At 42.6% G+C, this 122,103-nt stretch overlaps 1 protein-coding gene across 3 annotated transcripts; it reads right to left on the bottom strand.

Moving 5' to 3' along the window:
- Nucleotides 1-931: 931 nt before the first annotated feature.
- PPP1R42 (protein phosphatase 1 regulatory subunit 42) lies at nt 932-108,714 on the bottom strand. 3 transcript variants are annotated; one of them, XM_033935138.1, is made up of 9 exons: nt 108,616-108,714; nt 90,743-90,955; nt 81,752-81,918; nt 71,564-71,702; nt 62,371-62,487; nt 36,420-36,537; nt 23,596-23,724; nt 13,601-13,778; nt 932-1,439 (listed from the first exon to the last, which is right to left on the bottom strand). In XM_033935138.1, the coding sequence occupies exons 2-9, from the start codon at nt 90,872-90,874 to the stop codon at nt 1,355-1,357; spliced, it is 1,065 nt and encodes a 354-aa protein (XP_033791029.1). In that variant the 5' UTR covers nt 90,875-90,955; nt 108,616-108,714; the 3' UTR covers nt 932-1,354. The 3 variants fall into 3 exon arrangements, with proteins under 3 accessions (XP_033791029.1, XP_033791030.1, XP_033791031.1); XM_033935139.1 differs by lacking the exon at nt 108,616-108,714 and adding an exon at nt 95,741-95,813; XM_033935140.1 differs by lacking the exon at nt 13,601-13,778.
- Between the last annotated feature and the right edge of the window lie 13,389 nt (nt 108,715-122,103).

Raw genomic sequence — 122,103 nt, 5'->3', positions numbered from 1 at the left:
TAGGCTGCAAAATATTAGGCCTATTAAAAAAAATGAAAAAAAAGCGCCTCCTGACCGGCACGGCCCACCTCTGGCACCACACTCGACATTCCCCCCCAGCATGGCATGGCATGGCACTCAACCCCCCCCCCGGCACATCACTCAACACCCCCCGGCACACCTCCAGCCCGGCCTGTACCTAAAAGTTGGGAGCAGGAGGGGTCTCAGTCCCTCCTGCTCCATAGGCCTCCCACCCCACTGTGGCCCGGCCCCCACATACCTCTATGTTGGGAGCAGGAGGGGTACTCAGTCCTTCCTGTTCCTCCCGATCTAGCGACACGTCTGCTGGGCCTTAGGCCCCGCCCTGGTGCATCATGTGATACACAGGGAGGAGCCTAAGGCCCTGATTGGCTCAGGTGCCTTGGGTTCCTCCCCCGGGGGGGTGGCGAGTGCCATGCCATGCTGGTTGGGGGTGGCAAGAGGGAGAGTTGGCATCCCTCCTGCCATATTCGCGTGGGATGGGGGGATGATGAAGCATCAGGAATGTTTTTGGTTTTTTTAATCGCTGATGGCAGGAGGGAGTTGGCATCCCTCCTGCTTTTTTCTTCGGTGGGGGTGCATTTTTTTTAGGGGAGGGACACGTTTGTGTGTGGGGGACACATTTTTTGACAGGCCTGCCTGTCTTTTATTAATTATTTTTTTTTATGGGGCAGTTATTTTGCTTGTGTAATACATGCAAAATATCTATGCCATGGAAAAAGAATGAATAAAAAAGACAGGCAGGCCTATCAAAAAACCTGCAGACCTGTCGGTAACTCAGTTACTGACAGGTCTGCAGCAGTCGGGTTTGCCAATAGTAAAACCCGATTGAAAATAGCCAAGCAATTGTTAGTGAATCAATCACTTGGCTATTTTGCATGGGGTTTTACTAATTTGCATGGGAGGATCGGGATCGGATCGCTGCAGGCATTAGTGAATGGGGTTGGAGAGAAATCTGGTCGTAAAGGGATCGCAAACCGATCGGTACACGATCGGTTGCTTTGTGAATCTAGCCCATAGTGGAGTAAATTGCAGTACCAACTGAAAACAAAGATTATTATTTAAAACATATTTTAAAATCAATCTCCTCCTTCAGAAGTTATGGCTAATAATTTTTCACCTTTGGTTATGGAGTTCCAAAAATAAAACACAGAAAACTGTCTTAATCTGTTATTTCAAAACTTTAAAACAGGGGAAAGGACTAGAGGCCCAGAATTATGTTACAGCTTTTGAAATGTTACACATTGAGCATTCAAAAATGTCAGAAGTTGGTTCTTGTTCTTTTTTGCCCAATAAACCCAATGAACAGAAAAGATCCACTGCCTTCTTTTTGTGGTTAATGAGCAACCTGACTGAGGTGGTGAGGCTCAGACACCTTTTGTCCTGGCAGCGAGTGCTGAGGATTTTTCAAAGTCAGCTGTCTGTGGCAACAAAAGAAAAGTCATGAAAAGATAAATGCACCAGATTTAACTATAATAATTAAATATTCCAATTCGAACATATACTTCATACTACAGTTCAAAATGTATTATCAGGTCATGTTCATAGAAAGTCCATAGCACTACTAGACATATGTAGCACTGTACACATTATATGAAGGTCCCTATTGGGCTCACAATCTGTTTTTGTACCTGGGGCAATGAAGTGTTAAGTGATTTACCCAGGATCCCAAGGAGTTGAGGTGGGAACCCAGTTCCCTAGGATCAAAGGGCTAGATTCACTTACCTGCTTTGCATGCCCGATCCGTGGCTGATCCGTGCAGGCCCGACCAATCCACAAAACAAAAAATTTAAATGAGGGCAATCGGAGGAACGCCATCCTCCGACCGCATGGATCGCTAGTGTGCGATCCTGACACATGTGCAGACCATCTGTAGATGGTCTGTGCATGCGTCTAAGAGCCACAACTTTATTTTTAAAAAAACAAACTTTTACTAGCCCAGCGAGCCTGTGGTTTTAACCCACTTTAAACCCGTGGGTTAAAACCATGGGCTCGCAGTGCAGGGAAGGGCAGGAGATCAGGGCTGAGACGGGGCAGAAAGCAGGGCGGCAGGGCAGTCGGAAAAGACCTCAGCCGGAAAGGACCTCAGCGACTGGTCCTCAGCAGTTGCTTATTTTGGATTGGCCAGCCCAGTCAGTGTTGTTTTTTTATTTTAGTGAATTGCTTCCTGTCTGCATTTAAATGCTGTTCCCCCTCATTTGCATTTGTAGATCAGAGGATGATCAGGACACAGGTTAGTGAATTGGGTCAGAGGGAAATCGGGTCTTAAAGGGCTCGCAAACCGATCGGTACACAATCGGTTTGCTTAGTGAATCTAGCCCAAAGTCTTCTGCACTATTAGGCTACTCCTCCACTCCATATGCATATGTCATAAGGTGTTCACAAAGGTTATAGTTAAGACATGTTACAGCTACTCATGAACACTTTTCACTATGCAAGATCAAATACTGCGTTGTCCTCCAGGCATTACGCTTAGAAGACATATTTGATGTACTGCAAAACTGAACAATGCTAGAGACACTGAATAACTTTACTCAATGCTCCCTTGAAGGGATATTGCATTCTTTTTTGTCTACTATACTGATAAATGGCACCCTCTATTCTTTACTGTACAGTGATGAGACTCCCTCTGGATGCTTTTAATAACTAAACGACATAACTAATGTGTATCTCTTTTTAAAATTACCTCCCCCTTCCCTATGTTTTTTATCCTTTTATGTTTTTTTCTTGCTTAAAATATTGTAACTTTTCCCTTTTTCCCTTTTGTATCATGTTTGTCACCAAGCTACATGTAAAAAGAAACTCTTTAGCACTTTGACTTTTTACTTGTTTCTTAATAATACTTGTTGTCTAACACATTGTCTTAAAATTGTTTAAAAAATCTGTTTGTTTTCTTTTACTTTATTTTAATATTGTTCATCGCTTAGAATGTTATTAATAGGCGATTTATCAAATAAATTTGAACTTGAACTTGGATTGAGGCTTTAGTTAAAGACAATTTCCCTATCCACAAGAGATGCTTCACTGTCTACTTCTGACAAGATGTACAGTATCACTGAACAACCAGGGACTAATCTGGGACTCGAGGCAACACAAATATCAACCAAAAGTCCAGTCAATTATTGATTGCCAGAAGTCAGAGACATATCAGAGCAAAAGCCTCATGCTCCAACAATCCAGGACATGGCAATATCCCACTACAATCTACATTTTGGAGTGCATCAAAGCTGTTATTTACAAAAAGAATTAATTTTACAATGTGGGAATGCTAATATGGATCTGAATATTAAGCAGCCATAGAGCAAGTATTCTTTATATCATTTAGGGCCAGATTCAGAAAATGGTACTGAAAATTAGGCGCTGGAAAAAAACCCCTCTGTGTTCAATGCTATTCTATGAAGGGCGTTGAGACCTAGTTTAAATCCTGGCATGCAAATCAAGTGCGCATCCCTGGAATTCTATCACTGCAGGCAACATTTTGGGATGCCCCTGACAAGTCCACGCTCCTGCCATGGCCACATCCACCTTTTTTGTTACACACTAGGGGATTTGGGCATCTAGTGTTATAGAATTGTTCGCATCCAAGTGCTCCTGCAAATCTTGATTAGTGCCAATTAATAATTGTTAGCATCTAACTATTGTTAATGGCTTATTAACCTATTAAGTTGCGTTTACATCTCAGGTTCACACTCAAATTTCGGCATGCAAATTTGAGCGACCTTTATAGAATCTGGGGGATAGTGCTAAGAATAGGCTACTGGTGGCTACGTTGTTTGGGGAGGCTAATAAGGGTAGGGCCAGGCCGGGGCTGAACCCCAATCCATAATTGTCTGACAAAGTTAGAAAGAAAGGTCATCAAAATAGATGCAGGAAATATATATTTAATATCTAAATTTAATATATGCTTAAGAAGTCAGACTTTATATATAAAACAATACTACACATCTGACTTGAATTACTAGAGAAAGAAATTAAAATACAAGATAGCAGAGATGCACTTCAGAGGCTTAAACTCCTCATCCTCATCCCCCTCATCACTGTCCCTGTGAACATCAGTTAGTCTTAAAGCAGCCAGGAACTTCTGTAGAAAATAAGAACAAGAGAGAAAGGGGGACGGGGACACTCCCCAACAAATAAGTCAATTCTGCTCATATCAACAAATGCAATAATGAAAAATGAGAGAACAGGTCACAAAACATTAGAAACCTGAGCAACAAACCAGTACTACAAGAAGACACAGCCTGCACTGCGCCTAAATTAGGGACCCTCCAAAACTAAGTGCTAAACCCATTCTGATGGAACTCTTAAAAGGCGAGTCAGAAAATAGAAATCCAGCTTATCAGAATATATCAAGGCAAATAGCAAATCAGCAAGGTATAGGGCGGGTTCCTGGAATAAAGTATGGATTTACAAGAAAGAAAATTAGCAAAGGTAAGAACCTAATCTTCCGTTCTTATACAATCCCACTTTATTCTGGGACCAGTGGGATGTAACAGAACAGTCCCGAAAATTCTGGGTGGGACTGATGAACCTGCTGCTAAGAGGCACTAAAAACTGCCGCCACATCGATCCTGTAAAACTTGATGAACGTATGTAAGGAAGATCAGGTAGCAGCCCTGCAAATCTTATCCAGAGAAACAGCCGATGACTCTGCCCAAGAGGACGAAACACCTCTGGTAGAATGAGCCCAAACCACAAGGGTGGGGGGGAGGCTTCTTTCCGGCCGCCACGTAAATGGCCATAAGGATCCATGAATTAGAATGGCCATATGCCCTTTGATGCCTCTGTGAATTTCAAGAATCCAAAAACATTTATGACCCATTTTCAAAGCACTAAGTCTAAGTGCTTTGAAAATGAGCCCCTTAATTTAGTTTCTGCCTTCTATTGTACAGAAAAACAAATCTCTCTAGACATGAACAAGACAAATCTTGAGTAGGAAATGTCTTCACAGGGAAATTCATTTCAAGCAGGATGAAGAAAGGATAGAAATAAAGAAACATGATAATGGCTCATCTACTCTGCCCATCCTCAGCATCCACTATCTCTTCCTCTCCCTAAGAGATCCCAAGTGCCTGTCCCACGCTTTCTTGAATCCAGATACAATCTTTGTCTCCACCACCTCTACTGGAAGACTATTCCACACATCTACCACCCTTTCTGAAAAAAATATTTCCTTAGATTACTCCTGAGCCTATCACCTCCTATGCCCTCTCATTCCAGAGCTTCCTTTCAAATGAAAGAGACCCAACTCATGTATATTTTTGCCATGCAGGTATTTAAACATCTCTACCATATCTCTCCTCTCCCACCTTTCCTCCAAAGTAGAGAATGACACGGGGAAAAATTTGTCCCCATCTCCGCCCAGTCCCTGTGGACTCTGTTCCGCCCACGGATTCTGTCCCTGTCCCTGCCCAGTCTCCACAGACTTTGTTTGATCACATCTGCACAAGTCTTGAAAAGCTATTTTATATTGAAATCATTTATTAAAGTATAGAAAGGAACAATATTCTGTACAACTGTGATTTTATAAATCACAAATACAGAAAAAGGAACAACAAAACCCATCTCCCCTCACAATATCTCCTCCACTATCAGGAAAACTGAATGCTACATAGAAAATTCAACTCATATAATATAACTCGGTCACACACACAGAACACCAATGTCAAATATATAATAACTGACCATAAATTATAAGCATAAATTAAATCAAAATCTCAAGAAGCCATACCTTCCATGTATTTACAACGCCAAAGAAAAAAAAGATTAATTTCTTCCTATAAAGATCACACATGCCAGGGATGGTGTTGGGCCAAGGAGTGCAATTAGGGCAATTGCTGCCTGGCTAGAGAAAGCCTGCTGGAAGCTGAAGATGGCACAGGTTAGTAGTGGGTTTTTGAGTCCCCTCTCAAATTTCTGCCCTGGGCCCTACCAATGTCTAACACCAGCACCAACAGGATAAACATTTCAGTCCTCATATATTCTAATCACAAAATAGAAAATAAAATTATTTTTCTACCTTTTATTTTCTGGTCATTTTATTTTTCAAGCCATGTTGTTCCCAGGCTCTGATTTATGTTTCCCTCTGTCTTCTCTTAACTCACTTGCCAGGGTCTCCTGTTCATTTGACATTTCTTCTCTGTGCTCACCATCCATCTTCCATCTTTGTGTACCTATCTTTCCCTTCTCTGTGTCCCCTATACTTCCCTGTCCAGCATCTCTCCTGTGTCCATCTCCCTGTATTTATCATCATTACTCTACATTCTGCATTACTCATTTCCTTTCTGTGTTCCTATTCTCTCTAATATCTAGAACTTTCCTTCTGTGTCCATATACCTCCTCCCATGTCTGGCACTGCACCAGCATCTCCCTTTGTGTCCCTGTCCCTATTCTCCTCTCCATCTCCATTATTTCTCCTCTGTTTTTGATACCCCTTGTGCCACTCCCTCTCTTTGTTGTGTTCAGTATTTAATTCCCTAGTCCTTCATTCGCTTAGTATGGCATCTCCTTTTCCTTTCTCTTCCCTACAGCAGCCCCCTTCCACAGGTGCAGCACCTTTCCCCCTTCCCTCCAGCTCCCTGTACCTGCAGGTTCTGTAGCTCTCTCCCTTCCCTTCAGCTCCGGCCCTCCCCTCCATAGGTCAAGCACCTCTCACTCCCTTACCTTCAGCTGCAGTTCCCTTTAATCTAGCCCCAACCCCCCTCCTGGGCCAATTCCTCCATCTACTTTGCCTTACATTGCTCCCTCTCCATCGGGGCCAATGACTCCAGCTCCCCCACTCACTCATGGGTCTAGAGGCTCCATCCAGCTTCCCTCCATCCCTGTCACTGGCACACACTTTGCAGAGCGAGTCAATCTCGACACAGGCTTGCTGGATGCCAGTACTCGTGGCTTTCCCTCTTCTGGGTTCCTCCTTAAGATGCATAAAAAAAAGTTGCATCATAAGGAGGAGCCCAGCAGAGGGAAGGTCTTGAGCACCGTCGAGCAAGCCTATGTAGAGATCGGATCGCTCTGCAAGGCGTGTGCCAGTAGCAGGGAAGGAGGGAAGCCTGCTGAAGCCGCTGGACCCACAAGCAAGGGGGGAGGGTTAGGGCCTGCAGCCACTGGACCCGCGATGGGGGGGAGAGATGCTAGGCTATCAGGGAACTGCTATTATAATTCGTGAATATTCATTGTGGATATCCTGAAAACTTGATTGGCTGGACTTCCCCAGGGACAGGTTTGGGAACTACTGTGATAGGCAAATAAGGTGACATCTGCTATCGTTCTGTGATAGTGAGTGCACTGATCAAAGATTCTTGTGCTATACTAGAAGCCCATCTGTGCTGGTCTGCAGTGCAGTTATATCTGCACTTGAAGTTAATGAACTTTCTGCCCTGGTGGGGAAGGATTCATAGTTCTGATGAAGATTTTTTTAGCAATCGCAAATAGTGCAATAAGTTATTTTTCTGGAAAGATGTGGGGTTGAGGTTTGAAACAAACAAAAAAAAATTTGCACACTGTGCCATGCTGTAAGTCTCCCTTCTAAAAACTGCTCACCCTTGGCAACTCTGAAATTTCAGATACTGAATTTCTCATGTCGCCAAACATTCCATATGGAAAAAAAAAAAACCAAGGCTGCAAAATGAATACTCCCAGAGCACTGACAAAAAACCAAGTTAAACAAATAGTGTCATTTCAAATTTTGTATTTTGCATTGAAAATACTAAATTATGTTCAATGTAAATGAAAAACAAAATCAGCATTTTGTCTAAGAGAGCAAAGCTGGCTACATATCAGATGACTATATATTCTACATGACTGTTAGAACAAGATAGTTAAAATTCAACTTAACAGGGAAAATTTATGCAATGGGCAATAAATTTATGGCAAACATTAATCATCACTGAAGCAGCAAATATATGCAGCTTTAAAAGAGCTAAAAACTGAGGATCTTGAAAAAGGAGGGCTCTGGAAAGAGGCAGCCAGAACCAGATAAAGGCAATAATTGTATGTGATACAGGATTATTAGTCTATGCAAGATATGACGGGATATAAACAAGAAATAAATTACAAACTGTTGACTTGTTCTTGCAGAATCAATCACACAAGCCATTATTATTATTATTATTTTCAGGTTATAAAAGGCCCACTGCATGTATATTTTCTTTAATATAACAGGCCTCTGAGAAAACAGATTCTTTTGGGCTTCCAACACAAATTAGAAGCAGGTTCTATAAAGTAAGTAGAAAGCCATAAAATTTTAATTTACCACTAGCTAGGGTCTTTCCATACTTTCAACCTTCTTCCACTCTAATCTAGTTCAGCTACTGCAGTGATGGTCCTCATCCAAGGGATACAAGCCATGACTCCCTTTGGAATCCATATGCACCTTAATCTGGCCACATTGGGAGAAATTTATAAGTAAGGCTTCTAGTTAACCGATAAAAAAAGACACAATGAAAAAAATTTAGAGGATGTGTTTATTAGTTAAACGCCATAAAAGCACTACATCCATTATGATTCTCTTATCCCTTCTCCTGGCTTGTCTTTCATCCTCCACTAAGTTTCTGTGCCTTTTCAGTGCTGACAAATCCTATGTGATATCAACATACATATTTGACTGCACCAGAAAAAGAACCGAACAATAGCAGACTTGGTTATTGTAGCAATCACAGAAAACATGATTCAGTGATTCCCATGGATGGGATGCAAACATACCAGGCTATAATCTTTTTAGGAAGGACAGAGATGGTTGAAAAGGTGGAGGAGTAACTCTCTATGTAAAGACCAATATCCAAGTGACTGTAATGCAGAGTGCCTGGGGAAATGAAGAAGCGATATGGATAGCTTTGAAAAGAGAAGATGGAACTTCTATCTACATGGGTGTTGTCTACAGACCTTCGATTCAAGCACAGCAAATTGGTAAAGATCTTGTTGCAGATATCCAAAAGCTAGGGAAGAAAGGAGAAATGCTGTTCCTGGGTGATATCAACCTGCCAGATGTGGATTGGACAATTCCATCTATGGAATCGGAAAGAAGTCGAGAGATAGTGGATGCCCTTCAAGGGGCTCTGCTCAGACAAATGGCGACAGTACTGATGAGGAAAAAAGCAATACTGGATCTGGTGCTCAGAAATGGGGAAAGCGTCTCTAAAATCCGAGTGGATGCCCAATTGGGCGGTAGTAATTATCAAACAATTTAGTTTGATATAACAACTAAATTGGAGGGCAGCCACACAAAACTCAAAGTCCTGGATTTCAAACGTGTGGAATTTAGTAAAATGGAGGTGTATCTGAAGAAAGAGCTAATAGGATGGAAGTTCATAAGGGAAGTGGAAAACAGTGTTCCAAGCTGAAAAGAGCAACAAAAATGGCTACCAACCTTTATGTGAGGAAAATAAAAACAAAAGAAAAAGGAAATCGATATGGTTCTCCAAACTAGTGGCAGAAAAAAATAAAGGCAAGAGTTGGTGTTCAGGAAATATAAAAATATTCAAGAAGAGGAGCAGAAAATGGAATACCAGATGATAATGAAAGAAGCCAAAAGAGAGATACGTCTAGTGAAGGCACAGGCAGAAGAGCAAATGGCTAGAAATTAAAAAAAAAAAAAAAAAAAGACAAAATTTTTTTTCAATACAAAGAAATGCAGAGTAATGCATTTGGAGATTAATAATCAGAAGGAACCGTATATGCTGGGAGGTGAGAAGCTGATATGCACGGATGGGGAGAGAGACCTTGGGGTGATAGTGTCCGAAGATCTAAATGCGAAAAAACAGTGTGACAAGGCAGTGGATGCTGCCGGAAGGATGCTGGGCTGTATAAAGAGAGGCGTAGCCAGTAGAAGGAAGAAGGTGTTGATGCCCCTGTACAGGTCGTTGGTGAGGCTCCACTTGGAGTATTGTGTTCAGTTTTGGAGACCATATCTGGCGAAGGACGTAAGAAGAATTGAAGCGGTCCAGAGGAGGGTGACAAAAATGATAGGAGGCTTGCGCCAGAAGACGTATGAGGAGAGACTGGAAGCCCTGAATATGTATACCCTAGAGGAAAGGAGGGACAGGGGAGATATGATTCAGATGTTCAAATATTTGAAAGGTATTAACGTAGAACAAAATGTTTTCCATAGAAAGGAAAATGGTAAAACCAGAGGACATAATTTGAGGTTGAGGGGTGGTAGATTCAAGAGCAATGTTAGGAAATTCTACATCACAGAGAGGGTGGTGGATGCCTGGAATGCGCTTCTGAGAGAGGTGATGGAGAGGAAAATGGTGATGGAGTTCAAAGAAGCGTGGCATGAACACAGAGGATCTAGAATCAGAAAATAATAGTAAATGTTGAACTAAGGCCAGTACTGGGCAGACTTGCACAGTCTGTGTCTGTATATGGCTGTTTGGGGGAGGATGGGCTGGGGAGGGCTTCAATGGCTGGGAGGGTATAGATGTGCTGGAGTGAGTTTTGATAGAGATTTTGGCAGTTGGAACCCAAGTACAGTACCGGGTAGAGGTTTGGATTCTTGCCCAGAAATAGCTAAGAAGAAAAAATTTAAATTGAGTTAGGAAGGGCAGACTGGATGGCCCATTCGGGTCTTTATCTGCTGTCATCTACTATGTTAATAAGTTACTGAAAGAAGAAAGAAGTTACTGAAAGTTAGTGAAAGAAGAAAGATGAAAAATTGATTTGCGAGACTGAAAGAACTATGAACCACTATGTGGAGAGTGATGAGGAAAATGCAAAACGTGCTAAACAAATACTTCTGTTCTGTGTTCAAGGAAGAAAATCCTGGAGAAGGACCACAATTGGCAGGCAAAAATACACATGAGAATGGGGTGGATACCGCGACATTCATGGAAAAATGTGTTTATGAATAACTTGAAAAATTGAAGATGGACAAAATCATGGGACTGGACAGGATCCATCTCAGGATATAGAGGAAGCGCAGAGAGGTTCTGGTGACTCCACTTAGATTTGTTCAATAAATCCCTGTAGACGTGAGTGGTTCGATGGGAATGGAGAAGAGCGGATGTGGTTCTTCTTCACAAAAGTGGTTGCAAAGATGAAGCGGGAAACTACAGTACATTAAGCCTCTCTTTGGTTATTGGAAAAATAATGGAAGTATTGCTGAAGGAGAGCATAGTGAAATTCTAACAGTAGAATCCAATGGGTTACAAGATCTGAGTCAACATGGCTTTACTAAAGTTAAATTGTGCTAAATGAATTTTATTGAATTTTTTGACTGGGTGACCAGAGAATTAGATTGAGGAAGTGCACTAGATATAATTTAGTTAGATTTCAGCAAAGCCTTTAACATGGTTCCTCATAGGAGGCTCTTGAACAACTTGATTAGCTGAAGTTAGGGCCCAAAGTAGTGAACTGGATTAGAAACTAGTTGTTGGACAGACATCAGAGAGTGGTAATTAATGGAATTTTTTTCAGAGGAACGAAAGGTGAGTAGTGCAGTGCCTCAGGATTGGTGCTGGGGCCAATTCTGTTCAATATGTTTGTAAGCGATATTGCCGAAGGATTAGAAGAAAAGATTTGCCTTTTTGCGGATGATATCAAGATTGGTAACAGAGTGGACACCTCTGGATTCTCCATGGAAACTGAGCCTTGACTGAAGAACCCCAGATGAACCGGGAGTGTCAGGCACCTGCATTTTAAGATGCAACAGATCTGCATACCAAGACCTGCGGGGTCAGTCCAGAGCCACCAGAATCACAAGCCCCTGATGGTTCGCTATTCTGCGGATGATCTAACTCATCATGGCCTACGATAGGAATACATAGAGAAGCTTCTTTGTGAGCCAGGGCTCAACCAGGGCATCTAGCCCAGTACTTCCCCACTTGGCTATTTGACTGTAGAAGCAAACTGTCTTCGTATTCTTGGCTGTGGCCACTAAATCCATGTCCGATTTGCCCCAACTCTGTATATTGAGGGAAAATGCCCTCTGGGACAAGATACCACTCCCACAGATCCAGAGTCTGCCTTCTGAGAAAGTCAGCTTGGACGTTCTCTACCCCTGCCATGTGGGTAGCTGAGAGCTTGCAAGTGAATTTCTGCCGACTGGAATAATATCCATGCCTCTAGGCATAGGGGAGCGCTTCTTGTGCCTCCTTGTCTGTTCACATAAGCCACAGTAGTACCATTGTCTGAAAACACCTTCTCTGTCAGAAAAGATTGCAACTCCAGCAAGGCCAATCAAATGGCAAATCAGTTCCAGATGATTTATGGACCAGTTGTTTTCTGATGGGGTCTACTTGCCCTGGAGTGGATGACCACAGCAATGGGCCCCTTAGCTGCTCAGGCTGGCATCAGCCATGAGAGTCACCCATGCATTGATTCTGAGATATATCCCTTAACAAGGCATGCCCCTGGAGCCACCAACGCAAACTGTGCTTTCTGTCCGCAGTACAGGGGAGCTGCATCTGCAGGGAATGGCATTGTGGAGACCACCTGGACAGAAGAGAGCACTGAAGCAGGCAAATATAAGCTCTCGCCCAGGGAGCCCAGCAACCACAGGTAATGCCCGGCCATGGAGCTTGGAAAAGCCAAGATCTCTACAATCTGCTTCCTGAGCTTGTTTATGTAGCTCATGAAGAAAAACATGGCTCTGTGCCATGTTGAAACGCACACCCAGATATTCCAAGCACGAGTTGGTTGAAGGTAACTCTTTTGGAAGTTGACTATCCAACTCAGGCTCTAAAGAAGGCTCACCACCATCAGAGCTGTTACCGCTGCGGCCAGCGTCAAAAACCACACTATGGTTTAGTTAAAAACTAAATGAAAGAGAAGCAACATATTGATGCAGAATTTATGAGGTTGATATGAATGTGGATTATTAATTTATATTTTATTATTACTATATTTCATATTTTCTAGATTTGTAGCTAGTTTGATGTGTTCTGCGGAAAGTAGGATGTCAAGTTTAAATAAAAAATACATAGGTTTAATTCAGTGCTTTTGGCAAGATGTATACAAGACAGAGGTAATGTCACTTCTGGTCACTAAACAATATTTAAAAAGCAATGAGTGTAGTTCTATGTAGTAGCTGAAAAAAGGATATTTATCCTATATGCTTTGGCCTGTATGGCAGTGGCTTCCAAACTGTGTAGGTCAAGATGCCAAATGAAATTCCATCAGTGAATGTGGACACAGAAACAGATGTGCTCCTTCTCCCTCTGGACCTCATCTGTCATCTAGGCCCAATAACTGCAGTTAGAACAGAGCCTATTACTCAATGCATGTATACAGGCATTGTCCCCTTCTTTTGTACTAGGACTGGAAACCTATGTAGGTTTCTGGGATCTGTGAGTACATATTTATACCTAGAGCCCTGTGCTTTTGCCACCACTACTGCTACTACCACTATTATTGATTTGATTTGATTTTAGCCTGTCCTTCCAAAGGAGCTCAGGAACTTCTGCTTTAGATAAATGAGATGGAGAAAGTAGATGAGGAAGCAGAGGAGAATTTTTGTTGAACCACTGCTAATCATATTAAAATGGTGGGTAATGGTGAGGGAGTAGAACGGTTAAGTTCTGAAGTTCAGGAAACTTCTGCTTGGAGAACATTTAATCTGGTAATAAGGGTGCTCAACTAAGCTTACCTGATTTCGTCAACAACGCTAATGTTTCGCCTTCTCTGGGTCCTTAGAATAGTCTCTATTTTATTTTGATGCCCAGGAGGAAGAGACCCAAAGGAATACTTTGAGTTTTCTCTGCTTAGAAAGCTTGAGTGATTGCAATGTTCAGGTATAAGGGAAATACTTGCGCTGCTGCATTCACCTGCAGTATATAAAAAGTTCAAATTGTTTAGATTTTATACCTACTAAACTGTACCAGGAATTGTACCTTCAAAAATTATGCTAGGCATGAAAAGCTACTTGTATTTGTCAGATTCAGAAATAACTATAGGGCCCAAAATTCAGACAGCAGTGATCAACTATACCCGGGCTATTAATGAACAGCACTGCATGCATCTGGTAGTACTATAGAAATAATAGTAGCAGTTGTATTTCCAGTTCCAGCACAGAATTTCCAGGTATATGGAGCCAATGAAAACATAGCCAGTTATGTTTGATATTTAGCACTTAACTGACTATGAAGAGCTACATAAAGACAGAGCTGTGTTTTAAGCGTGTTCTATTTATGCAATTACCATGGTCAGTTAAGTGCTCATTATCAGCACTTAACCGGTCAAGTGCAGACTCTGCCCCCAAAATGCCACAAAATAGCTGGTTTCGGCTTGGGTACCAACCAGACATATTCAATGGCACTATCTGGTTAAGTGCCATTGAAAATGCCCAATTAGCCCCACAGCGGAAATTTAAGTAGGTCCATGTATATTTTTAATGATTTTAAACGTTCACTTTAACGTTGAACAATTATAATGGTTAAGACACCTAATTTAGAGTAAAAAGGGAAGATTAGGTTCTACATAAGAACATAAGAAATGCCTTCACCGGATCAGACCCTAGGTCCATCTTGTCCGGCGACCCGCACACGCGGAGGCCAAGCTAGGTGTTCCCTAATGGACACCTTGTTCACCCATATTCCTCAATGTGATTTGCAAGAAGGTGTGCATCCAACTTGCCCTTGAATCCCAGAATGGTGGTCTCTGTCACAACCTCCTCCAGGAGAGCATTCCAAGCGTCCACCACTCACTGTGTGAAGCAGAACTTCCTGACATTAGTCCTGAGTCTGCCGCCCCTCAGTTTTGTTCGAGTCACTTTTGATAATGTGAATAACAAAGTTTTTTGCTCTATTTTGTCGAAACCTTTTAGCCTTGATAATTTTCTTTTTAATTAAAGGAATATGAGTCTTGAACCAGTGGGTTATTCATCTCTAGTCATGAGTTGTGTAAAAGGCATCAACTACATTTTTTTCTTTCTCGGCTCTGCCTCCTTCATCACAGGGCTGTGTGTAGCCCCTCAGTTTGTACCAAAGCAGTTGACAATTACTATAAGAGAAGAAATAAAGAGGCGGGATATGGGAAACTCCCCAACCAAGCCCATTCTGTTCTGCTCTGCAAGAAATCAATGCCAATAGAAACATACTCTTACACTCTCAAACAAGGTGGAACCAGACAAACCACTTACCTGACAGCAACCAACACTAACAGTTATGCTCGTAGTTCTCACAGGCTCTCATATGCCCCTTGCAATAGCGATTTAGTTCATCACTCTTCAGACCTGTTGGACAGGAGAAAATACAGCATCTGAAAATACCAGCCAATAAGCAGGCTAAATGCAATCTGACAGAGTGGGCCTTCAAGACTCATATGCCTTTCTACTAGAGAGAAGATTATCAAAGTAAGAACCTAATCTTCCCTTCTAGTGCAAAAGACATGAGTAATGAACTAATGAGATGTACCAAAGCAGTCTCCAGAGTCTTTGCCTTCTAGAGTGCTCTCCAATGACTGTAGCACTAGACGAATGGCCCGCAGCTCCAGTCTGTTGATACATATTTCCTCTGAGAGGGCAACCATCTGCCCTGAACGGGATGACACTCCCCAGCCTTAAAGACTGGCATCTGTCATCAGGATCACCAAAGAGGATATACGTAAAGGCAAGCCTTTGGACACTAACTCCAGCTGAAGCCACCAACTCAAACTGTGACATGCCTCTGCCATCCAGGTCAGCAGCATCTGGAGAGAATCCATATGCAGAGACCAGCAGGACAATAGTGCATCCTGGAGAGAGTGTAGATAAGGTTTTACCCAAGGAGGAATCTCTATAGTCGCTACTATCGATGCCAACACCAATAGATAGTGCCAAGCTGTAGAAGCTTGCCTTGCCTTGGTATCTTAACTTCTGTTTGCATGGCTCTGGAAGAAAAATATGGTCTTCTACCTTGTTGAAATGGATCCCTAAGTAACCTAGTGATTGTGCCGGCTTTAGATGGTTCAGCTGTAATTGATGATATTACTCAGGTCCTGTAGCAGTTAGGTAACTGGCACCACTGCTTTCTTGCTGTTGGCTTTGGACAAAGCTCTGATCAGCCAATCGTCCTAGCATGGATGCAGCTGGATCCCTACCTTGCACAGATGAGTTGCAGCAACTACCATTACCTTGGTAAGGGTGTGAGGTGCTGTTGCGAGACCGAATGGAAGCGCCAACATTGGAGATATTTCTCCAGCACACGGAACCTTTAGTACCTTCCTGTGAGTTGGAAATATGGGAATAGGCAAGTAAGCATTTGCCTAATCCAGGGGGACTAGAAATTCCTCATAAAATAAATGACCAGGGCTTTCACAACACCTCCTGGTCATCCTCCCTGGACTTCTCATTCTCCTGAATCCTCCCTGGATTCTGTCTTCTCCAGGTTTCTCCCGAGTCCTTCCTCCGATCCTCCGTTGGCCTTCTCCATCTTCAGCAGCCTCCTGTGCCATTACTGGTAACTCTGCCAGTTGCCATCATCCCAGTCAATCCCTCCGCTAGACGTTCCTTAGATCTTGGCCAATGCCACTCCGGTCCCACTGCTGATCAGCTGCCTGACCCTCTCAGCCTTGGACTCTGTCAGCTCTTCCAGCTGTCTCTTGTGGGGCCACCACCAGTCTCTCACTCCCTGGTCTTATGGGTCCCCACCACCTGGATCTTTCTTCACTGGTCCCTCCGCCGGTCGTCAAGGCTGAGTCCCTTTCTTGACTCCAGGCTTCAACTACTTTTAGCTCTTTCCTGCCAGTGTATATGTCCCCACGGACTCTTCCACCACCGGGCTTCAATCCAGGTCTGGATCTCTCCACCAGTGTATAGATCCCCGCAGACCCTTCCACCACCGGGCTTTCTACTGCTGCACCAGTCCCCCCTGTCAGGGTTGGCCATCCTAGACACCTTACTCCACTGCACCGGGCCCCCTTGTCAGCGCCAGTCAGCAGTGGCCTTCAGGGCATACTGGGACTTAGGCCAGAGGCCAGCATTCCTTCTCCCAAGGGTCACCCAGCTCCCGAAGGAGCTTCTTTCTTCTGAGCTCTATGCTGGGAGCTGTCCTTTACAGCACTACAATCCACTCAGGGTGAGTGGACAGCTCCCAGTAGCATTTACAGATCTTATGCAAATTAGCTCTCCTCTCAGGCTCTCTCACTGAGCTTCACTGATTGCTCGGGCTCCCTCTGCTGTCCAGATAGGTACTCTACCCTGTCATAATCATATAGGCTTCAACTATAATACAGACAAAATCAGGAATAAAGCCCTGAACAGGATGCTCCATAGACATCTGAAGGAATGCTCCGTGTCTCCTTGTGGGTCCAGAGGCGTCAGGACATCTGCATTGCACCAAAGATGCCAAGTTGCTATTCGGGAGCACAAGGAGGGATTTTTGATCCCCAGAATGAGCCATCTGCAACTGCATTGCCCTACAGAAACATAGAAACATGAAGGCAGTTGAAAGGCCAAATGGACCATCCAGCCTACCCATCCACAGCATCCACTATCTCCTCCTCTCCCTAAGAGATCCCACATGCCTGTCCTTCTCTTTCTTTAACTCAGGCACAGTCTCTGTCTCTACCACCTCTACTTGGAGACTATTCCACATATCTACCACCCTTTCTGTTAAAAAAATATTTCCTTTGATTACTCCTGAGCCAATCACCTCTTAACTTCATCCTATACTTTCTCAATCTGGAGTTTCCTTTCAAATGAAAGAGATTTGCTTCATGCACATTTATGCCACATATTTAAATGTCTATCATATCTCTCCTCTCCTGCCTTTCCTTCAAAGTAGCAGGTTTCCCAAGACAAAATGGGGATAAAGCAAACACTGTAAACCCAAGTGTATAGTGCTATAAATAGATCAAGTGAATACACACGCAAAATATCTGCCCTATAAAAAAAAAGAATAAAGGAAAAAATATTACATCTTCTTTAATTCTTTTCTTGAGCTGAGGGGGGTGGTTTGTGGGAATATAGGGGAGTCTCTATGAAGGAACCACAAAGGGAGTACACTATGTTCTTTTTCTTTTTGGGGGTTATGGATCTTTTTCTTATTGGGGAGGTCTGTTTTGGAATGGGTATTTTTTGTTTGTTTGTTTTTCCTTTATATGGTATGAAGAGGGTAGAGCTGGGAACCGCTGGGGAGGTGGAAGTCATGTACTTGATACTGTATTTGCTGATGTGTATTGATTTTTATGATGTTGTATCCCAGTGCTGTGGGATTGTTGTTGTTGAACTGTTTCTTTATAAAATTGTAAAATTCTAATAAAAATTTAAATAAATAAAAAAATAAAATAAAATAGACAGGCAGGCCTGCCAAAAAATAATATATTGCACTTGGTGTTGGTTTTTAAAATGAATAAAGATATGGGGGAAAAAAAGAAGGTGTGGTCTTCAGAATTGTACACAATATTCTAAATGAGGTCTCATAGTCTTATACAAGGGCATCAAAATGTCCTTTTTCCTACTGGCCCTACCTTTCCCTATGCACTCTAGCATCCTTCTAGCTTTTCCCATTGCCTTTTCAACCTGTTTGGACACCTTTAGATCAACACATACTATCATACCAAAGTCCTACTCTTCTTTCATACACAATATACACTCATAGGCGTCAGAACGGGGGATGGGGGGGGGGCACAGGGGCTATAGCCTCCCCAAATTTGGTGGTTGGAGGTCAGAAGAGTCAGTTTTTTTGTCTCCCGACTCCACCACCTACTTCTTCTTCGGCTGCCATAATTTTAAATCTTCTGGCAGCCAGAAGCAGCAATGAAGTGAGCCTGATGCCATGAGCCTGCCCTGGAACCTTTCATTTTGCAGCATCCCGACTACATGAGAATATGAAGTTGCTGCAGAATGAATACTTCTGGGGCAGGAAGATTTCAGCAGGCTCACCTTGTTGCTGCTGCCAGCTGCCCAAAGATTTGAAATTACAGTGGCCAGGAAGGAAGTAGGTGAGGGAGTCAGGAGCTGGAGAAAGAAGTCATGCCACAGGATCATGCTGGGGGGGGGGAAATATATGCTGTATGGGCTGGGGGTGGAGGTTTGGGAACGCAGGGAAGGACAGATGCTGTATGGGCTGGGGGGGTTAGGAGGAGAGGGAAAGAAACATGCTGCAGGGGTGGGATGGTGGGGAAGGAGAGAAATAGATGCTGCTGCATGGGGGAGGAAAGAGAAAAGGAGAATTGTTGGACTTAAGTGCATGGAGTAGGAGGGAAAGAGAGATGGTGTACATGGGGAAAGGAAGAAAGAGAGAGAATTGTTGGACATGATAGTGGTGGACAGGGAGGGAGGGAAAAATATTGGATGTTGTGGTGGAGAGGGTAGGGTGGGACAGATGGAAAGGGATGAAAGAGGAATGAATGTTGAACATAGTGGTGGAGGGAAGGAAGAGATGCAGCATGGTATTGGAGAAATGTTGGGCATAGGGCTGGGACAAAAGATGCTGTACAGCTTAGAAGCCAGGGGATGAGAGAGGGAGAAATGTTGGATTTGGAAGTAGAATTTCATAATTTCATGTCCCATACTCTGTGATGTTGGCTTGCAGTTAATTTACACATTAGTTGTATACGGTCCAATGTCAATAACAGGCTGTTGTGCTCAGGCATTATTTTGTTGGATGGTTCAGCCTCATAGGTTCTCTGTACTGATTTTTTGTCAGATATTTTTTCTCACTTATTTATTCATTCAATTTTCTATACCATTCTCCCAGGGGAGCTTAGAATGGTTACATGAATTTATTTAGGTATTCAAGCATTTTTCCCTATCTGTCCCAGTGGGCTTGCAATCTGTTTAATACATCTGGGGCAATGGGGGGATTAAGTGACTTGTCCACAACCTCAGGTTACTGAGGCTGTAGCTTTAACCACTGCGTCACACTCTCCCCTCCCCCCACTTATGTCACATTGTCTGTAAAGTTTGATATACAGTAGATTTAGAGGATACAAAGAAGTTCTGTGGGAATCTATGATTAAGTACAGGAATGTACATTACCACAAATGTTTATTTCATGGTTATTTATATATTTGATATCCACTTTACAGGAGCCCTTCAGAGGAGATTATATATCTAAAATTCGATTTATTGAGAAAATAAATAGATGTACATAACTGAGAGGACAAAGAAAGGTAATAGTTGTACAGATCTGATCCAAGAACTGTGACCCAGAGTCCACCAACAAATTGTATAAGAATAGACTTTGATATTAGCTAAAAGTGTCATGAAACAGATCAGGCTTTGGTGTGTGTGTGGGGGGGAGGGGGAGGGTGGACTATACAGCATTAAAATGCATCTAGTAGTTCCTTAAGTTAGAGATGAACCAGGGAATCTGGCTTAGCTCTGAGATATCAACCACATAATTTAATAAACAGAATTATAACTAACAGAAAAATAAATTATTTTCTGCCCTGTGTCCCTGGTATTATTTATTCTCTGTTAATTCCTCTTTTTCGTCTTTTCCATCTTATACCTCATTTTGTCTTCCTTTCCAACTTTTCTCTCCTATCTTTATTTAATTTCTTCAGCTTCTTTGTTTGTCCTTATTCTCATTGCTTCCTCTAAGTACAGCATTCTATAAGCTGCCTCACTTGTTTAATTTCTCACCATTCCTTTTCTTCTTTTTCTAGATTATTCTATTTATTTATCTCTTCTTTACATCTTCCCTCTCGCCACCCATCTCTTTTGCTTATTTCCTCCTTTATCCACTCATCTGTTCTTTTCTTCTTGCATAAATAAGCTGTACCCTCTGTTCTTTTGTCTTCTCCTATATCTCTCACCTCTACTTAGAAACATAGAAACATGATGGCAGATAAAGGCAAAATGGCCCATCTAGTCTGCCCATCCACAGTAACCATTATCTATTTCTTTCTCCGAGAGATCCTACGTGCCTATCCCAGGCCCTTTTGAATTCGGACACAGTCTCTGACTCACCACCTCTTCCGGGAGACTGTTCCATGCATCTACCACCCTAACTGTAAAAAAGTATTTCCTTAGATTACTCCGGAGCCTATCACCTCTTAACATCATCCTATGGCCTCTCAATGCATAGTTTCCTTTCAAATGAAAGAAACTCAACTCATGCGCATTTACATTACATAGGTATTTAAACGTCTCTATCATATCTCCCCTCTCCCGCATTTCCTCCTAAGTATACAGATTGAGATCTTTAAGTCTGTCCCCTAACGCCTTATGATGAAGACCATGTACCATTTTAGTAGCCTTCCTTTGGACTGACTCCATTCTTTTTATATCTTTTTGAAGGTGCAGCCTCCAGAATTGTACAAAATATTCTAAATGAGGTCTCACCAAAGTCATATACAGGGGCATCAATACCTCCTTCTTCCTACTGTCCATACCTCTCCCTATGCAACCTAGCATCCTTCTAGCTTTCACCGTCACCTTTTCAACCTATTTGGCCACCTTAAGATCATCACATACAATCACATCTAAGTCCCGCTCTTCTGTCATGCAAATAAGTTCTTTACCCGACAACCCTTCAGCAGTATCGTTTATAAAAATGTTAAGAACAGACCCAAGAACAGAACCTTGAGGCACACCACTGGTAAATCTCTTTCCTCAGAGTGATCTCCATTGATCACTACCCTCCGTCGCTTCCACTCGACCAGTTCTTGACCTAGCCCATCGCTTTGGGACCCATCAGTTTATTTATTAGACGTCTATGTGGAACACTATCAAAGGCTTTGCTAAAATCTAAATACACTAAGAACATATGAATTGCCGCTGCTGGGTCAGACCAGTGGTCCATCGTGCCCAGCAGTCTGCGGCAGCCCCTAGGTCAAGGACCTGAGCCCTAATTGAGTTTAGCTTTACCTGCGTACATTCTGGTCTAGCAGGAACTTGTCTAACTTTGCCTTGAATTCCTAGAGGGTGTTATCCGCTACGACGGCCTCCGGAAGAGTGTTCCAGTTTTCCACTACTCTCTGGGTGAAAAAGAACTTCCTTACGTTTGTACGGAATCTATCCCCTTTTAACTTTAGAGAGTGCCCTCTCGTTCACCCTTCCTTGAAAAAGGTGAATAACCTATCTTTATCTACTAAATCTATTCCCTTCATTATCTTGAACATTTCAATAATGTCCCCTCTCAGTCTCCTCTTTTCAAGGGAGAAGAGGACCAGTTTCTCTAATCTCTTGCTGTATGACAACTCCTTCAGCCCCTTAACCATTTTAGTTGTGCTTCTCTGGACCCTTTCGAGTAGTACCGTGTACTTCTTCAAGTATGGCGACCAGTGCTGGATGCAGTATTCCAGGTAGGGTCGCACCATGGCCTGGTACACCATGGCCCGATCTGTTCGTGATCCCCTTTTTAATCATTCCAAGCATTCTGTTTGCCCTTTTTGCTGCGGATGGTTTCATCGACTTGTCAACCAGTACTCCCAAGTCTCTTTCCTGGGGGGGGTCTCTCCAAGTACTGCACCAGACATCCTGTATTCGTGTACAAGATTGTTGTTACCGACATGCTTTAACTTACACTTATCCACGTCAAACTTCCATTTCTCGAGCGTGTTTATGTCCTGTTGCAGGTCTTCGCAATCCTCCTGTGTCTTCACTACTCTGAATAACTTCATATCGTCTGCAAATTTAATCATCTTGCTCGTCGTTCCAATTTCCAGGTCATTTATAAATATGTTGAAGAGCACAGGCCCAAGCACTGAACCCTGCGGCACTCCACTGGTAATGCTTTTCCAGTCCAAGTATTGTCCATTTACCCCCACTTTCTGTTTTCTATCCACCAACCAGTTTTCTATCCACGTTAGTATTTCACCCTCAATCCTATGGCTCGCAATTTTTCAAAGTAGTCGTTCATGCAGGACCTTGTCAAACGCCTTCTGAAAATCCAGATATACACTATATCTAGCATACATCCTCTATCCAATTCTCTTGTCACCCAGTCAAAGAAATTGATCAGATTTGTCTCACAAGACCTACCTCTAGTGAATCCATGTTGCCTCCGGTCCTGTAATCCTTCTTGACCTTCATATCCTAGTCTATCACTTCTGCTGTTGGGCTTCTCTGTACCTCTGCCATATTCTGTCTGTAGTCTCTCTTCTCCAATGGCAATAGGAATGTAAGGTAAAGCAAGACAGACAAAAGTACCCTATGTCTCTGTGACTACTTATTCTTAGCCGATCTACGCTTCTGCTTTAAACTAGAAGTGTGAAGATATAGATGGGGAGTGTTGTACTCTGCCTCCTCGTGGTCTGAGCACAGACTACCATGGTATAGGGACAGGAAAAAAAATACAGGCTTCATGCAGCAGCAGATAAAATGAAAAGCATATATAGAGCATAGAACTTGGAATGGGTTAGCTTGCTCTGGGCTTGGTATCTGTAAAGCTGATATAACGCAGATGCTTAGGTGCATTAATATTTGTATTTCCAGTTTACAGAAAAGCAGGACTCTAAATCCAATTGGCTTAAGCCTGGACTGACTCAGCCTGTCTCTGCTGAGAGGGAGCCACTTTGGAACCCTATTTCAGACAAGAGTAATAAGGAAAGAATTCCACAAAATACTTTGCTTAATTGCTAAAAAAATAAGTGTATCACAAATAGAAATTGTAAATGTACGCTTGCCAAATCAGGATCTAAATTTTTCCAAAACTAGGACTGTCATTAAGCTACAAAGCCAATAATAATTCTGTAATCAAGAAGTATGCTCACATAGGTGTGGGTAGAGAAATTGATCATTTATAACAGCTTCTTTCATTTTCTTCTTGGCTTCTTTTGATGCTTTCCAGTTCATTAGAAATTGTCTTGCCATTTCTTGTATTTCTTTCCCATCAAGAATTTCTGCGTAAAATAAAATGCAGATACTCAGCAGCATCTACTAAACAACACCTAGGGCTCCTTTTTCTAAGGTGCGTTAGCGTTTTTAGTGCATGCTAAAGATTAGCATGCGCTAACCTTGCGCTAAACGAAAAATACTAACGCAAGCTCTATGGAGGCGCTAAAACCACTAGCGCACCTTAGTAAAAGGAGCCCCTTAAGTTTAATCTTGGTTAGTCTTATGTATATAATTTATATTAAATTTCACTTGAGTAATTGATTTTACCATCTAGTAAAAGAAATTTAAAAAGGACATCCAACTCATATAACATAACAAGCCATTTATACACCACAAAACCTCTTAGTTCTATTAGGTTAACAAAAGCTAATACTGTACATGCACAGAGAATTACAAATTTAAACTGCAAAATATTTATCTATAAAATTTAGGAAATAAGTTAATTTTTAGCATCCTTTTAAAGGTTAAGTACGAGCAATTGGATAGAGGACATGGGCTAGATGTGGTGTATTTAGATTTTAGCAAAGCCTTTGACAGTATTCCACACAGACGTCTAATAAATAAACTGAGTGCCCTTGGGATGGGTCCCAAAGTGACAGGCTGGTTGAGTAGAAGGCGACAGAGGATAGTGATCAATGGAGATTGTTCTGAGGAAAGGGATGTTACCAGTGGTGTGCCTCAAGGTTCTGTTCTTGGGCCTGTTCTGTTTTAACATTTAACATTTTTATAAATTATATTGCTGAAGGGTTGTCGGGTAAGATTTGCCTCTTTGTGGATGATACAAAAATCTGCAATAGAGTAGAAATGCCAGATGGTGTGAATAACATGAAGAAAGACCTGGCGAAGCATGAAGAATGGGTCTGAAATTTGGCAGTTAAAATTTAATGCTAAGAAATGCAAGGTCATGCATTTGGGCTACAAAAACCTGAGGGAACGGTATAGTTTAGGGGGTGAAGAACTTATGTGCACAATGGAAGAATGGGACTTGGGTGTGATTGTATGTGATGATCTTAAGGTGGCCAAACAGGTTGAATAGGAGACAGCGAAAGCTAGAAGGATGCTAGGTTGCATAGGGAGAGGTATGGCCAGTAGGAAAAAGGAGGTATTGATGCCTCTGTATAAGACTCTGGTAAGACCTCATTTAGAATATTGTGTACAATTTTGGAGGCCGCATCTTCAAAAAGATATAAAAAGGATGGAGTCAGTCCAGAGGAAGGCTACTAAAATGGTATGTGGTCTTCGTGATAAGGCGTATGGGGACAGACTTAAAAATCTCAATCTGTATACTTTGGAGGAAAGGAGGGAGAGGGGAGATATGGTAGACACGTTTAAATACCTATGTAATTTAATGTGAATGAGTCGAGTCTCTTTCATTTGAAAGGAAACTAAAATGAGAGGGCATAGGATGAAGTTAAGAGGTGATAGTCTCCAGAGTAATCTGAGGAAATATTTTTTTACAGAAATGGTGGTGGATGCATGGAACAGTCTCACAGAAGAGGTGGTGGATACAGACTGTCTGAATTCAAGAGGACCTGGGATAGGCATGTGGGATCTATCGGAGAGAGAAAGAGATAATGGTTACTGTGGATGGGCAGACTAGTTGGGCTATATAAGCATTTATCTGCCATCATGTTTCTATGTTTCTATTAAACTGCCAAAATTCTTGCCCCAGAGAGTGGCTTGATAGGCTAATGTTCTATTAAAAAAAACCACTTATAAATGCAACCCTTTACTGTTGGAAAAGAAAATGGATGAAGTTTACGCAAAGTTGGTTTTCAATCAGAAAAGTTGAAATGATCCACAAGATAGGATGGTATTAGCCTGTACAATATCTTTTAGCATATGCATCCCATCTTAAAGAGGATCCTGGCCACAATTCATAAATGATCTAGAAACAGGGATGAAGTGCGAAGTAATAAAGACGACACTAAACTATTTAGTGGGGCTAGGACTATAGAGGCCTGCAAAGGTTTACAAAGGGACCTGAACAAACTAGGGGAGCGGGCGATGAGATGGCAGATGAAATTCAGTGTAGAGAAATGTAAAGTCTTGCACGTAGGAAACAGAAACCCGAGATACAGTACACGATGGGAGGGTTGTTATTGAGTGAGAGTACCCAAGAAAGGGACTTGGGGGTAATAGTCGACAAGACAATGAAGCCATCGGCGCAGTGTGCAGCGGCCACTAAGAAAGCGAATAGAATGCTAGGCATAATCAAGAAGCGTATTACAACCAGAACAAAAGAAGTTATCCTGCCGTTGTATCGGGACGCATCTGGAGTACTGCGTCCAATATTGGTCGCCATACCTAAAGAAGGATATGGCGATACTCGAGAGGGTTCAGAAGAGAGTGGCACATTTGATAAAAGGTTTGGAAAACCTTTCATACGCCGAAAGATTGGAGAAACTGGGCTCTTTTCCCTGGAGAAGAGGAGACTTAGAGGGTACATGATAGAGACTTACAAGATCTTGAAGAGAAAGTGGAGAGGGACAGATTCTTCAAACATTCGAAAACTACAAGAACGAGAGGCCATTCGGAAAAATTAAGAGGGGACAGATTCAGAACCAATGCTAGGAAGTTCTTCTTCACCCAACGGGTCGTGGATACCTGGAATGCACTTCCAGAGGGTGTGATAGGAGAAGGTACAGTATTGGAGTTCAAGAAAGGTTTGGACAATTTTCTGAAGGAAAAGGGGGTAGAAGGGTATAGATAGAGGGTTACTATACAGGTCCTGGACCTGGTGGGCCCCCGCGTGAGCGGACTGCTGGGCATATGGACCTCTGGTCTGACCCAGCAGAGGCACTTCTTATGTTCTTAACTGGAAGCCAGTACAAAATCTGATAGTATTTTGTACTATGGTCAGTTTTTCTCAGATTGAAGATCAGTCGGACTGCCATATTCTGAATGAGTTGCTATCTATTTATATTCTTCTTTGCTGAAGCTAGGTAGATGATATTACAATAATCTAGAATACCCAAAATAAAAAACTGTACGAGAATTTTAAAAGCAGAGAAATCAAAATAAGACCTAATAGTGCAAAGTTTCCACAGCATAAAATAACTTTTAACCACAGCATTGATCTGAGCATCTAAAGAAAAATCCCAGTCTAAACAGACCCCAAGATTTTAATAACAGGAGAAATGGGGTAAGTAGACCCATTCAAACTCAATGTGTCCTCTTTTATTTTATCTAGTGGTGATGCCAGAAAAAATACAACCCTTTTAAGTTTCAAGTTTATTTAAAATTTCTTATACTGCCCAATCAACCTTCTAGGCGGTATACAAAATCATAAAACCAAAATACATACTTTAGCTAAAATACAAATTTAAGATGATAGAGCGTTACCTAACAATAACAATAACTTTTGGAGATTTTTAAAACAAAGACAAACGGGAACAAAAGCTAAAAGGGCAGGAACTACAATAGTCAAAGTAAAAGAGACTAATTAGAGAGAAAAACAATAGGAGGGGCAGCTATAAATAAAGTCGAACTCAATTGCCCTTAAAAGGACAGTTAGGTCTCGAAGGCATCAAGAAAGAGAAATGTCTTTAGCTTCATCTTAAAATTATTAAGAACTAGTCATTAAGCCCGTTATATTAACGGGTGCTAGAATATATGTCTGTCTGACTTTGTGTCTCTCTCCCTCCCACTGTCTCTCTCCCTGGCCCCATTTCTCTGTCTTTCTGACCCTCTCCCTTCCCCTCCAGGTCCCTGTGCAGCAGTAGCAGCATTTTCACCCACCCCCCTTCCCTACTCTTACCAGATATGGCCTGTTCCTTTTGGTCCCTCCCCCTTCCCTCCCGCGGTCTAGCCTGCTCAAAGGGTCCCCCTTCCCTTATCGAGTTTCCCGCAGGCAAGCCAAGCTTCTTACCTTTTTTTTTTTCAGTCTGTTTCCCTCCCTCGCATGGCTCGCGGCTGGAGTCTCTTTGGCGCATCCCTGCCCGGCCCGCGGTCTGGCCTAATCCAGGCAATTATCGCTGCGGCTCCTCACGATCCCCACCAGCGTCGGAAGCCTTCTCCAACACTGGTGTGGCTCATGAGAGGAGCCGACACCGCTGGTGCGGCTCATGAGGGAGTCCAACGCTGGCAGCCATTCCTTTCTAGGTAAGTGCTGGGGACCCGCGCATGCGCACTCCTGTGGCCACGGAACTACATCTCACAGATCAGAGATCTTGGAAGCACGCAGTATGAGTACGCATGCGCGGCTAGCTTTTTATAAAATTATTAAGAATTGATTCTTCATGTAAGTAATTTAGTTTCAATTTAAATTCACTCGACCAAGATTCTACTGCCCGAATTATCATTGTTGCCTTCTCTAGAATTTCCGATGATAGAGATGAAATTGGGACAATATTTATGTCATTTGCATAACTATAAAATTTATAGGTCATTTTACTAAGGTGTGTTAGCCATTTTAGCGCACGCTAAATAAACGTGTGCGTTAAACACTAACGCACCCATTATAAGTCTATGGACACGTTAACATTTAGAACGCACTAATATTTAGCGCACGCTAAAACGGCTAACACACCTTAGTAAAAGGACCCCTTAATCTTGAAGGAAGTTAATCTGTTTCCTATGGAAGCTAAATAAAGGACATCCAGGTTAGTAAATTTCTGCTGGTGCTAGTATTTTAGAACAAAATTTGCTGACTTATAGCCTCTTCTGGATATCCATGTGCTGTGGTTATACAGCGTAAACAAAAAACAACAAACCATTAGAAGTTAACCTCATTGACCATTATTGGGCTGCTGCTTGTTCTTTGCATTGGATTTTGTGGATCGACTGTCCTTTTTTGTGGACCCAGCATGAAAAAGAGTAATCTCTTTTCCAGTAGATAGGTGAGACATTTTAGACAGATGGGTAATATCCCTATAGATGCTACTCCAGATTTTTCCTCTTGCCTCTACTGTACTTCACTGGGCTCTTTAGCTCCACAAGCACTGAGGGCCACCCAATACACGTGAAGTAGAGGCGCCTGTAGTAACAGGCTTAAAAAGCCAAATTGTTCTGCTCAAGAATTAAATCAAAAAGTAATGTTAACTTCCAAAAAGGTTTCAAAGGAGCTCAGAAACTACTCCTATATAGAACATATATACAAATTCTTCCCAGCCCCCAAGGGCTGACAGGCATCCAAGATTCAGCCTGGAAAAGCATAAACAGACTGAAACAGTAGGCAGGTGCAGGAAGGACAGGGCAGGAGTCTAGAAAGTCTCACCTATCTACTGGAAAATAATTTAATAGGGCAAGTACATAATCTCTTTTATCCCAGGACAAGCAGGCATGATATTCTCACATGTGGGTGACGTCATCTACGGAGCCCCGATGCGGACAGCTTTTTCAAGCAAACTTGATTGAAGATTTTAAGTTTGCTCTGCTGCTCCACGCATGCGTGCCTTCCTGCTCCATTAGAGGGCGCATCTCCCCCTCGTGGTCTCCAGTTCAAATTTTTCCGCTGAGCCTAGAAGTCGTGTATTTTTAGGCTCTGCCCCAACTGCCTTCTAGCACCGCAAATTTTTCTTGTTTTATTGATTTAGTCGCTGTGCGCATTTTTTCTGATTTTTATTCATCTGTTCCTGCTTCATTTTGACCGACCCGGAGGCTTCCGGGTCGCCGCGGCCGCGTGGCTACTTGGGCCGCGGCCAGTTTTGTTTTCTATGTCCCGGCCTTTGACCGGCTTTAAAAAGTGCACTCGGTGCGAGCGGCTTCTTTCCATCACAGACCCGCATCGCCGGTGCATCCTCTGCCTGGGGGCCGCCCATCCAACTGACTCCTGCCTCCAGTGCGCTACTTTTCAGAACCGGGCCCTCCGTCGAAGAAAAGCCCGCATGGCGGACCTTTTCGCCGCCGACCAACCCACTACCTCGGCCTCGAGGTCGGCCCCGGCCTTGGCCCCGGCCTTGACCTCAGCCCCGAATACCTCGGCACCACCTCGAGACTCGACCCCGAAGACCTCGGGACAGCAAAAAGCCTCGGCTCCGGGTAAGTCTCCTCTTCCTTCTTCAGGTTCCGCACCAGCGAAGAAGCCAGCCTCGGGGACACCGGCGACGCTTGGTGGAAGCCCCATGCTTTCAGCCCCGGCAAAGCCTTCCAAGCCTTCGGGCCGTGCCTCCACCACACGGGAATACTCTGATACGAGGTCGCCCCCGGTGGAGTGCACCGAGGCATCGGACATGCCCTCGATGCTGTCCGTGCCCGTTTTCCAGGACCTGCTCCGGGCGATGATCTCGTCGGAGCTGTCCGCTGCGCTGGCTCATCTACAACCGGCCCCGACCTCGACCTCACGTGCGCCGGACCAGCCTGAGCCTCGCGTCGAGCCCCCTCGAGGCAAAGTGCGCCAGCTTTGCCGCATTCCATCCTCCTCGGATTCCTCTCCGAGGCGCCTGAGACGCTCTCCCTCCACGGACCGCCGCGGGGCAAAGCGTCACGCTAAAACGACCGAAACCTCAAACCGCCGTACCTCTAAGAAGGCCCGGAGTTCGCCCACACTACGAGGCCGTTCACCGACGCCCCGTACAGGACCGCTGAAGGTGACTGAGTTATCACTCTCCAACCCTCACATCCTCCTAACTCCCCCTCGGACCGGAGCTCCAAGCCGAGGTCCCAGGCTTTCGCCGAGGGAGTCCGGGTCGAGGTCACCGATTCGACATCGATCCGTACCCCATACCCTGGCATCGTCTCTGAGGGGCTCCTCGAGACGACGTAGGTCCTCGACCCCGGAACACTGCCACAGTGTTTACCCGGTCTCGGAGCGCGGGTCGGAACATGAACCTCGATACTCGAGGGAAGCCTCCCCGTCCTTCTCCGCTCGACGGAGGTCTCGTTCACCGTCCCCACACGGGGCCCCGGGAACGTCCCGCCGCTCCTTCACTCGCTTTGTCCAGGACATGAGCCACGCTCTGGACTTAGACCTCCAGTCCGACTCAAGATACTCTAAAGAGTACCTGGCGGAGCTGGATTTGCCGTCACCGCCCAGAGAGTCCCTTCGCTTACCGCCCAATCCGGTACTCCAACAGGCTTTCTTCAGGAATCTGGAGACCCCCTATATGGTAACAGCTGTCCCCTCCAAAATGGAGTCCAAGTACCGTACAGTACCATACCCCGGGTTTGAGCAACCACAGCTCTCCCACCAGTCGCTGTTGGTAGAATCTTCCCTAAAAAAGGCTCACCCCTCCCGGGTCTCCGCGGCGGTCCCCCCAGGTCGAGAGGGTCGGACCCTTGACAAGTTCGGCAGAAGACTGTACCAGAACTCTATGATGGCCTCTAGGGTACAAAGTTACACTTTCACCTTCACGTCCTACTTGAAACATCTCATTGGACTGTTGGGAGCCTTTGCGACCGACCTGCCGGCCTCACGCCAAGGATCCTTTAACCTGCTCCTGGAGGTTTTCTCCAACCTACGCCTCCATTTATTTCACGCGGCCTATGATGGCTTCGAACTTTCATCCAGAGTGGCAGCCTTCGCTATCGCCATGCGCCGCCTAGCCTGGTTACGCCTCGTCGACATGGACCCTAACTTACAGGACCGGTTAGCTAACCTCCCCTGCGTGGGCAAAGAACTTTTTGATGACACTATCGAGGCAGCTACGAAACGCCTTTCGGAACACGAACGCTCGTTTGCCCCCCTCGTTCGGCAAAAGCCGAAACCGCCAGCGTCCAGGCCGTTCAGAGCCCCTCCACGCCGCTACCCTCAAAAATCTACCCCTGCCTTCTCACGGCCTCCACCCCGATGCCCGCAAGCTCACCATCGGGTTCCGCCCAAGTCCCAGCCGCCTGCGACCGCCAAACCATCCCCGTCCTTTTGACGGGATAAGCGGATGGGGGCTGGCCCCCTCCGCCACAGCCCCAGGCCTCCTTCCCATCGGGGGATGCCTCAGAGCCTTCTACCCGCGCTGGGAACAAGTCACGTCGGACGCATGGGTCCTTGGCGTGATCTCATCAGGATACTCTCTCAACTTTCGGGAAAACCCTCCAGACAATCCTCCAAGGGTGTGCCCTCCCAACCAAACTCAGTTACCCCTCCTTCTCTCAGAAGCTCGAGAACTGCTTCGCCTACGGGCAGTGGAGGTGGTTCCCCCGACCAACGGGGGAAAGGGTTCTACTCCCGTTACTTCTTGGTACTGAAGAAGACGGGAGACCTAGACTTAAGGCGACTCAACAAATTTCTGGTGAGGGAAAAGTTCCGGATGCTTTCCCTACCGATTCTCTACCCTCTCATCGACGAGGGCGATTTGATCTGCTCCCTCGATCTGAAGGAAGCCTACACACATGTTCCAGTGCACCCCACTCACCGCAAGTACCTGCGCTTTCAGGTGGGGGACCTGCACCTACAATACCGAGTCCTCCCCTTTGGCCTGGCGTCGTCACCCCGAGTCTTCACAAAGTGCCTCGTGGTGGTCGCAGCTGCCTTACGCTCACAGGGCCTCCAGGTATTCCCCTACCTGGACGACAGGCTGATCAAAGCCCCGTCCAGGGAGGGGGTTATCTCAGCGACCCAACAGACTATTATCTACCTTCAAGGTCTGGGGTTCGAGGTACTCTTCCTAAAATCCCAGCTGCGCCCCTCTCAGTCCTTACAGTTCATCGGGGCCTTGCTGGATACGGTTCGACTCCGCTCCTTCCTTCCCCCTCCACGTCAAGAGGCGTTAGTAAGTCTGAGTCGAAGGATTTCGCTGCTGATCTCGGTATCAGCTCGGCAGATGATGACTCTTCTGGGCCACATGGCCTCTACCGTCCACGTCATACCCTTCGCCCGCCTCCACCTGAGGATTCCTCAATGGACCCTGGTCTCCCAATGGCGTCAGGACCGGGTCCCAATCGACCGTCCCGTGACAGTGACTCCTTCATTGCAATGATCGCTCCTCTGGTGGGCCGACTCTTCAAATCTGTCCAAAGGTTTACTTTTTCTCGCCCCTCCACACAGCAAGGTACTCACCACGGATTCGTCGGAGTACGCTTGGGGAGCTCACCTGGATGGCCTACGCACTCAGGGGATGTGGTCAACAGAGGACCGCCGCTGCCACATCAACTGTGGTAAATCGGCCCGCCCAGCCCTGCCCCCCCCCTCTATTGACCGCTTTCCTCCTTCTCTCCTTCCCACTTCCGCTTCTTCAGTCTTGTTCGGCTGAAGATGTTGTAAATCCAATACATTGTTTGTAAATCGGCAGGTCAATGCGGATCCTAATGTAATTGTTGTGAACCGCCTAGAACTCGATGGGCATGGTGGTATATAAGAATAAAATTATTATTATTATTATTATCAACGTGCTGGAGCTTCGGGCCATCTATCTCGCCGCTGTAGCCTTTCAACATCTGCTCCACGACCGAGTGGTTGTCGTCCGAACCGACAACCAGGTAGCAATGTACTATGTAAACAAGCAAGGGGGGACGGGGTCTCGGGCCCTCTGTCAAGAAGCCCTGCGCCTCTGGAAGTGGGAAATCTCCAACAACATCTTCCTTAGAGTGGTGTACATACAAGGAGAGCGGAACTGTCTGGCAGACAGACTCAGCCGCCTCCTCCAGCCACACGAGTGGTCGCTGCACGCTCAAACCTTACGACAGGTGTTCGAGAAGTGGGGGACTCCTCAGATAGATCTGTTCACCTACCCCCTCAACCACAAACTCCCTCAATTCTGCTCCCGGATGTACTCCCCGGACCGCCTCGAGGCCGACGCCTTCCTCCTAGATTGGGAGGGAAGGTTTCTATACGCGTTTCCGCCTTTTCCTCTGATTCTGTGGACGCTGGTCCATCTCAAACCATTGCGAGCCACTATGATCTTGATTGCTCCTCGGTGGCCACGCCAGCCTTGGTTTTCCCTTCTACTTCAACTCAGTACCAGAGATCCACTGCCTCTGCCTCTGTTTCCCTCTCTGCTATCGCAGAGCCAGGGTTCGCTGTTGCATCCAAATCTTCAGTCTCTTCATCTGAATGCTTGGTTTCTCTCCCCCTGACTTCTCTCCCTGTGTCGCAATCAGTCAAGGAAATACTGGAAGCCTCGAGGAAGGCCTCGACCAGAACCTGCTATTCCCAAAAGTGGACCAGATTCTCGTCCTGGTGCTCCTCGCACGACCAGGACCCGGTGTCGGTCCCGGTCCCCCTGGTCCTGGAGTATTTGCTCCATCTTTCTCACTCCGGCCTGAAGACCAACTTCATTCGGGTACATCTTAGTGCGATTGCTGCCTTCCATCAACCCCTGGAAGGAAAAGCCCTTTCACTCCATCCCTTAGTTTCTCGTTTCATGAAAGGTCTTTTGAATGTCCACCCTCCTCTCAAACCTCCCCCGGTGGTTTGGGATCTTAATGTGGTGCTGGCTCAACTCATGAAACCCCCATTCGAGCCGTTAGACAAATGCCATCTGAAATTCCTCACTTGGAAGGTGATCTTCCTGCTCGCACTCACTTCCGCTCGACGGGTTAGCGAGTTACAGGCTCTGGTGGCGGACCCACCTTTCACTGTATTCCATCATGACAAGGTGGTCCTCCGCACTAATCCCAAGTTCTTACCTAAAGTGGTGTCTGATTTCCATCTCAACCAGTCCATCGTCTTGCCAGTATTTTTCCCCAAGCCCCACTCTCACCCCGGAGAGACGGCGCTACACACGCTTGACTGTAAGAGAGCATTGGCCTTTTACCTCCAACACACTCAGTCTCATCGGACAGTCCCACAATTGTTTTTGTCCTTCGACCCTAATCGGCTGGGTCACCCAGTTTCCAAGCGCACCTTGTCCAACTGGTTGGCTGCTTGTATTTCTTTTTGCTACGCTCAGGCTGGTCTCGCGCTGCATGGTCGAGTAAAGGGACATAAAGTCCGAGCGATAGCAGCCTCCGTAGCTTTCCTCCGGTCCACACCCATTGAGGAAATCTGCAAGGCTGCCACGTGGTCTTCAGTTCATACTTTCACCTCCCACTACTGCCTGGATATATTGTCCAGGAGCGATGGCCGTTTTGGCCAATCGGTATTGCGTAATCTATTTGCTTAAATTGCCAACTTCCCTCCATCCCTTTTTCAGTTAGCTTGGAGGTCACCCACATGTGAGAATTTCATGCCTGCTTGTCCTGGGATAAAGCACAGTTACTTACCGTAACAGGTGTTATCCAGGGACAGCAGGCATATATTCTCACAACCCGCCCGCCTCCCCGAGGTTGGCTTCTTTGCTGGTTAAGTGAACTGGAGACCACGAGGGGGAGATGCGCCCTCTAGTGGAGCAGGAAGGCACGCATGCGTGGAGCAGCAGAGCAAACTTAAAATCTTCAATCAAGTTTGCTTGAAAAAGCTGTCCACATCGGGGCTCCGTAGATGACGTCACCCACATGTGAGAATATACATACTGTCTGTCCCTGGATAACACCTGTTACGGTAAGTAACTGTGCTTTTCCAGTGCAATAGGTGAGACATTCTAGACAGATGGGACATACAAAAGCAGTCCCCAGAAAGCTAGGGTGGGCTTGCTGCACCGACCCTTAAGACCGAAGACCCAAAATCAGAGTCTTGTCTTGCCACCACATCCACTCTGTAAAACTTGGCAAACATGTGAAAAGAAGACCACATTGCCGCTCTGCAAATCTCCTCATGGGAGACAGGTCTAGCTTTGGCCCACAAAGAAGCTACACTCCTGGTCGAATGCGCCTTGACAGAACAGGGGACTATTTCTCAGAAAGAATGTAGGCTGATGAAATGGCTTTACGGACGATTGGTCAAAAATTGAACTTTAAAAAATTTCATTATATTAATGAGATTGATCAGGGTCAACATGTAAGATGTGGGGGGTGTCAGTGGTGCGATGAAACAATAGAAGGGGGCAATGGGAAGTTCCTTTTCCCTGTAGAGCAAAAATAACATCAGAGCTACTCAAAGCACTACTCAAGGACAAAGGACTCAAATATATAAAGCTATAAAAACATAGGAGCTGCCATACTGGATCAGCCCGCAGGTCCATCAAGCTCAGAATCCTGTTTCCAACAGTGGCCAACCCAGATTACAAGTACCTACTGATTTCTGTTGCTCCTCCTACTAAGCTTAAGCTGCACAATACAGACAATTTTATAATTTTTGAGTCTTCAGCCTAGATTTCTGTATAGATTTCTGATGTAGAGAGGTAAATCTGGGAGTTGTCAGCATTGAGGTGATATTGAAAACCATGAGAGAACAGAGCACCAAGGGAAAGAGTACAGATGGAGAAAAAAGGAATTCCCAGGACAGAGCCCTGGGATACCATGACTGATAGGGGGATAGCAGTGGAAGAAGATCCGTCACTGCATACACTAAAGGTATGATGTGAGATATATGAAGAGATAAGGGTTTCAACGTATCCTCAACGATGCCACCTAGATTCTTTTCCTGGGTAGTGACTCCTAGCATGGAACCTTATATCACATAGCAACATCCATTTGAACTCATGACAATATGGCTTTTATTATTTTTCTGAACTCTTTTTTAAAAATTTTTCTCAACACCAGTTTGATCCATATTCTGTGTGCACATGCTTAAGAAATGTATAGTTTCTGACTGTTTGTGGTTGCTATAATTTAAATTAATAAGAATAAAACAGCACCCCGGATGGCAGGAAAATAGGTAAAGGACTCTTGCTCAACTTGAAGGACCTAGAATTTTGTGATTAGCATTTATTAGAATATCAAAGACTCATGCAGTTGGAAAGAGAGCTGTTCAAACAGGATTATGAAGACATAAAACCTACTTTACCTAAGGTTTTTGAAATTATTATTAGTCTATCTCGGTACTTGGTTGAATGGCAAACTGGATTTCCTCTAAGGTCCAATTTCCACAGTTTATTCCATTTGCTCAAGATGAATTCCAGGTCCTAAAATGAAGAAAAGATAAAAATAATTTAATCAATCCCATACTATTCCAAGAAGACATAATTAATATGTGTAAAACTATTTGTATGCTCTCTATAGACAAGTAGCTACACACTGGTGATGTCATCCAATAGCATCATGGATGGAACGGCTCCCCTAAAGCTCAGAAAGGCTTGGAAAGGGGCCCTTCTGAGCATGTACTTGTAAACGCCCCCCCCCCCTGCCAATCCATTTCCTCTCCAGTAAATTGTTTCTTTCATCTTGCCTCATGAAAGGAATTTTCTGCTCTCCTCACAGCACACCACAATGAAACATGACCAACAGAAAACCAGGCCATAGCATGGAGACCATTATGAGCTACTTTTTGAGTGAAATCCTTAAAACACTATATAATGGTTATATTGCATTAACTATTTCATTCGATTTGGCGTTCATTTCGATATGATACATCATCAGCTTCTTCTGGATAGATTATCATTTCTAGGAATTTAGTCTACCGTACTAAACTAGTTTAAGACGTTTCTCTGGGACTGAACTTTTTTAGTATTGAGAGAATCTTTTTCTAATAATTACAGCTTATCCTGTGGGGTACCTTAGGGATCAGCACTTCTTCAATCTTGTTTAATATTTTCATTGCCCCTCTGATAGTGCTAATTCAAGAATTTGGGATGAAAATTTACTGTTATGCAGATGATATCATAATAGTGGCCAAGCTTATTTCCCTTACTTTAGATCTCGGAGAGGCTCGAGCCTGCATTTCAAAGGCAGAACAACAGTTGACAGGGATAAATTGATATTAAACATTGAAAAATGAACCCTATGTTGCATTACTGGACAATGCTCCCAGTTTTCCATTTAGTAGCTAAATATTCCTGAACATATGTATGTGTAAATAACACGATAGGGAATTTCCAGCAGCTGGACAAATGCAAAGTGGTACACATTAGGAAGAATAATCCAAATCATAGTTTACGGATACTAGGGTCCACCTTGGGAGTCAGCGATCAAGAAGATCTGTGTGTTATCATGGACAATATGCTGAACAACCTTCTGCCCAATGTGCGGCAGCGGCCAAGAAAGCAGACAAGATGCTAGGAATTATTAGAAAAGGGGTGGTAAACAAGACTAAGAAAGTTATAATGCCTAAGTATCACTCAATGGTGCGATCTCACCTTGCATTCAGTTCTAGTCTCCTTATCTCCAAAAAAATATAGTGGTACTAGAAAAGGTTCAAAGAAGAACGACCAAGATGATAAAGAAGATGGAACTCGTCTCATATGAAGAAAGACTAAAGAGGTTAGGGCTCTTCAGCTTGGAAAAGAGATGGCTGAGGAGAGATATGATTGAAGTCTACAAAATCCTGAGTGGTGTAGAACGGGTATAATGGATTGATTAGTTACTGCATCAAGATTTACAAAGACTTGGGGGACACTCGACATTACAGAGTAATACAGTGGAACCTTGGTTTACGAGCATAATTCGTTCTAGAAGTATGCTTGTAAACCAAATTGCTCGTATATCAAAGCGAGTTTCCCCATAGGAATGAATAGAAACTCGCTTGATTCATTTCCCCCCCCCCCCGCCCCGAGGCCACCGGCGCTGCTCCATACCCCCCCCCCAAGAACCGACATCACCCCCCCGAGATCTGGCATCCCCCTGTGATCCAGCATCCCCCCGCTTGCATCCCCCCCACCCCCCCACGATCCGGCAACTCCTGCCAAACACCCAAACAGCATCCCTTACCCCGATTTAGCACCGGCACCAGCATCAACGCACAGGACATGCCGGTGCCGGTACCTGAAGATCCTCCCTCTTGGCTGAGCTAGGCCTTGAGCATCTGCGCATGCTCAAGGCCTTCTGGTCTCGCTCTCTCCGAGATTCTCAGCCAAGAGGGAGGATCTTCGGGTACCGGCTTGTCCTGTGCGTTGGTTCTGGTGCCAAATTGGGGTAAGGGATGCTGTTTGGGTGCTCAGCGGGGGATGCTGGATCATGGGAAAGCCAATGTGAGCGGGGGGATGCCGGATCGCGGGGGGGGGGGAAGCCGGATCATGGGGGGGGGGGGCACTCGCAAATCGAGTCAAGGCTCAGTTTGCGAGGCACGATTTGCGGGAATGTTTTGCTCATCTTGCAAAATACTCACAAACCGAAGTTTGATTGTACTTTTAAAATTAATTGTAGGAAATATTTTTTCACTCAGAGAATAGTTAAGCTCTTGAATGCATTGCCAGAGGATGTAGTAAGAGCAGCTAATGTTGCTGGTTTAAAAAAAAGGTTTGAACAAGTTCCTGTAGGAAAAGTCCATAAACTGCTATTGAGACAGACATGGGAGAAGCCACTGCTTGCCTTGGATCGATGACATGCAATGCTGCTCCTATTTGGGTCTTTGCCAGGTACTTGTGGCTCGGATTGGCTTCCATGAAGACAGGGCTAGATGAACTATTGGTGGGCTAGATGAACTATTGATAGGCTAGATGAACTATTGGTCATACCCAGAAAGGCTATTCTTATGTTCTTATTTTTCCCCAAAGATGCCAAGTCATGATTACCATCACATGATCTGAAATAGCATAAGGGCCAATTTCCGACAAGCTAATGTTTGCTAGATTAGCTGATGATGTTAATAAGTGATCTCTTCTAGATTGTGTTGAATGTGTCTGGGATAACAGAGTAAAATCTTGCTCTGTGGTATAAAACCCACCAAACTTCAATCAAGTCATGGAATTGGCAAAAAGTTGGGAGCCCCCTTGGGGTGAGATGTTATAAATGACCAAGGGATGTGATCTGTCCGTTTGTGGGTCCCAAACCATACTGAAATCGCCTCCTATAAAAATTAGGAGATGGGCTGCATTTAGAAATGTTGTATAGAGTTTCTTGTAAATGGACTTATCATATTGGTTAGGTGCAAAACTAAGAACATAAGAACAGCCTTAATGGGTCAGACCAATGGTCTATCAAGCAGAGTAGCCCGTTCTTAAGGTGGCCAATCCTGGTCCCTAGTACCTGGCCAAAACCCAAAGAGTAGCAACATTCAATGCTACTGATCCAGGGCAAGCAGTGGCTTCCCCCATGTCTTTCTCAATAACAGACTATGAACTTTTCCTCCAGGAAATTGTCCAAACCTTTCTTAAAACCAATAACGCTAGCCGCTCTTACCATAATCTCTGGCAATGCATTCCAGAGCTTAACTATTCTCTGAGTGATAAAATATTTCCTCCTATTGGTTTTAAAAATATTTCCCTGTAACTTCATCGAGTGTCCCCTAGTCTTTGTAAATTTTGGCAGTGGTGCTCCTTTCCCGCCCTCATCTCTGCCCCCCCATTTCGTCCCGATCCCTCCTGTTGCACACGCCCCTCTTTCCCTTGTACCTCTAGTTGAAGTTGTTGCTCGCGGTGGTCAACAATGTGCTTCTCGCAATCCCGTTGGCTCTCCCTATAACGTCGCTTCCTATGCACGGCACCTGAAAGCGACATCAGTGGGAGAGCCGACGGGATCGCGAAGAGCACGTTGACTGATGCAAACCACTTCAACTTGAGAATTAGGTTCATTTCAACTTTTTCATAAAAACTTTAAAACATGGTTATTCTCTAAATTGTAAACTCATGATCTTTTTTATATTTTTTAATTGATGTAAACCGAGTCGAGCTTTATTATATGAAGATGACCCGGTCTATAAATCTGTTTTAATTTAGTTTTGTTTAGAGGTATGGGGGAAGAGAATGGGGGTGCACACGTGGAGGGGAGGAATGGAAAGAAGCAGAGAGGATGAAGAGGAGTGCTGGCGCCCCCACCAACATGGCACCTAGGACGGACCGTTCCCCTCACCCCCCCTTACTACACCATTGGGTACACCAGGGGTGTCCAACCTTTTGGCTTCCCTGGGCCATATTGGCTGAAAAAAATTTATCTGGGGGCCGCACAAACGCACAAACACTGCAGCAAGACAGAGGAGAGAGCCGGAAAGACGGTAAACACCCGGGGGCAGCAGAGGAAAACACTGCATTGTCCTCAACCGGGGCCGCACAAAATACTTCATGGGGCCGCAGGTTGGACACCCCTGGGGTACACCCTTGATACTAGTTAGTTTTGACACTGAAAAAGCATTTGATTAAGTTCATTGGGTCTTTTTATTTGCAGTTTTGGAGGCATATGGCTTTACATGTAGGTATCAAAACTGGATTAGAGTCCTGTACTTTGTTTCTATATCTACTGATTAACAACAGTCATACAGACCCGTTTTAAGATACAGAGGGGAACTAGACAGTTTGTGCTAACTTTGGACCTGTTGGTCTGAGACATTCTTGCCAATCCTGAGATCAAGGGTAAAAAGATCGAAGATCATGTCTTTAAAATTGCATCATCTGCTGACAACATTTTGGTCCATTTATCAGAACTGGAGAAGCCCCTAGCAACTTTATAAGAAACGTTTAAAGAACATGGGAGATTTTGCTGGATTCAAGTTGAACTTGGATAAATTGGAAACATTACCATCCTCAGAGGAGGTAATACAAATCTAGAGGTCCCTTTCCACTGCAACGGGCATGCCACTCGTTTAAATATTTGAGAATTCAACTCTCAATGAATACCTGTATTCTCTGAACATCACCAAATTGCTGAACCATACACTTTCTCAACTGAAAGACTGGAAGAATCTGCCTTTATCTCTTATGGTCATATTTCCTAGATGGCTTTACGTGTTACAAGTACTCCCTCTGTGATTACTACACAAAGATGTGAAGAACCTTATAGTATGATATCCAAATTTTGTTGGAACTATAAGAAACCTAAAATAAAGGTCTCTTTACTGATAGGTAATTGGGTAGTGAGTGCAACTGAACTTCCCAAATTTTAGTTGTACAACTAGGCCTGTTTGTTATATAATCTTAGAGACTGGCCCTTTGGAGACCTTGCATTCGCTTTTGCATTTCCTGCCCTCAAACTTCCTAACGATTTTCGGCCTTTAAAAGATGTATGGGCAATTTTAGTCACTAGGCTGGGAGATACAGCCTTTATTACAGACCAATTACCTCTTTGTAGTAACAATCTGTTCTGTTCAGGTATGGAGAATGAGAAATTTTCGAGATGGGTAGAGGTAGGACTCACTAAGGGGAAGATTCTCAAAACCTAACATGCCTTTAATGCAGTCACTAAAACTACTCCAGCCAGTTTAGCAGGGCAGTATTTTACTGGCCAATTATCAGAACAGCTCACCATGGTCTTTTCTGAGCTTCCTAGCTGCCTCCAACTCTGCCATGCAAATGTAGTACAACAAAGTCATTAATATTAAAATTAGCACTCCGGGCGATTCTCTATCATCGCTGGGTGATTTCCTAACCTCACTGTAGTACATTTGGTTGAGTGGAAGGCGACAGAGGGTAGTGATCAATGTTAACAAAGGGATCAGAAACTTTTAATACACCCAGTACACTGATGCCAAGGAGATATTTAAAACAAACGCCTCTATCATATCCCATCTTTCCCACCTTTCTTCCAGAGATATACTGTATATTGAGTTCTATAAGTTTGTCCCCATATCCTTTATAACAAAGACCAATAACCAATTTTTTAGTGGCCCTCTGGATCAACTCTATCCTATTTATATTTTTTTACAAAGGTCATCTCTGGACCGACTCCATCCTAATTATATCTTTTTGTAAAAGTTACTCTCTCTAGTAAATACTTTGAACTAAATATTCACAAATAGTCTATCAATACAAACTAAAAGCAAGCTGTCTTTTGAAATGACTAAGTTAAAAAAAACCAGTCTAAACTGAGGCTGCCTGTGCCTAAGAGCTGTGCTTTATACTGATACTATAGCAATTTTAAAATAGTCCCTTTAAATGCTGGCCTATGAACTAGGACAGAGACTTTCTATACTAAGCAAAAACCATCTCTTAAACTCCCTCACTGGTAAAAACCTGTTTGGCAACAAGGTTTAGGATATCATCAATGTCATTAAAGACCATGGCAACACTCTCCAAACTCTCACCTCTAAAAATCTAGAACAGGGCTGCCCAAGTCCGGTCCTCAAGATCTACTGGCAGGCCAGGTTTTCAGGAAATCCATAATGAATATGCATGAGAGAGATTTGCCTGCACTGCCTTCTTGGTATGCAAATCTCTCTCTCATGCATATTCATTGTGGATATCCTGAAAACCTGGCCTGCCAGTAGATCTCGAGGACCGAACTTGGGCAGCCCTGGTCTAGAACATCACCTAGAGATCACAGGAAATGCAATTCTACCAATCATATTATTATAGCAGCCCCAGATGGCAGATGTAATAATGCCTCACTTAACAACTATATCAGCATACTTTTCAACAAAGATCATGCCTAAGAGAACAGAGGCATCAAACACAACCCACCCCTTAATCCAGCAAGGATGCACCTGCCTTCTGATTACACAGTATCAATGACTTAAAAGCAAGTGGGGGGTACCATCACATTTATTCTCTACCATCTGGGTTGCTTCATCAGATTCCTCTCACCTCTCCTCAACATCTATTTCCCTTTCCTCAAGACATCTAAACATCCAATTACAGTCCTTCTTGTGGATCTTGACTCTCTACTACAGTTGAGAGTGATAGATCCTATCTCTCTCACAAAGATCAACCAAAGATGCTACTCCCTGAGAAAACAGAGGATCTCCGCCCCATCACAGACCTTTGAAAAGTCAACTGAATCATCTGTAAGCAGAAGTTTTGGATGCACTCCCAGGGGATCATTCTCCCCGTCCTACTTTCTTGGATTTCCAGGATGCATGCATGCATGCATATACCAATCCACCAGGCCAGTGCTGCCCTGAAGGCTGTGTAAGTGGTGCGGCTACACAAGGTGCAAGGGAGACAAAGGTGCAAAAATCAATCCCCATCCATTGTCTCCTTGCTTGGTTGTGGCACAGTGGGTGGGATGGAGCACTAGGGGAGCATATTGCACAGGTGTGATTCTGGTTTGAAACACTCCTGCACCAGGCAGAGAGGAAATACCTAAGCTTATTTGTCAGGGACAGGCTATACAAATATTGACTTCTCCCATTCAGTTTATCCTTGGCATCCAAGTCTTCACCAAGTGTATTGCAGTGGCAGTGGTGCATATCTGCAAGAAAAGGATATGCATCTTCCCCTACTTAGATGATTGGCTTATAGTGGGGTCTACATGGCTAGAAACTAAAGTCCCTATACTACAGATAGCTACTACAGGCTCTTGGCTTAATCATCAATACCTTCAGTTCTCACAGTCACTGGAATTCATTGGAGAGGACATCTAAATGGGCAGACATGACAGCCTCTTGCCTACTGCACTTCATCCTCTAAAAGAGATATGGCCAAAACCTTTCTATGTATCTTAAGGCATCTAGAAGCTGTCATATATGGATCCTATTAATCAAACTACAAATTCACCCTACAGAAATGATGGAACCAAAATACACAGCCCTCATCACATCAGATGACTCAAGACAATCTCTCTCAAGGCGCACTGTTCCACCAGCCCCAACTCCCAATTGACACTCACAAAGGATGCTTCTTCCAATAGCTTGAATTAAAAAAAATTGATATGGTGACTCCTCACCAGGTGCCTTTCATCTTTAGGTGCAGGAGATCATAGAAGAGAGGTGGGCAGATTTATGTGAATGACTTATCATACTGGCTATGCTATTAGGGCAATGTTCCCTCCGGCCTATCCATCCTTATCCTATCAGTAGAGATGATGAAAAGATAACCCTGTCCTCTCTCCATCTCTCTCAGGAGGTGCACAAGGAGAAAGTGAGGTTATTTACCTGTAATGGGGGGGAGGATCCCTGACCAGGAGGATAAGAGGATAGGCCAACCACACAAACCTCCCACTTCCCCTCTATACCCTCCTGCATCTACAGACAAAAGGCACTTGGTCTCCTAGCAAAAAGAGTCACTATATCAACTTCTTGGAACTCAGGGCCACTGAATATGTTCTCAGACATTTAGCCCTTGGATTACAGGCAAGGTACTCCACATTCAGATAGATAACCAAGTAGCAATGTTTTATGTTAACAAAAGGGGAGGGGGTTTGGGCTCTGTCAAGCTCTAAAGGGAATCCTAGAGGAAAAGTTTATTAAAACATATTATCCAAGTAGATATAGGAAAGCCATCACTTATTCCCAGAAATGAGCTATGGAATCTGCTGGCTACTCAAGAAATGGACTGGGCAATATCAAAGGCAAAATGCTGGGCTTGATGAAATTTAGTCTCACTTAATATGACTTTTCTTATATTCTTATGTAGAATGAATTCAATAATCAACTTCAACTGCTGGGAAATAAAATGGCTTTCACCCCTTAACTAGGTTTTTTATTTTTCAAATAATTCTATTTAGATTTCACATTTTAAAAAGCAGTTTATTATTGTGGGATTAAGACTGAAATTAATCAAAGGGGCAAGAAAATTGTATATTATTAAGAAGCACCAATTTGGTATAGCAGAACTTTGATTAATATACCTTTTAGTCCTGTAGATTTTTGTTAACTATTACTCACTTGATAAATGACCCAGAACACACTTCATCCAGTTTATGTTTATCTAAGAATACATGAATCCTCTGCTGAAATATGATTACCTCTTTGGATACACTCTAGTTATGCATTGCTTTCCTGTCTGTAATAAAGTGTTCTCACTTTACAATCCCTCAAAGAGCAGCAGTAGAGGGATCAGACACTTTTTAGGGGCATTCTTGTTTGATAAATGATCCTGTCATTCTATCGCTTAGAGGTCTGTTGCACAGAACAAAAGAGCAAATTATATTCCACATACAGTACCACAAGAGTTATCTGTTGCATTCACAATAGCCCTGTACAAAATTAAAAATGACCATTTATGAATCTGTAGTTGACCACTGCTTTCCAGTATTTATTGGAAATGTCTACCTCAACTGTACTAATTATGTCTATGGCAGCAATTTATCAACAGCTTGATTGCCTGTCAAAATCTATTTGAGAAAATCTATAATTTATATTTTTTGTCCCTCACTAAATAGTGAGAAGAATTAATTCATCTTTTTGGACATGCTCTTCCAGTAATCAATACTGGGCAGAGGACAAATAAATCAAAATCTTAGAAAACATGAAAGACTGAGGACAGCTATGTTATCTGAATCAAAACAATAACAGAGATATCATCTTTTCTGTTTAATGTACAGTTAGCTATAGAGACATGAATTTATCACCCTAAATTTTTGCAGATGGAGCAAATAAGAAAAAAACAGCCTGGACAAAGATTATATTGAAAGCTAAATCTTTAAATCTACATTGAAACTGCACCATGTAATTAGTTGAATCCACATGCATTGCTAACTTTGAAAATTTGTACTGTACAAATGTCTTATATTCAGTCTAAGAATCTTTTCTGTGATGTAAGCATTGTTTTCATGTTCTGTGAAAAGAGGAATCATCTCTAGTGAGGCAGTTGACACACTGCTGATATAATGTGGTAAATAAAGAGATTAGGTTCTTACCTTGATAATATCTTTTCCAGTAGATAGGGATTGTATGCAGAACCATAGTGTTATCTATCTGTGCAGAAGATGTCAATCACAGCTGTTCAACTCCTCCTCCTTCTTCACAGTCTCTACTGCTTTCTTCAGTTTGTACCAAAGCAGGCAATAGCCCTACAGAAGAAGACAGGTGGCTACAAGAACTATTGCTCCCATTTGATATGCTATTCAGGAGATCATGTGGCCCAGGGGTGCCCAAAAGGTTAATCGTGATCAACCAGTAGATTGGAAAGGCAATGTGAGTCGATCACAGAGCCCATTCCAGGCTCTGCGAACATTTGCATTGTCTTTGCGTTCTGTTCTCCCTGCTTCCCCGATGCCAGGCCAGGTGCATACAAGCGCCAGGCCTACAACCTTCCCCCCCCCCAATGTCAATTCTTTTTTATTTATTTACCATTTTCAAATTAATACTATCAAGTATAAACTTGTACAGAAAGCAAATTAAGTGTGAAATTATTATAAAAACAAATATAAGGGAAAAAATACATGCTTAAATTCAGCTCAAGTCCTCAATTCAAAATAAGATCCAAGACGTAACATAACAGGATCTTAAAGGAAAAAAATAATAAGAAAAAGAAGAAACAAGACTAATCTGGTTGAAGTCAAGCCACCCCATTACAATACTTTAATATAGGGCTTACATACTTAGAATTTATCTTTTTCCTTTTCCAGTCACGATAACGATAGGAAAGTTGTTAGCTGGAAGGGTTCGAAGAAGATATACTTTTGAGAGTAATAATGCACAACACATTTACATGGGTGATGTAAATAAAATGTCGCCCCTAAGGCCAAAACTCCAGGTTTTAATAACAAAAATTCCCTTCAACGCCTTTGGGTTTCCCTGGCCAAATCTGGATACATTTGTACTTTCAATCCTAAAAATTCCTTCTGCTTATGTTTAAAGTAAATTTTCATCAGCCAATTTTTATCTGGCGCCATAGCCACCATCAATAGTAAAGTCGCTGGTATTAACGACTCTTTATCAGAAAGCTCAAGCAATGCAGTTACATTCCAATCTGGAGAAATTTCTTGCTGCTGATTTTGCAATTTATCAGGCAAATAATAAACCTGAGATAGAGGGGGGTAAAACCTCCTCTGCAATATCCAAAGCCTCTAGCACAGGGGTGCCCACACTTTTTGGACTTGCGAGCTACTTTTAAAATGACCAAGTCAAAATGATCTACCAACAATAAAATTTAAAAAAACACATAGCACACTGTACGCAGAGAAAATTTTAATTATAATTTATATTCTGTGGGTTTTCAAAGAGATCAAGGCAGATGAATTTATGCAATGTCACCTCAGTAACAACTATACAAAAATAGACAAATATACCTCCTCCCTTTTTACTAAACCGTGATAGAGGTTTTTAGCGTAGAGAGCTACGCTGAATGCCCTGTGCTGCTCTCGATGCTCATAAGCTCCCTACACTAAAAAACGCTGTTGAAGTTTAATAAAAGGAGGCCATAGTGCAAAATATAGATAGCAGATATAAATTTTCAAAACGGACACATTTTGATCAATAAATTGAGAATAAAATCATTTTTCCTACCTTTGTTGTTTGGTGATTTCATGAGTCTCTGGTTGCACTTTCTTCTTCTGACTGTACATTCAATATTTCTTCCCTTCTTTCAGCCTCCTGTATGCTTCTTCTCCTCCAGACCTCATTCGCTCCCCCAACTTTTTCTTCCTCTCTCCCTGCCCCCTCCCCTTTCTTTCTTTCTTTCTTTCTATCTTTCTCTCTCCATGCCCCCTTTCTGTCTGTCTCCCTGTCTTTCTCTCTCCATGCTCCCTTTTTTTTTCCCCCAGAGGTAAACAATATTTTAATAGTTTAAAAGGATGTACACAACAAAACAATCTTGTGTATGGTTTCCTCTGTCCTTTTTGAGGTGCCCTACTGGTCACAGTTTTTTGATTGCTGCATCAATATCTGGAATCTGCTCCTTCAGCTGGCTCCACTGATCAGGAAATAAAACAATTCCTGAAACATGTTCCCTTCAGTACTGTCTTCCTGTGGATTCTTAGCAGAAGCCTTTATTTCCTTTGCAACTCTCTGGAGAAGGTTCTTTCTTTCTCTTCTTCCTCTCACGTCTATTATCTGAGTCACTGCAAGAGCTGGATGAGCTCAAGTTCTCTTTGGTCTTAGGCATTCTAAGCCAAAAGCCCTCACCAATACCTTCATTCACACTGCGTCGAAAAACCAGAACAGACCTCTGTACAGACCAACGCTATCTCCATGCTCCCTTTCTGTCTGTCTCCTTGCCTTTCTTTCTATCTCCCTGCCCTCTCCTTTCTTTCTTTCTCCCTCCCTGCCCTCCCCCAAGCCACCACCATCGGCCATCAGGGAACCGGCCGCTACCGTAAAGAGGGTGATGAAGCGCTGGGCCGACCAACCTACCCTTCCCGACGTCAATTCTAATGTCATAGAGGAAGTTCCGGGCCAGCCAGGCAGCGATTGGCTGGCCCGGAACTTCTTCTCCGACATCAGAATTGACATCGGGTGAAGAAAGTTGGTCAGCCCTGCGCTTTAGCGTCCTCTTTACAGGGTCGGGAAGCAGGTAGAACAGAAGGCAATGCGAGTCTGTCACGGAGTCCAAGATGGGCTCTGCGATTGACTTGCATTGCCTTTGCGATCTACTGGTCTATCGCGATCGACCTTTTGGGCACCCCTGCTCTAGCATATATCTCTATAACATTTCCCTAGGAGTAAACATAGTATTCCTAGGGAAATTAACCAATCATATTATTAGATCAGGATAAGTTCTCCAAAAATTCCAATTTTCTTCAAAGGTTTGTATTGGCCTTTATCAGAGTTTCTTGAATATTTTTAGACATAGTTATTTCTTGATTAATATTACCCCAAGAATCAAGCATTTCAGCTTGTAAATTCTTTATATTTATTGCCTGGACTTTCATTTTCTCCTCTAGGCTTTGAAAATGAGAATTTATTAAGTTTGGCAGATTCTTCATGAACACACTGTAAAATCTATGGCGTATTATAAGTATCAATTATATTTGCATGGCAATAAAAGTGGGAAGTTGTTGGCAAATTTGGTTCAGAGGGGGAAGGGTTTCCCCCCTATCATTCAGTTGTGGGCAGATGGCGTGAGGCTGGTCCGCCGGGACGATGAAATAGCTGCCATTTTTCAACAATATTATCAATTTCTTTACGCTGCCCTGCAGGTTCCTCCTCTTGCAGCAGATCTGTATTTAGATCAGGTGGCTCATCTGGTGGTGAGCCCCTCTAGATGAGTTCTGTAAGGACTTGAATGATAATGTTAATTGATCCTATTATGCTTTGAGAGTACGCAGCTTATTCTATTGTAGTATTGTATTATTGATATGCTTTATGTACATTTCTGCAATGTAGTACTGTATTTCTGTTATGTTTATCTATACATTTCTGTATTTTAAAAATTCAATAAATATTAAAAAAAAAAGAACCTAAGAATAGCTTTACTGGGACAGACTAATGGTCCATCAAGCTCAGTAGCCCGTTCTCACGGTGGCCAATCCAGGTCCCTAGTACCTGGCTAAAACCCAAGGAGTAGCAATATTCCATGCTACCAATCCAGGACAAACAGTGGCTTCCCCCATGTATTTCTCAATAACAAACTATGAACTTTTCCTCCAGGAAATTGTCCAAACCTCTCCTAAAACCTGCTATGCTCTTACCACAACCTCTGGCAATGCATTCCAGAGCTTAACTATTCTCTGAGTGAAAAAAAAAAATTTCTTCCTATTAGTTTTAAAAGTATTTCCCTGTAACTTCGAGTGTCCCCTACTCTTTGTAATTTTTGACTGAGTGAAAAATCAATCCACTTGTACCCATTCGGCTCTACTCAGGATTATGTAGGCTGATGTTCTTCAACTGCCGGTCCACAGAAATTTTCTGCCAGTCCACAGGGCCGGCACGTCCATCGGGCCCAAGACAGCGTTCTTCAGCCGCCGATCCACGGTGCGATCAACGCGGCATCTTTGGGCCGGCTCCCTGAGTGCTGCAGTGCATAAAGCTGTGGGAAAAGGCTCCTATGTGTGGCCTGCATCTGAACTGGAAGCCTTCTCTCTGACGTCGCAACGTCAAGGGAAGGCTTCCAGATGAGGCGCGGGATGCGCGTGAGAAGCTACTGTCCACAGCTTTGTGCAATGCAGCACTCGTGGAACCGGCCCGAAGACCCTGCATTGATCGCACAGTGGACCAGCCCAAAGATAACACTGGGGGGGACAGGCCAGAAGGCAAGGCACATGGAGGGAGAGAGACAACAACGGTAGGGGAAATGCTTTTATTTTTTTATTTAGTGATTGATTTGTCTGTTCAGGAAGAAATGCATTTGTTTCTTTTCCTCTGGGGTTGTACTGCTTGCAGAGTCTTGCATCTTAGGGTTTGTTTGTAAATATTAGTACTTTAAGTTTTTGGTCCTGCATTTGCATGGGGTTATCTGTTTTCTGGTAAGAATGAATGTTAAAAAGCATACAGTGTGCTTTGTGTATTTTAATTTTGTGGCTAACCATTATGTGTTAATACAATTATATTGTGTGTATATATGAAAAATGAATGGAAAAAATGGTGTTACAGTTAGTGCTATTATGGGGGTGGGGTCTAGGGCGAAGATTGAGTGGAGATGGGCATGACTTAGCCCAGTGTTATTCAACTGTCTGTCCGTGGACCAGTGCCGGTCCACAAAATAATTATTTTATTTCCACCGGTCCATAGGTGTCTAAAGGTTGAAGAACACTGATGTAGACTTCAATCATATCTCCCTTCAGCCATCTCTTTTCCAAGCTGAAGAGCACTAACCGTTTTAGTCTTTCTTTATACGAGAGGAGTTCCATCTCCTCTATCATCTTGGTCGCTCTTTGAACCTTTTCTAGCACCACTATATCTTTCTTGAGATAAGGAGACCAGAACTGAATGCAATACTTCAAATGAGGTTGCATCATGGAGCGATACAGGGGCATTATAACATTCTTAGTCTTGTTAAACATCCCTTTTTTAATAATTCCTAGCATCCTGTTTGCTTTTTTGACCACCGCCACACATTAAGAACATAAGAACATAAGAAACGCCTTCACCGGATCAGACCAAGGTCCATCTAGTCTGGCGATCCGCACAAGCGGAGGCCCATTTAGGCCCATTGGACGCAAGGTTTCATTGTATTGTCTACAATGACACCCAGATCCTTTTCTTGAGCGCTAACCCCCTAGGTGGACCCTAGCATCCGGTAACTGTGATTCGGATTATTCTTCCCAATGTGCATTACTTTGCATTTGTCCACATTAAATTTCATCTTGGATGCCCAATCTTCAAATTTCCTAAGGTATAATTTTTCACCATCCGCATGAGTTTTAACAACTTTGAACAGTTTAGTGTCATCCTCCCAGTGCTCTCTTCTGAGCTGGGTCCAGGCTCAACCCATGTCTTTTCCGTGGCACCCATACATGAGGATCCTAGTCACAGAGCCTGGGAGACCCCCGAAGGCTCCCTGAGGGTGGCTAAAATCATAACTAAATTGTATTCCAAGGATCAGGAATTCCAGCAAATGTTTGCTATGCCAAAGTGAATTCACTGGTAGCCCAGATGACCAAATTCACTTCCCTGCCAAGTGAGGGAGGCATAGTTTTAAAGGATTCGCAGGACCGTAGAGTGGATATGGTCTTCAGGAGGAAATTGGAAGCTCTAGTCTTAGGGGTTAAGGCTGCAGCAGTGATTTCCTTCACAGCAGATAGGCTATGAAATCAGAGCCTGACAGACTCTGAGCCCTTGCCTCAGCCTGTGTTGGCTGGAATAAACTATGTAGCAGAAGCACTCTATGATATAATCAGAGACATGGGGAAAGTTTCAGCATTTTCGATCTCCACCCATCTTATACTTTGGATCAGGCAATGGGCAGGTGATTTGACTGAGCAAGCTCTCGTTCAGGGGGCAAATGCTGTTTGGCAATGTTCTGGATGATCTTATGGCCAGTGTGCAAAATTGCCAACCACGATCTTTACCAGACAGTGGACCCCGAGCATCCAGAGGCCAGAGATGGGAGTCCTTTCATGGGTCCCGGTGCTCTTGCCAGTATTCCATAGGAGCCTCTAACCAGAGAGCCTTTCAAGGTTCCAAACAGAAATTCTCCATGAACTGGAGGAACCTAGATCCAGGTTCCTGCTCCACATTGTAACAGCCAAAAATCCACAATGATACCAGCCCTCAAGCCGCTTCTCTGAAGATTAGAGGTTGGCTCTCTTAGGAGTGGTTAACGCCTGACCTCTGGTTCCTGGAGATTCTCAGAGAGGATTATAAGATAGAGTTTGAGCTCCCTCTCTCCAACTGGTTTTGTGGATTCACTGACAGGCCGGCCAGAGAAGGCAAAAAGGGTCCAGGCAACCTTATAAAGGTTGCTAGATATTCAAGCCATAGAACTATTCTCTCCAGAAGACTCAGGCTCTGGCAGATACTCCATATACTTTGCTGTGCCCAAGAAAGGCTCAGAGGAGTGGAGGCACATCCTGGATCTCAAACATGTCATTGCAGCCCTAATAGTTCTTGGTTCTGGATGGAGAATGTTCAGTTCATCATCACAGTGCTGGAGCCAGGAGAGTTTCTGGCTGCCCTAGATGATTGCACAATTATTTATTGATGTACAATTATTGATGCTTGTAATTAGGACTTCATAAAAACTATATCCACCTGGGTTACCTACTGGGACCTCCTAAGAACAATATACACCTCGGTCATCTTAAAGAACCACATCAATCCGCCCAACAACCTTACAAACTATAATCCAAAAATCTTAGGGATACCAAACTGTTTCGTCAGGAAGAAACACACTATCCTACAATCATGAATCTCTCACTAATCTTATTAATCTTTCTAATAAATCGTAGCATCAAAAATGTTAACTCACTCTACCCACAACTACAATCAATCTACTACCCCGACCTATCAAACACGCACATCATTAACCCACAGGTAGACACAATAAATCACATTAATGTTATCTCAAATAAAAAAAGACACCAATGAACCTTTAAAAAAAGAACAAGGGAAGTAAAACCCATCATAACCACCACCTCCACCGAAACTCACAACCACATCTATTCCCTGTGCATATCTTAATACAAGATCTGTCTGGAATAAGGCCTTCCTAATTAAAGATTGGATCATAAGCAAGCAAATAGCCTGCCTCTTCCTAACCGAAACATGGCTATTGTCTGAAGATGATCCAATAATAATTGATCTCCTACCTGACAATTTTAAAATCCTTATGCTAAACCGCGCAGATAAAAAAGGTGGAGGATTAGCAATTATTCTTAAAGAGGGATTTGAATTCGAACTAGTGGATTCCAAAGCGACCGACAAACTAGAGATCTTAGCCTGTAAAATCAGTAACAATCAACTAGAAGAATCCCTATCTTGCATACTATTCTATGTCCCACCAAAAAGCTGGCCTAAAGCCAAAGAGGACTTCTGTGAATTTGTCCTACACAATTCAATTGGGCCTTCCTACAATATCATCGCAGGAGACGTAAACATACACCTAGATGAAGAGAGCAATGCAGACACAAAAGAGTTTAAAAACTTTCTTTCCCTACTCAACTACAACCTCCCTGTACCCACACAAACACACGAAAAAGGTCATCATTTAGATGTGGTAGCTATGTCCACAAAGGAAATCCTTGACCCTGCCATCTCTCTACCTGTAGGCTCCTGGTGTCACGACATCTGGTCTGACCATTTCACTTACTATTTCAAATTAATCTGGTCTCACCGAAAATCTAAAACATGTCCAATGATAAAAAGAGAGCATCACACAAGAGGGTACATTAATCCAGAAGAATACTGGTCTCAATACGAACTGCATACGGAGATAGTAGAAGGAGTCGATTTCTGGGACCACTGGTCAAAACCAGCACATCAATCTTAGATAAAATAGCCCCTAAACGTAATAGCAAAAGCAATGCAAATAAATAAATATAACAAATGGTTTGACACCGAACTCCTAAAATCAAAACAACTAGCTAGATGACTAGAAAGAACCTGGAAAAAAACAGGAGAATTGGCAGACCGTAACAAATGGAGAGCCAACATAAAAACCTACAAACAACTAATAAAAGACAAACGTAAAGCATTCTACTCTACTAAAATCAACTTATCTTGCAATAGTTCTCAAGGAATCAAAACAAAAGAGCTGTTCAACCTGATCACAAATCTATTTGACACCACTCATTACACCATACCCGTGCACAACTCTAAACTACCCTCTGCAAATGACCTAGCACTGCATTTTGATTCAAAAATTAAAAACCTAAGAAACAACTGTTTAAAAAACGTCCCCAGTGACCACCAAATAGCTAACGCTCAAGGAAACGAAATACCAGCAGACATGATCTGGAGTTCCTTTCAAGACTTAGATTGGAATAACTACACCAAACTATACAACAAATACCCTAATTCTTACTGCGTCCTGGACTCATGCCCCCCGGAAATTATGAAAGCGGCGCCATTAGAATTTAAATTATCATTGCTACACTACTTAGCCCATAACCTAAAAAACAGGAAGTTCCTCACTAACAATGGTCACATAATAATAACCCCAATCCTAAAAAATAGAAAGGAACCATCAGCGCTAATAACCAACTACAGACCCATAGCATCCATCCCACTTATTGTAAAAATCATGGAGGGATTGGTTCACACCCAACTGATGGAATATCTCAACCAGTTCTCTCTCCTCCATGAAACTCAATCCGGTTTTAGACCTTTATTCAGTACGGAGACAGTAATCACGGCTATCTTAGACTATCTGCGACTATTGTTTAGCAAGGGCCTCAATGCCCTGATCATACAATTCGATATGAGCTCTGCTTTCGATTTGGTAGACCATGAGAAATTGCTTCAATGCCTGGATGCCATTGGCATCAGGCATGAGGTGTTAAACTGGTTTCATGGCTTCCTTACATCTCGTACCTATCAGGTACGTTTCAACTACGATCTCTCCAATACCTGGAGCAATTCTTCCAGTGTGCCACAAGGGTCACCGCTATCCCCATTGCTTTTCAATGTCTACATGTCCTCACTAGGCATGCAATTGACCCAGCTAGGGATAAAACTATTCAGTTACGCAGATGACTTTACACTCATCATCCCATTTGCTAACTCTATCTCGGAAACCATTCCCAAGACAACAGAAGCAATAAATGTGATGGAACAATGGATGACAGACTTCAAGCTCAAACTTAATTCAGAAAAAACAAAATTCTTCATTGTTTCCCCTCACCCTTTTGACACCAAAACCCCACTATGCATCAACGATCTTAGTTACCCTATTCAGTCTACCATGAAGATACTGGGTGTAACTCTAGATCAGTGTCTAACCATGAAAGACCAGGTGGACTCCTTAATCAGAAGGGGTTTTTTCACTCTGGAAACTGAGATCCGTTAAGTCATAATTTGACACGTCAGCATTCAGAATCCTGGTACAATCCCTCATACTAAGTCAACTTGATTACTGCAACATCGCCTATTTAGCAATTTTCCAAAAGAATATGTGACATCTGCAGCTTGTGCAAAATTCAGCAGTCAGATTTATCTTCGGGTTAAAGAAGTTTGATCACGTAACACCTTATTACCGGCAGTTGCACTGGCTACCGACAGAAGCACGCGTAAAGTTTAAGTTCGCCTGCCTCTGCTTCAAAGTACTATATGGTCTAGCCCCTAAATACATAACAGATCTTTTCACCTTCTCCACCAACAAACACAAGAGAATCTCATACCTGAACTTCGTTTCCCCCCCAGTCAAAGGTTGCAAACTAAAAATACACCATGAACACCTTCTCTCACATCAAGCAGCAATATGGGGCAAAGACCTAAAACAATTGCTTTCGCCCTCCTCTTACGAGGAATTCAGGAAGCGCCTAAAAACATACCTATTCCTGAAGTACCTAGACAACTGACCCGCACACCACTCTCAACAACAGTTTTCTTGACCTATTTCTCACTCTCTTCTCATCACTCATTTTGTACCTGTAATTTTTGTAAACCGCATAGAACTTCATGGTATTGCGGTATATAAACTGTTATTATTATTATTATTATTACCCATCTTCCCAGAATACAGAAAGTTCCTCAGATTCCATGTGTTGGAGAATCACTATCAATTCTCAGTGCTTCTCCTTGGGTTGGCAACATCGCCCTGAACTTTCACCAAAGTTATGGTAGTAGTGGCCGAGTGGGTTGGCAGGTGCACCCATACGTGGATGATTGGCTCATCAGAACATCATCCTGAGTGAAAGGAAAAAGACAGTAGTGACAGTTGTGGAGATGTTGCAGAGTCTGGGATGGATTGTGAACTTTTGCAAGAGCCACCTGGTTCCGACACACTCCCTGGAATATCTGGGGGTCTTGTTCAACACAGCAGAAGACCAAGTCTTTCTTCCAGAAGCACACAAATAGAAGCTTCATGGTCAGATTAGAGTCCTGTTAGCCAAGCCAGAGCCTACTGCATAGCATTATCTTCAAGTCCTTGGGTCAATGGGGTGTCCTAATTTTTTCACATGATTATATGTTACTACAGCTCCTATTATCTGCATGTTATCAACCATGGGAGGCTGCAATTTTCACTAAATCACAGTATATTTACTGCTTTAGTGAAATCGGCCTCTTTAATAATTTGACATCTATTAGATCGAGTGTTATCCAACTTTAGATTAGAAGTGGAGACTTTAGATCATTTAATTTTTTTCGTCCATGTATAAATGCCTTTTGGAAACTAATTTGGCCCCAAATTAATAAATTATTAGAAAATCATGTCGGACTGTCTTATGACACGATATTGTTTGGTACAGCAATGAGAGTTCAGAGTCTGATTTCTGCTAATAATAACAAACTATTTGTTTAAAAATCTTTATTCATTTTTTATGTTACAACAAGTGTTACAAATAAACTCAATAGAAACTTAAATACACACTTGAATAACTCATATATTAATATCAAATTTAACATTAATATAATAATCCCCTGTCCCACCCTCCTTCCCAATCAATAATACATTAATCAATTTTATTGTACATTCTTTGAATATTAATTTAGTATGTAATAATCAAAATTGAAAAACCCACCCCATTTCCCTCTTTACAATTATCTTATCATGGGAAAAGTTCATTAGAGAAATCATGTTAACGGTCTTCAAATATTTCCAGTTTTATTTATGGGAAAAATTATCCTTCTTTACAAAAATCGGTTAATGGTCCCCATATTTTTTTAAATTTATTCATGTATCCTTTGTGTGTTGCAATAGCGTGTTCCATTTTATATATGTGGCATACCGAATTCCACCAGAACATATAATTCAATCTATCATGTTGTTTCCAATTGAATGTAATTTGTTGTATTGCAATTCCAGTTAAAATAAATAAAAGTTTGTTATTACTGGATGAAATTTGACTTTTTGCTCTCATAGTTGTTCCAAATAATATAGTATCATATGTCAAGGCTACTGGATTTTCTAACAATCTGTTAATTTGGGGCCAAATTGATTTCCAGAATGATAGGATAAATGGACAAAAGAATAAAAGATGATCTAATGTCCCAATTTCAATATGACAGTGCCAGCATCTATTAGATCTTGAACTATCTATTTTTTGTAAACGAGTAGGGGTCCAAAAAGCTCTATGAAGAAGAAAAAACCAAGTTTGTCTCATAGATGCTGACACCGTACATTTTAGCCTCCAAGACCAAAGTCGTGGCCATTGAGATGCACTAATTTGGTGTTTTATCTCAATGCTCCAAATGTCTCTAAGACCATTTTTTGGTTTTTTATTTATATATCCGGATATTAATTTATACCACTGTGCGGCTTTGTGACCTATTGAGTCCATCTGGAAACATAAGAATTCCAAACTGTGATATTTAGCAAGATCTTTCCATTCAGGGAACCCTTTCTGAATAGATTGCTTCAATTGCAACCATTTAAAATATTGTGTTTTATTGAGACCAAATTTTTGTTGCAATTGTGAAAACTCCAGCAATTTATCATTATTAATTACATCATCCAAAGTGCGAATGCCTGCTATCATCCAATGTTTCCAGATGACTTTAAAACCGCCAATTTTGATCTTGGGGTTTAGCCATATAGTTTGGTTGGTTGATTTACTAATTGGAATTTGAGTAAGATTACTTATGTATTTTAGAGTTTTCCAGGTATCCATAAATATTTTATGATCTTTGTATAACCTTGGCATCTTGATACTAATTACATGATTAAGACGTAATGGAAACATAAGTCTCCATTCTAGCCAAAACCAATCTGGAGTATTATCTGTGGGTTCTGGGAGGATCCAATACATACCATGACGTAAGATATAGGCTTGATGATACCTATAAAAATTGGGAAAATTTACCCCTCCCTCCTTAATTGGTCTTTGTAATGACGCTAGAGCAATTCTTGGTTTTTTATTAAGCCATATAAATTTTGTCAAAGTCCTATTAATTTTTGTATAAAACGAATCTTGAAAGAAAGCTGGTATCATCCCCATTTGGTAACATACTACCGGTAAAATCATCATTTTTACCGTTTGTACTCTTCCCCACCAAGATAAGTGCAAAGGATTCCATTGCTCACACATTTCTGTTACTTTTTGTAATAAGCATTTTTCATTAATTTTCATTGTTTCGTCTACTGTTTTTGTTATTAAAATTCCAAGGTATTTAATATATTCTTCCTTCCAAACAAAAGGGAATGTATCAAATAAACCTTTTGTACAATGTATATTTAGTGGAAGAATTTCTGATTTATTCCAATTAATTTTATATCCTGAAAAATTTCCAAATTTCTCAATCAATTCAAGTAGATGTGGAATGGTGGATTCTGGATTCTTCAGATATAGTAATAAATCATCTGCGTAAGCAGATATCTTATATTCTTTATCTGAATGAGGTATACCCTGTATCTCCTTAGCTTGTTGGATAGCTAATATTAAGGGTTCTAAAACAATATCAAACAGCAAAGGGGATAAGGGACATCCTTGTCTAACTCCTCTCTGTAGATTAAATTTTTCTGAAAACGTATTATTAATATATAGTCTAGCAGAAGGGGAGCTATACATTGTTTGTATCATTTGTATAAATCCAGGACCTATACCAAACCATTCCATTGCTTGATACATAAAAGGCCATTCTACTCTATCAAAGGCCTTTTCTGCATCTAATGAAATTGCAAAAGTAGGTTCATTCATTTTCTTTGTTAAATATAACATATGGAATGTTAATCTGGTATTGTGAGATGAATGTCTTTGAGCAACGAATCCTGTTTGATGCATACCTATTATATGGGGGAGAGCTTTAGCTAATCTTAACGCAAGTATTTTTGCTAATAATTTTCCATCTACATTTATTAAAGATATTGGTCTATAGTTTGATACCAAAGTGGGATCTTTATTGGACTTTGGCAAAACAATAGTCAAAGATTCTGCTATAGTGCCTTTAATACAACCTTTATTGAGTTGATATTGATAGAGATTTAATAAATAGGGTAATAAAAAGTTTTGAAATGTTTTATAAAATTCCACTGCTTGGACGCGAATGAAGACGGTTGGGTGAAAGAATAGCTCCGTACAAACAGGCTTAATTTTTAGGAAAAAACTACAAAAAAAGATTTTACACTTAAATTAAAGTTTGCCTCCTTAATCAAGTTGGAGAAAGAGGGGTGCCTCTCTCGATCCTGGTGCGTTTTTGAGTGAGAGTCGGGAGACAGAGGTCCCGTTTTTATTTCTGGGAAGTGAGGAGTGGAGGGCTAAGTACGTCTCAGCAGCTCTTGGATATTATCGGAGGAGACTGATTTGAGACGCCGTAGGGCAGAGGAGGCTTCCTTTCCCCTCTTTGGCACGGTTTGAGTCCTGCGGTGTGAAACGCTCGAAGAGAGGTTCCCCGAGTGGGGTTTGCGGGCGGTTGCTCGATGCGCGATCGCGGCCATCTTGGATCGTAAAAAAATTAATTATTAATGGACAAAGTCTGGGACTGCCGGTGAGCTGCTTAGTGATAAGGATAAAGGTTTTGAAACGCTTAATGCCTGTCATACTAAGGAAATAGGCTGTCTTGGATTAACTGTCCTCTGCTGGAAATAAAGCAAGGTCTGTAGTAAATCTACTGGGCAATCTCTGCTGTTGTATCTGAAAGATCAGATATAGGAGATTGTATGTTTTTCTCAGCGTTTGGTCCATGAGAAAAGGACAAATAAAAGGATTAATGTAACCTGAAAAAAAAAGTGACATTGAGATAATTGAGAGATGCTGAAATAAAATATTGGATGGAATATTGCTCTCCTTGGTAGAGGCTGCGATTGGGCTTATAAGAGGAGAGCTAGAAAAGAAGGCTACAAATTTTTCAGCACTGAAGCCAGATGTCACAATAAGTTTGGTAAATTAATCCTATAAAAGAATAACCAGCCATATCTAAAAAGGAATTACTACTCTGAGTCTTATTGCCTTCATAGAGACTGAGATAAGGCTTGAAGGAGGAAAAAAAGATTACTGATATTTTTCTCAAAGCAATAGAATCTAAGACAAATAACTTACAGTTGCTTTAAGAATACTGAGAAAAAAAAAAGAAAAAAAAGGGGCGTGGCTTGGACGGATGGTTGGATAAACGAATAGCTCCTTATATGCAAATAAATTAAAAAGATCTACTATCAAATATTTTAATTTTAAAGAAACTAAAATATATATTGAAATATGACTTCAACTAAACAAAATAAAGCTGAATTGGGAGCTGGAACATCGGGAAGTAATAAGAGGTCGAAACCTGAGCCAGGTACACCCTCTAAAATCCCATTACCAACAGAAAAAAATCTAGATGTTATGGAAGAACTAAGACAAATAAAAGAAATTGTCTTAGATAGTAACAAAAAACTACAAAAAGCAATGGAAGATGCTGCAATCCTAACTAAAAGAGTAGACATTACAGAAAATAGAATTTCAACATTAGAAGATATTACAGAACAATTAAATACAGATATGAATCACAGCAAAATCATATGGAAAGAAATAACAGAGATAAAAAAAAATCTTGAAGACAGCCGGAATCGTGAAAGACGGAACAATTTAAGAATAATCGGATTACCTGAAGGAGTGGAAAAGAATGATCCGATTGCATTCCTTGAAAAATTTCTACCTAAAATACTACCACTGAAATTTAAAACGGAACTGGAAATTGAAAGAGCTCATAGGATTCCAACACAAAGAAATAACACTCAAACAGGTCCAAGAACTTTAATTTTCAAACTTTTAAGACATCAACAAGCAGTTGAAATTTGCCAAATAGCCAAGGAAATCAAAAATCTTAAATGCCAAGATTCAAAAATATACATTGTCCCGGACTTTGCAAAAGAAACAGCAACAAGAAGAAAACAATTTTTAGACATGAGACCACAACTAAGATCTCTAGGAGCTAGATTTGGGCTCCTCTACCCGGCGATTATGAAGGTTACCATTGCTAACAAAACGCAAAATTTTACAGATCCAAAAAAACTACAGGAATTTATAAATCAACTGGAGCAACCTATGACAATCTAAAAAAACAATTAATGAGTTCATACTAAAGAATATTGACGGTTAAAGATAGTTCAGAACGGAAAACAATGGAAAAGAACACACAAGGATCGAATTAAAGACTTAAACAACTCGCAACATTCTCCATGGAAAACAAGAAAACTGAAAAATACAAAAATTCTAGAATTCTACTCAGAATAAATAATAACAAACTATTATTAATATTGACAGGGGTTGCCATGCAACAAATTACTCAAAATTGGAAAGATTATACTAAATTAAATTATACATTCTGGTGGAATTCAGTTTGCCACATATATAAGATGGAAAAGATGATAGCGTTGCAACAAGGAAAATCTCATAATTTTAATAAAATATGGGGACCATTGACTACTTACTCTAATGATCAGATGTCTTAAGCACATGATTAGTCTATATTTGGGTTAGGGTGGGAAACAGGTATAATATGGTCATGGAAATATTGATAATATGGGGGGATATTTATTTGTTATATTTATAAGAACATGTGTTTGTAATCACAAGTGATTTTGTGAAAATTGTTGTATTATTTTTTAAGTACACTTGTAAGAATTAAAAAGGAATAAAGAATTTTAATAATAATTTGACATATCTTAATGACATGTTGACAGTAACCACTCAACCTAAATTTGTATTACAAATGAAGTATGAATATGTGGGCAGATTGGATGGATTATACAGGTCTGTTATCTGCTGTCATCTAATATGCTAATTGTTGAAAAGAAATACATTTTTCTAAGATATACCTCTATGTAATTGAGTTTATTGTCCACTGCTTCAAGCTGTGTTAAATTTTCCAGAATTGCCAGCTCTCTCAGTTCATCAATATTGTTATTACTGATAGTCAGCACCAAGAGGGATTTCTGTGGAAAGAAAAAAATAAGCCAAACTTTAAATTGTCTTAGTTTCATAAAATTTCTCCAGTAACAAACCAAATGGCAACATATTTTTAAAATGTCTTAATATCTGTAAATCTTCAAGCAAGCCAATTAGAAACATCATGTTCTAAAAATTATTCGAGGCCAATATTTCCTGTTCCCTTATCTCAACTTTATTTCTCATTCTTTGTAAGCTATGGCAACAGGATTATTTAACTAATGGTTTGGAACTGTGCACTAAAGAAAGCAGATTGAGGTAGGTTATAGAGAGCCCAGTAAAATATAATTATAGCAAGCCTGTAAACCAAGCACGTCCCACAACAAACATCTTTGCGGCCCAGCTCTGTTGCCAGGTCCACAATAGCCTCCAGAGCCTCCCTTCAGCCTTCTTCAGCCCTTCTGGGCCTCCTTCAGCCCTCTTGGGATGGGGGTGTCAGGTGGTGCCAGGCAGGAGAGAGTGGACATCCCTCTTGCCGATCTTAGGGGTGGATGTCGGGGGGAGTTAGACAGAAGGGAGTAGGCATCCCTCCTGCCGGTCTCGGGGGTGGGTGTCAGGGGGTTCTCTGCCACAGCTGGCTCAGCTGATCATGGCAGGGGTATTTTCTCCCAATCAGCTGAGCTGGCAGGTGGGTTTCGGGGAGTCCTGCTGGCTCAGCTGATCGGGGATTCCCGTGCCATGATCAGCTCAGCTGCATCTAGTTTTTTTACTGAAATGTAGGCCAGAAAAGAAGCAAACAATTACTTTTATTCTTTTGCTAAGTTAATGCTATTTGAATTTATTATCAAACAAGTTGGATGAAGTTAAAGAATTTCAGTGATGCAGTGAGGCTTCTGAGGTATATGTAAGGCTCATGGTGGGCGGGTTGGTGGGGTTCTGCTGCACAAAGGGATGGGAGGGAAGGATCTTAACTAGGGCTTATTTTTGGGTTAGAGCTTATATTAGGACCTACCCTAAAAATTATGCTAGGGCTTATTTTCGGGATAGGTTTTATTTTTGGGTAAACATGGTAGCTTCCATCACTTCATTTGTTAGCCACTCTGGCCACTGTTTAGTCTTCCTTCCTCCTTTTTTAATAGGAGTACATAAAATATATCTGGTCTGGTCTTCCAGGATGATATTTTTGAATGACATCCTTGCATGATGTAAATTTTTGACCTTTGAAGCTGCTCCTCTAAGTTTCTTGTTTTACCAATCTCCTTATTTATTTATTCAATTTTCTATACCGTTTTCCCAGGGAAGCTCAAAATGGTTTACATTCAGGTAGTCAAGCTTTTTTCCCTGTCTGTCCCGGCAGGCTCACAATCTATTTAATGTACCTGGGGCTTATGTTATGTCTCCTTTTTTAAAGTTAAATGCAATTGTATTGGATTTCCTGTGTGTACTTACTCCAGAGATTATACGAAGACTGACTGAAAAGTAATGAGACTGTGTTTTTTAAATTCAGAATCAAATAACTTCATACTATCTGAACATTTTTCTTTTTCAGTAATGTCCTTCACATTCAATACATTTTTTGCAGCATTTCAAAAATGATTCAAAGACATGCAGTAGACTGTTTTGTGACATCCATTTTAGCGCTGCGGCTATAGCATTTTTCACTTCATCATTTGAAGAGAATGTCTTTCCGCAGCTGATTTTTCAGTGTTGGGAATGCCCAGAAATCACAGGATGCTAAGTCCGAGCTATATGGAAGGTGTTCCAGTGCTGTCCCATCAATTTCAATCAGTGCTGCCAATGCAACAGAATACAACTGGGCATTGTCTTGGAGTAAATATCACTGCTTTTTCAGCAAATGTGGTCTTTTCTTCATGGCTCCATGCAAATGGGTTTTCAGGACGTTTGCATAGTAGCCACCATTAACTGTCTGTTCGCAAGGAACCTAGTGCTGTAGGATTATATTGTATACATCAAAGACCAGAAGAAACATAACTTTACCTGCCAAAGGACTCACATGGATTTTTGGGGGCAGAGGCAAATTTGCATGTTTCCATATACTATGGATTGTTGTTTGGATTCCAGGTCATAATGATGAATCCATGATTCTTCATATGTCACAATCAAATATCAATATCAGGAAATCAAGAATCCTCTCTGAAATTTGAACAGTGTTCGTGCACACTGCAACTTACTGTTGCATCTACTCTTCTGTGAGATTTCTGGGTACCTACTCTTCTGTGAGATTTATGGGTGCCCACGTGACGCATTTTCAGTTCCCCTGTCACAATATGAGTATGTTTGGATAATTTCCTAAAAGAGACCATTATTGAGATGGCTTGGGGAAATCCACTGCTTATTCCTAGGATAAGCAGCATAGAATCTGTTGTGCTACTTAGGATCTAGCTAGGTACTTGGGACCTGGGTTGGCCACTGTTGGAAACAGGATACTGGGTTTGATGGACCTTCGGTCTTTCTCAGTATGGCAGCTCTTATGTTGAACCCTTTCAAATGAGATGCCAAGTGAAGCTGAAGATTCATGTAAAGTTAGCCCTCTGTCATTTTGCAACATCTCTGTAGCTTTGGTAATGTTCACATCCATAATCATGGTGGATGGCCTCCCAGAACGCGCTTCATCATTCACTCGTGTTACCTTCTTTGAAGTGCTTCCATCACTGAAATACTGTAGCACGACTAATTGTTTCACCACCCTATGCTTGCCATAATATTTCAAGAGTTTCATTGTAGTTCTTTCAAAGTTTAACACTAAATTCATACCCCTCTGACGTGCTCTCACAGACACATCTTCTTCATCTGCCATGATAAAGCACACATAGTTCTTTCTCTCACTTTGACCCAACAATGAAGACTACGGCAGCCAACTGCAGGTTCAGAAACATCGATGTATGAGCTTCACAAGAACCAGCACAACGTTGTCACATCTAATTCTTGGAAAGAGAAACAAAGGCAGTCTCATTATTTTTCAACCAGCCCTTGTATTAAATCTGATTATGTTATAATCACTTTTATCAAGTGACCCCATCATCATTACCTCTTGCACCAAATCATGCACTCCACTAAGGACTAGCTCTAGAATTGATGCACCTCTTGTCAGTTCCTAAACCAGTTGCTCCATAAAGCAAATAAGGAATTTTACCTCCCTAGCATGCTTTGTTACATTTACCCAGTCAATATAATGTTAATTGAAATCACCCATTATTATAGTGTTACCCATTTGTAAGCCTCCTAATTTACGAAAATATTTCAGCATCTGTCTTTTCATCATGGCCAAGTGGATGGTAGTATATTCCTATCGCTATCCTTTTTACAGTTTTATTGCTGAATGTTTAATTGATAAGATGTTTGCCATTGTCCATAAGAACATAAGAAGTTGCCTCTGCTGAGTCAGACCAAAGGTCCATCCTGCCCAGCAGTCCACTCCCGCGGCGGCCCATCAGGCCTAATTGCCTGAACAGTGTCCATGACTAATTTTGTAACTGCCTCTAATCCTCTAATTCTATCCCTATTACTTACCTCTACTCCTATCTGTACCCCTCAATCCCTTTGTCCTCCAGGTACCTGTCCAGACCCTCTTTGAAGCCCTGTAGTGTGCTTCTGCTTATCACATCCTCCGGTAGCGCGTTCCATGTATCCACCACCCTCTGAGTGAAAAAGAACTTTCTGGTGTTTGTTCTAAACCTTTCCCCTTTCAATTTCTCCGAGTGCCCCCTTGTGCTTGTGGTTCCCCGTAATTTGAAAAATCTGTCCCTGTCCACTCTTTCTATGCCCTTCATGATCTTGAAGGTTTCTATCATGTCTCCTCTAAGTCTCCACTTTTCCAGGGAGAAAAGCCCCAACTTCTTCAGTCTGTCAGTATATGAGAGGTCTTCCATACCCTTTATTAGCTTAGTTGCTCTTCTCTGGACTCTCTCAAGTACCGCCATGTCCTTCTTGAGGTACGGAGACCAGTACTGGACACAGTACTCCAGGTGCGGGCGCACCATTGCACGATACAGTGGCAGGATTACTTCCTTCGTCCTGGTCGTGATACCCTTCTTAATGATGCCCAACATTCTGTTCGCCTTCCTTGAGGCTGTGGCGCACTGTGCTGACGCCTTCAATGATGTGTCTACCATCACTCCCAGGTCTCTTTCAAGGTTACTCACCCCTAGCGGTGATCCCCCCATTTTGTAAGTGAACATCGGGTTCTTTTTCCCTACATGCGACTAAAGGGTGAACAGTATATTATGTATGTAACCAACATGTTAACCACAAAGTTCTATGCAGTATATAAATTTTTAAATAAATAAAATCCTTTTCCCTTTTACATGTGGAATTTCTACCCAAAGTGTGCTTTGGTTCCTGTAAAATTTTTAGTTTATTTGATTCATAGAAACATGATGGCAGATAAAGGCCAAATGGCCCATCTAGTCTGCCCATCCGCCGTAACCATTATCTCTTTCTCTCTCCGAGAGATCCCACATGCCTATTCCAAATAGAAACATAGAAACAAATAATGTTATGCCTCCACCATTTCAATCCATCCTATCACTGCAATATAATGATTATGTTGTTAATAAAAAAAATAATTGATTGATATACTGTTAATAAAAAAATACTACACCACAAATTACAGTACAAACTACTCCACAGCACTGGCTAATTAAAGAGGATTCCAATAAAAACTACACAGACCTATTAGTCTAATTCATTAGAAGCATATGACTAATTTATCTGATTCAATTTTGATGTACTGTATACAATCTTAATTCACCTTTATTTTCTTATCACTTTTAAAATTATTTTAAAATCATTAGCAGTACAGAATGGAAATTATAATAATTTTATTAAAATATGGGAGCCATTAACATCTTTTTGTCATGATTGAATGCCATTTTTCTATTAATTATACACCATTTAGTATTGGGTGGGGGGTGGGTTTCAAGTATATGATCTTATAATGAATAATGGGCTTTGAGGGAGGGTGGGGAGAGGGTTACATTTGTATTTATAGGTTATAATGATAAGATGTTCAAGTGCTCAGATTAATTGTTTATTATGAATTTTTGTACACTTGATGAAAGTTTAAAAATGAATAAAGAATTTTAGTATAAATCATGTTTTATTGGCACACCATCAATAAACACACAAGACAACACGACCATACAACAAGGTCGCGAACATCAAATGTACCATCAAACACATTTTCACCCCAACCAAAGAATCCCCCAATCCCCACCCACTCCAAATCCCAAACCCCCACCCCAACCCAAACCCACACCATGAGACCCATTCCATACCCAAAACCCCCCAGCAAGAAAGGATTATGCTGAGCAAGCTGTTTGCTTATGCCGCTCAGCACAGATCAAACAAAACAAGAGATCCAATTCCCATCCTCCCACCCACAATGTGTAATCCCACCCTACCCCCTGAACTCCACATACGTCCAACCACTCATACCTACCTTTCACACTCTCTCAAACATCCACCCACCAACCCGGGGAAAACAGCTGAGAGCATAAGGTATCAACAACAGAGTGAATTCAAGACCAGACTTCTGGCCCTAGGGGAAAGCGAGGAAATGTAGGGGTCCCAGGTCTGCAGGAAAATCTTCGTCCGCCGGACAGATAATCGAGCATGGCGCTGCTCCAAGAGCATCAAATTATGAAAACGATTCCTCCAAGCCCAGTAAGCAGGCGCTATATCTTGCGTCCAAACGCTAAGAATGATCTTCTTTCCTATAACAGCACCCTTCCGGATCAGCAACCGATGTCTCCGAGCAGGCACTCGCAAAGATTCATATCTATCCAAAAGCAAGCCTACCGGAGACATCGGAATAGCATGACCAACCAGCCGCTCCAAAAAGCGGAGTACGGCTCTCCAAAAGACTTTCACTCGAGGGCATCCCCAAAATGCATGAAAAAAGGAGTTGCAACCCAGTGTACACTTAGGGCAGATTGGAGAAGAAATGCCCCCAACCTTGTGGACCCGCTCTTGGGAAAAATACGCTCTATACACCACTCGAAATTGGCATTCCCTCAGTTCTGCACTAATAGAAATAGAAGAGATACGACCAATAAGGGAAGGAAAGTTCAGGGACTCACCAGGTATGCCCAGATCTCTACCCCAGCGGCTCTCCAGAGCCGTATAAGACTTCTGAGGAGTAAGCCTCCGCAAAGCCCCATGCAACGCAGACACCGTCAAGCCACAAGCATAAAATTGGGCAAAAAATTGACGAAATTGGTTACCCAATCGGAACCGTAAGCCCGGGCGCGCCAAGGATCCCACATAATGATGAATTTGCCGGTACGCAAACAGACCTCCCACACCCAAAGAATGAAGCATGGGAAAATCTCCCCAAGGTCTCATCGCCCCTTCCACATCCAATAAATGCTCAAGAAGAAGAAACCCTTCTCCAGTCCATCGCACAAAGACCGAGTTATCACAGCCAGGCAGAAACTGCGGATTCCCCCGTATAGACAACTGATCCGAAACTTGATGGTCCCCCCCCAGTAACCCTACCAATGCCTTCCACGAAAAACGCCACGACCTAAGGATGAAACTAGAACGGAACGCGGGAGGCAAGAGGCGAACAGGTAACTGAGACAGCGAAAACAAGTGCCAAGGAGAGAAAAGAGCATGTTCAAAGTCCCGAAAAAGATAGTCATCACTCTGTAAGTACCAGTCACCCAAAAATCGCAACAAGCAAGCCAGATTATAGAGGCCAATATCCGGGAGCCCCGCACCCCCGACCCCTCCCGAGCCGAACAGATAAGAGATCGATATCTGAGACTTCTTGCCCTGCCAGAGGAATCGGGTCAGCTGCCTATGAAGCCGTTGAAGATCGCTACGACGCAGACAAAGAGGCAGCAACTGGAGTACATACAACCAGCGGGGAAAAATAACCATCTTATACAACTGAACCCTTCCATAAAAAGAGAGAGGTAAAGACATCCACTTTGCAAAACAACCCTCCGTAGCGGCCAACAAAACATCTACATTAGCACGATATAACCGTCCCACACTGCTCGTGAGTTGCACTCCCAAATATTTGAATACACCATCCGCCCACCGTAAAGGAAACTGCCCCGGCCACTCCAAGCGCACCGCCTCGGCCGTAGCTAATGCCAAAGATTTATCATAATTCAATTGGAAGCCCGAAAAATCGCCATACTCCGTAAAAAGCGACATAAGAGCAGGAAAGGAGTCCCACGGGGAGGTCAAATGAACCAACAAATCGTCTGCAAACGCCGAAATCTTAAACTCTCGGCCGCCAAGAGAAACACCCCGAACCGCCGGATTAGCAGAGATTTCGCGAATTAAGGGATCCAAGGTGAGTACGAAAAGAAGAGGAGACAAGGGGCAACCCTGTCTAGTACCCCGCTGAATTGGAAACACCGCCGAAGAAACTCCATTAACCAGCACCCTAGCCAGCGGATCATGATATAATGCAGCCACCGCATCACTAAAGAAACCTCCCATACCATAATGTTGAAGAGTACAAAACAAAAAATCCCACAAAACCCTATCAAAGGCCTTATGGGCATCAAAACTGACCAGCAAAGAAGAAACCTGCTCCCGCTCCACCCACTCCAGCGAAGTCAATATTGTACGTAAATTGCGAGTGGACGACCGTCCTTTGACGAACCCAACTTGAGGCTCCGCCACCAGAGAGGGCAAAATACCCGCCAACCGGTTGGCCAACAATTTAGCAAAGAATTTAGCTTCAGCATTCAACAGGGATATGGGGCGATACGAGGAGGCCTGTAATGGGTCCTTGCCGGGCTTAAGCAGAACCACAATCTGAGCAACCCGAAGAGAAGGCGGAAGAGCCCCCTCGCGTACCGCAGTGTTAAACACATCAACCAGAACCGGGGCCACGTCCGCAAGTAGAAGTCTATAGAATTCACTGCGAAAGCCATCGGGTCCCGCCGCCTTCTGCAGCGGAGAACTACCAAGAACCAGCGATAGCTCTTCAACTGTAAAAGGAGCTTGCAAACGCGCATTCTGAGCTTCTGTCACCACCGGATGAGGGACCTGATCCAAATAAAGATCACCCGCCAACGAAGAAACCGGTGGAGCAGCATACAACTCCTGGAAATAATGATGAAACACCGCCGCCATATCCTCATCTTTGTGGACCAAACCACCATCTGCCCGGCGGAGATGGAGAATTGGGGAAAACCCCTTAGCACGTCGAATCAAATTTGCCAGAAGCTTACCGCTCTTATTAGCATGTAAATACAGTTGAAATTTATAGTATGCCAAAGATTTCATTGCCCGATCATGTAATAGTTCCCGCAACGACAACTGCGAAGCCAATAATAACGCTCTATTGATTCCGGTGGGATGAGCCCCATAGCGGCGACGATCCTCCTGAACCTGGCGCTCCAGCCGGAGCACCTGACGGTCGCGCCTTTTTTATGAATAAAGAATTTTAAAAAAAAAATTTATTCTCTATCCTTTCCCTTTGTTTCTTCCCTCTGTTTTTAATTTTTTTTTAATTGTAATTTTCTTCCACACTTCCCTTTTGTTTTATTCCTCCTTCCCACCTTAGTATGTCTGTCCTTGTATTGTCTGTCCTTGTATTGTCTTTGCCCATTATTTATTTTTTATTTTAATTGTACAACACTTTGAAATATATTGTAAAGCGTTTTATCAAATTTTAAATAAACTATAAACTATTAACCACAGTGAATGATTTGATCCAATTTATCAAATTTGAAAGTGTTCACAGTACTATTAAATGTGTGTATCCAATACTTTATTTTGTTCTGTACCGTGTTTAATAGCCAACAAAACAGTTCATCAAGATTTCTTTTTCCCTCCCTTTGTTGATTAGAATAGTGTCCTACTGCACATTTAAAAAATGCAAACAGGCATCACTGGGAATGAGAATACACAATTATTTACCAGTGTAACATAAAGAGAAGTGGCTAAATACTTTAGGTATGTTACAAAGCTGCAATTGATTTATGTTCTGAGAAAATCAATCATGTTTCATAGTAAGCACATTTAGAATATTACCTTGAATTGCTTAAAAATAGACACTATCCTCTCCAGTGATTTTAACAGTACATAAGAGTTATTGAATTTCCTGTCAGAGAAACTCAAAGCTGTACTTACTGCCAGGGATTGAAGAGTCCTTGGATCAAACAGTAGCTTCTCTCCAGAGGGAAGCCGCTGACTATCAACATGTAATTCTCGAAGTACTTCTAACCCTTCCAATCCTTCTATGACTGTGATATAATTACCACTCAGATACCTGAGAAGCATAATGCATACAAGATATGAGTGCAACAAGGCTCAAATGTCCAACAGCAGCTTTAACATATTACTGAATTATTGCTACATTAATAATGACACAGGAAAAGAAACCCAAGCAATTATAGCTTTTGATAATTTATGTGATGAGTGTGGGATCACAACATTTCCATTCTAATGTCAGAGTTCTGACTCATAAGCATCCATCTTGTAAGATGTTTTGGATGGGGAGTAAGTTGTTCCATTACTTGAAGTATATTATGAGTATGTTTGCTCAAGGAAAGCTATTGGTGAGGACAGATATTATTTCAGTGTAATAAATGGAGACAGATGTCCTAATCTGCATAGAATGCTCAATATTATGTAAATAAGCATGCTTTGGACATATATAGGGATAAAGGGTTTGGGAGATAAGTAGGAGCTGATTTTTAGTTAAGTATAAGAATGTACCAAAGTGGTAGAAAATTAGAAAGGAGGACAACTAATCCATCTAGATCAGATATGTCAAACTCTGGCCCGTGGGCCAAATTTGGCCCGTGGGGTGATTAAATTTGGCCCTCGATCTGGGCTAAGATTTGGCCTGCCATTCCTTCCCACGGCAAGAGGTTGTGTGAATGGCTGAGGTCGGCACTCTTCCTCATTGGCCCTGGTGCTTGTCGGTCACCACTGTAACAGACGCCCGACTGGTAGGAGTGAGCGTGCTCCATTTTCCTCCCTCCAGCATCTTGGACTGACGACGTGGTATGTCAGGTGGGAGGAGGTAGCGACTTTTACTAAAGTTTGTTAGAAGTTTTTAGCGCCGTGAGCAGCATGCAGGATATTCATATTCAGAGCTTCCAGTCTCTCCTCATATGTCTTTTGGTGCAAACCTACCATTTTCATCATGTTTCTCTGGACCGCTTCAAGTCTTCTTATGTCCTTTGCCAGATACGGTCTCCAAAATTGAACACAATACTCCAAGTGGGGTCTCACCAACAACCTGTACAGGGGCATCAACACTTTCTTTCTTTTACTGGTTACACCTCTCTCTATACAGCCTAGCATCCTTCTGGCAACAGCCACCGCCTTGTCACACTGTTTCTTTGCCTTTAGATCTTCAGACACAATCACCCCAAAGTCCCTCTCCCCATCTATGCATATCTGTGCCAGCACATACGGCTCCTTCTGATTTCTAATCCCCAAACGGGCCTGCCTCAGGAGTCTTGTAATTAAATCACGGTAGATTATATATACAAATTCACACTCTTTGCGTTCATTGAGTTGACATTGAACCATGAGAAACACCACTGCTTGAGAAGACAGCGTTTACTGCTAACCGAAACGCGATCATATCGAGTCTATTACTAATAAAGAAATTGAGCACCAATTGGTCACTTTTATTGTTGTTTCTTGCTGAAATTATAACAAACATGTTAAACATTGCCATTGAACAATCAAAACAACGAAACAATCATGCCAAACAGAAACATTTATGGAGCTCAAGTATTATCCCAATGAGTTATAACAATAGATTATTCTTTATTAGTCTTTAAGCCCGTTACATTAACGGGTGCTAGAATAGATGTGTGTGTGTGTCTGTCTTTCTTTCTTTCTCTCTCTCTCTTTGGCCTCTGTCTTTCTTTCTGTCTCTCTTTCCTTGGCTGTCCACCACCACCCTTTGCCTGCTCCCCCTGTCCAGCAGTAGCTCTTCTTTCTTCCTTTTACCTCCCCCATGTCCAGCAGCACCCCTTCACTGCTCCACCCTGTCCAGCAGCAGCCCTTCTCCCTTCGTTTTACCTTCCCCATCCAGCAGCACCTCTTTCCTGCTCCCCCATCCATCAATACCTGTCCAGCATCACCCCTTCACTGCTCCCCCTGTCCAGCAGTAGCCCTTCTCCCTTCCTTTTACCTCCCCCCTGTTCAGCAGCACCCTTTCCCTGCTCCCCCTGTCCAGCACCAGCCCTTCTCCCTTCATTTTATCTCCCCCCTGTCCAGCAGCACTTCTTCCCTGCTCCCTAATCCCTGCTCCCAAACCGTCGTTCTTACCCTCCCTCCATCCCGGCTTCCTGGTCTCTTCTGGCCCACCACCACAAACCGCTGCCGCCGCTGCTGCTTTTTGTTCACGTCTGCCCTCCTCTTCAAAGCAGCCTGCTGAGGATTGCTGGACGGCTGTAGTGAACCTTGCAGGCCGCTCTCCACCTCAGTAGTACGTTCTCTCTGATGCAATCTTGCCCCTCCTTTGACATATGGAATCGCATCAGAGGGAATGTGCTATCGAGGTGGAGAGCAGCTTGCAAGGTTCGCTACAGCTGGCCGGCGATCCTCAGCAGGCTGCTTTGAAGAGGAGGGCAAACGCGAACGAAGAGCAGCAGATGCAGCAACGGTTTATTGTCTGACGGGGGGCCTTAGAGTGAGTGAGGGCAGGAGGGGGAGTCACCGACATGTTCTCCACATCCGTGGTCGCCAACTCCGTATGCAGTAGCATACTGGCACAGAGTTACAGATCATGGACGCAGGGAACACGATGTTTAAAGTATGCATGCGCGCTTAGAGTTTTATTATTAGTGATACCCTTAAGGTCTGACTGACATCCAAATTTCAGTTTGGACTTGAACTTTATGATTGAGACAGTAGGCAGGCGCAAAATATAATTGACAGGGTAGAGCTCCAGAATGATACACCTATCTACTAGAAAAGGTATTAGCAAGATAAGAACCTAATCTCTTTTTCTAGTGCAATAGATGTGTCATTCTGGATGGATGGGATGTACAAAAGTAGTCCCAGAAATCCAGGGCGGGACCACTGCGCTGGTTCATAACACTGAGGAGACAAAGGGAGAGTCCTCCCTAGCTGCTACATCAACTCTATAAAACTTGGAAAATGTAACTAGAGTGGACCAAGTCGCTGCCCAACAAATCTCTTTGGGGGAGACCACCCAAGCTTCCTCCTATGAAGAAGCCACGCTTTTAGTCTAATGTGCCTTTATGGAGACTGGTGACTGTTTTCCACAGGCAATATATGCTGATGAAATGGCCCTATGAATCCATCTGGAAATTGTGGCCTTGGATGCATGCCGCATCTAGCCTGACTAGTGAGCACAAAATGATGGTCAGATAGCCTGAACTCATTGGTAACCTCAAGATATCACAGAAGTATTCTTCTCACATCCAACTTTTTCAGAATCCGGTCCTTCTTCATAGAACCTGTGGTGTAGATGTGTAGACTAGATGTGGATCAATTCTCTGGTCACCCAGTCAAAGTAATTGATCAGATTTGTCAGATAAGACCTACCTCTAGTGAATCCATGTTAAGAACCCAATCTTTCATTCTTGTACAATCCCACTCTATTCCTGAACAAGTCGAATGTAATAGAGCAATCCCATAGAATCAGGGTGAGTTTGATGAGTCTGCTGCCAAATGGAGGAACCGAATTCGGCATCTTGCTTGGCCACCCCATCAATCCTGTAAAACTTGGTAAAAGTATGCAAGTAGGACCAAGTAGCAGCTCTGCAAATCTTCTCCAGAGAAATCGCCAACAACTCTGCCCAAGAGGAGGAAACACTTCTAGTAGAATGAGCCCTCACAGAAAGAGGGGGCTTCTGTCCAGCAGCAATATAGGCAGATGAAATAGCCATATGGATCCACCGATCCATATAAAAATGGCAGCCTGCCTTTATGGGCAGCAGTACCAACAGGTGGTCGGATACCTGAAACTCGTTCATGACCTCCAAGTATCGTAACAAAAGTCTGCGTACATCCAATGACCTCAACACTCTATCCTGCTTTTTTCGAACCTGAGGGAGGAAACGTAGGCACCCAGACCTCCTGGTTGATGTGAAAACTAGAGACCACCTTCGGAAGAGAGGGAACAGTGCATAGAAACAGGCTGAAATCTGTAATCCTAAGAAAAGGATCTCTGCAGGATAAAGCCTGAAGTTCAGAAAACCTGCAGGCCGAAGTTATAGCCACCAGGAAAACTGTCTTAGCGATGAGATCCATTAAGGATACCTGTTCAAGAGGATCATAGGGCAGGCAAGCCAGTCACCGGAGAACTAAATTGAGATTCCAAGTTGGACAGGGTAGCCGCAGTGGGAGGTGAAGCCACAATGCACCCCTAAGAAATCTGACAACATCCGGATGAACGGCGAAAGAGCCCCTCACAGGCTTAGGCCCAAAACAAGAAAGACTGGCAATCTGAACCCTCAGAGAGCTAATGGCCAAACCCTTTTCCAGCCTGTCTTGAAGGAACGCAAGAAGCAGTGGAACCGACAGCAATGTTGAATCCTCGTTCTTCTAGATTCACCAAGATTGATAGCATCTCCAAGCCTTCACATAGGCTGCCACAGTTGAGTAGCCTCTGCAGATTAAGGCTGCGCACTCAAGAGCAATCTGGATCCTGGAGCACAATCAGGCCTTGCAAAAGGAAACAAGGATGACAGAGAAGCCTGAGCCCCAGATCCAGCTGTAAACGAACCAGGTTGGCTAGATAAGCCTGGAAGAGCATGTAAATTCTGAAGGGGAAACCCTCATCAGAAGCAGCAGCTGCCTTCTGGGAACTCATTGGTGCTCTTAGAAGATCTGTTTGCTTTAGATGCTGAATCGCGGCTAATTTCCACTTTTTGGACTGGCCGCAGCTGGACTGGGGAGTCCATATGAGTAGTTTTCTTGCAAAAACGAAGCTTGAAAGGCAAAAAATAACTTTAAATTCAAATTGGGAAAATCCAAAAGAAAATAGCCCAGGAAATTCAACAGATAATAGCATGGAAAAAACACAAAACACATCAATTTTAGGATTTTAGGGGTAGGGGTGGAGACTAGTGCTAACTCCCAAACTGCCCAAAAACTAGAGACACCCCCCACCCCCGCCAAATCACTGTGACAGGCTGTGCCATGCTGTGTTGGGAGCTGCAGTAAAGGAAGCTGAAACAGCTTACAGGGAGATCCTCTGCCTCAGCTTACAGGGAGATCCTCTGCCTCAACAAGTCTTGCAAACTGGACTGCTGGTCTTCTGACTGCTCCTCCTGCCTGACACCATGGCCAGAGACTACCGTCATCTCCGGGACACAATGTACACATGAACAGGTGGAGTAACGCAGTTGGCCCCGATCCCAGACACACCTCCACAGAGCCATTAGCGGATGAACCTGGAATGAGCCAGCTCCCAAGGGAACGGTCCTTGAGCCCCGATCTGAAGTGCAGGCTCTCCAGGAGCAGCATTGCCAAGCAGCCAACCTCCAGGAAGCAGACTTTACCCGCAAAGTCTGCAATCTCCTGAGGCCAGATTTGTCCCCAGGGGGCACCTCTGCAGCATGAGATCATGAAGACAAGTAAAAACTGAATAGAAGAAAAAAATTAAACATAAGCAGAAAAGACTGTCTCTTACTATCTCGCTTGTAGGAAAGCAACTGGAGACTAGAGGGCAGTCCTGAAGTAAAGAGGGGAGGGTCTAAAAAAAAGTATGTAAATGAAGCTTCCTACAAACAGTCTTGTGACATGGGATGCATGACCCACTTGTCCAGGAATAGAGTGGGATTGTATAAGAACTGGTAATGGTTTTCCAGGACATGAAATCTCAGGAACTTTCTGTTTTTCAGAAAGATGGGAATGTGCAGGTAGGCCTCCGTCAAATCCAAAGAGTCCAGAAATTCCCCAGGCGCAACAGCCGCTATGACTGATTATACTGTCTCCATGTGAAAATGTGGAAATTTCTGCAATGCACTGACAGGTGTAAGATCCAGAATGTGACTCCAATTGTCTGAGACTTTCTTAGGCACGATGAAGTATATGGTGTATCTGCCTGAGCTCAAATCTTTGGGCAGCACAGACTCTATGACCTGAATATCTAACAGCCTCTGAACTATAGCCGTGACCCTGCTTGCTTTCTCTGTTGCCCTACCAAGGAATCCACAAACCCTGTTAAGGGCTGGGTGAATTCAAGATTATACCCGCTCTGAATGATCTCCAACACCCAATGGTCTGACAAGATCTGTGCCCTGACCTCTGCATACTCTGAAAGCTGTACCTCTATCTTGAGGGGAACTGCTCCAGACCTAGCATCATTCTTTCTTGGAGGTTGTAGTGGAATGAGAACTGGAGGCTTGGCTCCGCCTGGCACCTGAGAATCTCTGTCTGGCTCCCTGGAAGTATATCTGAAAGGAGGCTTCTACTGAGTACTGCTGAAAGCGCCTGAGCCACGAAAATTAAACCACCCAGAACCTCTAAAGTTTCACAGTCTGCTATCAGATACAAATTTCAGCTGATGATCTGCTACGCTGGTCATGAGATCGTCCAATCCCTTTCCAAACAGCATTTGTCCCCTGAAAGGAAGTCTGCTGAGAGCAACATTGGAGGTAGAATCTCTCACCCTTTGCCTGATCCACAGCATTCTGCGGGCTGAGATCAAATAAGCCAAAACTTTGCTCATGACTGATGATGTCATAGAGAGCATCGACTATGTAATACACTCATCTAACAGGAGCTGGGGCAAAGGCTTGCCTTTCACCAGCTCAAGCCCCTGCAGCTGGTATGACATGCACATGTCACAAAGGAAGCTGCTGTAGTTGCTTTGATTGCCAAGATCAGTGCTTCAAATTGTCTTTTAAGAATCACATTCACTCTATGATCCTACATATCTTTTAATACCGTACCTTCCTCACTTGGTAGGGACTTGCGTTTGGTTACCTGCACTACCAAGCAATCTACATTAGGTTGAGGGAACAGCTGCTGACACTCCTGTGCCATCGCATAAAGCTAAGCCATTGTCTTGACTACTTTAAGGGACCCTTCAGGAGCATTTCAATGCTACGTGACTAATACACTGATATCAGGATGCCAGGGAAACAAAGAAGACTGAGCTCTCACTCTGCTCATTATAAAGCAGGGAGCAGAGGGGACCTGCTGGGAGCTCAAGTTTAACTCCTGCAAAGAGTCAGTAATAAGCTCTAAGAGTGAGGGTGTGAGGGTGGGGTTATCCTGTTGAGAGTCACTATTATATCTTGCGCACTCACACCTGCCTCCAACCCTGTATCTCCTGACAGGAAGGATTCGCTCTGTGACAGCAAAGGCATACAAATAGACCCCTCATCCTCTAAGTCTCCCTCAGAAAGGCCTACCAGATCCTGGCCAGCCTCTGACACTGAGGCAGATGTGCTCTGGAAGCCCAAGCCTCCTTGCACGCCTCCTGGTGCGCTGCCAGACTTTACCTGGGGATAACATCCATCCAGATAAGCTCTCCACATCAGACTGATACATTCCACAGAAAATGCTGTATTAGGCAGTGCGGAATCTCCTTTAGATGACTACAGCTTGCGTATCTTAGGCTCCATGGCATCCATGCTCCTGTGCTTAGGATGTTTGTCATTCTAGGGATCTGGAAGGTATTTACTTCCAACTGTTCTTCAGCCCTAGAGAGAAAAGGGGAGGCTAACAGGGTTGCTCCCACCTCCCCTTCAAGTGCTGCACAGTACATGGCATAAGAATGCGCTTTGGGTGCCCATCCAGCACAAACCTAGCATGAATTAAGGGTAAAGGAGCCTGAGGACTCCATCCCTGCCAGTTTTGAGGCAAAACAAGGTAATTTTAAGGTTCTGTAGATTCTTAAAAATAAATTGGGAAATCCAAGATGGCTGCCACGGCAGCATTTTGGCACCATAAATGGCTTTAAAACCAGTGAAAAAGGGATTTTGGAGGTGAGAAAACCTAAGGAAAGGGGCAGAAACCTGACATAAAGTGTTTTAGTAAAAATCTTTTTTATTAACAAGAAAGAACCACAAAACACGAACAATGAGATAAGCAAGTAATTTACAATCAAAGCTACCTACCATAGAGGACTGTACTCTGATATCCTCTAAGGTAGGCAGCTTTGATTGTAAATTACTTGCTTGTCTCATTGTTCCAACACAATCCCTCAGGCCTCCCACCAGAAAACCCTACCCACTCCCTCCCCCCCATTGTCCACTGTCTGGAAAAGTGAATCATCTCTTATTAGCCAATAAGAAAACCGTGAACAGTACAAAGTATACAATAAAAAAAAGGGGCGCAAAGACCAAGGAGTGACAATCTCCCCCTATCCCACAGATCCCAAATACAGCAACATGACAAGAAACCACGAGCACCTGGAGGTATATGCAAACATATGCCAAAACAGTAAACAGCCAAGTAACTAATTCCCCTCCACCCCCCCCCCCAACCTTCCCAACACAACCAATCACAAATCTGGGAACACATGACCAACAGAAAAATGTAAAGTCCTGGTGGGGATCTCCACCGATCCAAAAACACTAGCGCAGGGGATACCCAGGCAGAGATAAACGCCACAAAAATCAAGAGATCTAATTAGAAAAAGAGAAATAAAAAAGGGGACCTTAGCAGCCCTATAGAGATGTATCCCCTAACGTGTTCAAAAGATGACTGCACGCTCTCTGGGACAGGGATCATAAATATGGATCCCAGATAGTTAAGAAAAGCTTCCTTCGTTTTTATGTATGACGTGCATCTTGCACTTCCCAAGCAATCAGTCTAGCAATATGAGCTCGCCAAGCCCAATAAGAAGGGGCAGAGGAAGTGGTCCATACCTGCAAAATTGTTTTGCAGCCCAAGAGACAGACTTTTCGAATGCAAGAGAGGGTGCCCCGCCGAGAGAGAGTAAAAGCCCTTGAAAAGCTCAATAAAAAAAGAATGGGATCGCAAGGTATCACCCGCCCTAACACACAGCGTATATATGCACAAACTCTTTTCCAAAAAACATGGACCACTGGGCAGGCCCAAAAAACATGAATATAATTTGCGCTGTCCAAAGAACACTTAGCACAAACATCGCTATCTAGAAAGCCCATACGATGGCGTTGCGCTGGAGTGATATAAGCTCGATTAAGGAAATGATAATGACATTCGTGGAGAGAAGCGCTGTAAACAAGGCAAGGAATACCACGCAAACTGGTCCCAACATCTCAAAAGTGTTTTAAAGACACTTCACCCCCGGCCAATTTTCCTCTTAGGATGTAAAAGCCTTATTCACTGTGACCTTTACTTGATATGTGCTGTAGCCTGCCACAGCTCCTAAAGTAGCTGGATCTGGGAAAAGAAATCATTGCCTCAAATGAACCACTCTTCCAACAATGAATCTTCGGGCTGCCAGTTGGACCGGAGTCTGACTGAGTCTCAACCCCCCACCCCCACCCCGTGGACCCACATATGCGAAAGGGGAGAGGCAAAATGCAGCTGGAACCCTGTGGAGCCCCGCTGAGACCCCTATGGATGCCTGACAGCCTGCGCTCAAGTTCCTGCGACTCAGTAGGCGAGAAATGCTACAAGGGGAATGGACCCTGAGCTCAAGAAAAGTTTCTGCAAGCTGGCCAACAGGTACTACAGAGGGATTGGCCTGTCAGCTGCAGATCTCAGCCTGCTTTTCCTCCATGCAGGCAGAGCTAGACTCTCGACAAGGGGAGCTCTGAGCACTGAAAGCTGTAAAAAAAAAAAAAAAAATCCATGAAGAAAAAGAAATATTCAGAGGAGATCAGAAAGACTCCTGAACAGAAGGAAAAACTGAAGGGGCCAGCAGAGCCCTCTAGTGAAAAAGGAGGGATTCAAAAGCTGGAGTGGATTCCTGTTGCACGGCTTGTGAGCATGGGGATATTACCCATCCGTCCAGAATGACACACCTATTGCACTACAAATAGGATTTAGGAAAGGAGGATGCTCTTAAGCTAGAGTGTAGGGAAGTGGAAAGGAGGATGTTCTTAAGCTAGAGAGTAGGGAAGGTTAGAGGAGAGATGATGCTATTCTCCTGCCATTCTGCCACCCCCAAATTTTGCTGCTCTAGGCACATGACTAGTCTACTTAGTGGCTGGGCTGGCCCTGCTATTGAAAATTAGTTCTCAATTTTCTGATACTCAAAGTATGAACATCATTAATATCTCTAGTATTTGGGGTGGGGAAGCATCTCAGTAACACATTTTCTCTTCTTTGTTGAAACAGTAATTTTCTTTTGCCTTACACCTAATGAGAAATGTCTCAAATTTATGGCCTTTGTTAAATCTCTGAAGTAAAAAAGAAATCATCATTTTCACTTACAGTTTTTGAAGTTTTTTCAGAGCTGTGAGATTCTCTATGCAGGAAATGTAATTGTTCTGTAGGTACAAATGTGTTAAGTTTGAAGCAAACTCCAGGTTGTGTATTTGAGTAATACTGTTGTCATACAAATATAGGACATTCAGGTTTTTGCACAAGGAGATGTCATCCTAATAGGAAAATGAAAAGAGTATGACATAATTTCTGTAACTGAGATGTAGCAAAAACAGTTAAGCACAAGGGAGAAAAACACAAATACAATATAATATGCTGCCACATTAGGGCATCAGGGAGATATGATACATTTAAATATAATATAAATCAAAAAAATTCTATGTTGTTTGATCGTGGCACCAAGTGACCTCCCAGCTCCAATCCAGCATACACCCAATATCAGAGGGAGAAAAAGCCTCAGACTTACGTAACAGTATAAGACACAAAGGTACTTAGAAAAACTGCTTTTCCTTACTTTCACTGGCAAAAAACTCTCTCTTTTAACAGCAAAGGTTAGGAAAGGGCAGAATCACTCAAAAGCACATTCAAGGACTTATCTGAAAAAGACGACTTAGGTTCCAATGCTGTCAAATCTCTCTATCATCCCAACAAGCGACCTTGTTTCACCACTCTTCAGGCTCATCAGGGGATCAAATCATAAAGCCTTGAATAGTGCAGCCACGCCGTGACCAGCCCCCTGGGCGTGCCTGCACTATTCAAGGCTTTATGATTTGATCCCCTGATGAGCTTGTCACTTTGCAGATGTTCCCGCACTGCTTCCTCAATGCCTGCGTCAGTTTTTGCAGGACTCGAACTGATGCAGGCACTGAGGAAGCAGCGCGGGGCCGGGCGGAGCGAGCTGGACATTGAAAAGATCGCTCCTGCCCTGCACCGTGGATGCGACATTGCAGGAGGCAGCCGGCGGAGGTAGGGTATTTACTGGGGGGGGGGGGCAGGGATGTATAGGCCACCACCATGTGGTTTTAAAACTCTTAGATAAGCCATGGCTTGTAACATGGAGCAGCTTATCTAAGAGTTTTAAAACATGTATAAGCATTTTTTTGTGGCCTATATACTGGGGCGGCCTATATACGGGGCAATACGGTACTCCAGTTCCATCAGTGACATCATCTGGTTGGCAGTATAGTTTTCCTGAAATTAATCAGCTGCAGCTCACGAAAATTCAAGTAGTCCAGATAATGCAGGCTTGGGATCCTAAAAGAGACCACAATCAGGCTTGGGATCCTGTGGAAAAGAAACCCACGGGTGGCTGTTGTTGCAAGGTTATTGGGCATCATCCCTATGGCGATGGAGATACTGGTTTGCTCATTTGGAAACCAGTAGTGGCAAAGCCTCTATGAACCAGTACAACACCTATTTCATATACATTTTCAAGCTTTGTGATATGTATATGACATGGGCCATGCACACAAAATATTCCACGCTTTTGAGCAAATTTATATTTCAATAAGGGTTGCATTGCAAAACAAATAAATATAAATCTTGTAGAGTAATATTTCCTCTTTCAGATAATAGTAATGGAGTTTCTTTCCTAGTTTATCTATATTTTATTGTAAACTGTTTAGATCTGTAATATTCTGTAGTATGCATTGTAATCTTGTACTGATATTATTATGTATGTTTAACCTGTAACCCGTTCTGCGCTCTTTGGGAACAATGGGGATGAATTAAATAAATAAATATATCAAATGTTAATAAAACATAAACATACTAGTAAGAAAAAGATTTAGGCAGACCCTTTTTTTTTTTTTTATAAATGACTCTGAAAATTGACAAATTTTAGCCCTTGTATCATTGTATCAATGGTGCAGAATTGGAAGGAATGTTCTGATGTAGCTATTCATACTAAATTGCTGCAAATTATTGAGAGGATATAGTATGGACAGCGGCCTACTTCATTATAAAAATAAATAAATAAATTTGACAGTGTGGAGGGGCATAATCAAAAAAAAGTATAAGTCCCCTTTTGGCCTAAGTCATTATACGCTGAAAGTAGGCACCAGGGAAATGTCCATTCTCTTAAAAAACGTGCAAAATGAGGGTTTTTTTGAGAATGGCCTACCTCCACGTTCAGCAATCTAATCGACCAGACTGCCACTATGTCTATCCCTATAACACATTGCCAACCCAAAAAAATCGCCCAAGTCACAAACGCCCAAAACCAGACCTTTTAGGCGAAGGGCCAGTTCTTCGCCTAAAAGCAGGATTCTGTAACCAGCATCTGTCATAAACAACGCCGATTATAGAATCCTATAACTGTCCCCCCCCCCCCCCCCGATTGTGGCAGGAGGAGCCAGCTGAATGGGAAAAATCAATATGTTGGAGACAGGCATAAGGAGGGAATGGAACACGATAACCGGCATCGCTCCCCCCGCTCGCAAAGGCCCCCTGCTCGAACCGGCATCCCCCCAGCACGAACCCCCCCCCACCTGAACAACTTAAACTTAACCCCCCCCCCATCTAGGGGGGGGTTTCTGTTTCAGATGAAATCGAAACTACTATAGAAACTCTCTGACCCCTTTCAGCCAAAACCAAAAATGTAAAACTTATTGCTTTGTTTCAGCTAAAGCCTAAACCAAAACCTAGTAATGTAAATGTCAGCCAATAAGTCCCACTGGGGATTGTCAAAATGTTCAGTCAGAAGCCCTCTGCCAAACCCACAGGAGATATTACCAGTCCCAGGAACTACAAGTGTGGAACTATAGTTTCCCAGGAACTGCAAGTATGGAACTATAGTTTCTGGAATACCCAAAAGATAGTTCATTGATATATAAATATGAGAAATGCCCTCATATACACATGAAAAGCATCAAAAATATATAAATATATAAGAACTAAAACAAAACATCTTTCTCTCTGGGGCAACAGGGGAAACTGCCCAAGTCTAGGAGATACCAACAAAGTCAGATCCAGAATATTCAAAACTACATTATTTGTAGAAGCATTTCAAATAATGTTTTTTCTGGGTCATTAATGTTTTAGTATTGATATGCTATCAAGTGCCATAAAATATGGCTGATATGAAGGAAAGCATAGTTATTTACTGTAACAGGTGTTATCAAGGGACAGCAGGCAGATATTCTCACATGTGGATGATGTCATCCACGGAGCCCGGATGCGGACAGTTTCACAAGCAGACTTGCTTGTAGAATTTTAGAAAGTTTGCAACTGCCGCAACGTGCATGTGCGAGTGCCTTCCCGCCCAGCTTAGGGCATGTCTCTCCTCAGTTCAGAAAGCTAACAGAGAAGCCGACCAGGGGAGGTAGGTGGGTTGTGAGAATAGCTGCCTGCTGTCCCTGGATAACACTTGTTACGGTAAGTAACTGTGCTTTATCCCAGGACAAGCAGGCAGCATATTCTAACATGTGGGTGACTTCCAAGCTAACCAGAATGGGATGGTGGGAGTGTTGGCAACTTAGGAGAATAAATTTTGTAAAATTGCCTGGCCGAAATGGTCATCCCGTCTGGAAAAAGTATCCAGACAATAATGAGAAGTGAATGTATGAACCGAGGACCAAGTGACAGCTTTGCAGATTTCCTCAATAGGAATAGATCTGAGAAAAGCCACTGATGCCGCCATGGCTCTGACTTTGTGGACTGTGACTCGACTCTGTAGATGCAGTCCAGCCTGAGCACAGCAGAAAGAGATGCAAGTAGCTAACCAGTTGGAGATGGTGCGCTTGGAAATCAGATGTTCCAACTTGTTTGGATCGTAGGAGACAAAAAGTTGAGGTACAGATATATGTGGTTGCAAGTAGAAAGCCAAAGCACAGAATATTAAATGATTAGAGAATAAAAGGTTTAGGTAAAAGATAATTTACAGGTCATGGACCTGGGGGGCCGCCGCGGGAGTGGACTGCTGGGCACAATGGACCCCTGGTCTGACCCGGCAGAGGCAATGCTTATGTTCTTATGTTCACGCTTACAGTCTAGAGTATGAAGAGCTGTATCTCCAGGATGAGAATGAGGCTTTGGAAAACACACTGGAAGTACATTGGATTGATTAAGATGAAATTCTGAAACTACTTTAGGTAAGAATTTAGGATGAGTACGGAGGATCACCTTGTCTTGATGGAATACTGTGAAAGGTGGGCCTGCAACTAAAGCTTGGAGCTCGCTTATCCTGCGAGCGGACGTGAGAGCAATGAGAAAAACCACTTTCCAAGTGAGATATTTAAAATGAGTCAAATCCATTGGTTCGAAAGGAGGCTTCATCAATTGAGCAAGAACAACATTGAGTTCCCAAACCACTGGAGGCGGTTTGAGAGGTGGTTTGACATTGAAAAGACTTTTCATAAATCTGGAAACCACAGGATGAGCAGAAAGAGGTTTCCCTTCAATAGGCTGATGAAAAGCAGCAATTGCACTGAGATGGACTCGAATGGATGTGGATTTGAGGCCTGATTGAGACAAATGTAACAGGTAATCCAATACTGAAGACTTGGAGGTAGATTGAGGCTCCTTGTGATGAATGGTGCACTAAGCAGAAAATCTAGTCCATTTCTGATTGTAGCATTGTCTAGTGGCAGGCTTCCTAGAAGCCTCTAAAATGTCCTGTACAGATTGAGAAAACTGTAGAGTGGTAGTTAAATTGAGAGATACCAAGATGTCAGGTGTAGAGACTGCAGGTTGGGATGAAGAAGAGACCCCTGACTCTGTATGAGCAGAGAGGAAAAAACAGGTAGAAGTAGTGGCTCCCTGCTGCTGAGCTGAAATAGAAGGGAGTACCAAGGTTGCCTGGGCCACCGAGGAGCTATTAGAATCATGGTGGCATGTTCCTGTTTGAGTTTGACAAGTGTCTTGAGAATGAGAGGGAATGGAGGGAACGCATAGAGAAACTGATTCGTCCATTCCAGTAGAAAAGCATCTGCCTCCAGTCAGTGAGGAGAGTATATCCTGAAGCAGAATTGAGGCAGCTTGTTGTTGTGGGGAGACATGATGAGATCTATCTGAGGAGTCCCCCACTGAGAAAAAATGTGATGATGAGGCGAGGAATTGAGTGTCCATTCGTGAGGTTGTAGAAGCCGACCCAATTTTTTCGCCAGACAGTTTTTCTCTCCTTGAATGTAGACAGCTTTGAGGAAGGTGCTGTGAAGGATTGCCCAGTCCCACACCTGTAGAGCTTCCTGGCAAAGAGGGAGAGATCCTGTTCCTCCCTGCTTGTTGACATAGTACATGGCGACTTGGTTGTCCGTCCGACTGAGGACTACCTGGTCATGAAGAAGATGCTGAAAAGCTTTGAGAGCATTGAAGACCGCTCTGAGTTCCAAAAGAATGATGTGACACTGACGATCTGTGCTGGACCAATGGCTTTGAGTACGGAGACCATTGAGATGAGCCCCCCAAGCGTAGGTTGAAGAATATGTCGTGAGGACCTTCTGATGAAGAGGTGTTTGAAACAGTAAACCTCTGGAGAGATTGGAAGAGAGCATCCACCAGTGGAGAGATTGTCTCAAAGAAGGAGTCACTCTGATGTGTTGAGAGAGTGGGTCACAAGCCTGTGCCCACTGAGATGCCAGGGTCCACCGAGGAATTCTGAGGTGGTCTGGCAAAAGGAGTCACGTGAACTGTAGAAGCCATGTGACCCAGGAGAACCATCATATGTCTTGCTGAAATTGTAGTCAAGGAAGACACTTTGAGGCAGAGATGAATGAAAGCATCCTGACATTGTTGAGGAAGGAATGCTCTGAGTCGGACAGTGTCTAGAACAGCTCTGATGAACTGCAAAGTTTGAGAGGGCTGTAGCTGGGATTTGGGAAAGTTGATTTTGAATCCCAAGCTTTGTAGGAATCACGTAGTCTGTTGGGTCACTACAATAACCCCTTGAGATGTTGAATCCTTGATGAGCCAGCCATCTAGGTACGGGAATACCTGGAAGCCATGGTTCCGCAGAGCTGCTGCCACTACAACTAGGCACTTGGTGAACACTCTTGGAGATGAAGCCAGGCTGAAAGGTAGCACTCTGTACTGAAAATGCAGAGTCCCCACCTGAAATCTGAGGAATTGTCAAGAGGCTGGATGAATGGGAATGTGAGTGTAAGCCTCTTTGAGATCTAGAGAACATAACCAATCATTCTGATCTAGAAGGGGGTATAGAGATGCCAGAGACAGCATCCAAAATTTCTCTCTGACAAGAAATTTGTTGAGGGCTATGAGGTCCAAAATAGGTCGTAGATCGCCCGCCTTCTTCGGAACTAGGAAGTAACCTCCTCGATGGCACAGAGACGAAGCAGAGCTTAAGCTTCCTGAATAAGAAGAGTGGTCTGGGATGGATTGGAAGGATACTCTTTTGGAGGCAGATCTGGAGGAACTTGGATGAAATGAAGAGAGTATCCTTCCATGATGATGAACAGCACCCAGAGATCTGATGTAATGATCTCCCAGCGGTGGTAAAAATGATGGAGATGACCTCCAATGGGAAGGAGAGAGGACAGAGGCAGAACGATGGAGGTTATGCTCTGTATTAAATGGTCAAAAAGGCCTTAGCTAATGAAATATGAAACTAAGAGCCACAGTGCTTTTACAATGGCTGACTCTCTGCCATATTTGAAGTGACAGCTGATGTCATATCTCCATAGAGAGGCTAATTTCTAAGGAGATTAACATCCCAAATTTATGGATTTAAATTCCCGCTACACCAGTGGTCTCAAACTCGCGGCCCGGGGGTCACATGCGGCCCGCCAGGTACTATTTTGAGGCCCTCGGTATGTTTATCATAATCACAAAAGTAAAATAAAACAGTTTCTTGATCATATGTCTCTTTAACTATAAATTACAATATTATGATTAAGACTTAGTCAAAAGGAAAGATTTATAAACTATAAAGAATTTTACCTTATGCAAAATTGTTATTTCTCTAATAAGACATTAACTATTTTTTCTGAGGCCCTCCAAGTACCTACAAATCCAAAATGTGGCCCTGCAAAGGGTTTGAGTTTGAGACCACTGCGCTACACTTTTATATCAGAAGCATTTATATGGACCACACTATTCAAACTACTGTGTAAGATTATAACTGAACTACTTGCAATCGTAGTACACACAAAAAAAACATAAAAATGCAAAGAGTAGTTCCATCTAACCCTCAAACTATTTTACAATCTTTTTTGATCCAGTGGTGTAATAATAATAATAACCTTATTCTTTTATACCGCCATAACCAAAAGTTCTAGGCAGTTTACACTAAAAAGAGCTGGACAATCAGTAAAATACAATAATACAGTAAAAAAATACAAATAGTTGTAAAATAGAATTTCAATAATAAAACTCACTAAGTAATAAACTTATCGAACAAAGTGGTCTTAATTAATTTCCAAAAACTGCAATAGGATAAAATAGCTTGCTGAATACATTTACCTAAACAAGATTGAAATGCTAGGGTCCTTTCTGAGAAGGTCTTATATCTACACCCATTAATTTTTGGATAAGCATATAAGTAGAAGTTTCTAGTTTCTCTTGTTGGTCTATGCAACACAAAATGAGGAAAAAGGTAAGCTGGAGACAATCCCTATATCAGCTTAAAGCAGATACAGGAAAATTTGAATAATACTTAGAGGGGATATGATAGAGACTTACAAGATCATGAAGGGCACAGAGAGAGTAGAGAGGGACAGATTCTTCAAACTTTCAAAAAATAAAAGAACAAGAGGGCATTTGGAAAAGTTGAAAGGGGACAGATTCAGAATGAATGCTAGGAAGTTCTTCTTTACCTAACGTGTGGTGGACACTTGGAATGTGCTTCCAGAGGACGAAATAGGGCAGAGTACGGTACTGGGGTTTAAGAAAGGATTGGACAATTTCCTGCTGGAAAAGGGGATAGAGGGGTATAGATAGAGGATTACTGCACAGGTCCTAGACCTGTTGAGCCGCCGCGTGAGCGGACTGCTGGGCATGATGGACCTCAGGTCTGACCCAGCGGAGGCATTGCTTATGTTCTTATGTTCTTGCCTCCAAAGGCAGCCAATGAAGTAAACGATAATATGGACTAATATAGTCATTCTTTTTTAAACCAAAAATCAATCGAACAGCTGTATTCGGAATTATCCTTAATTTCCTTAGAATTTTTTTTTTGGGTGCTCCTAAATAGATGATGTTACAATAGTCTAAAATAGATAAAACTAATGACTGCACCAATAGTTTGAATGATCACCAGTCACTCTTGCTCATGTCAGATCTACTTGCAAAATGTCTGATGTGACCTCTTGTGGCAGTCTCATGAGATTAAGCTGGATTCAAAAGTCCAACGGAAGAGGATACTCATGAAGAAATCAACAATGGAGAAGAATGGGATTGGACAACAGTCTTTCCAAATGTCAAGAAGCCAGAAGGATCTATAAAGCCATAGTTTTATTGTATGAATCCACAGCCCCTACAGTTGAGCAGGGGAGAAAGGCAACTCCTGTATGGAGGGAAAGGGAAGGAGGGAGAAACAGGACAAAGCACAAATTTTCAGCTTCCATCAAAAACACAGTCATTTTAGGCCAAAACTGAAACCAGGCAGAAAAAGGATTTTGGATAGTTTCAGCACCATAACCATAACTGAAATTTAATCAGCCTTTACATTCATTAGCTGCACAATTTGTTCCAGAGTATTGCATCCTACTGCCTCTTACTCTTACCTTGATAGCCTAGACATTTCATCTCTCTCACCTTCCTATTTTCATTTCATCTTTATTTTCCATGCTTTCTTTGCTCCAACATTGCATTGTTTACCTTTAAGTGTAGTTAAGTAAATCAGTCCCATGATACTCGTACTTCTATCTTTTCTTGGCCACTATTCTTTCCATTCTAAACTAACGGGGTGGAAACCCCTATGGCCCTAGAAATACATCACATCTCAATGTAACACAGGGGCCAAAAAGTTTGCCTAATCCTCTAATCCTGTGAATGCCAACCCCCAGTCTGAAAATTTTATACAATAAATAAAACAGAGAGGAAGACATCATCTTCTTTGCTATGATATGGGAGACAGTCACTTACAATGTAATCGATGTTTCTATTTGAAAAGTTCAGATGTGTTAGCTTCTTCAAGCACTGTACCACAGGCTCTTCCCTCTGACTCTTGATGCGATTCTTGCTTCTAGCAATTAGATCCACAGTGAGCCGAACCATGTTTCATTCACAAACCAGGTATTTTCAGCCAAAGTTATTCCAGGATGATGTCACAAATCTCTCATTATTGATTCTTTAAAGCTGGTTTAACAAAGAACATTGGAAAATTACTGCAACACTGTTATGCAGCATCTAGGAACTAGCAGCAATTCATTTTCCCCTGTGGTCTCATGGTTCCTTAATACAGTGTTTCTCAACCTTTTCAAGCCAAGTACCCCCTAAGCCTAACAAATACCAACCGAGTACCCCCGCCCAAGCTCCGCCCAAACTCTGCCCCAGACTCCACCCCCATAATAATAGTACTAATTGTAATGCAATTTGTTCCATCCATTTTTCATATACACACAATATAATCTTATTAATACATAATGGTAACCACAAAATCATAGAAACACAAAGCACACTGGACGGAGAGAAAATGTTAATTATCATTTATATTCAGGTTTTTTCAAAGAGGTCAAGGCATATGACTTTAAAATATGCAATGTCACCTCAGTAACAACTGCTGTATAGAAAAATAGACAAATATAGTGCATAATATAGACAGCAGATATAAATTCTCAAAACTGACACATTTTGATCACTAGATTGAAAATAAAATCATTTTTCCTACCTTTGTTGTCTGATGATTTCATGAGTCTATGGTTGCACTTCCTTCTGAAGGTGCATCCAGTATTTCTTCCCTTCTTTCTGCCTCCTGAATGCTTCCTCTCCTCCAGACCTCATTCCATTCCCCAACCAACATCTCTGCCTGTCCCTCCATGAATCCAACTTTTTCTTCCTCTCTCCCTGCCTGCCTCTCCACTGAAGCCACCGCCGCTGATTTCTCCTTGCCCCACCGCCGAAGCCGACCCTGCCACCTGACATACTCTATTCCCACCCGATCCCCCTGCTGCTGCAACAGCCACTCAACATGCTCCATTCCCACCCTCAACCCCCCTGCTGGGCCGGAACCTTCTCTCTGACATCATAATTGATGTTGGGGGAAAGCTTGTGGGCTGACCATGTGCACTCGATGAATGCGCCTGGCTTGTTCCTGTTGCGGCAGTGGCAGGGGGTGGGTGGGAATGGAGTGTGCTGAGTGGCTATTGCGGCAGCGGCGTGGGAATGGAGTGTGTCGGATGGCAGGGTCAGTTTAGATGGTGAGGCAGGGAGGAAGTGGCGGCGACAGCTTCAGTGGGGGACAAGCAGGGAGAGATCCCAGGCGGCAGCAGCCAGCCCGCATACCCCCAACAGGCAGCTCGTGTACCCCAAATACCTTAGTCTTGTAAGAAGACTTTTGGACCACATAAATCAAAAGCCTTAGGTGCCGCTATTCAGCCAGCGGTACTCAGGTGTTTTGCTGACTGCTGCTGATTCTATTCCCAGCTATTCAATGCCAGGTCCTGTTCAGGCATTGGTACTAAATATCTGGTTTCATGAAGCTGACTAATGCATAGCCAGCTAAGTGTGATATGGAAAGATTAGGTTTTTACCTCGGTAATCTTCTTTCTAGTAGACAGACACTCTATTCCTGAACTTATGGGTAGTCAATCTCTAATTAGAGATCCTTTGTGTTTATGCCACGCTTTTTTTAACTCCATCACCATTTTCCTCCCCACCACCTCCCCCGGGAAGGCATTCCAGGCATCCACCACCCTCTCTGTGAAAAGGAATTTCCTAACATTACTCAGTGGCATCCATTCCACTGTTTACTAAAATAATGGAAGGATGGATTATAATTAAATTGACAGATTATCTGAACCAGTTTGATTTATTACAACCAATTCAATCAGGATTTAAAGCAGATTACGGAGACCCTGCTCTGTTCTTTAGTGGCTAAAGGTAGATCCATTTTGAGTCAGGGTCAGAATGCATACTTATACAATTTGACCTTTCAAGTGCATTCAACCTTGTCAACCATAATCTTCTAAAACAAGTGTTACAAAATTGTGGTGTACAGGGCAAAGTTTTGAATTGGATAGATGGGTTCTTATCCCAACGATCATAGAGAGTGAAAATGAATGGTCTATTATCTGCTATTTGGAAAATGGGCTATAGAGTGCCACAAGGGTCCCCATTGAACCCAATATTGTTTAATGTTTTGATGCAACCATTGAGTAAGGCACTTGAAAACCTTAATGCATTCTGTTACATTTATGCAGATGACATCAGTATTCTCTTGCATTTTAATAATAAGGATTTTGATTGCTCTGCATTAAAGTTAGTGCTTGATACTGTAGAGAAATGGGTTATAACCCATAAGTTGAAGATAAATATAGACAAAATAAGTTTCTTTGGCTAGGTCCACAGAATCAGCCTAGATTGGATCTTTTATCACACTTTGGCCAAAGTAATTACACTTTTGATATGCAAACTCGAGTTTTGGGCATTCAATTAAATAATTTATTGAGCTTGGAGCATCAAGTTAATCTAGTTAATAAAAAAATCATTTTTCTTTTTAAGGAAATTACGGGCAGTTCAAAAATATTTTGATAAGTCAGTTTTTGCACTTGTGGTTCAATCGCTTATTCTTTCCCAGATAGACTACTGTAATATTGTTTATTTAGGATGTGCTAGAGGATTGTTGAAAAGATTACAAACTGTACAGAATACTGCTGTGAGGGTAATTTTTTTCCATCTCTAAATATTCTCTCTCCCCTTTAACAAAACCATAGAACGGTTTTTAGCGCCAGCCGCGGCAGTACCAGCTCCAATGCTCATAGAATTTTAAGATTTGTATTATGATTTTTAATATTCTATATCAGTGTTTCTCAACATGCAGTATGCGTACCCTTGGGGGTACAAGGCATGGCCACTGCAGAGAATATTCCCTGCCCGCTTGTCTGTTGAAGCCGCACTGCCACCATCAGGGATCCCTCCTTGCTGCCCGCCCCACCTGTTGAAGCCACTGCCGGGGATCCCTGCTGCAACCCCTCCACCCTCTCTCCCGAAGCTGACCCATAGGGCTTCCTTCTGATGTCAGAGCTGACATCAGAGGGAAGGCTTGTGGGTCAGCTAGGTGCAGCGTGTGAATTTCTGCCTGCACATCTTCCCAACAAGCCGCTGAAAGCAGATGTTGCAGATGCAGCTCGAACAAGTAATGAAAGGGGATATTATCTTTCTGGGACAAAGGGAGGAGGAGGGGACAAATCGCATTGGGACATTGAAGGGGCACGATTCTGGGACAACAGCTGGAAGGCACGGAGGGGGAGAGGGATGGGGCATGAACTCGACTCAGAAGGAAGGGAGGTGGCATGAACATGGGGCACAGAAGGGAGGAAGGAAGGGGGCACTAACTTGGGACATAGGAGGGAGGGAATCGAAAGGGAGAATTGTTGAGCATGAGTGTGTGAGTGAGAAGGAAAGATATGGTGGCACATGGGGAAAGGAAGAAAGAGGAAAATTGGACATAGAGACAGGAGAGAGGTAGAGATGCATGGGGAAGAGAAGGTTGAGAGGGAGAAATGTTGGATATGGTGGTGGAGAGGGAACTGAGGGACAGATTGAAGGGGATGCAAGGGGGAGGAATATTGGATATAGTGATGGAGGGAGAGATGTAGCATGGTGCTGGAGAGGGGTGATAGAAGGAAAATGGGCATGGGGCTGGTAGGCAGTGGTGAAAAATGCTCTATATGATCCAGGGGATGAGAGATGGAGAAATGTTGGACTCATGGAGGGACAGAGAGAGAGAGATGTTGGTTGGGGAAGGGAATGAGGTCTGGAGGAGAGGAAGCATGCAGGAGGCAGAAATAAATATTGGATGCACAGTCAGAAGGAAGTGCAACCAGAGACTCATGAAATCACTAGCCACAAACGTAGGAAAAATAATTTTATTTTCAATTTAGTGATCGAAATGTGTCCGAAAACAGAAAAATATAGTGCAAAATATAGATAGCAGATAGAAATTCTCAAGTTTTGCTATAGTTGTTACTGAGATAACACTGCATATTTTAAAGTAATCTGCCTTGACTTCTTTGAAAAAACAAACAAACCCTGAATATTGTGTAAATGATAATTAACATTTTCTCTGCATACAGTGTATTTTGGGTTTTTAAAAATTTTGTGGTTTCCATTATATATTAATAAGATTATATTGTGTGTATATGAAAAATGGATGGAAGAAATTGCATTACAATTAGTACTATTATTATGGGGGTAGGTTCAGGGGCAGAGCTTGGGCAGGGGTACTTGGTTAAACTTAGTGGGTACTTGGCTTGAAGAAGTTGAGAAACATAGTTCTATATGGCCAGGTGCCTTATTATTTAGTGGAAATGATTTAATTACTAGCATGAAGACCAGGTCATATTGTACAGAAGAAATTCTATTTTTAATTTCCCTCACCAAAGACAATTAGATTATAAGGCATCCTTTTATCAGGCTCCTTTAATTTGGACTGATTTCCCTATTTTAATAAGATCAGTGGGTCAATATACTATTTTTAGAAAACTTAAAGACATTCTTGTTTAAAATTTTTTTTAGATATGAAGGTTAGATCACAGCCAGCATTCCTCCCCTGAAGGGTCACCCAGAGAGTACCAGTTTCTATAGTGCTACCAGATGCACGCAGCACTGTACATTAAACACGGAAGAGTCGGTCCCTTCTTGAAAGAGCTTACAATCTATGTTAATCAGGTTTTCTATTGCGCCTTTACCTATTCAGTTAAAGGTCAGAATACAAGAGGTTGGGTCAGTTACCCAGAAAGCTACAATGAACAATTTGACACGGACAGTCAATAAAGTTGCTAGTATATGTAGATAAGTACAGTTACTAATACAGTTAGGTCATAGTTATAAATATATAGTTACAAGTTCAAATAGGTCATCGCTGGCTCATTGTTATATCCCAGGAGTTGCATTAGACAGTTTAGAAACTTTTATAATTACCACTTCAGTCACTTCAGGGTTGGTTTCCTGTCTTGGTATAGAAATGCTTTAAAAAGTTTTCTGAACCTGAGATACTGGTCATAAGATCATAGTGTAAGTGGTAGTTGGTTCTAGCTAATTGATATTGGATGGAAAAGGTAATTTGCCTGGTGGACTTTATATTGTTACATGCTGGAAACATTAAGTGGAAAAAATTTCTAGTGGAATATCTATTTAAAGCGCCTTGGCTGGCCAACTCTGTCAGGATCATAAAGGCAGTGATGCCTAATTTAAACTTGATCCTTGTGGGTATGGACAGCCAATGTAATTTCATAAAGTAGGGCTATAGGTGTTCTGATTTCCATAGTCTACATATAAATCTTACATATTGCTGCATTTTGAACTAGTTGTAGATGGTTGTAGAAGTGATAGCAATGTTTTAGAGCAAAGAATATTGTTACATTACAGTAGTCTAGTCGAGATAGGATTAAGGATTGCACTAAGATTTGGAAAGCCTCTGTACTGAATTATTTTCTGATGGGTCTTAGCTTTCTCATCACAAGGAAAGATTGTTTTATTATTGTTTGTACATGGTTCTTCATGGATAGGTGGTTATAAATTTCTACTCCTAAGATTTGGGATTGTAGTTCTAATGGAAAGTCTGTGTCGTCTACTGTAATACTTGGAGTGTAGTGTGGGTCAGTTCCTAGCCAAAGGAATTTGGTTTTGTTCTTATTTAGTTTGAGGTGGTGGATTGAGGTCCAGTCTTCTATAATGTGTACATATTTTTTTGACAGTGGTGAGGGTGTTAGCTAATGCAGCCATTACAGGTAGCTTGATCGTTATGTCATCTGCATAGGTGAAATTTTTTATTCATGCAAGATCTAGGTTGGCACCCAAAGATTGTTTTAGAAGGTTCAACACTGATGGTGAAAGTGGGGATCCTTGGGGGACCCCACTGGGAGGGTGCCAGCTGTCAGAAAGTTCACCATCCTTACATATAGAATAGTGCACAGTGGCTAGGAAGCCTTGAAACCAGGAGAGGACTGAACCATTAAATCCAAAATATCTGAAGATCTTGGACATTTGATCGAATCTACTAGGTAAAATGTGCTACTTAGATTGAATTGGATTACAATTGCACTGTGACCCTTGTTTAGAAGTTCTTTGCCATATGTTACTAGTGTTGCAACCACCGTCTTGGTATGTGATTTTTCCTGAATCCCGATTGTGAAGGGTGGAGGATATTGAAGCATTATAAGTAGCATTTTAGGTGTTCTGTGATATATCTTTCCATCTTTTTGATAAATAATGGGATGGAAGCTACTGGCTGATAATTGATTACATCAGAAGGGCTGAGTTTTAGGTTCTTGGGAATTGGCATTAATATAATTCCTCCTCCTGATTTGGGGAAAAGGTCAGATTTTAGGTGATAGTTAAGCCATTGGGTTATTTTCTCTATGGTTGTTGGGATGGCTGCACTGATCAGGTAAGGTGGGTGGGTGTCAAGGCTGCATGCAGTTTGCTTTGGAGTATTTTAGACAGGGCTGTAGAGTCGGTACCTAAAACCTTTGACTCGACTTTATTTATGGTATCTCCATTCTGACTCCTTTTTTTATATATCTATATAAGTATTGTACTACATGCAAGGTGTTGCTTCTTGGGATTTTGGTTTCATTTATGTTTTATCATTTTTGGTCAGCTATTATGGATTTGGCAATTGTGTTCTGTATGTGACAGAGGTATTCTATTAGTATGATTTTTCTATGCAGCATTTTGTACCGTAATTTGGCTTGTTCAGTTGTCTCGATAGTGGGGGGATATTTGTGATGGAGAAGAAAGAGTTTTGTTGATCCTTGTTCTATATTTGTGATTTATAAAATGAAAGTTGTACAGAATATTGTTTCTTTTTATACTTTAATAAAATGATTTCAGAAGGGGTATCTGGGGGGAGTCAAGATGGCGGATGGATCCTGACTGCATTCTTTCTGATCCAGCGGAAATCTTTATTCCTGTGGCTTACCTTTTAAAGCTTTTTTCCTCTAGAGCAGGGATGTCAAATTCAATCACATAAGGGGCCGAAATCTGAAAAAAAGGCTAAGTTATGGGCCGAATATTTTATTAAGATACTTAGGGGTTCTTTTATTAAGGTACGCTAACCAATTTAGCATGCGCTAAATGCGCACCTTAATAAAAGGACCCCTTAGTCTTAGTAGAAGTATAGGGTTACAACCTCTCCAACCCCATGCCGTGATGTAAACAAAATAAATAAAAAATATTTTTTCCTCTCTCTTTTAGGTCCTAGTTCGTGCTTGCTATCTAACACCAGCTCTGGCAAGATACACATTTCAAATCTGACATATTGTAATCACAAAACAGAAAATAAAATTATTTTTTCTACCTTTTGTTATCTGGTCATTATTCAATCATGTTGGTCCCAGGTAGAGAATGACACGGTGACAAAATTCATCACCGTTCCCGTCCCCGCGGATAACCGCGGTAAACAATCTTCATGTTATTCTTTAAGGAGAGAGGGAAGAATCAGAGTATGAATGGCCACAACCACTGACCCTCAAGCTTTGCTTTGAAGAATGCTGGTGTAGAAGGACTGAGGTTGAAATAGACACTAAAAAATGAAATGGGATTATTTCCCGCGGTTATTCGCGGGGACGGGAACGGTGATGAATTTTGTCACCGTGTCATTCTCTACTCCCAGGCTCTGTGCTCCTTTTGTTATTTTTGCTTTGTTTTACTTTCTCTTATTATTTTTACCCTACTTTTGCTCTATTTTTACTATTTTATGTTATTTTATTCTTCTAATTTTAATCTTAGTTTGATCGATCCTTATTCTGTCTCTAATTAAACCACCGGGCATGGCCATTAACAGCAGAATTCTCCAATTTTACTAGCCTGCAGTGTGGTGGTCTGTTTCAATGCTTTCAAGCTCGGCCTGTGGTGGACCTGTGCAGTGCGGTATGCCGGGAGTGCCTCTTGATTTCTGCCACTTTTCCCCTGCTGCTATCTTTGATCGTCTTTGTGGGATCACACACCTGTCTGCTGGGGCCTGGTTGATGTGCCGCGGCCCACTAGCAACATCGGGGAATTGCTGCTTGATAAGGCACAACAGAGCATGGCCGAAACCACTCCAGCAGCAGCAGCAGCAGCAGCAGCATCCGCCTCTGTGCCGCCTCCTGCTCCAGGCACAGCCAAGGAAAAAAAACTATGAAGCCAGCGGAAGCAGCGAAAAAGCACACAAAGCATTGGGCCTTCAGAGGAGCGTAGTGGTAAAGCTCTGGTGGCATCCGACTATGATGTGAAGAAGAACAGCAGCTGCCTGGGGCTAACCGTCAAAAGTCTGGTGAGTGGAGGTACAGGATGATGTGGCGCTTGTACTGGCAGGCCAGCTTTAGGGGAAATTTGAAATTGTCTGGTGGGCCAAATTTCAGCACACCGCGGGCCAGATTTGGCCCATGGGCCAGAGTTTGACATGTCTGCTCTAGAGTGTTTTTTGCCAAATTCTTAGACGAAAATGCCACATTCGAAGAGAAAGGGGACAGTGAGGGCTGTGATGTTACCGGCTATCTCATCCTCTCCTATTCAGCCGACTTTACCTCAACAGCTGGAACAGCAAGCTGCTGCCAATCCTTGCTCTGATGATCGGAGGTTGGGTTCTGCTTTGGGGCCAAGTGAGGGAGTGCTCAACCCCTTGGAACTTGATGTTTCACTCTCCCTTCCGATGTCAAGTGTACCGCCGTGTCCAGCTGAAGCACAGAGCCCAGAGCTGAGCCCTGGGAGGTTAGGAAAGGACACCCTGGAGTTGCTACTGGGCGGTGCTTCCTCCCTGATGGATTTGCATGGAGAATGGAACATCGAGAAGGCTGGGAGTCCAGCACTGGAACCTGCAATAACTTTGGAGACACTTATTGCGGCTATTAAGAAACTGGATGTGACGGTTGGGAAAACAGCACAGGACATGGAGGTACTAGTTTCAAAAGTGGATACTTTTTCCTTGAATTTAGATAAGCTATGTCAAGATTGTATGGAGAAAATTCATATTGAAACTACTACTCTGAAAGAAACAATTTCAATTGTGATAAAAGATCAGAAATTTATCTCACGTAAAATTGAGCAAATTGAAAATTTTAATAGGCAACTGAATCTCAGAGTCCTGAACTGACAAAAAGTTTTGGGTATGTCTCCTTTGGATATGTTTAAGAAGTTCTTAATAGAGAATTTACAATTTCCTCAGGATAATGTTCCTCCTGTTAATAAAGTTTACACTGCGAAGGAGCTTACCCTATTCGTTCAACTCTACAAAATTGCCTTTTATCCATGTTATCCATATGTACCCCAGTATGTGATTTATATACATTTTTAGGACCCATGAGAAAGAAGTGTTTCTTCAAAACATGGACTGTCATGGTTTATCAACCCTTTTGAACCATATTTTGGATATAAACTGTTTTATGTTCATATCTATGTTTGTTGATTATAGACTTGGCATCTTGTACATCATCCCTGCAGTTTTTTCTTTTATTCGTTGTTCAACGCATCACTGCAGTTTAGTTGGACTTTTTGCTTGTGTTTGCCTTTCAAATATTCTATAGTAAAATCTCCCTTTGTTTTCTATCCCCCCCAAAAAAATTTTTTTAGTGGTCTGACAAAGTGTTTAAATTCCTTAAACTCTGTTTCTTGATGGCTTTTGTTTTTTCTTCTGTTGTAAAATCCTGAAGGAAGTAGTCACTGTATTGCTTGAATGAGTGTTATAACTTGTGATGATTTGTTAAATAAATAAAAAGAAAGTAAAAAATAAAATGATTTCAGTATAAAATCATAAATATTTGAGGCTTGAATGGATTGGATCAGATAGAGTTCACTGGGATGGGGACAAACTTTATCTCAGTTTCATTTTCTAGGTTCCATTTTCATTAATATAAATGTCATAAAATATATTACATTTTGTAATCAAAGAATATTATATGAAAATTTATTCTAAAAGTAAAAACATCCGGAAAGTGAGATCCAAGATGGCGAATGACAGCAGAACGTGCTGAGTCGTTTGTCTCAGGACATCTATCTTTTTCGATGAAATTTACTTAAGCGGTAATTGCACTTACCGCGATGCCCAAGAGAAGGGGCCGGAGCGCAGCTTCTGCCTCGTGGCGCTCTGGAACTCCGGGTCTTGGTAATATTCAGGAGCTCCTAAGATGCATGCAGGAGGTCTCAGTATCATCGGATGGCGGCCCGCTGAGGACACAGGGAGGTGAACCCGCAGTGGACACTCTTGGGCCCGATATAACTCTCAGCCCCGATGTCAGGGCACCGCCCCCGCAGCCTCAGATTACCAGCTCCCCCAGGGATGGGGAAACCCCGGAAACTGAGGTATTCTCTTCTCCAGAGGCAAGTAAAGATTCCAAGGAGAGCCTGGTGCTTGGGGCTCGTTCTACAAGGGCCCCAATGGAGATACCTGGGGCAGATTCATCTTTGCAGGAGGGTGAAGCCCAGAAGACATGCCCCAAAGAAAATCTTCAGAACGGTGAGCACTATACACTCACACAAGTTCCAATTGCACTGAATAAGCCTACTGAAGTGACTTTAGATTCCCTATGAGACTTAATGGCTGACTTTGTTAAGACCGTTACTCCTACTTTTCAACAAATTGAAAGAAAAATTAAGGAACACGACAAAGAATTAAATGATATAAGAAAAGATATAAATACTTCTCATTCATCAATACAGAAAATTGAAAAGGAAATGACAACATCAAAATATCTCCAAGAGACTTTAGTTAAAGATAACATTAATTTAAGGAGGAAAATTGAAATGCTTGAGAATAACTCACGTAGTAATAATTTAAGGTTAATTAATTTTCCTAGGCTTGATTTGGTAACACCTAGAGATATGCTTAAAAGATACCTAGTGGAAATTTTGGAGAAATCTGAAGAATTATTACCTCCATTCTCACGGGTATATTACCTGCCTGATAAAGGACAAAACCAACAACAAAAAGAAAAACCCTCAGATCAAGAACCCTTAAACATTTCAGAAATTTTAGAAACATCTGAGAAGGACTTAGCATCATCAGCCACTATGATTATTACTTTAGCTTTACCAATTGATAAAACATGGTTGTTAAAGCTTTTTTCATTTTCTTGGTCATAAAATACAAATGTTTCCAGACTTAGCATGGGAGACGCAAAAGCACCGCCATGAATTTCTTCTTTTGAAACCTGAGGTTATATCTTTGGGGGCGACTTTTTATTTGAGACATCCGTGTAAATGTATCGTGTATTACCGTACTGTTAAGTATGTGTTCTTTGAACCTTCTCAATTGACAACTTTTGTGGCAATGTCTCGTCTGGATGGAAGAAATCTTTGAGCCCTATAATTTGTTATTAGATGACCTCATTTCAGAGCTATAGCTTTCAGTTTCTTGTCAATTTTTAATTTCTTTTTTTTTACATTTCGCCGATTTTGAGACTTGGATCTTAAGTTGAGGACTTGAGCATAAATAGTTAAAATTTTGTTAATTTCATGAGTTATAATTACATTGTATTTAATGTGTCTTCTATTATTGCTTTCTGTACAAGTGTAATACTTGAAATTTAAATTGAAAATCAATAAAGATTTAATGGGAAAAAAAAAAGTAAAAACATCCTGAAAAAATGGGTTAATCAAATTATTATCTGTGAAATAAGAAATTTAAGCATTATAATATTTGTATGACATACAATTTAATTCTATTAGGAGTCGGAGTATGAGCCAGTACATTTTCACCAACTCTGCCTCCACAGCCCTAATTTTAGGAAAAGTCGTTTTGTGTCTTTTAATTTAATCTCTTCAAAATCATTCCAAGATCTGTCTGCTGGTATTTCCATAGGTGGTTTTGTTGTGGTCGGTCTAGCTGGATTGGTGGGGAATAACTGGTCTCAAGTAGATTAAATCTTTGCTTAAAAATACAGTAGTTAACTAGTTTTGAGGTGTTGTCACGATTTGTGATCTTGTTCATGTTGGTTAAGTTATCTAACATTGAGAACAATTTGTTGATTTTAAGATTATCTTCTGTGCTGATCTCTTTTGAGTAGTACTTTCTTCTTTTGCATCAGTAATGATTTATATTCTAGGATTTTCTGGCACCACTTACCCCCTCTTCTACAAAACCATGCTAGCGGTTTTTAGCGGAGAGCTACGCTAAATGGCCCGCGCTGCTCCTGATGCTCATAGGAACTCAATGAGCATCGGGGGCATTGCAGGCCATTCAACGCGGCTCTCTGCGCTAAAAAACACTAGTGCGGTTTTGTAGAAGAGGGGGTTAGTCTTGTTTTCTGGGAGAGGTGTTTACGCCAGTAGCATTTGGCTTGTCGGCAAGCTCTTTTTAGGGATATAAGAACCGAGTCTAACCACTTCTCTGATGATCTATGGATTCTTTTGCTGCATTTGAGTGGGGCTAGTTTGTTTAGGATTTGTTCATTGATCGCTTTCCAATAGTATAGGAAATCTTGGTCGAAGATCGGGTGAGATAGTAATGAGTTATCTATTTCATTTCAGTATGGCTCAGGGGCTACTTTGTTTCTATAATAAGAGGCTATTCAGGGGGGTCAGTTTGGTTATTGATACTCTTTCCAGAATATGGTGAATTCTAGGAGGAGGTGGTGGTCTGACCAAGGTACTTTGGATAGGGAATTAAATTCTAGGCAGCTTGTGCTTTTTGCTGAAAAAGAGGAGGTGAGTAGATCTTATGTTGTGCACACAAGTTCTTCACCCTCTAAACTATACCGCTCCTTTGGGTTTTTGCAGCCCAAATGCACGACCTTGCATTTCTTAGCATTAAATTTTAACTGCCAAATTTCAGACCATTCTTCAAGCTTCGCCAGGTCTTCATGTTATTCACACCATCCTGGGTGTCTACTCTATTGCAGATTTTGGTATTATCTGCAAAAATGCAAATATTACCCAACAGCCCTGCAGCAATATCATTTATAAAAATGTTTAAAAGAATAGGCCCAAGAACAGAACCACTGGTAACATCCTTTTCCTCAGAGTGATCTCCATTGATCACTACCTCTGTCGCCTTCCACTCAACCACTTCTTGACCCAGCCCATCACTTTGGGACCCATCACGAGGAACTTCAGTTTATTTATTAGACATCTGTGTGAAACACTATCAAAGGCTTTGCTAAAATCTAAATACACCACATGTAACGCACTCCCTCTATCCAATTCTCTGGTTACCCAGTCAAAAAAATTGATCAGATTTGTCTGATAAGACCTACCTCTAATGAATCCATGTTGCTTCCAGTCCTGTAATCCACAGGATTCCAGAAACTTGACCATTCTCTGTTTTAAGTGTTTCCATTAATTTGCTTACCACAGAAGTCAGACTTATTGGCCTGTAATTCCTTACTTCCACTTTTGTGGAGAGGGACCACATCTGCCCTTCTCTAATCCTCCAGTACCACTCCTGACTAGAGACTCATTGAAAAGGTCGGTCAGAGGAGCCACCAGAACTTCCCTAAGTTCCTTCAGCACCCTCGGATGTACACCAATCGGCCCCGTCGCTTTGTCTACTTTTATTTCAGCTAGCTCCTCACGAACACAACCCTCTGAAAATCTATCAGGGTCTAGCACTCTTCCATCCTTATTCATGTTTGTCTTCTGTGGTCCAGCTCCCGGCGCTTCAGCCACGAACACAGAACAGAAATATTTGTTAAGCAATTCAGCCTTTTCTTTATCAGCTTCTACATATTTCTCCCCTTCACCTTTGAGTCTCATAATGCCACTTTTGCACTTCTTCCTATCACTAATATATCTAAAAAATGTCTTGCCTCCCTGTTTTATTGCCTTGTCTCCTCCATTTATATGATATTGCATACATCCAGTCAGGATTACTAGCATCATTGGATACAGTATCATTGAACCATCTTGAAATTTGCTTGACAATATGTGTCGTATGGTATTCCAAAAAGCTAGGAAAGTTCACACCACCAGATTGTTTCCTTGCCTTCAGCTTTTTTAAGAGCTATATGTAGTGACTTGTTGTTCCATAGGAAGGATGTGAGAATTGTTTTCATGTTTATGATAGATTTTGACATTGAAGTAGATAGGTAACATCGGGAGGGTATAGTTGATCTTTGGCAAAATCATCATTTTAATGGTATCTAGTCTGCCCCACCAGGAAAGTCTTAAAGGGGACCATTTTTTGTTAGTTCCTGAGTGATCTTGATTCTTCATTTAACTGTACTGTCTCATTAATGGTGAGGCCAAAAAATGTACCAAATACTTTAATTTGGTTGTTACCCATTTGAACTTGTAATGTGAAATCTCTTTCTCAGCCTCTGGGCAATTGAGGGGCATAAGTTCAGTTTTTGTTTGATTTAGCTTATATCCAGAAATCGCAGAGTATCGTTTGATTGTATCCAGTATGAATGGAATGGAGTCCATTGTTGAGTATATGAGGACATCGAATGCTTAAGCAGAATATTTAGCTTTTAAATCAAATCGGAAAAATCCAAGATGAGAGCGATTTTGATAATACAACAGCCAGGTAAAATCAAATCAACCATAAAACACAGCGATTTTAGGATTTTTGGGGAGGGGGGACCTAGGGCTAACTCCCAAAACACTTAAAACCCCAAATTAGAGACCCTCAAAATCAATCTCATAAGCTATCACTGTGCCATGACTGCTTCTTGGGCCCAATGCCTCGGATAGAGACCTCCTTCTCACCCATAAAAACCACACACACAGGTGAAAGAAAGCAGCTGTCCCTGATCCTGGATATACCGCCACAGAGCCATGCAGCCTGTGCTCCAATCCACTAGCGGACAAACCTGGGGTAAGCAATGCTCCTAAGGGAACGGTCCTTGAGCACCAATCTGTGAATGCAGGCTGTCCAGATGCAATGCAAAGCAGCCAATCCCCTGGAAACAGACTTTTCTAGTAAAGTCTGTGATCTCCCACAGCCAGAGCTGTCCCCACAGGGAACCTCTGCAGCATGAAAAATACGAACTGCAAAACTACTGAAGTTAAAGGAAAAAAATAAATAAACACGAGCAGAAAAGACTAGCTCCTACAGTCTCACTTGTAGGAAGACAACTGAAAGTTAGCGGGCAGTCCTGAGGTAAGAGGGGAGGATCAAAAATATGTAAATTAAGTTTCCTACAAGTGATCTTAAGATGGGATTGACTACCTACTTTACTTGTCCAGGAATAGAGTGGGATTGTACAAGAACTTACATTTTATAAGGGGGAATCTACCTCTACCTTCTAGAGAAAAAAAACCAAACCTTTGTAAGAATGTTTTCTATATGTGTGCTAGTCTTATAGAAATGATTAGCATAACATATCTACTCATGTACTATCTTTGCACTATGGCTCATTTTCAAAGCACTTACCTCTCTTCTATTAAACTGCACTAGCAGTTTGTAGCGCAGAGAACTGTGCTGAATAGCCCGCGCTTCTCCCGACGCTCATAGGAACTCTATGAGCGTCGGGAGCAGTGTGGGCCAATCAGCACGGCTCACTGCGCTAAAAACTGCTAGCATAGTTTTGTAGAAGAGGGGTTAGTCTTATAAAGTTCCATAGGTTACTATGGGACTTTGTAAATCTAAGTCAGTGTCTCTCAAACTTTTTTTTAGCTCCGGCACACTAAACAGAGCAAATTTTTTTTGTGGCACATTATAATTGAAATTATAAAATTGTAAAACCAACAAAAAATTACATTTGAGAGTTATTTATTTAAAGTTCTTTAAGCTTTGTATGGGTAATTGCAACAACGGTGAAACTAAAGTAGATAGAATACAATTGCTAATCAATGTGATGGATGTGCTTGTTTTTGAATGGAAAATAACTCAAAATGTGGCTCGATAGTCGACGAGCAAACACACAATTTTCATCATCCACCATCAGCAGTCATTCACTTCTTTTAAAATTTAATTTGTCAGATCTAAAAATCCAAGTTTGCAAAGATAAGAAGATCCAAACGGTAACAAAACCTTGATTGCTTTGTTCAAGTTAGGATAATTACTGCATAAAAAATTAAAATAAAACTAAAATTGCTTGCTATTAATTTTCTAGGACCAATCACATCAAAGAATGATGTTTGTCTCGGTGAACATGTCATCTATTCTAGTGTATACTTATGAAGTGAATTTTTAAAAATAAAGTAAAATTCTAGAATCTCTGGTGAAACACCATTTGAGAGATACTGGTCTAATTGCTTTGAAAATACACTTCTACGTATACTGTATTAGTTACTGCATGCTCTCCTAAAACACTACTAATCTGAAACATTACAGTACATCTCTAATCGTAATCTACTATAATAAAACCCTTAGCATGCATGAACACTTGAAACTCCATGCCTCTGTGCCTTCATGCCTCCGCATGCGTGGTAGAAGGAGCCTGCGGTGGTTTCCCCATCGCAAGAAGGAGCCTGTGCCAGTTTCACATCACCCTCCCTCTGCAACGCTGCAAGCCTGGAGCCAGTTTAGACCACCACGGCGGCAACTTCCCCCTCTCTTCGTCTGCTAGCACCCCAATCTCACAGCAGGCCCTGCCAGAGCTGCTTCAGAACACACGAAATACAGGAGATTTCTCAGTGTGCTGCTCTCACGCTGTACAGCGCCAAGAGATTGAAACGTTTCACTCAGATAAGCGAGACCTTCCACAAGAAGACCACTGCAGCCACGAATGTGTGCTGGGGGGGCAGGGAGCAATTTTGCTTTGGTTTGGGGAAAGGGGGTGTACTGGGGGAGCAGTGAGCGATCTTGCACTGATTTGGGGGAAGGGGGTGTGCTGGGGGAGCAGTGAGTGATCTTACTTTGGTTTGAGGGAAGGGGGTATACTGGGGGGCATGGAGCGATCTTGTTTTGCTTTGGGGGAGGGGTGTGCTTGGGTGGGGGCAGGGAGTGATCTTGCTTTGGTTTGGAGGAAGGGGTGTGCTGGGGGCAGTGAGCAATCTTGCTTTGATTTGGGGGAAGGGGTGTGTTGGGGGCAGGGAGCAATCTTTGCTTTGAGGGGAGAGGTGTGCTTGGGTGGGGGCAGGGAGCGATCTTGCTTTGATTTGGGGGAGGGTTGTGCTTGGGGGGGGGGGGCAGGGAGCGATCTTGTTTTAGTTTGGGGGGAGGGGTGTGCTTGAGTTAACCTTGCTGCCAGGAGCGAGCTGTGTCGGGGGAGAGAGAAAGAAAGACAGGGGGCAGAGAGAGAGACAGAAAGAAAAAAAGACAGACAGGGGGCCAGGGAGCAAGACAGAAAGAAAGAAAGACAGGGGCAGGGAGAGAGAGAGACAGAAAGAAAGACAGACAGACAGAAAGGGGCCAGGGAGAAAGACAGACATAAAGAAAGAAAGAGAAAAAGACAGACAGATGGAGCAGGGAGAGACACAGAAAGAAAGAAAGAACGATAGATTGGGCAGGGAGAGAGACAGAAAGAAAGAAAGAAAGACAGACAGACACGGGGGGGGGGGGGCAGGGAGAGAGATAGAAAGAAAGACAGACAGATGGGGGGCAGGGAGAGCGAGCGAGATAGAAAGAAAGACACAAAGAAAGACATACACCCGTTAATGTAAATGGGCTTAAACACTAGTCTGACAATAAAACCAGCCATACTTCTATGTTCTACTCTTCATTTTAGATGATTTATTTATCGAAAGCTAAGTTGATCAATCAAAATATGTAGATAAATTTAGTCAATGTTGGCTCTTCGGATTATTTCAGTTACCTAATTTTAGTTTTCAGAATTCACCTGCACAGAGTCAAAGGGTATTTCAAAAGCTAGTGTTTTCTCCTGTAGCCAGTGTGGATGAAGTGCAGTGTGTGACCCTCCCTCCGTGCGAGTCCTGGTGTCTCTGTTATCGGGGTGTTTGTGTTTTTGGAGATAGAGTAGACTATGTGGTACCTGCTCTGTACAGTTGGATGCGGGGCTGGGAGTCCGCTGGCAGCTGGGGGCAAACGTTCCATCCGCGGCACAGTGCATGCGCTCTCGCCGTCTCGCGCGTTACCACGGAGACGGAAAGCTACAAACGCAGCCCCGACGTTTGACATTCAACGTGCTGCTAACGACGGCCGGTAGGGCGGAGCGGAGTCTGAATAGTGGCCGAGAGCTTCAGAGAAGAAATGTTAGTTCTAGTTTTGAGAAATTACTCGCTCTGTTTTGTAAGGGATTTCAGAGATTCCTGATTTTTGCAACGTTTCTTTACTAATTCTTTTTTTTTTTGTTCGAGTACTAGATATACCTGGCAGAAGACATCGGTGTCCAGCAAGGACTAATTAGAGCTTCGAGCGAATACAGTACACTGTACTACACAATGCCTTCCTCATCTTCCAGCCTTAGGTTGTGCAGAACACAGGCCTTTGCACCTTTCAAGCTAGCGCTCTTTCTATGGAAACCAGTCGTTCTCCTTTGGCCCTGACTGTCAACCAGCAAGATGAGGACACATCATAGTATTCTCTTCTCCTGTGCAAGGCACACAAAATTAGTGACCCTTGAGTGCAGGATACAAGTACTCCTCCTAAAGTCCGGCCTGCCTCTCAGTAGGGTGACAAAAGGAGAGAACACTAGCCCTTCCTTAGGGTTTATATAGTACTCGATTGCATCACCTAGGGCAAATCCTCATACAAAAAGCAGAATTCTGCTGCACCACCTGATGCTAACTCCAGTGGGGAGGGGAGAGAAGCTGAGGAGCACAGGGTCAATGCCAAGAAAATGTACTCCATTATATTAATATAATGATATCCTACCTCTAGATTTATTTATACTATACAATTAACAGAACTAATTAGTAAATAGATTATTCCTTTAGAAAGTTAGCCAAGCAAGTAGAAAGGCCGTAAGGATGCTTGAATACATAAGGAGAGGAATGGCTAGCAAGAAAAATGAGATGATAGTACCTTTGAATAAGTCTCTGTTGTACTGTGTACAGTTTTGAAGAATGCACTGTCAAAAGATCTAAAAACATAACACAATTCTTTATTTATATACCACAGATATGCCTTTCGGTTCAAAGCGGTGTACAAAAGAATATAACAAGGAAAAATTGTTAACAATAAATTTTGAAGTAGGCACATAGAATTTCTATGCTAAAGTGCCTGGAAAGTAATGAAAAGAACTATGTAAAAATAAGCGACAAAAGAATAGACAATATTAAGATTAAATTAAAAGAAAGAGGAGAAAATGAGAACAGGAAGAATCAAAACATAGGAAATTAAAAAAAATTAAATATAAATAATCTTCTCATTAACTGGATGGAGTCAGTCCAGAAGGTGGCCAACAAAAAGATCAGTGGTCTTTGTCATAAAGTGTATGGGCACAAACAAAGATCTCAAGATGAATACTTTGGAAGAAAGGTGGCAGAAGGGAAATATGATTAAATATTTCAGTGCCATAAATGTACAGGAGGTGAGCCTTAGGGGTGATATGAGAGAGATCTATAAAATATTGAGTGGAGTAGAAAGGGTAGATGTGAATCACTTGTTCACTCTTTCCAAAAATACTAGGACTATTGGGCATGTAATGAACCTACTAATTGGTAGATTTAAAACAAACTGGAGAAAATATTTCTTCACAAGTGTAATTAAATTCTGGAACTCATTGCCAGAGAATGTGGTGAAATCAGCTTAGTGGGGTTTAAAAAAGGCTTGGATAATTTCCTAAAAGAGAAGTCCGTAGGGAACATCCATTGCTTATTCCTAGGATAAGCAGCATAAAATCTGTTTTACTACTTGGGATCTAGCTAGGTACTGGGTACCTGGGTTGGCCACCATTGGAAACAGGATAGTGGGCTTGATGGACCTTCGGTCTGTCCCAGTATAACAAGAAGCTCTAGAATGAGGGGGCTTAGGATGAAAGTGAAAGGGAATAAACGAAGGAAATATTTCTTTATGTCCATAGTCTGTTATTGAGAAAGACATGGGGGAAGCCACTGCTTGCCCAGTATTGGTAGCATGGAATATTGCTACACCTTGGGTTTTGGCCAGGTACTAGTGATCTGGATTGGCCACCATGAGAACGGGCTACTGGGCTTGATGGACCATTGGTCTGACCCAGTAAGGCTGTTATTATGTTCTTGTTCTAAGTGGTGGATATGTGGAGCAGCCTCTTGATGAAGCTGGTGGAAATGGAAGATTATCTGACAATGGGACAAGCACATAGGATATCTAAGGGAGAGATAGAAAATGACAGACCATCCATCATCCATACTATCTACTAAGTAGACAATGAAATATTTTTTAAGGAAGATTTTACAAAGTATAGACAGTGGCATATTTTTTGTCGTTAAGAGTCATTGCTTGAGCAACCTTTGCTTCACACAAAAAAATAGTAAAGAATCTTCAGCACTAGTCACCAACTATAGACCAGTAGCATCAATTCCATTTATTGTAAAACTCATGGAAGGATTGGTACATACCCAATTAATGGAATATCTTAATCAGTTCTCTCTCTTACATGAAACTCAATCTGGTTTTAGACCTTTGTTCAGCACCGAGACAGTAATTGCGGCTATTTTGGATAACTTATGCCTCCTGTTCAATAAGGGACCTAACACCCTGATCATGCAATTCGATATGAGCTCTGCATTTGATTTAGTAACCATGGGAAACTGCTACAATGCTTAGATGCAATTGATTTCAGAGAAGAGGTGCTAGACTGATTTCGAGGTTTCCTTATGTCTCGCACCTATCAAGTATGTTTCAATTACGATCTCTCTGATACCTGGAGCAATCCATCTGGCGTGCCACAAGGGTCACCACTATCCCAATTGCTTTTCAATGTCTACATGTCTTCATTAGGTGCGTAATTGTCCCAGCTGGGGATAAAATTATTTAGCTACGCAGATGACTTCACGATCATTATCCCATTCACTAACTCTCTCTTGGAAGTCCATCCCAAAGCAACAGAAGTACTAAATTTGATGGAACAATGGATGACGGAATTCATACTGAAACTTAACTCAGAAAAAACAAAATTTTTTGTTGCTTCGCCATACCCGCTTGATACCAAAACATCACTATGCATCAATAAACTCAGTTATCCTATTCAATCTACTATGAAGGTACTGGGTATAACACTAGACCAGAGCCTAACCATGAAAGACCAGGTGGACTCTATAATCAGAAAGGGTTTCTTCACTCTCTGGAAGCTTCGGTCCATTAGAGCATATTTTGATGTGTCATCATTCAGAATCTGGTACAATCCCTCATACTGAGTCAACTTGATTACTGTAATATCACCTACTTGGCAATTTCCCTGAAGAATATGTGGTGACTACAACTAGTGCAAAATACAGTGATCAGACTGATCTTCGGGTTGAAGAAGTTTGACAATATTACACCTTCCTACCGACTTCTGCATTGGCTGCTGATGGAGGCACGTATGAAGTTCAAGTTTGGTTATTTCTGTTTTAAGGTACTATTCAGTTTAGCCCCTAAATACATAACTGATATTTTCTCTTTCTCAGCCAACAGACATAAGAGAAGCTCACACTTGAATTTTGTTTCATCTTCGATTAGAGGATATAAATTTAAAAGACATCATCAACATCTCCACTCACATCAGGCAGCATTATGGGGTAAAGATCTAGAACAATTGCTTACGTCTACTACTTATGGGGAATTTAGGAAACGCCTAAAAACATATCTGTTCCTAAAGTACTTAGGCAACTAACCTGCACAATCTCATTCAACAATAACTGATCCCTAGAGCTATTAATCACTAGCTTTTAACTTAGTTAAATCCACTCAATTTGTAGCATTTTTCAATCAATGTTACCGGCAGAACATTGTTAAATCCACTCAATCTGTACCATCTTTTAATTATTGTAAACTGCATAGAACTTTACGGTCCTGTGGTATATAAACTTCTACCTCTAACCCTCTGTTGTAGTTCCTTCCTATTTCTCCTACTGTAAATCACATCAAGCTCTATGAACGTGGAGATGATGCGGTATACAAATCTAAGGATTATATTATATTATATTATTATTATCCAGGGAAACACTTTGGCATCTCATCCTGACAGCTCTCTCAAGGAAAAAAAAGGCATTTTGCTGCTCCTACAAAAAAGTATTGGTAAAATTTAACTATTTTTACACATTTAAAGTTCACTGTGGTTAGGATAAAGAACTTGTTTATTTTGGATTTGGCTCCTGCTTTTATAATGAAAGCTCATAGGGAGGTACACACAAAAAATGTTCAATTCAGTTAGTATATATACATTAAATCATTTGTGCATTTGTCTTGTTCATCCCCATTCAAGTCTTTGAGGAAATAAATTTTAGAACATAGTAGTGGGATTGCCATCCATTTTCAATCAAACCTGCTGGCAGTCATTTGTAAGAGAGGCAACAGCACTCCTAGATAACAGGAAAGTTGCAAAACCCCACAGCACCAGGGAAGGGGCAAAGGGCACTTACAGTGACAGGAAGAGCAGAAGCTACAATCAAAGAGCAAAGCAGCACAAAGAGGAGAATGAATATCCCAAGGGAGTGGAAAAGGGCAAAGCAGCACCTAAATTATCGGGAGAATAACAAGGCAGTTTAAGAGGAGTTAAACAGGACCAACATTAGCAGAGCAGGAACAACTCTATCCAGACAACCCAAAGTCAAGGAGTATTTGTTTATATCTATTTTCCTTTTCATCCTTCTTGGCCAGTCTACACAAATGTGTTTGTCTTTATTTCTGTCCTTTTGCACTAGATTCACTGCAAATATAAAATTGTTGAAAAAAATGGGGTCTAGAAAACAAATCAAAGTCTTTCAGAGAGGAGAACAATGCCAGAGGGGTTCCAGATAAGCCTAGCAGTGGAAGTAAGGTGAGAGAGGGAATCCCAGGAAAACTTCATAATGTTTTCTGTTGAAATCTCCACAGCTGGTCTGGAAACCCTGCTGTGGCTGCAGGAGAGAGAAAGACAACGTAGGGTTTGTTAGAGTCACATGGAAAAAATACAGCACGTTCCTTTTGCCCTGCTCATGACAGGGATACAGCACAAAAGGGTTATTTATTGGTGAGATACTACCCAGCTTGAGTAATGCTAGTCAATACATCTGAAGCTGTGGCTTCCACTGCAATCACAGTGTTTGCACAAGTGGATCCAAATGTTTAATTTTCAGTAATTGATAACATTGGCCAACACTCATTTTGGTGCCTCAAATGTCTGAACTGTTTCTGGGTATATTTGACCTGCTGATTCCAAAAGTGGAACCAGTTTCTCCTATCAGTTCTAGTTTTTAAGATACAGAACATGTGCCATATACCACTCTTCACTCTGCTCACCCCCCAAAAATCAGGATATTTTATGTTTAAATGTTTTCATTCGTTTTCAACAAAAAAACTTACAGAAAATCCAGATGTTACATCCTCAACAATGAAAACTAAAATACATTGCAATACTTACCCCCCCTTTCCAACCCAAGAACACAATTATCAGGATAATTTAATGTAGTGTTTAAATTAATATATTTTAAGCACGAAGGAAACATATTAAAAATTAAAAGAAAAGTGTATAACATGAAAATCTACTTATTTCATACCAAAAGCACAAGTTTATGATACAAACTTTCCATTCATTCGACATACAACAAGCTCCTTTTGTAAGACATCTGAGAGTGGGATCTGCCAGGACAATCCCGCATAAGATTCCAACAATAGTTTGCTATCGTGTGTATTCCATTTTCCTTGCTATCTGGCTTCCACTGTTTTTATATCTTGGTGAAATCTTTCACCTTACTCTTCTCTTAAGTCACCAAGGTTCCCTCACCTATCCAATCTGATCCGTGGGTGATCTGTGGCCAAGTCTTCCTGGACAACCAATTCACAAAGCGTCTTTATGCAAATTGCAGTGATCGGAGGCACACCCCACAGTGACCCCTGAGTGATCCTGACGTATGCGCAGATCATTTTCTTTGCCTATAGATGGTCTGTACATGCGCTGGCTCTCAAAACAAGGGGGGGGGGGGACTTTAATGGAACAGAACACGTTTCTGAAAAAAAGAGTAGACAGAAACCAGGACTCCTGGCATTCTTAGCACAGCCCTGTGAAGACAAAAAGCAAAATTCCTGATATTTGTAATTAGCTATATGAAACAAAACATGTTGCAGCCCAGAACAGAACACACTTTTAACCCGCGGGTTAAAACCACGGGCACGAAGGGCAGCAGAGAGCAGAGTTTTTGAACAAGGGAGATGTTTTATTTCAGTCGGAAAGGACGTGAATGACTGGTCCTTAGCAGTCGCTTCTTTTTTTGATCGGCCAGTCCAATCCATCCTACTTCCTACTTTTGCATGCCATTTCCCCTTATTTGCATGTGTGGATCGGATCGGGTGCAGATTGGATCAGAAGGTTAGTGAATCGGGTCAAGATCGCAAACTGGTCGGGACACAATCAGTAAGCTTAGTGAATCTAGGCCTAAGTGCAGTGGCGTACCTAGGGTATGTGGCACCCGGGGCCCATCATTTTTTGACACCCCCCCCCCCATGTAAAAAAATATTTTTTGTAATGACCATGAAACGGAATAAATGGTCAGAATAGAAACAGGCAGTGAAAATTTTCTTATATTCCAAACATAACATAACATAAATTATGTCTGAATTGTCATGACATCAGAAGTACATATGGAGTAGTTGCAGGTGATGCTTGGGACAGTTCTGATTGTGTTAGTTCGGTTTTATGTGTTTTTTGAATAGAAGGGTTTTTATTTCTTTTTGAAGGTTTTGCAGTCTGTGGTCGATGTCAATTGGTTGTAGAGTTGGGGGTCGAATGTTGCAGCTCGAATGGCTAGGAGATTGTCGAACAGTTTTTTTCTTTTGACGTTTTTGGTTGGAGGGTGTGTGAATGGTGCGTGAGTTCTCCTATGTCTGTTTGAAGTGGATTGAATTATTTAGCTGAAGAAATTAGTTACCCCCTCATCCCACACACATTAATTCTCTTCCATTTTTGTTCCCATTATAAAAAAACACTGATAAGTTCCCAGAAAAAAAAAACATTAAAATAAGAAGTGAAAACAAAGGCCCCTACAGATGAGAACATAACATAAGAATAGCCTAACTGGGTCAGACCAATGGTCCATCATGCCCAGTAGCCCATTCTCATGGTAGCCAATCCAGGACACTAATACCTGGTCAAAACCCAAAGAGTAGCAACATTCCATGCTACCGATCCAGGGCAAGCAGACACTTCCTCCATGTCTTAATAACAGATTATGGACTTTTCCTCCAGGAATTTGTCCAAATCTTTCTTAAAACCAGCTACACTATCTGCTTTTACCATAACTTCTGGCCACTTCATTTTTAAGTTTTTTAGATCTTTCCTTTCAAACAGAGACCTTGCTAGATGTCAAATACAGCACAAGGTAACTTCACATGGACTTAGCTGTGCAGGAAATGTGAATCTCCTCATACACCCACCATATAGTGCAAAAATGTGCAAAGGTCTGTTTTTTTCTTTCGATCACTACATAGCCTAATGCCACACAAGCAGCGCTGTTACAAACATATTCTGAAGGTCAATGCTAAGGATAACAAAGTTTCCTTCCTTGGACCAGAAGGAGATACTGATAAACCACTGGAAGAGATCCCAAAACAACACCCAAAGACCCACTCAGTGTGTGAACCAGTTGAGTGGAGTGGACTAACTGGGGGGTGGAAATGGGCCCGGAGTTTGCTCAGCAGAATTTCCCAGACCACCTCTTCCTCTCAACACATTGACACGCTGCCACCACCACCACTAGGAACACCTCACTGGGTAGGCCAGCTATGCTATAAACTTTATAAAACACATTATTATATTTTCTTATAAAGCACATATTTTAACTGAACTCTCTGAAATCCTCAGCCTTTCCATTCACAAAAATAGAAGGAAGAAAAGTTCCCATTTCCTGCTGTCTCATGTCCCCGGCCTATACAATATTTTTTTTCTGCAGACCCTTCAAAAGTCTGACCAAATCCTCGTTTCACTTGCATTATAAAGTACTGAGGATGCCATGTCTCCCCCAATCCCAGGTCCTAAAGTCTAAGACAGTAGCGCAAACTAATGCTGCCAGATTCAGGAAAAAAAAATTTGATTCGATTCAGCCTATTGAATTGGTTTTTCAATTTGATTTTCCTGCCCAGTTGGGTGATTTTTTTCAAAACTCCTGGTGGGTTTTATAGCTTTTTCACTCCCTGGCTTCTCCTAACCACACTGGCGCTGTGGTATAAATAAAATAAAGAAACAAAAAGGACTTTTCCTCTCTCTGTTAAATCCTAGCTCACGTTTGCAGTCCAACACCAGCTCTGGCAGGATACACATTTCAAATCTAACATATTATAATCACAAAACAGAAAATAAAATTAATTTTTCTACCTTTTGTTGTCTGGTTATATTTCAAATCTTGTTGGTCCAAGGCTCTGGTTTTCTTCTGATAACTTGCTTGCCAGGGTCTCTTTCTTTCTTCTTTCTGCATGCTAACCATCCATCTGCCAACTCTGTCCTCCCTTTCCATTTCCCTTCCCTCCCCAGGAAGTCTGGTATCTTTCCTTTTATTCATCTCCCTCCACAGATCCACCTTTTCTTAACTACCCTTTCATCCAGCAGCTCTCCCTCCTTCCCCACCACCCCAGAGTCCACCATCTCTCCCTTTCTTTTCCCAATTACCCTCCTATCCAGTATCTGTATCCCTCCTCCACACCATCCCTTGTGACCAATTTCTCTCCCTTTCTGTTCCTTCCCTCCCTAAATCCCATGGTCCATCATCTCTCTCCCTCTCCTCTATTTTCAGACCCATTATTTCTTCCTCCCCCCCCCAAAGTTTGGCATATGCACGTCTCTTTGAACACCCCCTTCCCTCCGTGTACTTCTAAACCAGGGTCCCCCCCCCCCAAAGGCCTATCCCCCCTTAAAGGTCTGCCTGCACCCCCCTTGAAAGCCTGTCCTCCCATGTAGGCCTGTCCCCCCCCCTTGAAGGCCTGCCTGCCTGTCCCCCCCTTGAAGGCCTGTCCCCCCCTTGAAGGTCTGCACCCCACCCGAAGGCCTGCACCCCCCTGAAGGCCTTCCCCCCTCCACTGAAGGCCTGCACCCCCCCCTTGAAGGCCTGTCCCACCCCCTTGTAGGCCTGCCTTCCTGTCCCCCCCTTGAAGGCCTGTCCCCCCCCTTGAAGGTCTGCACCCCCCTTGAAGGCCTGTCCCCCCCCTTGAAGGCCTGCCTGCCTGTCCCCCCCTTGAAGGCCTGTCCCCCCCTTGAAGGCCTGCACCCCCTTGAAGGTCTGCACCCCCCCGAAGGCCTGCACCCCCCTTGAAGGCCTGTCCCACCCCCTTGTAGGCCTATCCCCCCCTTGAAGGCCTGCCTGCCCCCCCCTTGAAGGTCTGCACCCCCCCCCCCCGAAAGCCTGCCTCCCCCCCTTGAAGGCCTGCCTCCCCCCCGAAGGCCTGCCTCTCCCCCCCCTTGAAGGCCTGTCCCCCCTTGAAGGCCTGCCTGCCTGCCTGTCACCCCCCTCCCCCTTGAAAGCCTGCCTGCCTGCCCGCCCGCCCCACCCCGAAGGACCGCTCGCCCCCCTGGCCTCCCCGCCTCACCTATGAAGCAGTACTACCTATGCTCCCGGCATTGCCGTTCAGTCCCCCCCATCCCCCCCGAAGGACCGCTCGCCCCACTGACCTTCCTGCACCACCTATGAAGCAGCCGCAGCAGGATCACGACGTCAGCGATCCCTACGCTACGGTCCCGCCCCTCCTCTGACGTCAGAGGAGGGGCGGGACCGCGGCACAGGAAGCAGTGCCCAAGCAGCTCAGGGATCGCTGATGTCGCGATCCTGCTGCGGGCTGCTTCACAGGTGGTGCAGGAAGGTCAGTGGGGCGAGCGGTCCTTCGGGGGTGGGGGGGGGGACTGAACGGCAAGGCCAGGAGCACCCCCTCAGGGCTGGCACCCGGGGCAGACCGCCCCCCCCCCCTTTGGTACGCCACTGCCTAAGTGATTGTGCTTTAACACTCATGTTAAAGCCAAGCCTGTTGAAATGAAAGAGCATATCCTCTACTAATTGTGTAATTGTCTGCCTTCTTATTGCCAAGAAAGTTTTTCACAATAAGAACAAATGAAGACCAGGCACATGATTTGATTTCATTCATTGATGCTCTGAAATGTGGGTCATTTATAAGTTGTCTGATCTGTGGACCATCGAAAATTCCTGCCTTCTGTTTTACCATGGTAAGTCCAGGTAACATATGCGCTATGTATTCAATGCGGAAACCATCTTTACAAATTGTTTCATCAGGCTTAGCTTTATATGTAGTGGTGGCACTATGATTCTGTCTTGTGCTACCAACGAGTTACATTTTGTTCTCCAACCACCATATATTCCCTTGGAGGCCAATCTTTTTTACACAATATTCATGTTTGGCTCTACTATCCCAAAGGCATAAAAAGCAAGGATAATAAGAAACTAGAGCTGATGCAGTCTATCCAATGCAATTTTCTAAATCAGCGTTCAAAATAACCCCAGGAACAGGTAAAAAAAAAAACAATGCACCAAGAAATTTTTGTTGTTGTTGGCCTGTGTAATACAGTAGCCTGATTTATCAATAGCTTTCATTTGAGCCTTAAAAGTAAAGAACCAGGAAAACTCCCCAAAGTTGACCTTTAGAACTAAAGGATAAAGGGACATTTCAAAGATCACATTCACATCTGAAGAAAATCCCTCACAAAAAGGTATTTTAGACCTACAGAGACTCCATTTTAGATCCATTCAATCAGAATAAGAAATTTGATTTTTAATTGTTGCAATCGAATTTTCAACTACTCAACCAACAGTTGAATGTATTAAAAAATATAATAAACTTTATCCTACATTCTGATGTCACTGTTCCGAAAAGGCTCAAATACAGGTTAACCAAAAATGGGGAGAAAATTGCTCTTTGTAGAGTATCACACCCTCGAACCCATGTAGATCACTTAGACTTTCCTAAAACAACCTCTTTAAATCAACCAGCAATAGATGAGGTAATAAAATCTAAGACCCTGTGTTGAATTCCAGAGAGAAATAGCTTGTCCAACAGCAGCACATGATCATCAAGATCAAATACAGCTGTGAGATCAAGCAAGAGTGATGAATAAGTGCCTGATTTATCTTATATTGTAGAAAGCCTCAAACAAATTTGCCGGCTTTAAATCTTTACTTGCTCTTTAAATGATTTAGAGAATATTCACAACCATTATTTATGATTTTATTGCATTTAAAAAAATTAAAAAATGTAAAAGTAAGTTAAAAATATTTAAAAGATTTATACAGAGTTTTTGGACCAGTGATGAAAACCTAACCCCGATTGTTCATAACTTTATTGATTGTGATCTAGGGGTTTTTTGAGGTCCTTTTTTCTCTGTTTTAAATACATTATGTACCATAGATAGTGTTCCACGCTTATTCATTGAGTTTCTCAAATTGGACACTTAAGCAGTTTCCACTTATTCTCTCAATATTCATGCTAAACATTTTTCTAACCACTCTTCACTACAAGTCAAATTAGATCCAGATATTCAATGCCACTCCATGTCTAGGTAAAACGCAGAACATTAATCCCCTCCAGTTTCCATAATAAGAGAGATTACATACCTACCCTAGACCAGTGTTTCTCAACTCGGTCCTGGATTACCCCCCTTGCCAGTCAGGTTTTCAAGATATCCATAATGAATATCAATGAAAGACATTTGCATAAAATGGAGGCAGTGTATGCAAATCAAGTTTATGGAAATTCAATGTGGATATCCTGAAAACCTGACTGGCAAGGGGGTACTCCAGGACCGAGTTGAGAAACACTGCCCTAGACAGATGGGTTGTGTCCCAATGGTCACATGCCATCTACAGAAGGAATTCACTCTGGATTTTTTCTCTATGCCTCTGCTGTACTTCACTGTGCTCTCTAGCTCCACCTACATTTAGTACCCAAGCACCAAAAGCCACTAAATAAACATGAAGTAGAGACACCCATGGCAATCAAGTTCAGAAACAACCGTTCTGCTCAAGAAGTAACATGAGAACTGCAAACAACCAACAAAGGACTCAAAGGAGCTCAGAAACTACTTCCGCATAAAAGAGTAATATATATACAATATTCTTCCCAGCCCCCAAGAGCTGACAGGCATCCAAGAAACAACTTGGAGAAGCATAAACAGACTGAGACAGTAGGCAGGCGCAGGAAGGACAGGGCAGGAGTCTAGAACATCTCACCTATCTACTAGAAAAGAGCTTACCAGGGTAAGTACATAATCTCTTTTTCCAGTGCAATAGGTGAGACATTAATCTAGACAGATGGGACATACAAAAGCAGTCCCCAAAAGGCTAGGGCAGGCTTGCTGTGCAAGCCCGTAAGACCAAGGACACAAAGGCAAAGTTCTGTCTTGCCACCACATCCACTCTGTAAAACTTAGAAAATGTGTGTAGAGAGAACCATGTTGCTGCCCTACAGATCTCAGGGGAGACAGTTCTATCTTCAACTTACAAAGAAGCCACACTCCTGACAGAATGTGCCTTAATGTAAATAGGAGACTGTTTCCCAGAAAGCATAAAGGCTGATGAAATGGCCCTACGGATCCATCTGAAAATCGTGATCTTGGAAGCAGAATGAATCAGCACAGACAGATGGTCAGAGAGATGAAATTCAGTAGTAACCTCTAGCTAGCGAAGAAGTACTCTGCAAACATCAAGTTTCTTCAAAAGGCGATCTTGTGTCCTGGAACCAGTAGGCTGAAAAACAGACAAATGCACTTTCTGCTTAACATGGAAAGCCGAAATCACCTGCAGCAGCAAGGAAGGAACTGTATTTAGGGAAACACCAGTTTCCGAGATGTGGAGGAACAGTTCCCTACAAGAAACAGCCTGGATTTCCAAGACACACCGCACTGAGCTAATAGCAACCAAAAACATGGTCTTTAGCAACAAGTCCATGAGGGGCTCAAAGGGAACCTTGGTGAGGCTAGACAGCTCCAGGTTGAGATCCCAGAAAGGGAACAGCAGCTTAACTGGTGGGCCATATGAAGAGCCCCCTTCAGAAACCTAGCGACATCAGGATGAGATGCCAAAGAGGAATGACGATCCCAATCTCTAAAACAAGAGAGACCAGCAACTTGGACCCAAAGAGGCACCACAGTGAGGCTTTTATTAAGACCAGCCTAAAGAAATGTGAGAATCACCGAGATCAGAGCCGAATAAGGCTCCACCTGATTCTGAATGCACCAATGTTGGAAAGCCTTCCATGACTTAGCATGACTTAGACATGAGAAGAGTGAAAATGACCACAACAAAATAGCTTTTCTGTTCTAAGGCTGTGTGCTCAAGAGCCATGCTGTAAGAGCAAAGTGCCCTGGGTCCTCCATGCAGACTGGACTCTGTGTAAGAAGGTCCAGATGGGCATTTAGCCAAATGCTGCG

The sequence above is a fragment of the Geotrypetes seraphini genome, chromosome 2, assembly GCF_902459505.1.
Source record: "Geotrypetes seraphini chromosome 2, aGeoSer1.1, whole genome shotgun sequence".
In the NCBI taxonomy this organism is placed as follows: Eukaryota; Metazoa; Chordata; class Amphibia; order Gymnophiona; family Dermophiidae; genus Geotrypetes; species Geotrypetes seraphini.
This window is presented reverse-complemented; position numbering and strand designations above follow the sequence as displayed.

Excerpts from the sequence above, each read along its gene's own strand:
- PPP1R42 (XM_033935138.1), bottom strand. The coding sequence starts at position 90,874 with ATGGTTCGGCTCACTGTGGATCTAATTGCTAGAAGCAAGAATCGCATC. Across the intron at positions 71,703-81,751 it reads CTGAAAAAACTTCAAAAACT|GTATCTGAGTGGTAATTATA; the intron begins GTAAGTGAAAAT and ends TATGCTTCTCAG. Across the intron at positions 1,440-13,600 it reads AGCGTTGTTGACGAAATCAG|ACAGCTGACTTTGAAAAATC; the intron begins GTAAGCTTAGTT and ends TTGTTGCCACAG.